The sequence below is a fragment of the Alosa alosa genome, chromosome 2, assembly GCF_017589495.1.
Source record: "Alosa alosa isolate M-15738 ecotype Scorff River chromosome 2, AALO_Geno_1.1, whole genome shotgun sequence".
Taxonomy (NCBI): domain Eukaryota; kingdom Metazoa; phylum Chordata; class Actinopteri; order Clupeiformes; family Clupeidae; genus Alosa; species Alosa alosa.
In genome coordinates this window covers 11,220,635-11,364,813 of record NC_063190.1, presented here as the reverse complement: position 1 = coordinate 11,364,813, position 144,179 = coordinate 11,220,635, and the positions used below count along the sequence as shown (strand labels likewise).

General features: G+C 42.3%; 4 protein-coding genes across 8 annotated transcripts in view; all 4 read left to right on the top strand.

Annotated features, from left to right (window-relative positions):
• Positions 1-56,810, top strand: part of gbe1a (glucan (1,4-alpha-), branching enzyme 1a) — a 58,269-nt gene extending 1,459 nt beyond the window's left edge. The window contains exons 2-16 of the mRNA XM_048237459.1: positions 10,606-10,775; positions 14,556-14,671; positions 23,354-23,479; positions 24,108-24,243; positions 25,797-25,887; positions 28,425-28,634; positions 40,751-40,866; positions 41,099-41,226; positions 41,661-41,759; positions 45,611-45,721; positions 46,207-46,378; positions 47,963-48,147; positions 48,531-48,661; positions 49,879-49,996; positions 54,796-56,810. Coding sequence (XP_048093416.1) covers positions 10,606-10,775; positions 14,556-14,671; positions 23,354-23,479; positions 24,108-24,243; positions 25,797-25,887; positions 28,425-28,634; positions 40,751-40,866; positions 41,099-41,226; positions 41,661-41,759; positions 45,611-45,721; positions 46,207-46,378; positions 47,963-48,147; positions 48,531-48,661; positions 49,879-49,996; positions 54,796-54,858 — 1,972 coding nt within the window. The 3' untranslated portion in view covers positions 54,859-56,810. The remainder of the gene's footprint in view (positions 1-10,605; positions 10,776-14,555; positions 14,672-23,353; positions 23,480-24,107; positions 24,244-25,796; positions 25,888-28,424; positions 28,635-40,750; positions 40,867-41,098; positions 41,227-41,660; positions 41,760-45,610; positions 45,722-46,206; positions 46,379-47,962; positions 48,148-48,530; positions 48,662-49,878; positions 49,997-54,795) is intronic.
• A 5,163-nt stretch (positions 56,811-61,973) lies between these two features.
• paxbp1 (PAX3 and PAX7 binding protein 1) lies at positions 61,974-76,033 on the top strand. Its single transcript, XM_048270207.1, has 18 exons — positions 61,974-62,449; positions 62,909-63,040; positions 63,326-63,520; positions 64,222-64,443; positions 65,058-65,161; positions 65,706-65,917; positions 67,031-67,220; positions 68,166-68,289; positions 68,929-69,031; positions 69,237-69,352; positions 69,561-69,760; positions 70,759-70,906; positions 71,273-71,394; positions 71,584-71,660; positions 71,805-71,871; positions 72,038-72,184; positions 74,609-74,772; positions 75,459-76,033. Exons 1-18 carry the CDS (start codon positions 62,113-62,115, stop codon positions 75,574-75,576), a joined length of 2,778 nt encoding a protein of 925 aa, XP_048126164.1. The 5' UTR covers positions 61,974-62,112; the 3' UTR covers positions 75,577-76,033.
• A 6,144-nt stretch (positions 76,034-82,177) lies between these two features.
• Positions 82,178-97,348, top strand: slc7a1a (solute carrier family 7 member 1a). Of its 2 annotated transcripts, none has more exons than XM_048270224.1 (12): positions 82,178-82,310; positions 84,093-84,545; positions 86,145-86,303; positions 87,689-87,857; positions 88,177-88,310; positions 90,236-90,458; positions 92,259-92,395; positions 93,414-93,516; positions 93,901-94,106; positions 94,394-94,545; positions 95,019-95,127; positions 95,423-97,348. In XM_048270224.1, exons 2-12 carry the CDS (start codon positions 84,176-84,178, stop codon positions 95,626-95,628), a joined length of 1,968 nt encoding a protein of 655 aa, XP_048126181.1. In that variant the 5' UTR covers positions 82,178-82,310; positions 84,093-84,175; the 3' UTR covers positions 95,629-97,348. The 2 variants fall into 2 exon arrangements, with proteins under 2 accessions (XP_048126181.1, XP_048126175.1); XM_048270218.1 differs by lacking the exon at positions 92,259-92,395 and adding an exon at positions 91,529-91,668.
• A 2,626-nt stretch (positions 97,349-99,974) lies between these two features.
• mtus2a (microtubule associated tumor suppressor candidate 2a) lies at positions 99,975-143,821 on the top strand. 4 transcript variants are annotated; one of them, XM_048228596.1, is made up of 15 exons: positions 99,975-100,129; positions 114,407-116,525; positions 116,790-117,009; positions 122,069-122,284; positions 135,377-135,526; positions 136,836-136,934; positions 138,349-138,590; positions 139,478-139,544; positions 139,725-139,939; positions 140,205-140,310; positions 140,531-140,604; positions 140,903-141,001; positions 141,220-141,339; positions 141,589-141,689; positions 142,078-143,821. In XM_048228596.1, the coding sequence occupies exons 2-15, from the start codon at positions 114,615-114,617 to the stop codon at positions 142,445-142,447; spliced, it is 3,990 nt and encodes a 1,329-aa protein (XP_048084553.1). In that variant the 5' UTR covers positions 99,975-100,129; positions 114,407-114,614; the 3' UTR covers positions 142,448-143,821. The 4 variants fall into 4 exon arrangements, with proteins under 4 accessions (XP_048084553.1, XP_048084546.1, XP_048084531.1 ...); XM_048228589.1 differs by having other exon boundaries at positions 116,775-117,009; positions 141,592-141,689; XM_048228574.1 differs by having other exon boundaries at positions 116,775-117,009.
• Positions 143,822-144,179: the final 358 nt, after the last annotated feature.

Genomic DNA, 144,179 nt, shown 5'->3' with positions numbered 1-144,179 from the left:
TCACTCCTGAAGACTTGGCACTTGGCAGGCTTCTTTGGCCTGACAGCCAGGACTCCTGCATGCCACAGACTGGCATTCATGTGGTGTCATGTTAAAAGCCTTGATGTCAGGCTTTGTGGAAGAGCTGCAGTTCTGCTGCTTAAGTGGTGAGATGTTTTGCAGGAGGTAAAGACCTGGGAAGACGGCCACTAAGTGGAGAGTGGAATTTTGCCTGTGGCATCAGTTGTAGGGCTGTAACGATACACCAACCTCACAATTCGGTTTGTATCACGATTTTTTTGACCCGCGGTTTGATCTGAATCTCAATTTTTCTTTTTTTTTTTTTTTTTTTTTTGGGGTGGGGCTAGACATTTTATTAAATAACATTTTAATAGCCTCCCTTAGAACACTAGAGGATTACAATATAATATATCTATTATTTTATATCCTGATATAAAAAAATTTTTCTGAATGACTGATATTTATGACAGCACACTTTATGCAGATTAGCCTATAGCCAACTCTACCTCTTTAATTCAGCTGTCTGGTTGAAGCCTGGAAATATTGTAAACAAAGTAGCATAATTGGCTAGCTTAGCCTATCATAGTCTACTGACTGGACTGTTCAGTTTTCCCATGTGTGTTTAAGTTTCAAGGTAATACTTGTTCTCCTTGGGACAGGCCCTTTTGGGAAACGTTGGTATTGAGATGATCAGTCAACTTCAGTCAACTATGTGCAGCATGCTAATGATGCTAAGCGGATTTAATAGTAATGTAGCTAGTCGTCTTCTATGCGTCCTTGCTTTCACGATTGTGAATGTTTTATTTAAGTCGCGCGTGTTCATTGAGCAGGAGCTCAGGAGGGAGAGGGTGTGCGAGAGAGAGGGGGCAAGGGAGGGAGAGGTATGAAATTATTATTTATTTATTTGTTTGTTTGTTTTTGGACAACATAGGCTACCGATAAGTAAAGCGGGAGATGTGGGTTGCTTTTGCGGCCGCTAAGAAGCACTGCGTGAAACACTAAAAAGGTGTGTCGCGATTCTGCCTTTTCACACCGTGACACATCGTTGATATGAATGTCGCGATTTCGGTTTCGAATCGTATATCGTTAGTCAACAAGTACACCTCGCTTGACATCAAGCCCCGCCCACATCCAACTCAGCCATGTTTTCTTTGCCTACGTCACTCCCCATACGCTTTGGCTTTAGGCCTGCTGCCGACAGCCCGGTAGCGAATGATATAGTATATTGTTTCATATTAGATGATAGAAACTGATGATGTAGGCTAAACACAAATTACATTTCATGCAACCACAGTGAATTTTTCATGTAGGCCTAGGCTAGTTACTGTAATTGGTTAGGTGTACTTTTTTAGTTCATTTGATTTCGGTTTTGAAACAATAACATGCACATTCAAAAAAATGGTCATTTTAAATATTGATGACAATGTGTTCAAACGTAAAACGAGCCATATTTCATTTCATTTAGCCCTCAAAAGTAGAATGGTGTGTTGTTTCATTATCATGGACTATCAGTTTAACAGCAAGAATTCTCCATTACAACCAAATGTCGGCAAAGAAAGTCCCCTCCTATGATGAATGTGAGTAAAGCCCTCCCTGATGAACTTAATGCTTTTTTATGCTTTCCTTTGACATGAAAAACACAGACTATATTGGACTAGCTGCAGCATGTGAAGCAAATGAGGATGCACCTTTCTGTGTCTCTGAGGTCGATGTGAGCAATGCCTTTAGGAGGGTAAATTGTAGAAAAGCTACTGGACGGATGGAATTTCTAACAGGGTTTTGAAATCCTCGCTGCTCAGTTAGCTCCTGTGTTCACTTATATCTTTAACACATCATTGGCTCAAGAGACAGTTCCTACTTGCCTCAAGCAGTCTGTTATTGTTCCAGTACCGAAAAACAAAAGTCCATCATGTCTGAATGACTACAGCCCAGTAGCCCTGGCGTCTACAGTGATGAAGTGTTTTGAGAAGCTTGTGAAAAACATTATCTGCTCATCCCTCCTGCCTCCTTGACCCCCTCCAATTTGCTTACAGAGCCAACAGGTCTACAGAGGATGCCATCTCAAACCTCATGCACACCACCTTAACTCACCTGGAGGAGGGGAATGGGAATTATGTGAGGATGCTGTTCATTGACTTTAGTTCAGCATTCAACACGATAGTACCTCTCACCTTGGTCACAAAGATGAAGGCCTTAGGACTGAACACCACCCTGTGTCACTGGATATTTGACTTCCTCACCAACCGTTCACAAGTGGTTAGAGTGGGGGTCTGACATCTGACTCATTAACCATCAGCACTGGTGCTCCCCAAGGCTGTGTTTTGAGTCCACTGCTGTACAACATCTACACACATGACTGCAAAGCCAACAGTAGTCATACCTCCATCATCAAGTTTGCAGATGACACAGTGACCTTGGGCCTGATTAGTAACAACAGTGAACAGTTCTACTTGGATCAGGTTGATGAGGTGGCACAGTGGTGTCAATCTAACAGCTTGACACTGAATATCAATAAAAACCAAGGAAATGGTAGTGGATTACAGAAGGCAGCAGCAGAACTACAGTTACACCCCACTAATGATCAGCGGGCAACCTGTAGAGAGAGTCACAAGTTTTAAATACCTTGGTGTCCACATTACTGAAGACTTAACATGGACTGTTAACACTCAATATGTTCTGAAGAAGTCCAGACAATCGACTCTACTTCCTTCGTCAGCTAAGGAAATTCAAAGTTTCTACATCCATCATGAAGGCCTTCTACACTTCAGCGGTTGAGAGTGTTCTAACTGGTAGCATCATCACCTGGTATGGGAACTCCACAGTTAGAGATTGTAGTACTCTGCAGAGAGTAGTGCGCTCAGCTGAACGTACTATAAGAACTCAACTCCCTGCTCTACAAGATATCTATTCCAGAAGAGTACTCCTAAGAGCCCAAAAAGATTCTGAAGGACTCTTCTCATCCTAACAATGGATTATTCCTACCGCTGAAATCAAGAAGACGCCTATGTAGTCACAAAGCCAGAACTGAGAGACTCAGGAGAAGTTTTTTATCCCCAGGCCATCCGAACTCTGAACTCACACTATACTGACTTTGCACACATTCCTCCTCAGCACTCATGACCCCCACACACACACACACACACCCACACACACCTACAAGACTTTTAGCACTTTTACATCCCTCTCCTATGCTACAGACCTTTTATTTATTTTCTTATTTCATCACATGTCAAAACACACACACACACACACACACACACATATCTGACTTTGTCCAACTTTTGCACACTTTTCATTTATTATTTTTGATTTCTCCTCCATCTACCCATGTCCTTGATTGCCTACCCTTTCTGCCCCCCCACCCCCCACCCCACCCCCATCCCCAACACACACACTTACATCATCACTGTCATCACTTCACATACATACAGCACACTGCTTGCTACAGTAAGCCTCCTCTACATACTTGCTGCACACTGCCCCCACATACACAGCACATTGTCTTCTGTGGATCTTCTCCAACACACATCCCCAACATACTTACAGCACACTGCCCCCACCTACCCACACACACACACACACACTCACACACACACACACACACACACACAGTCACTGCTCCACTCCCCTCCCGCCCACACACACATCTTCACTGTCATCACTCACATACATTACATACAGTACTCTGCTTGCAATAGTAAGTCCCTGACCCCCAACACACACACTTACATCATCACTGTCATCGCTCACATACATACAGCACTGCTTTGCTACAGTAAGCCTCCTCTACATACTTGCTGCACACTGCCCCCCCACATACACAGCACATTGTCTCTTCCAACACACATCCTTCTACATACTTACAGCACACTGCCCCCACCTACCCACCTTCACTGCTCCACTCCCCTCCCGCCCACACACACACATCTTCACTGTCATCACTCTCACATACATTACATACAGTACTCTGCTTGCAATAGTAAGTCCCTGACCCCCAAACACACACACACTTACATCATCACTGTCATCACTTCACATACATACAGCACACTGCTTGCTACAGTAAGCCTCCTCTACATACTTGCTGCACACTGCCCCCCACATACACAGCACATTGTCTTGTGGATCTTCTCCAACACACATCCTCTACATACTTACAGCACACTGCCCCCACCTACCCACCTACACACACACACACACACACACACACACACACACACACACACAGTCACTGCTCCACTCCCTCCACACACACATCTTCACTGTCATCACTCACATACATTACATACAGTACTCTGCTTGCAATAGTAAGTCCCTGCCCCCAATACACAGCACATTGTCTCATGAGGAAGCTTCTCCAACACACATATTGCACACTGCCCTCTCCCCCACATACACAGCACACTATCCCATCTCCCCTGTCATCCCCCCAACACACACACCAAGACCCCTGGCAGTTGGGTTAGCCCCTTGAGCCGTGGATCTGCCCAAGGTTTCTTCCTTGGTAAGGGGTTTTCTTTGCCCCTGTTGCTCTTGGTTGCTCTTGGGTGCTCCTTGTTGGTGCCCCCCCCCCAATCCCAATCCTCCCCACCTTTTTATGCAGCCCTTGCCACTTAATCTACTAAACCCCTCTTCTACTGCACTTTTTACCCCATTAATGCACAAATAGGCTGACACCAGACATAATTTCACTGCATTTCTTACTTCCAGTAACTATATGCATGTGACAATAAACTTCCTTGTATCCTTGTATCCTTGTATCCTACAAAGGGGCGATTTTGCTTTATTAACAGGTGAACTAGAAGCATGCATTGTGTAACGTTAACCGGTCAGATCAAGCTAGACATATCCTCATCTCAAATATAGGCTACTGCCCAGCAAGCAGCTATCGGACCACCGGTAGATAGGTTACTTGTCAGCAACCCGCAATGGTAACGTTAGGCCACCGGCAGTGTACCGTATAAATGAATAAAGAAAAGGTGGTCAAAGCTGCGGTTCGTTAGCCTAGCGGACCGCGGTAGAACCCATGTGCAAAAACTCAGCGGTCCGCCGGCGACAGCGAAACTGGGCCGCCGCCAGCCTCTTGCCATCTGGGTGGTTAACTTTGCTGGCTAGCTAGTTCCTATCTGACGAACGAGTAGTGTGACAATTAAAATGTTGGTGCTGTTGCGAGTTGTTGCACTGGTTTGAATCCACTGTTTACGTGTTGCACAATAAAACGTGTTTTGCAGTAAGTTGCTGGTTTGTAGAATGTAGCACTAGCAGCTCGCTCAGTCTCGTTGCGAGTTCTGGCTCTCTGCTGACTGCCTCCCTCTCGCCGCTAGCAATTTTAAACTGTGTGACGTAATACAAAAAAACATGGCTGACTTGGATGTGGGCTGGGCTTGATGTCAAGCCCCGCCTTCCCGCAGGCTGCAGCGAGATGTGAATTGTCTTGACGTTCTTTGAAGGGTTTATTGAAAACCCAAAGAAACACATTTGTCTTCAATATACCACATAATGTATAATATGCTATACACAAGGCCTACAACATGTACTGTACCAAATCAAGAAGACATAAGTAAAAAGAATCCTTTTAAGGTGTGTTCAGTCTGGCAAAATATACTAATTTAAGGCATCTTCATCGTCTGCTTTTCTCATTGGAACATTTATGAGGTTATTTTTTTAGTTTTAGTTCATCTCTGTAAATGATCCCAATGCATATATAAGCACAATATGATACTGCAGTTATAAGTAGGCTACGTCTTTTTTTGTCAAGCATCATTTGAATCAATTTAATTCAACCTCAGATTGTTACGCTCAGTTTAAAATGACCTCCATCAATTTTCTGACACTCAAATGAGGTGGGAAAAGCCTTGCTTTGGAGTATTTGTACTGATAAATTAATACTATGCAACCTTGAGTGGGTAAGTAAGTGCTCTGCGTCCACTAGGCATATGCATGTTCTGGTAGTGTGTCATTTTCTGTTAGTCTTGCACTAAGGGCAGAGAAAAACAATAATTGCCATATATTCATAACCAAATTCCAATTATCCATTATAAAGCGAATTATATAATTGGAGGTGTGACTTCATGAATGCAAAATGTTTATTTTTGTATCTTCCCCATATTTTTATTTGACACATATTTACTCTGAAGGGCAGTGGCTCAGGAGTAACAGCATCTGAGCCTCTGGAGGTGTCTGAGTTGACTCTGGCACCATTGCCTGTAAGATCTTCTTTAGTAAGATACTGAACCCATACTGGTCTCAGTGATTGAACATAAAGCTTGATGTGAGGCATTAACAGTAAACCAGTTCTATTTTTATTCATCTATCACCTTAATGAGATTTTTGCTTTATAGTGTCTGACAATCAATATTTATTTGCGTATGCCTGTGTTTGTACTCAGTTATTTTGTTCAAGTAGTTTCATGAAACCACCGGTGAATTAAGGTACACCCAACAGACCAACCTACATGGAGGTGATGAATCATTTCCCATAAAAATTAGATTGTTTTCATATGTTTAGTACTTTTTATGGCAGAAATACCATTTCCAATTTTATTGACACCCTGAAGAGATGTTTTATGTGCTTGACTGCTCATAAGGGCTTTGTAAACAGGAGTGTATGGGGGGGCTCTGATTCATGAATATGACCCACACATGTTGCCATCGAAAGTCCCCACTCACACTACTCAAGGTGAGCTGACTGAAGGGGTTTATTGTCCCAAGTTTATGTTAGTGCTTCGAGAAAATTGCCAGGAGAAAATCCCTGTCACAAGAGATAGGCATAGTTGAAGATGCACATGGCAGTCATATAGCAACATTATTATTATGGTAGAACTGGATGAATTGAATGGCTATTTGTACTACTGATTCAGAAAAGATAGGGTAGAGTAGGCTATTTCAAATGGTAGCAATCTCAGATCAACAATTTATCATAGAAAAGAGTCACTCAATCACCATTAAAAAAAAACACAAAAGACACAAATTTAACCAGTCATAAATCATACATTGCATTATGGGATGAGGGTGACATTGTGTTTTCCTAGCTCATTACACTATAGCCCGAGGAGAGAGGACTTTAAAACTACATAGTCCATGGGTCAGCTATGTCAACTCCACATACATAAATGTTCCTAAGTTAAAACTTTGTTGAACTTTTCTGTTCTATTTCAGTTGTGGGATTGATTGGTTGGCCCTAAAATGACTATCGGTAGTTTAATGACATTTCCGAAAGCACCTCTTTTCACCAAAACTCCCCACAGACATATCTATCCTTTCTCTCCTATTCATTTGTTTTCAGAGGTACCCTCTGCACATTTTACTACTGCCCATTTTACTTTTTTAAAAGCATACTGTTGGCTTTACATATGGCCATTGATTGTCTTTGTACAGTTCATAAAGGAATTAATAAGAATGCCATTGGTACTGTTACTGCATACCTGCCTAGATGACACCTGAATGGATGTGGTCTGGGTGAGGTCAGAGTCTGGCCCTGAAACGTCTGCTTTAGTCAGCCTCTGTCTAAATATTTCACTGCTAACTAACCAGTAATGCTAGCATGTAAGGCTTTATCCAGAGCTGAAATGGGGAAATAGCAATGTAACTTTCTTCAGTTACAAAACTCTCAACAATGCAATACTGCACAGTGCTCGAGGCACCACATTGAATGAACAATTTCCTCTGTGCACCATATCCCTTTCTCAACCTCACCAGACAGGATCTTTCTACCTCAAGAAATCCTCAGAGAGACATTTTAATTAAAACGGGGAACATGCAGCATGGCCTTGCATTTACTTGCTCTTCCATAAGGACTTGTAAGACATTGATCTTTTTGGACGGTGCACACACATGATTGACTCAAACAGATGTCCTGTTATTATTCATATTCATTTTTAAATACAGTCTGAAGGCTCCTGTGCCCAAGGACACATTTGAAATGGTTGATTTAGACGTAGTTCATAGGTAACAAAAATGGCAACATGATGAAACTTTGTGTGGTGTGATGTATCATGTTGTCTTATGTACGGCAGATGTTTGGTAATGAAGGAGTAGGATGCAGGGAAACATCAGTATACTTTTAACAAGACGATTTGTAACTAGATGTACCGCATAGCGGTACAAAATATGACCGCCGCTCAGTCCTGTACATCCGTTGCGCGAAAATAAATCACACTAATCAATTTGTCTCCATCTTTTACTCCATCCCCCAATCTTGAAAGTTTTGTGTATGCTTGTTTGGCATGCCTTTGTGTGTGTGTGTGTGTGTGTGTGTGTGTGCTGCACAGGAAGTAGCCTACTGGCGCTGAAAAGGTGAATAGATTGTAGAATAGCCAAAGAAGTTGTAGCATTGTTATAAAACCTTTAAAATCTCTAAACAATCACAAGTAGGGCAGTTCATCACAGTTCATCCATTGCAACTGGATTGATGAAAGGTCACTTACACCTGATACAAAGGTATCAGCATGTTATAATTTTTATTTATTTATTTATTTATTTATTTATTTATTTATTTATTTATTAATTAATTAATTAATAAATAAACAAAAACATCTCTGTCAGTTCCATGCCGTTTTCAACAGCTATCAAAAACAAAGGTCATTTTTGGATGGATAGATTTTTTGTGAATGTTTCTTCTTCTACATAAGATTTTAGTCATCTTTAGTTTATGTGATACTTTATTGTCAATGCACAATATGCTAAATATACTATTGTCAATATAATATGCTAAATATACTAAAATACAAATTATACTAACACTTAATACAATATATAAAAATATACTAAAATACAAATTACAAAAATACAAATTATACTAACTAACACTTAATCTAAATCAATTCAATCTAAATCAAGTCTATATATCTATATATTTAACTATTTAAGAAAATGAATAAGTGTGGCCACAGTTCGGCTGTGGCATGGAGGGGGTTATGCATATGTGCTAATGCGCTAATATAGCACGCAAACAGTGAGGCATAAAGACAGTGGTACAAGTGGCTAGTGGACAGACAGTACCAAACATGGAGGGGGTGAAGACAGACTATGCAGAGAAGTCTATCTCTCCTCTTCACTTAAGTGAGGCATTGAACAACAGTTCAATGGCCCTGGGGACAAATGATATATATATTTGAAAGTCTGAATATATCGATCAAAAACCCTGAATATATAGGTCAAAACCTGAGAATATATGTCAAAATCTGAATATATATATATATATATATATATATATATATATATATATATATATATATATATATATATATATAAAATATATATATATATATATATATATATATATATATATATATATATATATATATATATATATATATGTAAAATTCTGAATATATATATATAAAAAACCTGAGAATATATATATATAATCTGAATCAAAACCCTGAATATATATATATAAAAACCTGAGAATATATATCAAAATCTGAGAATATATATAGGCCTGTGGCTTATTTAATTTTACTGTAATAAGCTCATCATTGGTAGTAATGAAAAGGCAGCTTTTGTTTTATCTTTCAGTATATTTCTATAAGGCATTGAAGCAGAAATTGCCAATGCACTCAAAAGTCTCTGAAATGTTGAAAGTCTTGAAGACCCATGGAAAAAGGGTACAAAGTGTTCCTGTGAAATATGTTGCCCTTTCATCTTTAGGCTTGTTTTGCTTGTATAGTGTGTTGTTTTGCGTGTGTGTGTGTGTGTGTGTGTGTGTGTGTGTGTGTGTGTATGCAGAGGGGAGCTGTGGGTTGCTCAAGCTCTCCTGAAATAGAAAAGGTACATGATATTTCAGAGTAGGAAGGCATGTCTTCATGCTGCCGCAGCTGCGCACGTGGAAGTGTGTGAAAATGATCCACCCCTCATATTATGCCAGTCCAGATGGTGATGGACAGCTGTTCAAAAGGTTGCCCACAACTGGCCAAGATCCATTCTAGTAATCGATACCCCCACAATAAGCAACAGTGACTGTGCCTTTTTAAATTTGAAGTAGTAAACCCTTTCACCTCCAGTTCATATGCTGAGGACTCAGAATATTTTGTTTGCATATTCTTAATTAGACTCCTGGAGAGAGTCTGTGTCACTTTGGATGAGAATGTCTGCTAAATACCAGCCATCTCTGCAATCCCTACCAAGATTTATTTTACATACAAAATAACAAACTAAGCAAAGGGAAAAGCAGCAAATAATTCATAATTTTGAAGAGATTCATAGTTTTAAAATGTGGAGCCTATAAATGAGTAAGCATCCTACAAGGATAGTCTAATTCAGTGGGTTTAGAAATGTATTCTGCATAGACAGACAGACATACATTGAACTGCAGACACTGATGATGGTCTATAACAGAGGAATGGTCAAAACACACTCATTTCCAGACAGGCAGACTTAATATCAAGATCAATATCACTAGCTTCTCTGGCCTAAGAAAGATTAACTCCAAGACATATATACAGTATATATAAGTATATGCACAGTATATATAATATATAGATAGAATATATATATATACTGTGTGTGTGTGTGTGTGTGTGTGTATTCTGACTGTTTTCCTGTATATACATGAAGCCTCTGTCTGTTACATGTATCTCATATATCTCATCTCATGTGACTGAAGGTACCAGCTGTTTAAGGAGCGTCTCTCGCAGGTGGAGCAGATGGAGGGAGACTTTGATCAGTTCACAAAGGGCTACCAGTCCTACGGCACGCAGCGGCAGGCCAACAACGGCCTCTTCTTCAGGGAGTGGGCTCCTGGGGCTGACGAGCTCTACCTGACCGGAGACTTCAGTGAGTGCTCTCTCTGGCTGGCACACACCTGCTAGTGCTTTTCTGTTGCACATGCATGTGCATGTACAGCTCTGGAAAATATTTAGAGACCACTGCACATTTTTCTGACATCATCCCATGGTTGCTGAGTGACATTCGAATGAGTTGACGGTCATATTCAAATTTGCAGCGGTCTCTTAATTTTTGAATATGACCGTCAACTCCTTCGAATGTCACTCAGCAACCATGGGATGACATCGGAAAAATGTGCAGTGGTCTCTTTAATATTTTCCAGAGCTGTACTGTATGTGTGTGCACACATGCATTTGGTCACATACACGCAGCACACACACCCACACACATGTATGCACACATAGCAGAGTTGAACACTCACTCACATGTAGAAACACACACACACACACACACAACACAAACAAACACATGTGCACACACACACACACACACACACACACAAACACATGTGCACGCACACACAAACATGCCCTTTCCCGCAGACGACCCCACTCCCGCCTCCCCAACACACACACTGCAAATCATCCATCCCAAAATTGCCCCCTGTCCCCTGCCTCATGTGTTTGTCTATAACTCAGTGGGGCTTAGTGTGGGTGATGACACGGCCACAACCAGCACCCTGGGCTTCTTATTAAACGGCTGTGGAGATCTCTCCATCTCTCTCTCTCTCTCTCTCTCTCTCCCTCCATCTGTCTTTTTTTTCTTTCTGTTTTCCATGCTTCCCCACCCTGTCTTTGTCCTTCCTTTTTTCTTCCCTTCTTTCTTTTCTTCCTCCTCTCTCTCTCCCTCTCTCCACTCACTCTCTCTCTGTCTGTGCATCTTCAGACCCCCTCGGGGAGCTAATTGTACTCTCCCCAGAGTGACTATGATGAAGACAGCATGAGCTGAGTGGGAGCTGTGTGGATGACCATCCCTGCCCCTTGCTCCCTGCTTCATTCACAGATACACAGTTTGGACTGAAGAGATACTGTGGATTTTGCTCCGCTGCCAAACATGTTTCAGCTTGACATAAGTCCCCTCTCAGCTAGTACAAAACCTACTGCTCATAACCTTTATTTGTTTTAAACCCATAAGGACCCTCTCAGCTAGTACAGAACCTACTGCTCATAACCTTTATTTGTTTTAAACCCATAAGTCCCCTCTCAGCTAGTACAGAACCTTTCCTGCTACTGCTCATAACTTTATTTGTTTTAAACCCATAAGGACCCGTGGTGGCACAGGTGGCACAGGCGGCACAAACTAATTCAGTGTACTGGACATTTCCCTGGAAGCCTTTTCCCGTATCACCCATAGTTTACTTATTTGAAATGCTGTAAAGGAAACTGCCACTGCGTATTCAGAATTGATGCTATTTTTACTATATTTTGTTTTACATTAATTTTTTTACATAAATGAAGAACCAAATGGAGAGTATTATCCCTGTCAGCCTGTGCGCAATCTCCACTACTACTATAAATTATGTTAAGTGAAGGAGTGGCTGTTGTTTTATTTTGAAATGGTTGTTATTTTATTTGCTCTTACTAGAATTGGGAATTGGTTTCCTTGAATGTCCTTGTGCATAAAGACACTTCAGCCATCTCAGTCATCCATATTCTCTAATTGTGCTGCAGGCATGACCATCTCCTATATTTGATTTGCTGTCTACAGTGTTACAGGGGCACTTGGAGGCCACGGCTAATCTTGTTTTTTTTATATTTAATGCATTAACTCACAGCGTTTTTGAAATGAAAAGAAAAGATTATTGCCTACTGGCTTAGGCTACCCGACTGGCAAGACTGGTTAGTCCCCTGAAATGGAAGGATCCTCACCTCACCATCCAACACACACCTACTCACTCAGATTGTCACACCATTTCCCCACTAAGAAGAAAATAGGATATGGGACTGATGGATCGGTCTCTATTTTTTTTTTTATATGGCCTGGCAAATGTAATGTAAGACGTGGATTATAACAGAGATATGTTAGCAGTGTTGTGTCTATTGTGATGCTTCACTCTACACAGTGGGCAGTCCGTTGTCGGTCCAGTAATTACTGTCTTACCAGCAGTCGTTGTTTACTTTCTTTTGTTCTTTGGATCCTTTCTGACGGGTAGGTATATCAGTGCATGGACCAACAGAGAGCATTGTTATTTGTCTTTTATATTTCATATTTATGATGGACGCAAACTGTGCAACTAATGTGATCTATATTTACTGCCATATAAGCCTGTGCACAGTGTTGCAGTACAACATCAATATTTTGAGCTACTTGTAACTCCGGCAGAAATGCATTTTACTAAGCCAACGGCCGTCCGAAAGTCTTGGTCATCATCTGTCCATTACCCTGCCTGCTTATGTCCACACAACCCACCTGCCCCTGTCTTCTCCCCTCAGGATCCCATTTCACATTTCTCTCCCCTGTTCAGGTAATCTCTCTCTTTTTAAACTGTCTCCGCCACTGACAACCACCACCAGCAGCAGCGGTGGCGGCAGCGTCAAGGCAAATCCCAACCTCTAATTCACTGAGCTATTGCATTTTGACACTGCTCATAGTATTCCATTTCAATTTCACAGAGACTGGGGGTGTTGAAGGGCGGAGGGCTGGAGGGCGAGAGGGGAGGGCGGGAGGGAGGAGGGAGAGGAGAGGGAGAGGGAGAGAGAGAGAGAGAGAGAGAGAGAGAGAGAGAGAGAGAGAGAGAGAGAGAGAGAGAGAGAGAGAGAGAGAGAGAGAGAGAGAGAGAGAGAGAGAGAGAGAGAGAGAGAGAGAGAGAGAGAGAGAGAGAGAGAGAGAGAGAGAGAGAGAGAGAGAGAGAGAGAGAGAGAGAGAGAGAGAGAGAGAACAAGAGAAAGGGGGAGAGAGAGAAACCCAGCAGTAATCTCTGGTTGGTGTCAGTGTGGGGCAGATGCATAATGCAAATTCTCCCACATTTTTCTTGAGTTAGTTATTTATTTATTTATTTTCTGCTCTGCCTCACGATTAGTGTTGAGAAAAGTACAACACACGGGGGCAGGAAAAGAAGGAAGAATGAAATGATCTGTGAAAAATTCTTACTGCTCACTGCTCGCCTTCTGCAGGGTCAGGGTCATTTACCTCTGTGACCTTTCCCCCTTGTGGGTTGGATGATGTACTAACAGACATAGTCAAAGAGGGCCTATGACCTGGTGTGATAAAAATCATACCTCAAACCACAGCAGCCTGAAAACATGAATTTGGCCGACTAAAGTGTGCCGGCTTAAATATCTCTTCTCTATGATGACTCTGTTGGCAACTCAAAGGAACCTCATCCGCTTTACATTTCCCTTTTGCTCATCTGCTGAAGAAACCCATTTCAAATGTCACCCTGAAATTAGTGATTAGTATGCTCTAGCTTGGCATCATTTCTGATAACATGTCATTGAAAGGTCCCCTAACATAGCCCAGTTAGTTTTGTGATTGATATGAATATGTAATCAAAACAGACTTATCAGCAGTGATGAATGTGACTAGAATAGGTGATGTTATGTTGTACTATATCAGAGTATTTTGCAGCCTGAATTGTTCACAGTTTATTTATATCGTAAGGGCTGTCTTGTTTAGTAGGAGCAAGTGTGAGACAATGTGAGCGAGGGAGTGTGAGTGAATATGAATTCATTCAGCTCAGTTTCTTCTTTTACATGATTGAATTGAAAATTAGCAATGGCTTCTCTCTTGCACTGCCTTCTGAAAGCCTTTTTTGTGCATAATGTGAAATGTTCAATCATTTCATTCTCACTTTCATTCCTCTCCTCCTCCTTATTCCTCTCTCGCCAGACAACTGGAACAAAACCTCTCATCCTTTCACCAAGAAGGAGTACGGCAAGTGGGAGCTTTACCTCCCGCCGAGACGAGACAAGACCCCAGCCGTTGCCCACGAGTCCAAACTCAAGGTGCCAGCACTTTTCACTCTCTCTAGAGAGAATCACCCTCCGACAACGGTCATAAGACGACTTGTATACTGTGCAATTGATAGTGGCATAAGGACTATGTGAAATTAGTTTATTGCACCTTACTGCGTAAGCCATACAGTTCTTGCCCCCCAGTCTATAGCATTGGGTGTGAGCAGACTTGAGACCCTGTGGGTGTGGGGTGGGATGGGGGGGTTGTTATGGATGTCTTGGGAAAGAGAGGTGAGCTGCTGTCTTCTCCTTGGCTGACAGTGTAGCTGCAGGAGAGATTAGCCTCTCCTGCACGGAGGGAAACAGCAGGAGACAAAAGTGAGAAGATCTGCTGCCTTAAAAGTTAGGAAATGCAGAATGAAGTGTGTGTGGACTGTCTGACTCATCGAGGGCAAATGAGTTCAGACGGGAGTGTCATTATTATGCTTTATATCCAGATGGCTGGTGATCGTGGGTTGAATCAGGCTCTGATTCAGCATTGGCTGCATGCAGAGAAATGTGAACACTACTATCAATTATAACTGGTATTGGAATAGATAGATTAAACAAATCAATAATATATATACTATGTATGATTCATGTTTATGACTATGTCTGTGTGCATGAAATATAGCTGTGGGAATCATTATGAAGAGTGTTTTGGAATCTTGCTAAACATGATGGCTATGTAAATCAATACCTTGCCACATTACAGTCCGAGTTTGTCTCCGTGTTGACCTTGTCACGAGCATGATGAAGACCTCGGCTTCAGCAGGTGCATGTTAATATGGGCTAGCTGCAGTCATATTCACAGCCCAGAAGGACACGACGATGTAAGGTGTGTGTGTGTGTGTGTGTGTGTGTCTGTGGTGCGGGGTTGGAGAGACGGGGTAGTAGTGGACAGGCCTTTCTCCCTGAGGGTGTTTGGCAGAGCACTGGGCCTTCGTAGAGACCAGAGCCACTTGACTTGGCACTTTTGGGTTAATCACCAGCCGACGACACGGACGCAGCAGATGGGGCCACCCGGCACACGGTTGCGCCATGCCAACGCTGACCACGGGCACTCTGTCCAACCCAGCTGCCCCGCGCCGTGGTGACTCAGGGGGCCGCAGTGGAGAATGCCACGCTCCCGCATCGCCCGTGGAAACCAGTCCATCGCGAACTCTCTAATCACGTAGATGAAGCCTCAAGACGATTGGCCTTCAGCTGTCCACCCTGTGCTGAAATGTCATTGAAACACGACTAAAACATTTCAGTTGGATTTAGAGTCCATTTTCCGGCCATTCCAAATTTTTGTCTGTGATAGATCCATTTTGTCTGCTATGGAAAGCTTGCAAATTGTAAGCCATGAGTTTTTAGGCAGTGAAGTGGTAATAGATATAGCCTCATGCCCCCGACATTTCACTGACTCTAAAAACCCTCCACTGGCTCTCTAGTGCACTGAGCTCCAGAATGGCAAAATTTGTAAAATGTGTCCCAAAAAAGTGATCAGGCAAAGCACATTATGATTCAAATGAAACCACAAGGCATCCTAGAAGAGTGAAATCCTTTAACAAAACATATCAATCAAGAAAATAATGACATGGACCTGAAAAATCACGTCACGGTCACCACCCAGCAAACAATTTTTGGTTGGGGGAACATTCTACTTTCAGGAGAGGTAGGCCCACTGCTTGGGCTGCCTGCAAACGAGTCTTGCACAATAGCATGGTGTGAAATCTCATTTGTAGAAATATCAGCTTCTCTCACATCAAAAAAAAAGGTTGCAAAGATGTTGGCAACTCAGTATTATCAGAAGCTTCATCTGTGTTAACATTAACATCATTGTCTCTTACATCAGAAAACTCAGGGTTGTTAGGAATTGTGTCTGTGTTATAGCCCCAGTTGCTCCCTCAGCTTCTGTTCGCCTATAATACCACCATGTACCAGTCCACACAGCACTTCCCATACGAACTGATGTTCGGTCAGAAGCCACAGTTACCAGTCGATCACCTCACCGAATACTGGAGGTGACCACTGGGACAGTCCACCGACTGATTGGGTGGTGCAACATCAAGATTACCTGACTTCTGTCTATGCTAGTGCTAGGAGACACTTAGAAGAGGCTGCGGCATATCGCAGGCATGGTGGTCCTAACACTGTAGTCCTCTTCAAAGTGGTTGTATGCACATCCCACCTCACTGAGGCCAGGTGCAGGACAAAAAAGCTTATCAAGTAAAGAAGAGTAGTTGTCCGCACACTGCAATCATAACACATACAGTAAAGTTGCTAGGATACGGGGATGCTGGCGAGACACGCCGCTTCGTCTGACATCATGTTTTTGTTTGTTTTTATGTAATGTTTGTAATTTTATGTAATGTCATGTTTATTTTTTGTATTGATTTGTCTAGTTAAATGTTTTCTCTCTTTATTTACGTTATTTTTGATAGTTTTCGTGTTATTCTCTTAGTCCTTTTTACTGCTTTCAAGTCGGCTGATGTTGTTAACGTCTGTCCATTGGGAGCTTGCTATGGCTAGCTTTTGCCCTGGGCCTCTTACATCCTTCAAATCCATCTGTGAGCCGGTGCTGCACCGCTGTCTGGTCGAGGGGATTTCTCGGGACAGCAGCTGGAGCTACTCTGCGAAAGATCTGCCGAGGCCGCCGAGCTGTTTCTGACCTGTGAGCTGCCATGCCTACTGGAGTCTGGATTGAGCAGACTAACGTTAACATTAACGTTGAAGAACTCTGCATTACGGACCACGAAACTGTCGCTGTTACAGCAACAAAGTCCACCGAGTTGCTGATCTACAAGATCGCTCACGACTTTCGGACTGGTTTGCTTCCAGTGATCTCCAGACTAACAAGGCCTAACATTCACGTTATCTCCAGACTGCCAGTGAGTGTAAAGAACTTCTACACAGCTGTGCACAGTGTCACGCGAGTCATCATTGCCCTTGGACATTTTCAGCCGGTTGGAAATTGGACTCATTTTATTTTTATTTATTATTTATTTTATTTATTAATTTGTTTGTTGTATGTCTTGGTGTCACGGGTATGCGCTTACGACTCACGCCCGCTCGTCCGCATCTTTTTTTGCGCTTGTTATTTTTAATTGTAGTTCTATGTCTTGGTGTCACGGGTACGCTGGCGACTACGCCAGCCCGGCCCGCTATTGTCTTTGTTAGTGTATGTGTCAATGACAATGTCTTATATGTGGAGCGCTTTGGGTTGCACTCTGTGCATGTTAAATGCGCTATACAAATAAAACTGACTTGACTTGACTATAAGATCACAGGCTGTATGGGGAAAAGGGCCCCCTTAAGACGTTCCACTTATAATACTGCCGGACAGCATTCAAACCCCTTCCACCTCCCACAGTCTGTTTCACATGAGTTCTCTACCAGTGTAGCAGAAGTAAATATTCTCCCTGTCCTCTTCAGGCCTTTGCAGTAGATAGGTGTGCTACCAGGACGGTGAACTTTAAAGCCAGGTGTGTATGCAGAAAGACTGACCTGCAGCGCTGGCACACACGCCCACCCGTGGGTGGTGATCATATATGTAGCTTCCTCTCTGGGAGAACACAGCCGGTCATTTGATATTTTTGCCGCATGGGTGTTTGTGGTTGTTGTTGAAAGAACATGGCTTTATTCTTAATTCTAAGACTTCATTGCATCTCTCGCACGCCCGGCCTGTTGGCTGTGGATAACCCGTTGCTTTTAAAGAGAGCAAATGCACATGGTTTAGTGTCTGAGCAATGTTTTCCCTTGAGTTATTTGTTTTTTGTATTAGTTCAGGCTGTGAGAGGGCCATCTATGGTTTGTCTGTTTGTTTGTACCTTATATTCTTTTGTTTGTTAATTTTGCCTACTGTTACTCAACTACCCATGCCTATGACACCTAGTGGTGTACTGTGTTGCCTGTACTATTATAGATTATTTCCAAGACAAATTTCTCTTAAGGTAGACAATAGAATGACATGGCAGGTCAAGGAAAGCATTAAGAAAAGCAAAGATTAAAAAATCGTTTTTGACATAGGCAACAAGGGTGGAGGTGTTTTACACTTTTCAGACACTCAAAGTTTGAAAACTATGGATATTGTTTTAGAACCAACAACCTTTCTACATTATCTGGGGGTTTTGTGTGCAAAAAGTGGAATTAATTGTCAAAAAACTAGAAGAATCACTTCATAATGAATCATAATGAAAATCACTTTTCGGACTAGATATAATCGCTTATTTTAAAACATACAGAAAAAAAAACACTAAAGATGGATCGTGAAAATTTGAAGACAAAAAAATCTTGTTCCTTAGACTCCTTAGACTTGTTCCTTATATTAGCAAAATATGCAAAAAAAAATCAATTTTTACATGAAAATCCAGCGGGACCCTATTTTCCAAACACAGCGTACTGTACTAAAGTCACTCTGCTTTATCCCAAAGATAATTTGAATATGCAAGGTCTTCCCAACTGGCCTGCAGGACATTGGTCACTTGGTGTGAAAACATGCATACAGACTGCAGTGTATTTCTTAGTCCACAACTATGCACAGATACATTAGATTGTAATGCAATCATGGTCAGACTGTTGCCCACATTACAAGTATTCATTTACGACCAAACATGAATGTATTTTTCACAACATACATTTACAGTGATTTCAGAGGTAACCATCAGAGTAGTTGCTCTGGTGGATTTGAGTTTTGCTGTATGCTAATTAGTGTAGTGAAGGGAAGTCCTTTGATCAAAACACAAGCAGATTAGAATTTCTCCTTTGACACAAATCTTAAGAGTTCAGAATATTTTCCTGTGGTCCAAGGCAGGCCCAGGATTGAGAACAGGGTGGCGAGAGCAGAGGCCAAATGGCCACTATATGCATGAGCGGGGGTGTTGGGAATCCTGGCCCACAGATGTAAATTGACTGCAAAAGGCATTTGGTTATGAAATTGTCTTTTCTGTTTCAAGAATGCAAAAAGTTGGCAAAAAGACTGGGCTTACAGTCCCCATTCAAAAGTTCACATACCCCTAGTTCTTAATGAGTATTGGCCCCTTTAACATCAATGACAGCTTGCAGTCTTTTGTGATGGTTGTGGACAAGTAACTTTATTTTCTCAGATGGTAGAGGTGCCCATTCTTCTCAACAAAAAGCCCCCAGGTCCTGTAAATTCTTGGGTTGTCTTGCATGAACTGCACATTTGAGATGGCTGAAAGTGAAGTGAAGTGGCTCAATAATATTGAGGTCATGCGACTGTGATGTCCACTCAAGAACCTTCACTTTTTTTCTGTAGCCACTGAAGGGTCGACTTGGCCTTGGGGTCGTCGTCATGTTGGAAAGTCTAAATGCACAGCTTTTGGGCTGATAAGCGCAAATGCTTCATTCATCTTGCCATACTGCCAAATTTTGACTAAAATGCCAAATTTTGACTAAATTCCCTGTGCCTTGGTAGCTCACACTAGCCTGGTCCTAACAGACTCTCGTACGTACATTTCATTTGTACAGGGACTCTGGCCACTTTCCATTTCCAAGCGTTAACTTCCTTGAAGGCGGGTACTCTGTTGAAGTTTAAAACTCATGCTCAATGCTCAAAATAGCGCACAACCTCAACGTCATCGTTCTCAGCCAAAATACCTCCCCCAGACGACGTACTGAAGGAAAATGACAATTGAGCGGAAGTACGTAGGAGGGCGGAGCCAGGCTAAGCCCACACACCCACATGGGATTCCATGCTTCACGGTAGAGCTGGTGTACTTTTCATCATAGGCCTGGTGGACTCCTCTCCAAATGTAGCGTTTATGGTTTGGACCAAAATGTTCTTGGTCTCATCACTTCAAATGACTTCTGTTCTGTTCCAGAAGTTCTGAAGCACGTCTAGGTGCTGTTTGGCATATTGTAAGCTTGCTGTTTAGTGGCATTAACGCAGTAATTGCCTTTTCTAGCAATCCGACCGTGCAGCCCATTTTTGTTCAAGTGCCTCCTTATTGTGGATCTTGAAGCAGTCGCACTACTTTCTCGCACTGAAGCCTGTATTTCAGCTGAAGTAGCTTGAGGGTTTTTCTTTGCATCCCGACCAATTTTCCTGGCAGTTGAGGCTGAAATCTTTCTTGGTCAGCCGGAGCGTGGCTTGGAATCTTTAGGATGTGCTTTGACATGTATGCTTTATTCCCACTATAGGTGGGCACACTAGTAACACTCACAGTCAACCTAAATAAAAGATTTAAGATTGCTTAACCCAGCTGCTTAGAGTGTAAGTCTGAGGATTTTACTCTCATGATCCCAAAGTGTTGAAATAATCAAATATACTTGTCAGGGTGTGTATTTGACAGTATTGGCTAATACAGATGCAATATGGATACAATGTTGGATTGTGTCTATAGTAAACTTTAACATGTGCTGGTGGGTAGATGCAGTTAAATGTTAGATGAATACTGGTAAGTGAAGTTATGGCCCAATTGTGTTGCACATCAATGTCTTCCCTGATGATGGCAGTTTAATGTACTGCTATCTGCTACTGTCTATTGTTCAACTGTGAGAAATGCAAGATACTGTATGTCTGCAAAATGCTCCATAGTTTTATGTATACTGAACTTGGATGGATACAGTACTCAAATAAATTATTTGTTTTAGCTTATATTGATTGAATAAATAATTTTTTGGCTACCGGTAATTATTTATTTCCTCAAATATTTTGAGTAAGTGTGACTGGTTGGATTTACAGTGAATATGCGATAATAAATGGCTCAATCTGACTGCTGTCCTTAAATAGAATAAAGGTTTTCTGCATGATCCATCATATTTTCCACAAACTGGCAAATATTTAGCAAATCCTGCCAGTACACTTGTATGCCCAACTGTATGTAGCTATGCTGTGTGTATGTAGCTATGCTACACAGTTGTGGGAGTACACAGATATGGTCATCAAGGTGCTCCTGCCTACAGACCTTTTAAGGTGGCATAACAAGTATTTATGTCATGTTATAGAACATGCATTCTAGCAAAGGCTGTATCTGAAAGAGACATAGCTGTATAATGTATAGCCTACTGTATTAATGCATCTCATATCGGAGCACATGCATTCCACACACGCATATACATATCGCGCACACACACACACACACACACATACGTATGTATACATGAATTTATGTATGTACGTATGTATTTCTTTTTTTCCTTTTGGGGCAAACTGCTTTGAAGGCTGCATTTGAACTGCGGGGTGCATTAGAATGTCTCAGAATCACTCTGAGCAGTCAAGCAGTGAGAATGTGTCAGGTCGCTTCTGCTGAGCACAAGGCGTTACAAAAGTGCTGTCAGGTAGCGTGGTCGGGTGGGGTGGGGGTCTTTGATGGAAGTAAAATCTAATTAGAGTTTTTGATGCTGTGCTGACATTGAAAAATGCCCAGCTTACTTTTTGTGCTCAACAGAAATTGGATCACGTATTCAGTCTAAATGAAAGTCATGGCAATTTGCTAACTGTTGAACTCTAGTTGCTTTTAGCATGCAATGTATACCTGCATATTCTGTGATGATGCAAGCAGAAGATAAATGTGCACACACAAATGGGCCATTTGTTTTTCAAAAGGCAAACATAACAGTGAAGACATGCTGATGAATCTAAAGACACCAAAAAAAAGAAACTCCACTAGCAGTTGAATTTTTCATCTGGTGATGTCAGGAGGTTACATAAAAATAATTGAATTTATATGGACTGCAATCATACATAGATGATCACTAAAATTTCTGTAGTGTTACGTGGCCAAAATTAAATGTGACTTTTTGAATTGAGAGATCTGGTACTAAATTAAGTTTAGCTGCCATACTCATGGATTTCCTTCCAGTATCATGTAATGATTCACAGCCACCAGGCTTTCTTCAGAAAAAAAAAGTCCAAAGATTCAGCAACTGCTTGTCTTTTATTCGTCTGTTATTGGGTCACAAAAGGGGTTTGCTTTCAATATTGCACCAAATATGATCTACCAGATGCCTCAACAACAAGGCCAAGATGCCCCAACCCTAGTTTATGTCTGCACATGTGTGTGAAGTCTGTGGGGGGACTAAGCGGAGCTTTCCCTAATAGTTACAACAATATCATGTCTTTACCGACAATGTTTGCTGTTATTTGCGCCTGTTTTGAAAATGGCCATGATGCATACAGATGATTCCTCCACCCATGGTCGTCTCATTTCTTTTCCTGAGCCTAACATCCATCTGTGCGAGACATGACAATTTCTCCTTTTTTCCTCGGTGCGCCCACGCTTTAGCCGCACATCCATAGGAGGTAGACTGCCGCTCGGCTCTCATTGATGTGCGCCAATCTTTAAGGCCTCCCTCGAGAGGCCGAGAACAGCAATTAAGCCATTCTCTCCACATGCCATGCCTCCCCGCCCTAATCTGACATCATCAGACATTGACCACCTCTGCGTGCGTCAAACAGTTGTCCAGATGAAACAGGGCATGTCCCTCACCTGCTGCCCATCGGTTTACCATGCTGACATGAGTCATATTTTTGTGTTGTGAAGGCCTGCAACCAAAACTGTGTACTCTCTCAGAGTGAAGTGAAGAACTAAAAGCAATGGGTGTGATTTGGGCTGGAGATTTTGGTGGATTGTGGGACTATTACTGAAAAAAAAAAGAATGGAGTCAGTCTTTATTGTAAACATTATTGTATAACTGAAAATAATTGTTCTGGTTTTCACTAATTTTACTCTCTTTTGTGTCCAGCTTGTTATATTAACCAAAGAGGGAGAATATGTATTCCGGATATCCCCCTGGGCCAAGTACGTCACAAAAAGGCTGGATTCCGTTACATATGATTGGATTCACTGGGATCCGATGCACCCTTACTTGGTAAGGTTAACAGTGGGGGACTATGGAATGCTTCAGAGAGTTCATAGAAATGAAGAGGAGTTACTAGTTGACAGTGTGATTGGCTTATTATGGATTCATTAATATCTCTGACAGTAAAAGGCACATGAGTGATCATTTCATTATGGCAAGTGAAGGTAAGGCCAATCAAAGCTCCTGATGTGATGTGCCTGCTGCCTACTGGTGGTAAAAAGAAGGAAGAACGTGTCATGCAATGAATGTTACATGACAACTTATTGAGAGAGAGAGAGAGAGAGAGAGAGAGAGAGAGATGAGTCTAAATAGTAATATTATTTTTAATTTATGAATTTATCTATTCATTCATCTATATGTATGTCTGTACCTGCTTTGACAACACAAAACTCTTGTCATGTCAACGATGCACAAATATCACAAATGTTTGTGATTATTATTTTAATTCTGTTTCTGTTGTTCTGACTTCAAATTTGTACACATTTTTATCCTTTCTTAATGTGTGTATGTACGAGCTTGGGCAATAATGTCAATGTGACGTTCGTGCCAATAACGCTTTATTGAATTGAATTGAATGAACAGACTTATTTGTGAGAGAAATAGACCTGACAGTGCTTTCCTTATGGGTCATGTCCAGTACCAGCATGCCCGGCCCCAAAAGCCTCGCAGTCTTCGCATCTATGAGGCTCATGTGGGCATCGCCTCGTCCGAGCAGAAGATCGCCACCTACAAAAACTTCACACTCAACGTGCTTCCCCGCATTAAGGATTTGGGTGAGTTCTGGCGAGGTCATTGGCCACATGACCTTAATTAATCTGTGAGATATACAGCCCTCCTGTGTGATCACCTGTTAGACCATTTTGTGTGTGTGTGTGTGTGTGTGTGTGTGTGTGTACTGTATGTGTGTGCCATGCTTGGTGCCAGCCAGGTCTCCCAGCTGGCTCTTGTACATGATAGCTTGGCCATCGCAGGGCAGCTCCCCAGCACAGTAACAGGATTTCATACCTGTTACTCGACGTATGTGTGTGTGTGTGTGTGTGTGCCACTTGGCCCTCAAAGCCCACTGGTTTCCCTCAACACCTGTGCATTTGGATGTGTATTTCTCTCTCTCTTTCTCCCTCTCTCTTTCTCAACAACATTTACTGTGACATGCATGTGTTAATTGAAATATTATTTAACACAGTTGTTGTTATTGGTCAACCATGAGAAGACCTGATGTCCGGTGAGCGAATAGCTCAGAGCAGAGAGGTCATAGGGTAGTTGTGTGTCTCTGTTCTCCGGGTGTCCTTGCTAGCCTGGCTGGCTGGAGCACTCTGTGGACTGCCTCGTATGTCCTGTATTTTTCCTCGTTCCAGAATGCACGAGGAAATGCTGAATCCAGAATGCTGTGTTGTTTTGTTTGACCATGTTAGTGCAAGACGTGGCGTGTGTGTGGGTGTGCGTGTGCGTGTGAACTATGACGCTGGTATTTAGCAGAGTTGTGTTGGAGAATATCACATTTGATGAAGCACTGTTGCTTAACATGCATATTCATATACTACTATATGAACTGATATGTATCCTAATAGTTATATAGCACTAGCTTATACTTAATTGCAATATAGATTGTATAATGTATAATGTATAATGCAAGTACAGTCAATATATAAACAGTGTGGAATTGGCCTGTATTTCCACATTCTTTCTCTTAAACTAGAAGACATTTCCCACAGAGTTTGGCAGGCCAGCATTGTAGATCAGGCAGGCAGTTGCAGTAAGTGGGTCATTGTTGGCCTCGGTGGTCATCCCCTCTGAGTCTCTGTGATATGCTTAAGGCTGTTCCCGCAGATGCTGTTGTCTTATTCTGTGGTTCAAACAGTTCTTATTCTCACAGACAGACCTGGCTATAACTGGATTGGTCACAAGGCTGAGCCCTTCAGGCCAGCTCCAGTAGAGAGGCTAGAAGGATAGGCTCTGAATCTCTCTCTCTCTCTCTCTCTCTCTCTCTCTCTCTCTCTCTCTCTCTCTCTCTCTCTCTCTCTCTCTCTCTCTCTCTCTCTCTCTCTCTCTCTCTCTCTCTCTCTCTCTGATATCCATCTGTATAGTGTATATATATATTGTTACACTTACATTAAACCTGAATTGAAATCATTTAAGGAGCCCTTTTTACTTATCTAACATCCCTTAACATTCTTGATGAGATTGAGTTTTTTGTTAATGATACTTGACACCCCCCTGGATGCAGTCACCTACATGAGTAAATCACTCACCTGGATGCAGTCACCTACACAAAAGCATTTCAAACAGCAGTGTCGTGTCCCTAATCCTATGCTTGTATCCTCGCAAGGCTACAACTGCATTCAGCTTATGGCAGTTATGGAGCATGCATATTATGCAAGCTTTGGGTACCAAGTCACCAACTTCTTCGCCGCCTCCAGGTAATATATTCAAACACTCATGATTGTTCCTATTATGCAGACAAAACAATTGAAATGACCTTGTGTTTCTTTTTATCAACTCAGTCTGGGTCTGCCGTGAATAATGGCGCTCAGTAATGCTTGTTTGTTTATTTTGTGGTTTGTTTTATAAGTCCCTGTGGTGTTCTTGTACTCCACAGCTCTGCAGATTCCATCTTCCTCCCATTTTAAATTTGTTTCTGGGGAGTATTTCAGAAATAAATCCCCTGAACCCTTAATCATAAGAATGACATCCTAAACATTATGGCAAATACCACATGCTGGTATGACATTTTATGACAAAACAGTGGCATGCTGCCATTATTGGTTATATAATGCATGAAACAACTAGCTGCTAACCTACTCACTGTTGGCATGCAGCATTAGCTTTCGTACTTATGTCTTCAGGAAATGAGGTTGTCCATTGACTCCTTGTTTCACACTGCATTATCTGCTTGTACAAGAATCATTTAATTGAATGAGGCTCTATGTGGTCTACAGTAAAGTTCTTTCCTTTGCACGCCTTTTGGTGTTTTAATCCTCCAACGTCGTCTTCCAGGCAGCTCTGCATGGAAGGCACTAGGATTAGGCAAGGGTTAGGGTTAGGTGCCTTGAAGTCGATGGTCGCAGCGCTGCCTTGAAGTCGACACGGTGGGGGCTTAAATCATCATCGAGCCCTTTGCACAGCCGCCACTAAACCTCTACAATGACACATACAGTAGGACAAATACATACATTTCTTGTACATCTTGAATCCCAGTGGCTCAGAGTAGAGGGGCACACTAGCTAGCTCCCAGTAGCCTACAGTGGTATCCGTATAAGAGATTATACTGGACAGTTCTCAATGGCCTAGAGTAGCATACTACACTGGACAGCTCTCGATGGCCTAGAGTAGCATACTACACTGGATAGCTCCCAGCTATGGCACTGAAGCCAGCTATGCATTCAAACCTCCCTTGATACTTAGGCTTATAAAACTATCAAGGGCATGGATCCTTCCTGCTGTATCTGCCTCTATTAATCCTGAAATAGAGTATGACAGAGGTGTGGAAGAACGGCAGTAAACACAAAAGACTATATATCTCAAATGAACTCCCATGAAATAATATTGCGTATTTGGTTGGAAGAGTAAACATAGTTTGAGTTTTTTTTTTTTTCTATCAGCTCTCTGGTAGCCCATTGGTCTGACCCGGCCAGCCCTCACTGCCGGAGAAAGGCTAGATAAAGTGCAATGTATGCAGAGTAATTTCATCCATGATTGATCACTCAAAGACATTTAAAACCCAATCCTCTCTGGTTCGCGGAGGAAGCAGTAGGGGGATATTACCAGTGTATTTTCTCTCTCTCTCTCTTTCTTTCTTTCATCTATCTCTGTCCCTCTCTCTCTCCCTCTCTCTTTCTTTCTTTTATCTATCTCTGTCTCTCTCTTTCTCCCTTCATACCACTCTGTCTGTCTCCCCCTCTCTCTCTCTCTCTCTCTCTCTCTCCTCCCTCTCTTTCTTTCTTTTATCTATCTCTGTCCCTCTCTCTCTCCCTCTCTTTCTTTTATCTATCTCTGTCTCTCTCTTTCTCCCTTCATACCACTCTGTCTGTCTCTCTCTCTCTCTCTCTCTCTCTCTCTGTCTGTCTGTCTGTCTGTCTGTCTGTCTCTCTCTCTCTCTCTCTCCTTCTCTCCCTATCCCATTTCTCTCTCTTCCTGTTAAGAGAAAAGCATGTAATGAAAGCCGCAGGGGAGATGAAGGGCAGGGGAGGTTTGATCATTCCTTTTCTCCCGAAGTCTCCAATCCAGTTTTTTCTCCTGTGTGCGAGATTGAATATGTTTCCCAAATGCCTGTTGAATTTAGATTTTTTTTTTTTAAGTTTTGGTATTAACTGCTTAATACAGTTGAATCCATATTCTGAAGCATTTATTTATTTTGTTTTGCACAAGAGATCACAATGTATGTGGTGCTATAGCACAGATGGCAGTGAAAAATAATGAGGACTAAAGTATTTTGTTTTTTTTATCTCAGGGTTTTATGGTTGGTGTTATATGCCTATAAACTATTTAAGCACTTGTTTTATTATTTCATCAATCAGATTTTTCCATCTGTGCCTTATCTTCTACTCCCAGTATTTAGCACATTTTAGCGCATACACCTAGCCTCTTATCGTAATGCCAATACTACTGAGAAATGATTTACTATATGATTTCTTGGGACCCCTTGTGACTATACCCGCTTTAATCCCAGATCTTGAAACACTGTGGCTATAATCATAGATCCAGTGTAACACTCTATCATTATTAGATATAACAGCAGTACACACATTATGAACCCAATCCTGTAATTATTCTGATCAGTCATCTGTTTCTCGTTGTTGATCTATATGTTATTTTACTAATGGAATACTTCTTATGAGCCAAGCAATATAAAGTGAGGTGTTAAATACTGTGCAGTATCCACCCATCCATTCTGATGCAGCTCTTCGTGTGTGTGTGTGTGTGTGTGTGTGTGTGTGTGTGTGTTTTTGCCCCTCAGTCGCTTTGGGACTCCTGAGGACCTGAAGAGGCTGGTGGACACTGCCCACTCCCTGGGCCTGGCCGTCGTTCTGGACGTGGTCCACAGTCACGCCTCCAGCAATACAGACGACGGCCTCAACCAGTTCGACGGCACTGACTCGTGCTTCTTCCACTCCGGGTCGCGGGGCAAGCACTCACACTGGGGCAGCCGCCTCTTCAACTACTCCAGGTGAGAGAGACGGCCGGACAGTGTACTTCTTCTGCCTTAATCTGGGGACGTTTTCTATTACCTTTCTATTACGAAACATTATGCTTATGGCCTTTAGGGCAACAAAGTTTCCCTCGTCATCTCTTGTAATCGCTTCCTATGGTTCTTATATAGTCCTTAGCCAATTTCACAGGTTCTAATTCAACCCTCTCAATCTTCAGGAAACAGCTGAAAACCCTACCTGATATGCTTTTATCAAATATGGCTAACAGCTGGTCTCAGCTCTTCCTGTATATCTGGTAGCACCTGTTGTTTGGTCAAACCCTCTCGGATGGTTCCGTGGATGGCAAAAGGTCTGGTCTTTCTTCAGGGCCTGAAGAAATAAACCAGCATATATTTGTCTTCATTGGAAGTTTAAAAAATTGCTCACATTAAGTTGTCATCTAGAACAATAGAGCAATACTAGAGTATTCTACTATCGTGTAGTCATGGACAAAAAAAATTAAATCTGCCAGTGCCACCACTTCGTGACGTCTTAATCTAGACGCGTCTCTTATATGCTCATGATGTGTTGGAATGCGTTGCCAGTTTCAGCTGAAGATCTGACTCTTTTGTGATCATCTCTGCACCTGACACGCTTTTATCCCCCTGCTTAAAAAAATGAGTCTTTCTCTTACAGTTTCACTACCTTTCAACTTCATAGCCTCCTGGGTCTTCCGTCTGGTGAGAGTGAGGTGTGATTTTATGGCACTTTTCTTTTTATGTTTCTTTCTATGAACTTTAAATTCCTTGAGTTCTATCTCAGTTTTACAGTGACCTCGGATAATAAAAAAAAAACACTGCCAAATTCATAAATGAAAAAGAAGTTCATGAACTGCAGCACTTATCTATGATATAAAGTCACTAGACTGCCTTTATAAAGTTACTGCATATAGAAGTTTCCTGAAGAACAGAAGTTCACCTTAACTGGAACGATTCTCGGAGTCTATTTTATGGTGTTGTTTCAAAATCAATTTGCCCTCAACTACACAGCTGATGGATCACACCACCATTAGAGTGTTTGTACCTCCAGCCCAGCTTCTCCTTAATGAGACCATTAACGACGGGGAAGACGAAAAAGAAGTGCAACAACCCCGTAGGAGGACAGGCATTGCCTCACCAACAACAATCCATGTTGAGTCTTTCATCCGAGGTCCGTGGGTGGTCACTGCTGTATCGCCGTGATGAGTCTCGCGTATGAACTTGAAAAGAGGAGCGTGTGACGGGAACGCTTTGTGTCCACGCCCGTCTGTTAGTGTGTGCCGTCGGCCTCGTGATGTGGCGCCGCGTCGCGAAGTGAGTGACTCCCTTTGTGATTGCTCAGGTGTCACTCAATCCCTCTCTCCCTCCCTCTCTCTTCCCCTCTCTTCCACCCTCTCTCCATCCCTTCTCCATTAATGGGCCCTTGCATTGTTATTGTTATCGTCGGCAGTATCGCAGCTGCCACACTCTCTCTGCGTCTGCGTCTCTCTCTCTTTCAAATCACCTGATTATTCTTCAGGGTTTCCCAGAGAGGCATTCACATTCATTAGTGCTGGGATGGACGTCTGTAGGAACTGGCACCTCTATGTCATCAGCTCTATAGCGTATGGAGCTGTGGATCCAGGTGATGGACAGTTTAATGGCAAACACTCCTGCCATGTCTGATGCTCCTCAACTCTGATTTAAAGGCCTGCATTAGTGTCTGTCACTGAGATTGTGACAGGTCCTAATAGAAGAAAAATAATTTATTAAGCTTAGTTCACAACACCTACTGTACTATGAAACCCTGTTACATTGGTTGACTCTAAGTTGATAGTTCCAGTAAGAAGCAGCATTTGATCTTCTGAATCTCATCATTGATGATGCTGAATGATGCTGATTGTTTTGGACAGACATTTTTTTTCCTATTCAGAGCGCCAAAACTAATTGCGGCTATTCTTTAGATATGAGGTAATTAGCTATGCAGTACAGCTCATAAACAAAGTCTACGCATCAATGAAATGAAACAACGAAAGCGTTCAAAGTGTTTTCATGTAATTTGTTTGTTTATGTATGAATTCCCTTTTTTGTCTGTTAATCTGTATTTCAGATTTGCTTTTTGAAGGCTTTGTTATTTTTTGTTTTCCTTTTGGTGTTTGTGGAGACAATTATTTTTTGCGACCGCCGGAAATGGAGTTGAGTGGCTGTATTGTTTTGATTGGTGTCTGCGGAGGCTTTCATCTGCGCCCGGCTGCTGATGCGGATGAGGCCGACGACGCCTCTGTGCTGTAAATGAGACTTGCTGATTGGCCGTGGGTCTTGCCTTTGTTGCCCTTGATGATGAACAGGGGGACCCCCCCCTTTCTCTCCTCCTACCCTCCTTCCCTTTCTCCTCCCTCTCCTTTCTCTCTCTCTGTCTCTCTAACAGCATCCCCCCACTCTATCTCTCACCTCCTCGTGCTCTCTCTCTCATGTCCATTGAAGATACAAACACGCACGCTATCCTGTTGATTTACTGGGCAGAAACAGAAAGCATAGATTCTGTTGCTCTCTCTCTCACTCTCTCTCTCTCTCTCTCTCACTCACACACCCATACATACACACACACATATATACACAAACTCACACATTTACTATCTCTTGCTTATGTCAATCATTCCCCCACTTGGACAAATTGGCTACAGATGCAGGGGACTACAGTGACTTTTCTATCGCCTTTCATATGAGGCCACACTCTTAATGACCATTGGTAGCTGCTCTCAGAGTCCACAGAGTCATAATTAAGAGAGTCTCTAATAACTAGCTGATCAGAAGTTCACATAACAGTCCTTATGTGATGAACATGTTTTTTATTTAATTTTAATTAGTCGTAGATCAAGGTAGGCAGAAATATACAAACAAATCCAACTTCACTTGTATATAAACTGCTTTTTGCAGCGGGAAATGCTTTATAGTAATACACATCTGGATCACTGCCTGATAGTTGTGTTCTGATGAGGTTAAAACAAAAGTACAAAGCGAAAGGAATCAAATATCCAAGGGTCAAAGTTTATGTTGGAACTCGGCAACAAGTCTCTCTATGGAAACACAATTGATTCATCGAACACCCTGATATTTACGTGTGCGTGTGTGTGGATGTGTACGTGTGTGTACGTGTCCGCGTGCATGTGTTTGTCTGTACGGCTACTGGTGAACAAAAACAATCTCGTTATCCTTGATCTAAGGAGTAAGTCATTGCAGCATGAATTCTGTCACTTCCCTTCAAACTGATTGTGTACTCTGTCAGAATGCCGCTGGGTAATGGCGAAGCTGGGCTCCAGTAGCGGTTTGATGTTAATTGCCGTTCTCTAATGAGAGGGTTGTTTTTTCCATGCGCCCCTTCGAGTGCAAACACACATTCAAAACAAAGTGGAAAGATTTCATTGCCATCCCACGTTTTTTTTTTCTCTGGACTGAAGATACTTCACAGAGTGTGTTCCACTGAACATGCTGTTCTGACCCTTTCCATCAGTGTTAGACATGAAACAAATGCAAACCCTGCTGCAGCAAAGCTATATATTACTTGATTCTGTCCTTCAAAACTTTGCAAAGAAAGTTTTGTTTTTTCTTTTGCATTATTTGACATGATTGGGTCTGGCGTAATGGGGTAAAGGACGACACACCTGTACAAGTTATAAATCGAAGCAGAAACAATAGAGAAGGGAGACGACACATTTTAAACAGCTTTTTAAAATGGCTATTTAAGCAGCAGGATGGGTTTAGACATAAGTAAAGCAGAGCCGTGGTAGTGTAGTTGCTAAGGAACAACAGGAAGTTGTAGGTTCCATTCCCGACTGCCACTGGTGTGCCCATGAGCAAGGCGCTTAGCCCGGTATTGCTCCAGGGGGACATAAAAATATACATAAACACATACATATACAGTATACATACATACATAGACATACAGTGAGCCTGAAGTGATATTTCCTCTATTGCCACGGGTCTCAACAGAGGTACACCCTGATTTACAGTAAGGGTCTATCCAATGTAGAAATTAATCACACATCACACACACACACCATCCTTCTCACCTCTGTTCCTGTTTGGGTGTTATAGTCATAGTCACAGAGATGCAGTACACTGGGACTCTCATCATATCATGTTATCTGTCACTCATTTCCATACCGTTCCTAGCTTTCCCTGCGGCAGGGAAGACCATCTGTTTTAGGTATGTTTATATACAGTATCAACACGTTGGTTTGTCACAGATGGGTGGAGTGGGGTGATTTTGCATAGAGGTATCACGGTATTTCACAAATAATTGCATGTACCCAAAATGTTTATTATCAATACATTTTGTCCCTCTGATGGAGAGAATTGCTAACTAAATATTGACATTCTACAACTGTATTTCCACTGCATAGTAAGGGAAGTGTGATGCCAGCATTCTTATCTTGTATAGAAATATGTATTCCAGGTCGTACTTTGTCAGAATATGTTGTAATTATGTTAACAACAACAACAACAGCAATGTGAACAATAAGGAATGATTACTAGCAATAATGAGGAACTGTACATTTTACACATTTTGCAAAGCACAAGCAATGAAATCATTGGAGTATCCTAAGCAGCCATTAAAACCAACACTTGAGCTCTTTTGACATGTAAAGGAGCTCAACCCATTAAGCAGTCCAGCAGATCTAATTTAACTGGGTCTAATTGAGTCTCCATGGACCAAAGGGTCTTGTTTGTCCAGTGATATCCCACTTAAGGAGTGTGTGTTTGGGAGTGTGTGTTGCATGTTTATGTATGAATGTGTTTTGAACTCCGTCTGGAATCTATCTATCTATTTTTACATTTTTTATGTACATGATTAATGGGCTTTTGAAAGTGTGTGTGTGTGTGTGTGTTAGAGAGAGCGAGAGAGAGAGAGAGTGTGTGTGTGTGTGTGAGAGAGAGAGTGAGAATAAGTGTGTAGATCACTGTGTGGTCAGGAAGGCTCTGACTGACCGCCTAAGCCTCTGGGCCATCCCGCAAGTCTTATTGATTGTCACTGATGCCAACTGCTCTGAAGCCCATGATGATTGCAACACAACCCAACACACGCACACATGCTCTCCCGAACACACACACACACACACGCTCACCCCAACATACACACATACACACACACACACACACACACACACACACACACACACACACACACACACACACACAGAAAGCCTTGGCTCTAAGATAAGCACCAGTGAGGGGGCCAGATGATCTTCTCTTCAGGGGGGTCGGTTATCACACTGTGGGTTCGCTGTCAGACCTCCGGCCCTCACTGCAGGACACACACACACACACACTCACACACACCAGGGCCTCCATCTTCAGTCCAGAGGGAAAGTGGGGGTAATCTCAAATCACAGCACACTGGGCCAATGTCTCTAATCAATTATTGATGCAACAGATGAAAGTTTGTGGTTTTTTTTTTTTGTATTCTTCTTCAGAAACGGGTTTCATAGCTCTACGGACAGCAGTGGACCCAGCAGAGTTAGACTGGCAATCAAAAGAATCCCAGATGGTCACTTGATGTTGGACAAGGCACTTCATCTCCGTGGTCTGAGTCCACCCGCTGTAAAATGGGCACCAGCTTTGGCTGGGGGTCACCTGCGATGGACTGGTGTCCCATCTAGGGGGAGTCCATGTCTCTTTTCCGTTTAGCACCACAGAAATTTGACACAGACACTGGTCCTATTAGACCCCATTGGCTAGGAAAGAGTTAACATAGTTGGTGATGCGATGGGCCCCTTGTATCTTGTTGCTGTGACTCGCCAACTCTCATTGAAAATGAACAGTAGCTGGTCACCTTTTTCTCTCCTGTGTCACTAGATGGACACAACAAACCACTCTTGGTCTATGATAGGGAGTTAAGGGCCATACCATTACAAATAAAGCAGGTGTAAGAAGGCCATTCTTCTATCTTCAGTGCTACTTTTTAGGTGATCTTGATTGTCTTACTGCTATGGATACTTGAAAACAATTATACCGCCGTGCTACTGCTGGTCACATCTAGCGCATCAACGGGAGAGGACCAAATCCAGTAAGAGAGAGAGAGTTCACCGGAGCGACAAAGATGTAGAATTTAAGTACTTTTTATTATTCAGGTGCCAACATAAGGACTAACATTTCGACGTGTGCCACATATATTTGACTCTGAAGACGTGGCACACGTCGAAACGTTAGTCCTTATGTTGGCACCTTAAATAATAAAAAGTACTTAAATTCTACATCTTTGTCGCTCCGGTGAACTCTCTCTCTCGCTATGGATACTACTCAGCATATGAATCCATGCAATGCCCTTCATTTATTTAACAGTCATGGAATGATGTAATATTGAGCAAAACATGTCATAAGCAACCCTACGACAGAAACGCTAGAAATTTGAATATGTATATATGAATTTTTAATTCCGCTTCATTTAACAAAGAGTCAACTACTGGAATGCAAGATGATCATGCTTTGATTCATGGAAAATATTTCCCCACGTTTGGTAGCCTACCGAAACATCCAGTAAATACTGGTATTAGACTGGTAAGTTGTATGCATACTGTATATTCAGATAGATACTGCTGCAGACTATTAATGCAATTCTGTGAAGACAGCAGTAAAGTCTGTGACACCTGCATTTTAACCAGCCTGCTTGAGGGAGCATCTGTGAAGGATCAGTGCTGAAGAGGAGATATGAACAGGGGAAGGCTGAGGGCTGAGATGAGGGAGGGTGGGGGTGTGATATGGGAGGACAGATGAATGCTGGGAGTCATGCCTTAGGCCAAACAACAGGAGCTGCAATGCCTTATGGGTATTTTGAGAAGCTGACAAATACTGCGGGGAAACTTGAGAGCTGTGGAATGTCTTTGGGAGAGGAAACTGACAGGAAAAGAAAAGATTCCGGCGATGGTGCATCTGCCACTGTCCCAGATGGCCATGTGTACTGAGACTGCATGGAGCCAGCTGAAGTTGTGTTTGGTTAGAGCGACCCAAGTTGAAATTGCTGGCCTTGGCTGACCAGATCCCCTATGATGAGAATGGAAAGCTAAGACCCGGAATGCTGATGAGTGCAACAGGCTCTGTATTAGAAAGTCAAAAACTAGTATGCATCGCACACTGGAGGGTATATTTTGCTGACTTCTTTTGGCATGAACAACGCGTTTCGCAGTTTGCTTCATCAGGTTCACATTCCAGGTTCATGTTCCAGGTTCTGTATTGGTTTTGTACTGCACAAACTTTGCATGGCGGCAGCAAGCGTTCTCGTAGAATACAGAACAGATGAGTGCCATCACCTAAGTGAATGCATGTACTGTACAGGTGTGAGTGAACACATTCATTTCCAGTGCCAAAGCTGACTGACAGGCTTTGTGATGGCTAGGAATATGTTCTGTGTGTGTGTGTGTGTGTGTGTGTGTCTGTGTGTACGTGCCTGTGTGCATATCAGTGTGTCGCGCAGGCGCACATGTGTGCGTGTGTATGTGTGTGTGCGTATGTGTGTGTGCATACAGTACCCTCCAGAATTATTGGCACCACTGCTAAAGTTGACTAAAAACCGGTATAAAAAAACAATCTGTTGATTATTTATTGTTTATCCTAATAAAAATTAGGAAAATTCCAACCTAAAGGGAAGCAAATTTATTTTGAGAAAAAGGAAAATCTCATAAAGAAATAAATATTTTTAACAAATACACGTCGCTCACAATTATTGGCACCCCTGCTTGTACTGTAATACCTTCTTAAGCCTCCCTTTGCCAATAAAACAGCTTGTAATATTCTCCTATAAAGTTCTCCCATAAAGTTGGAGAATACAAAACAAGGGATATTGCATTCTCCTCTTTGACTCACCCCGCTTTTTTCTTATGGAGTTTAGATCAGGGGATTGAGATGGCAATGTCCAAAGCTTGGTTTTGCGTTCAGCAAACAATATTTGCTTTGATCTGGACATTTGTTTTGGTTCATTGACCTGATGAATGATCCAATCATGTCCAACTTTTAGTGTCTTGGCAGAGATTGACAGATGAAATTCAATTCAAAATGAGAGATGATTTTGAAAATGTTCAGGTTTTCTTGGTGTTCATGATACCATGCACCTTATTTAGGTTCCCAAGGCCTTTGGAAATAAAAACAGCCCCACCATAGCACAGCCCCTCCAACATACCTTTTTCTGTAACTCTGATTACAGAAAAAGGTATGGTGGAGGTATTTCTGATACCTTTTTCTGTAACTCTCCAACAGTGGTTCTTATGGAATTTCTTCCCTATCTTACCATTCTCCATACTGTACGTGGGGGCAAGATAACCATGGGTCCTTGTCCACGCATGTTTGTTGCATTTACAGATAATTGCATTTCCAGATAATCCAAAAGACATTTTTAATCATTGTTTTAACTGTAAATATAGGCATTTTCAACAAAGTGCCTAGTTGTCATAGATATTCTCTGACAAATGTCAACACACTTTCTTTTTTATTTAGATTTAGTGTATTCTCTTGTCTTTCCCATGTGGAAAAATGTACGACGGAGTATTAGGGCCACACATTAGGGCCACACACCTTGACGAGATTAAACTCGACATGTTGACATTAAACTCGACATTTCGAGAATAAAGTTGAAATATCATGTCGACTTTAATCTCGACGTGTCGACATTTAAACTCAACATTTTGAGAATAAAGTTAGTTTGGAGAGAGAACGACCGCTCGGGACGATTGAAAGGGAGGATGAATGAAACATTGCAGTTTTCTTTGAGTGCAACAATGATTAGACATAGACATAGGCCTACATCCTGTGGACAAACAGAGAACATATTAACCTCCGTTGCTCAGCCAAATACTTTCCTGTTATCACGGAGTTACAGGCGATAAATGCGATGGTCAAAAGTAAACGTCATACGGTTTATTTATTTATTGTAGGCCTATTATTAAAGAGTGTTTTTCATCTAAAGGTTCAACTTCATGCTTATGCACTAGAGTAGGTATACTAAGTGCTCTCCCCAATCCCAGACTTTCACATTGCATGTTTGTTTGTAATGGATGCAAAACAGCCTATTGCTGAATGTCTATGGAGGGACGAATGAAGCTGCCTCCCGACCAGGCAACCCCATTCTAAGTAAATGCACACATATTCCCTCATGGGATCAAAAGAGTATACTTATACATATCTGTATTTATAGCCTCCTATGTAGGTGAGACATGGAAAAGCAGTTTTAGAAAAATGAGTTCCATGTTAACCTATGGAGAATGACGGCCTGTGGGTCCTGAAGGGCAGTTATTTGGATGTGCGGTGGCCTTACCCACGTAAAACAGAGTGAAATAACATTTTGTAGCCTACTATAGAAACATTATATCATAGGAAACATGTATTATTCTAGCTATATAATAGTGCATGGTATAGGCCTAACCGCGAGATACAGCGCTTCACGATGACTGCAATGAGTTAAAAGAAGACGCAATCTATCTGAATATCTGCAATCGATCACCTATTTGAAGTAGGCCTATTATTCATGCCACATATTGTGTGTTAGTGTAGGCTACATAGCTTAAACTGTAGGCTATGTTTAAACTGTATTTCGAGTTTAATGTCGGCATGTCGACTTTAAAGTCGACATGTCGAGATTAAAGTCGACATGACATTTCAACTTTATTCTCGAAATGTCGAGTTTAATGTCGAAATGTCGACTTTAAAGTCAACATGTCGAGTTTAATCTCGCCATGGCAAAAATATTTTTTTCTTCATGTGTGTCCCTAATACTCCGTCGTAAAAATGACTAGAGAATTTAGTCTGTGTAACTTTATTTTCATACCATAGTGAAAAAGAAAGTCATGAACTACTTCTGAAAGTTCAGACACTCTGATTAACTTACATAAATTGAGTTAATCAGATTGATTGACTTAAATAAATACATTTAAATAAATAGGAAAATGCTTCTGTTTTGTATATAAGATTTTTCAGGGGTGCCAATAATTGTGAGCAACGTGTTTTAGTTAAAAATATTTATTTCTTTATGAGATTTTCCTTTTTCTCAAAATAAATTTGCTTCATTTCATTTCATATTTTTTTTCATTGTGAGATTACAATAAATCACCAACAGATTGTTTTTAATACCAGTTTTTAGTCTACTTTAGCAGAGGTGCCAATAATTCTGGAGGGTGTATGAGTGTGTACGTATGTGTGTGTGTGCGTATGTGTGTGTACTGTATGACTCATTGACAAGCTGTAATGTGCTGTGTACCCTTGGCAGTTGGTGTTCCTCTCAGGATTGCATATATTTGTCCACGGTGACGAAAGGTGACTGTGTATTTATTCAGAGTGCATTCATCCTGCAGTGTGGGATCTTTAGGCTTGCTTTGGAGTTGGAAAAAGAAAGACAGGGTACCATCTGCCACACTGTTAGTCAAGAAAACAAACTGTGGGTGCTGCTTCCAATGACTGCCCAGTCAGTAATGGGAGGTCATGTATAAATGTGGAATACCTGGGTCTCACAAAGCATCTCTTTGTGCAGTTGTTCTTCATATGTTCTGCACAAGACCAGTGTTGGGAAAGTTACTGAAAATTAGTAATTAGTTACAGTTACTAGTTACTTCTTTCAAAAGTAATTGAATTACCTTACCAATTACTGTATATCAAAAGTAATTAGTTACTAGAGAAAGTAACTTTTGAGTTACTTTTAAGTCTGCTTTTAAAATGTCAATATGAACAGTACCGAAGTCACACAATAAACCTAATTTTTAGACCTATTTATTGTAGTTTCAACGGGCCTTCAAATCAATAGCCTTGTGCATGAGTTCTCAAACTTTTTCCGACCACAAAACATTCTACAATGCATGAAGGCTTCCCTGACCTTGTTTTGTGCCACCCTCACCATCTAGGTGGTTTGATAGATATGTACAGCACACTGCCTACTGCTTGCCTTCTACTACTGCATGGTGGTGCACTGACACTGAATTCTGCAATATAGTAAGATATTATTATCATTATTATTGCAATCCTTCTGTAGGCTACATGGAATGAGTTCAATGGGATGTAATGTGAAACAATGTTAAATGGCTTATTTTCAAAGCAGTTATTGTCTGCTCACACACACATACAACCTTAGGTTATCCTCATCCTGCTTTGAACACAGTTGTATTATATAGCATTTTAAGGACCACCAGTTTGGGAAAAGCCTGCGCTTCACAAGTGCTGACCTACCGAAATAAGTTCTGATGTGCATCCGAGGGTTTGGGGTTGTCGCGCACTATGCAGAAGGTTACTCTTCGGCTGATAAGGTGTTCCAGAGAGAAGTTGCATGTTCTGTCGCAGACAAATGAATCCATAACACCACGGACGTCAATTCCGATGTAAACATACTGTGCAAATAACTCAAGTCGCTGTAGTATGTAATGGTAGGCTATTTGGAGGTTTCTTTATCTGGTAAGTGAAATCTGCATTTTCCTCTCGAGTTAAACGTGTGCTTGCTTGTGCCAAGGCTATATATAGGCTACTGTATGTAGGCCTATTGGTGTTGTGGCGTGGCTATGTTGATGAGAAATTGATATAACGAAGCTTTTGCACAATAGGCGAAAAAGAGCAGAGATAAAATAAACAACAATGCGCTTTTACTGTAGGCTAGTGGAGCTTACGAGATGGAAACAAAAGGGAAAAGGCTTTTAAGATGCCCATTTAAATTGTAGCCTAATGCACTCGTGTGTGTTTTAGCATAAATACGAAATAAGGAGGAATGTGAGGAGGCTCCTATTAAATGTAAAGAATGCATCTGCAATCTAAACATGTACACAATCGCTGGAAACACAGCTAATGTCGGGAGACGTTAGATCAGAAGCAGCAAATGTGCATCTGTCATCTTGTCTGCAGTCGTTCAGTCAAGATCAACAGAGTAACGCAAATAACGAACTCTTTGAAATTTCAGTAATTGTAATTGCGTTACTTGATTTACAAAAATACTTCGTTACATGCTCGTTACCACTAAAAGTAGTGGAATTAAAGTAACACGTTACTTTGTAACGCATTACTCCCAACACTGCACAAGACTGATAAACTTGAACTTGTAAGGTCAGTGTTCTCTGTTATCTGCATTAGCAGTGTGATGTTTGTAAGGGCAGTATTGTGTTTTTTTTTTGTAACAGCTGGGAGGTCTTCCGTTTCCTGCTGTCAAACCTACGCTGGTGGATGGAGGAGTACCGCTTTGATGGCTTCCGCTTCGATGGAGTCACATCCATGCTGTACCACCATCATGGAATGGGTACGTCTGTCTCCACTTTCCAGAACAGAAAGCTGTCATCATTTGATTAATTCAATCAACCTAATAAACATTAAATTCATGTGTAACCATTCTCTCCCAGGTGTTAGATAATAGTGAAACTAATACATTAAACTGTGTAGTCGAACTAAATACATTCAACTCAATCCTATACTTTTGCATTATAGAGAAGAACAACACTGTATGTTGTTATAGCATGATTTCGTTGACACAGGCATGTCATTTGGTGGAGGCTACAGTGAATATTTCGGCATGCATGTGGATGAGGACGCAGTGGTGCACCTGATGGTGTCCAATCATGTCCTCCACACTCTCTACCCAGAATGCATCACCATCGCAGAGGTATGCAGAGAGAGAGAGAGATAGAGAGGGAATGAAAGTGTGTGTGTGGGGGTGGGGGGTGGGGGCAGAAATGTGATGAATTACTATCCTGTATAAGGCCTACAAGACACCAGCCTTTTCATCACACAATCATGTCTTTAATCAAAGAGCGAGGGGGGGGGGCACCAATTTCTACAAAAAATACTGTAAGATGTTGGATGAACTGCATCAGCTGAGGTTTGGAGGTAGCTAAGTCCAGGCTCAGACTCAGTAGTGGCACACCCACATCTTACTATAAGTACCCTTTTAATTATCATCTTTTACATTCCCAAAAAATCTTTTATCTGAGTAGGATTCTAACTTGCACCTGATGTTTGATGCTTGCTGATCTGCAGCACTCTGTCATTATGTTTGATTTGATGTCGTCTCCCTCCCTCTCCTCTCCTCTGTGCCAGGACGTGTCTGGCATGCCAGGCCTGTGCAGACCCATCACTAAGGGAGGCCTGGGCTTTGATTACCGGCTGGCCATGGCCGTGCCAGATAAGTGGATCCAGGTGAGGCTCCTGAACCGAGCTTTACCCCCAGAGCCGTTACCCCTTGGGCACGTGCAGTTTCTATGACCGGATATGAGCTTGTACCACAGTTCTGTTTACAGATTCTTTTCAAAACGGCAGCGCTCTTCACTCTCCTTTTAGGACTCAGGAAAAAATCAAACTAAACTCAAATAGAGTAAGCAATAGAAAAACAAAGAGTAAACAAACATCAGGGCATACTTAGGGGCGGTTAGCTTGCACTGTTTACATAAGTGCAAATACAGTATAAATATGTAATTATAGTCTTTTTGTGGGTTTACATCCTGTATTTGATGTTGTAGAGTCCCAGAGAAGATCTCTATAAACAGCACCCTCCTAAAAAAACAGTGGGCTCTCGAAAGACCAAATGTGGTATTACAAATCAGTCCCCGTTTATCTTGGTAGGATGAAAATGTGAAACAGTGAACTCTGTTTCTGCTTGATATCTCAGGAGGACGTAAAGCCAGTTGCATCATCTCGTGATGAAGTCTGTATGTAACACTAGAGAAACTACACAAATGTCCAGCCTTTTTCTTTGAAATAGAGGACCCTTTGTGTCTTCTTTTCCAAATTAAATCTTATAATACTGCATGCTTTAATGCATTATCTGGTCTTTATCTGGTCTTTATAATCCAGAAGATTTGGGAGATGGGATACATTACGAAATTATGTGTAATTAAGAGCAAAGCTGAATGGGAAGATTACTATTATTTTCTCATAGTCTGAAAACTTCTCCATGTAGTTATGCAGTAAGTCCACCGTCTTACTTTAACGTCAGTCTCTGTTCTACTGTCGGAGGGATATAGACATGACTTCATTTCTCACTCTCGAGTCCCATTCTAAATGACAGTGACAACACTGGAGAAGTTTCATCATACAAAAATGATGGTGATATTCTGTGGCTACTACTAATTGCCTTGGAAGTTTGGTATCACTTGGTATTTGACAGCTGGTGACAGACCTGCTAAACAACTTGATGCTGTACTTTCACATTTCTTATGGGAAGCCATATTTCCACTCTCTCCTCCGCCCTCCTCTCACAGAGCTCGGACACCAATCACCACAGACAGGCTCCTCTAAAGGCATCTATCTCCATAGGCTCTTGTTTACCTCTCAGAGTGAAACAAGTGGCATTCATTCTTCTCATTCCTCTTTCTTTAGTCAGAGCTCGAAGTGTCTCCGTTCATCTGGTCTTTGCCCAAATAATCTGAGTAATGTATGTTAAATATAAATGCATGTATCATATATGAACCATGAAGAACTCTGAACACAAAGCTAGTGTGTCTCATTTTCTGTTAAAAATGCAAGGCTGCCTTCACGATTTTATGATGTGTACTAGCTTCTCCAACATACTTAGCAAGATAATACAGTATGTCCTGAAGTCCTCTTTCCTTAAACACTACAACTGGTACTTTATGCTATACACAATGCAAGCATATAGTGGTATCTCTAACAACACCGTGAGAACTTTTATATCTACAGTTGGCAAAACAAGGAGAATCCTTGTAAAAATCAGTTTATCATTGTAAATATTCACTACTGTCCAATACAAATATAATACAAACAAGACTGCAGTGGGATGAATCACATTTCACTACTTAAAGGTTGTATCAGCGATAGCGGTGATGCGTCACTTCTGTTGCTCGCTACTCCCTCCCCCTCCCTCCCGTGCAATTAAAACTCTCGTCGGTTATTGGTTGAAACACTTTATTTTGCCTTTGAGTGAGTTGCCAACTTTTGTTGGTAGCAATTGTTTTTGTGTACAGATCTCGGAGCCTAGGATGCCTACAGAGACGTGTTTTTTTGACGGCCTGCTTACGGGGCAGACAGCTAGCGGATCTTTAGGAAAGATTAGATGAATGTGATCATTATGTTTGGGCCTTTTTTGGGCTTGAAATCGCTGATACAACCTTTAACACATGGATGCTTCTGTGTATCGCTGAACCATCATTGGATTTATATAGCAGAACTATTGCAAGACTTTGTTGTTGACTGGTCTTCTTCTGCTACCATTGATTTTACTATTACCCCCTGCTAGCCAGTAACTTGATGTGTAATATAAGGTTTAGCTCAGCTGTCCATCATCCAGAGGGGATAGTTATTGGGAATGAACTGCTTCTCTGTCAGGGAAGTGTCACTCACAGGATGAAATGAGGCATTGGCTGAGAAACTAATAGTGCTCCTGGGCTTTAAATGTGTTTGATGGTACCTGGGAAGTCATCACCAGGTCAAAAGGGAGCCGATTGGCTGAGATTTCTGTCTGGTTTGAACACAGCAAGCACAAGCGAGATGTTAGGCAGATCTAAAAAGAGACAAAAAGATGAAAAGGAATCATGCTTAATTGAGCAACTATTTTGAATTGGAGTGAGTTGTTTATATCATTTCTCATTTCTTTATCACTAAGCCTAGTGATAAGATCCATGCAATAATGAAGGTGACTAGACAGACATCTATTACTCTAAACATCAATTTGCAACAGCTGTGGGCTCAGTGAGGGAGGCTTCCACTTCTATGCACATCCACCCCACTGCTCTCGTCTCTCGTAAAAACCCATAGTGTTTCCATATGGCAGTGTTTCTCAAACTTTTTTTCTGGGGACCCACTTTTTAAAAATGACAGACTATCGCGACCCAACTCATGACTGTGGTAGTTAACAAACTAGATCAGTTGTTCTCAAACTTTTTCTTTCATTCCCCACTTTGATCAAGGGGGCATTCTCGAGCCCCACCTGTCCCTCATCGCTCTAAGAAAGTGGTAGGTCAAGCTTAAAATTGTCTAAAGTTCTAAATATATCCTCTTCAACAGAGTTAAAATCAGCTGGTGCTGCAGATATAATAATAAATAAATACATAACACACATATTTCTGTTTCCCAGCAACATATTAGGAAGTATAGGCCATTTTACAGCATTGTACAATATATTCAATGAAATAACAACATGCTGCATTAAATGGATCCATAATCCAGTCATACTGAGCACTGCTGGTTGGGAAATATTTTTGAAATAAACTTTGCAGGGATGTGATGTAGGCCTACTGTTTAATACATGGGATCAAGAGTGCCTCCCAATCAGGCGTTTTTCGCGATTTGGCTCAGAAATCTCAAAGGCATAATACTGTCGCTGATCGAGGCTTCCTGTCCCATACCTCAAGTTTTTGGTGAATGCAGTAATCTTATTTGCTAGGTGAGGTAGGTGCTTGTCTTTGCCTTGTAACTGGACATTTAACTCAAATGTATAAGCTAAGATATATCAAATATATATCGCTAAGATAGGCCAGCCGTCAAAGAAATGTTCATTAGTGAGCGTGCTTGCAGATTCAAACATGCACTCTTCCTCCAAGAAGAGGCTTCGAGCTCAAACACGGCGTGACAGCACTTTACCTCGGGAAAGCCACCTTGCCTCACTGTGAAATAGTACAGCCTCTCTTATGAAAGTCACGGAGAGAACAGACACGCTTTTAAGGGCGGGTTTTGATGAAATTCACCACTCTCACAACAACGTTCAAAATCTCATGTAGGTCGGGACTAACTAAGCCTTGACCACGGCTTCCTGTGAATAACACAGTGCATCCATTGAACATTGGGTGCTACCTGGGCCCAGGCTACAGATAAAAAAATAATAAAAAAGTTTGCGACCCACAGTTTGAGAAACGCTGCCATATGGTCTGGCCCTGGCTCTATTGATGCCCTCTCCATCCATTCCTCTCTCTCTCTCTCTCTTTTCTTTCTTTCTTTCTTTCTTTCTTTCTTTCTTTCTTTCTTTCTTTCTTTCTTTCTTTCTTTCTTTCTTTCTTTCTTTCTTTCTTTCTTTCTTTCTCTGCCCACCTCCATAGATCCTGAAAGAGCAGAGGGATGAAGAGTGGGACCTCCATAACATTGTGCACACGCTCACCAACCGCCGTAGCCAGGAGGGATCGATAGTGTACGCAGAGAGCCACGACCAGGTGGGTGTGTAAAAACAGACAGTGGTATCTTTTAACGAGAACCATAAAGGCCTCAGAAAGCAATTTGTTCTGAAATGTGTTCACTGAGAACAGAAATCAGGGTGAGCAGGATACCAGAAGATCTTTTCATTTTTTTATTTATTGTGTGTGAGGCTTATACTTATATCTGATAAGACAACAAAGGATGCTCTTATGGGGTGAAGTACATTTTCCTACACGGGATATTGTTCCAGGACATTATTAACCTCGGCCCGATAAGGTATTGTAATCGTGTGTGTGTGTGTGTGTGTGTGTCCTCTCACATAACTTAACTATAAGAACTGGTTCAATTTCCTCCAAATTTTCACTCAAGCTAGGGGGAGGGAGAGGGGATAGAGTTGAATGGTGGGGTGTATTTGATTGGCTCTTGACATCATCCTTTTGCCAGAATCCAGGACTGCACCTTTTAAAGGGAGTCTGTGCTTCTCCTCTCATGGTTTACCTAGGCACTGGTGGGAGACAAGTCGCTGGCCTTCTGGCTGATGGACCAGGAGATGTACACCAACATGAGCGCCCTGATTCCCATGACGCCAGTCATCGACCGCGGCATCCAGTTGCACAAGATGATCCGCCTCCTTACACAGAGCCTGGGAGGGGAGGGCTACCTCAACTTCATGGGTAAGCAGGCCAGAGGCGTGGAACACCTGCGGCATAATGGTGCAGCGGTCAGTATCGCTGCTTTGTATCCTTTGACCTTTACTTCAACTTCATGGGTAACAAGGGGGGTTCAAACCAAAGATTTGCGGAGAGATGAGCTGCAACGTTCTAAAACCTTGCAACTTGTTTTATGATGGGACAAGTTGGATAGTCGGACAGTAGGTAGGATAGCTCATTTTTCAGCCACTTTTTTTCTAGTCAGAGAGAGTTCTCTATTCTGAAATGCAGTTCAGTTGCCACCTGACATCATAGAAATCCATTTTTTATTTGTATTTCATGATGTTTGTCACATTTCCTGACACCAAGTATATTCTAGGAGTACAGAGACAAAACCAAATTTAGACTGAACTGATAATCCCTGCTTTGTCTCTCCACCAGAAGAGCTAGCTATAGTTCTGACTGCAATACAAATCAGCCTAGCTCTTTGGTGATGTGGTCAGAGAGCGAATGAATCACCTTGTACACCTGGTTTTTCAAGGTTGTGTGGGGTGATTGCTCGGCCCCATCCATACAGCACGCTGGATGAGTACTGAACAATGTGTGTCTGGCACAATGTTCTCCCTTACTCACAAATAAGTCAACAGATGCATGCAGATGTGATCAGATATGGTCGAAGACACAAACACTGACACAGTGTTTGTCAAGATTGACTGGCACTGACACAAACTAATTGGTTATTGAGTCTCTGGGGGGCCACATTCTGGAAGACAAGATAGCTTGACTAGGGTATGCAGGATTCACTTCTTGTGGATGTGTATTCAGTTTGTTTCCCTGGAGACCCATTATTGTGACAATGTCCTCAAATATAGTCATGACAATTTAGACTTACAAATCGGTGCACAATTCTTCAAAGAGGCCCTGTACTGCAACCAGATAAACAAATCAAATTAATTGTTCACACATTGTCTATTAGAGGTAGTTGGATGAGACAAGACAAGACAGGATGGAACAGAACAGTGAATACTGAGGACAAAGGTGGTCATCTGTGGTGGCAGGAGATGGTAGGCAACAAATCCTAGCAGTTGGAGAAAGCAGAGGTGGAACAGGTGAGGAGAGGACACAGGTGTTGCTGTCTGGCTCTGTGGTCAAGTAAATTCCTAGTCAGTATCAATTTTGGTTCTCAGAATGAAAAAGAGGGACAAACTATTCCACTTCCTGGGGAAAGATGTGTCTACTTGCACACTGAAAAGAGTAGTTGCACTAAAGGTCACGTAGCATCACTCATACTCGCAACAGAATTAGTATGAGAAGACACTTGTCCATACAACTAGTAGGATGAAACTGAACACATTGGGTTTGAGCGTGTTTTGTAATCAGATCAGTGGTTATGATCATGTTCTGAGTAAGACTTTGAACTATGACTAAACTGTATTCAGTGAAATCACAAGCTTTTTAGACATCTGTTTACAAATCGCCAAACTGCTTAGAGGAGCAGTAACTGCATTGCATTTGCACTGGTGAGGGTATAAGGAATGTATTAATGTAGACCTCAGCATACTTGTCAGAGAACAGGCACATTACTGTATTTACAACGTCTAACTGCAGGAAATGAGTTTGGCCACCCCGAGTGGCTAGACTTCCCCCGGAAGGGGAACAACGAGAGCTATACCTACGCCCGACGCCAGTTCGATCTGCTGGATATGGATCACCTGCGCTACCGTCAGCTCTACGCCTTCGACCGTGCCATGAACCTCACAGAGGAGAAGTATGGCTGGCTGGCCTCCCCACAGGTGAGACACGCACACGCACACACACACACACACACACACACACACACACACACACACAGACACTACATCATATCATGAGTCTGCAAGTCTTTAGCCTCTTTGCCTTTCTCCCTTTCTTCTTCCCTCTTTTTTGTCTGCATCTTACATCATATCATGAGTCTGCAAGTCTTTAGCCTCTTTGCCTTTCTCCCTTTCTTCTTCCCTCTTTTTGTCTGCATCTGACACACACACACACACACACACACACACACACACACACACACACACACACACACACACACACACACACACACACAGACACACACACTTATCACTTCTGTACTTTCCTGTGATCTGCAGTTTGCGATTTGACTAATTTTTTTCCCCACTGTTGACTATTCTAGGCTCATGTAATGACGCTGAACCAGGAAGACAAAGTCATCGTTTTTGAGCGGGCCAACGTGCTCTTCATCTTCAACTTCCATCCCACATACAGCTACAATGACTACAGGGTCCCTATCGGCCTTCCGGGGAAGTATCCTTTCCAGTGTAATGGAATGGTAGCCAATGGTTGCGCAGTGTGTGAATTCCACTCCTAGACAGAGATGTGCTAGTGACAGATTGCTAACACTAATGGTTTAGCCTCCTTGGCAGCAAACCCATCTGACATGTCTGAGGTTGTCAGCTGAGTCTGTGTGGTGCGCAGGTTTTCCTTGTCCTCTCACAGTTTGGCTGGTGCTTTCTATATACCAGTGCCATCCTTTGTCTTATAAACATTATTTTGAGAATAGATATCAGTGCCAAGTGCAGATGTTATGATGTTTAGTACAGAGTTGTTGCGTGTAAACATCCAGACATATGTATTTGTGTTGTGTGTGTGTGTGTGTGTGAGTGTGAGTGAATACTTGGTGTAGTGCATGTGTGGTCCTGTGCAGATGGTGGAATACATAATGGTGTCTACAGAGTGCCATATATGGCTTTTGAAAACAGTAATTGTGAGATGCCCTGGAAACACACCTTTGCGGTAGGTGCGGGCCGTCCCCTTATACCCTCCACCACCAAACTCACCGGGAGGCTTTCCACTCTGCCGAGTGCCGGCCAGCAAAGCATTTTTAATTGGCTGTGTAGGGACAGAGGTGACTGCTGTATATTACACAAATGGTATGTGTGAGCGTGGAGGGGGATCTACCTGCTGGTGTGGTGAGGGGATGGTGGACAAGAAGGGATTCCAATTAGAGAGAGATGGATGACAGAGGCGCTTAGAAAGCTGCACACGCCGACACAATGCTTCATCTCAGCCGCCGTGGTGTTTGTGTTCTGAATATAGAACATATATATATACACACACACACACACTCTCACTCACTCACTCACTCACTCTTACAGATGTCAGTCTCGCTACATACACAATCTCTCTCTCTCTCTCTCGCTCTCTCGCTCTCTCGCTCTCTCGCTCTCTCTCTTTCACTCACACACACACACACACACACACACACACAGATGCACATAAACCCAGTGACACACACACTTTTTTCTCACACACTCACAGCATTCATAATCTCTCATAATTCATTCTCTCAAACACACACACCCACACACCTAATCATTTATGCAAATGACCATGCAGAATTATTTACCTCCTTAAAATATAACTAAAGCATGCAGTGCCATATGTCTCTGATCATATGATGTAATAGTATTAGACTACACACTCTCCTCTCTGTATGTGCCCTTAACCACCCATCACCTGAGATACACCATTAAACTGGACTCTGATGACGTGCAGTTTGGGGGTCATGGAAGGGTCTCAAATGACACAGAGTTCTTCACTGAGCCCATGTACTTCAAAGACCGGCCACACTCATTCAAGGTAAGTCCTGTGCCCTTGCGCTAAGTCTGAGGCTACTTCTACATTAGGGTGGATTAATTTTAATAGCGGCTTTAGGACCACATCTGAGACTTGTCAGGTACAGTACCTCTGAGATGAAGTTTGACATTTTTTCACATATAAAAGCATTAATGCTACATACTGTATGCTAACTTTTGTCCTCACAGATGAACTGATTTTTTCTGTGTCTATTTGGAACTGAATCTTTTCTGTGTCTTACTTGGAACTGAATCTTTTCTGTGTCTATTTTGTCTATGTGTGTCTCACACTAATCTTTTCTGTCTATGTGTGTGTCTGACACTACGCACCTTAAACGATATGTGGAGGAGTTGATTTCCTAATTAATGGTTTCTTTGACTTTTCCATAATCTGTGTGTGTGTGTGTGGGGGGGGGGTATTCTGCTCCTTCTTCATTTCTAAATAGATGTGCAAAGCTCTTCAAATATGCTTCAGAGCTGTCAGACAGATAATGGGTTTCTGTGTGTATGGTAACACCCCAGTGAGTGTGACTGTGAAGGGCCTGGTGGACTCAGGCTTACTTAGCGTTGAGCTTGTGTGGTGATTTAGCTCTCTGTGTCTGTCCGAGAGACTCTTTTTAAGCAGCTAACGAGCTGAGAGCCCGATGAGATTTGGCTCGCGTCGTGATTGGAGCTCTCTGCTGGCGGCCAAGAACCATCTCGCTGGTCTGGCTGGCGCGACCGTCTCGCTAGGGTGGCTCCGCAGAGAGGAGTGCAGAGCGGGAGATTAGTGGGGCGGTGTGTTTACAAAACACCCCACAGATGTAGCACGTCCCCGTGAGTTGTCTTCAAAAAGGCCTTACCTCAGTCTCTAGTTAAGACTTTGCCATCTTGAATACAGAAATAGTACAATGCATCAGCACTCTAGTTGTCCATATATTTGTCCAACAGTTCACAAACATGTAGAATGTGAATTGAATGTTAAAAATGTAACGCTTAAGCTAGTTTCAGATCCTCATGCTTATTGTTTATTCAATTCATTCAATCATTCAAGTGAATAATTGTGACAGATTTCGTATCCAGTACTTCATGCATATTTCCATCACAGTGAGAATGTGAGTTGAAAACATTGTTAAAATGTATGGGGAGAAACAGGTACTGTACCACAACTCTTCAGTATTCAGCTAGGAATGTTTTTTTTCTCTCTCTCTGATTGTGACAGGAAATGAATTATTAACCAGTGATGCCTGAGAAAGGCCCGTTTTTAGGTAGACTCTCAGCGTGATTTTATAAAAAGCCTCTTGTTGCTTTAAAGTCAGTTTCATGGCTCTACCACCTCTCATCTTTTCTGTTTTTAATGGGGCGCACCATCCTGTCCACCCCCTCTTTCCTCTCCTTCCTCCCTCTTCTCATCTCTCTCTCTGTCTTTCTCTCTCTCCCCCCATCTCCCTCACTCTCTCTTTTCTTTCTCTGTCTCTCGCTCTTTTTCTCTGAGTGTGGGTAAACTTCCATTTTGCTCTCCGGGCGTGTGCGTTTGTCCTGACAGCGAGCTCTCTAAGAGAATGATTTAGCCGAATTATGGGCTCTTACCTCTCACATCTTAAATCGACATAGAGCCGCCGCCTCCAGAGCCTCCCAACAAAACCAAAATGCTTATGTTGCAGAATGCACGCCACGTTTGGTGAAGACCACCATGAATTACAAACAAGACTGAGGTTTTTTTTTTTTTTAATTATTATTCTCAGCAAGGAAGGGAAGAGGAAGGAGTCATGAACTGTCAGCCAAAGTATAGGAGGTAAAGAAAAGAAAACACAAGGGGAATTTTTCAGTTTTAGTTTGAAAGTGTTTCTCTCTCTCTCTCTCTCTCTCTCTCCTCTCTCTCTCTCTCTCTCTCTCTCTCTCTCTCTCTCTCTCTCCCTCTCTCCTCTCTCTCCCTCTCCCTCTCCCTCTCCCTCTCCCTCTCTCTCTCTCTCTCTCTCTCTCTCTCTCTCTCTCTCTCTTCTTGAACTCTTTTCTGCTAGGCCAGCAGGTGTGCAGGCGATAAAGCCCCAAGTCTTGATGAAATGGCTTTAATATTCTGAGATACAGGCCCGAGCATCTGCTGATTCAGCCGCTCTCTGTTTCTGCTGCTCTCCTCCTCCCTCCCTCCCTCCCAGAAAAACTTTCTCTTTACTCAGAACAGGAAGGATGAAAGAGAGAGAGAGAGAGAGAGACTCTGCTCATGCTGCTCTTTTCCTCCTTTCTCTTTTCTTCTCTGAAGCCTCTGCTTCCCAGAGGAACATGAAATAACCCTCAAATGTACATTGGAGATTATGTTAAAGAGATGCAAGATAGAATAGCCTAAGTGCAGATTTCAGATGTTTTTCTAACTCTTGGTTCCTCCTGTATATTGCCCAGAACATTGCATTGATGATCCCAACATAAGCGAACAGAGAGAGACAAAGTGGTCTTTAGGAACAAACAGTATTGAAACCTTAGAGAGCAACACAACCTGACCTACAGTAACCCTCTTTTCTATTCAATATCCGGCTAAAACTACAACTATTACAGTCACTTCCATATCACCCCTTAAGTTGTAAGGTTGTGTTACCCCTCAGATATGGCCAAACAGATGACTAACAGCATTGCACATTGGGTGTTTGAAGAATGATATTTCAGCATTACTTGGATAAGTGGTTGCTATCTGAAGATGACACAAATGCCACTTTTTAATGAATTAAAAATGTTGGCTGATGAATGGCTTTACTTTTGCTGGGTTTGTGGAAATCATGTTGATGGTAATAGCCTGTAAACTCTGATTATGGCCATAATGAGTTCACTGAAGGATGATTATGCAAGGTCTCTATGTGGCACTTCATGCTGTTTTGGTTTAAGAGCCGTTTAAAAGGATCTCCCAATCGCTTTTGGCATTTTCACAGGGTATTAGCATGCATATTATTTTTATGATTAAATAAAATGCACCAGTTTGTATATCGTAAATACTCTGGAGACTGAAAAATGTGACTTAATGATATGTTGTGGGCTGGAAATTAATGGCTTTGGAGGATGCAGTCCTCCAGTACTGTGGACTGGAGACCTTTGTTCACAGTAGACCAGGGGTCTCAAACTATGGCCCGCGGGCCAAATCCGGCCTGCGCCCGGCCCAATTTCGGCCCGCGGCCTAATGTCAAAATAATAATGTAATTCGGCCCTTGAGGGTATTTTTAATTGCGACAAACAACAACACTGATTAAAAGTGTTTCAGGAAATACTTGTATTACACGTGAGAAAACACGAAGACGTGCATTTGTTTGTAATGACGCGGAAGCAATGCAGGCCATAGTTTTGCGCAAATTGAAGCAGAAATACACCTACACCAAATGTTGAAAAAACGTTCACGTGTGATGAAGTCTTGGATTGGCTATGTTATTCACCTAGATTCTGATTCTGAAGGAGAATATCTGCCTTTTGGAGATTATGATCGATCGTCTATTGACAGTGATGGTCACGGTGCGTCTGTGAATGGAGGTGCGTCTTTGCGTGTATACGACGGTGTCCTCTAAAGTTTTAAAGGCCTAAAGTTTGCCATGCAGGTTTCAATAAGTTATGAAAAGAAAATATTTTTATTTGGAGTGAAACACACACATACCTGTTTTTATGTTTTTTGTTTTTTAGAATTTGTATTAATATTTATTTTATCATTATTTTATTTATAAGCTAAGGTTGTTAGCACAGGTGTCTAAAAAGAGATAAAAAGATTTGCAGTTTTGTGTAGTATTTGAAAAAAAAAAAACATTGCTTTTTCAGAAATAGCCATTCTTTTTTGTATTATTCTTTAACACTGACATGGCCCTCCAATCAGATGACGTTGGCCGAAGTGGCCCCCAGCTCATTTGAGTTTGAGACCCCTGCAGTAGACTATTTAATCACCACACTAGAAACTTTGCATCTATTTTGTCCGATGCCAAGTAAATCAATATACACAGCAGTGCTCATAATGAAGGGAATGTATGTGATATTTCAAAATGTCTGATTCTGACATTTTGACATTTCTCGAGGGCTTTTGCATCTTTCCTATTTTTGTACACACACACATGCATGGTTTTTTTTGTTATGATACAAATCTTGCCGTTTTGTTTTTATCCCCAACTGAAGGATCTTAGGTATATGAGGTGTGCCTATTTTAATGTCGGTCATCACAGCTTGATGCCGTAGGAGACGTAGGCTGCCCCCACCGAGTGCCGTGATTTCACTCCAGGTTTTTTTTCCCCATCTCCCCCTTCATTCTATCACTATTTCAGTTCATTACACCTCTAATTTGCTCTTTTGTCACTATTTTGCAGTGCTGTTTGTTTCAGGGTCACGGCAAGCTAATGAATCTGATTAAACATTACATGAAGTGGAAGTTTTTTTCTTTCTGTTTACCAGAAGTGGACTGGCTTTAAAACTGTCAAGATTTTCCACTTTATGTCCACTCCCCTTTGCCTTTAATGTTTGGTATCTGGCATTGCATCTTAATAGGCTCTATTTATCAGAGCTTCTCCCAGTAAAGCGAGTTCCCTAACCTCTGCTGATCTCACTGGAGTGATTTTTTTTTCAGCACGGTGAACACTGTATCCAGTTCCACAGGCCTCTAGAGGGCCAGAGAGCCACCATCTCTTCTCTTTCTTTTCCCCTTTAAACATATTCTGTTTAAAGGGTCAGTTGGCAGCAGAAATAATTCTCTCTTGTTCTTTCTCTACTCTCTATGCCCCCCCTCTCTCTCCCTCTGTCCTTCGTTCTCTCTCTCTTCTCTCTCCCTTTCCCTCTCTTGCTGATTGCTCCCTCCTGTTCCTGTCTCCACAGATCTACATACCCTGCAGGACGGCTCTTGTGCTGGCAAATGAGAACATCGATAACTGTTATTAGCCACTGAGAGCGGAGAATCGGGTGGAGAGTCGGACCAAGCTGTAATCACCACCATCTGATGTGTTCCTGGAAGCTGGTGGGCACTGATGTCCCTGTATAAAACCTTTCACAGCCAACAGCAGCTGAGACTGAAATGCGGGCCGGACCCCAAGCCAGGCTGGATCCGCTTCACCTCAGAGTTAGATGCTATCTAGATAGTGTTCATTTTGTCCTGTTGTATTCTAAACCATCATGGCTCATTTCAACCTGTAAGAACAAAAAAGCACTGCACTCACTGAAGAAAAACACATTTGTTGACATACTCACGTTTGACCTTAAGGAAATGGCTGTCACCAGTTGTCACCAGTGATTCACCTAAAGGGGATGCATAGAAACTGTTCACTTTAATGAGACTAACATAGTATAGGCATCTGTATCAATCAGCACTTGTTACTAAATGTGTGGTGGGCACAAAAGCGAATAAGAGAGGAGAAATTGATGTGATTCATGGCGTGTTAGGGAGTTGTGGGGTAATAGGCTGAAAAGAGCGAGGAAAAAATAATCTATTTTCCAGTAACATCACTTTGAGTGCACATCTAACAACTCTTGGGGCAGAATGAGTTGGTAAATATACTTTTCTTGAGCATTTTTTTTTCTGAGGATTTATGTAGATAAAAATGGAGCCAGACCTTCTTGACTATAGATGAGCTGAGATGAGATGAGTAGGAAGGAATCCATTTTGCCTTTCTCCCTTTATAGCTCATTGGAAATCCTAAGATCAATATAACCCCTCTGCCTCATCCTCCCTCTCCCCGACACTGTTTGCCTCCCCTCTTAAGGACCTCTTCTTTCACACACACATTTTTTTTTCTCACACACACACACACACTCTCTCTCTCTCTCTCATTCTCTCACTCTCTCACACTCTCTCTCAAACACTCTTACTCACTCACACACTGCACACTTTTAACCCCACTTTCATTTGTGGAGCTTTAGAAAGCGTTGGTGATTTGGAGCTCCATTAAATGTCTTACTTTATGAGGTGACATCACAGCAGTATCAGAACCTCTTGCTGAGAACCGCTTCGGGGATCACAAGACGAATGAGCTTCTTTCTCTCTCTCCCCTCTCTCTCTCTCTCTCTCTCGTCCCCGAGGAGAAAACTATTTTATGCAAGAGTGGAATTATGACAGCAAGGACAAAAAAATCTCCCGTTTTATAGTCTGAATGGCCAATTATTTCCTTCCTCTAATTAATTAAGTTCATTTTCAGGAAGTTAAATGTATTGTGACACTTACATGTCTTCTGTGCAATCATCTCGCCATGTAATGTTATTCAGTGAAGTTGACACTGGGGTTCGTAGGTAACTTGTTCCATAACATTCCCAATGCCATGCATTAAGAAAACTATTCATCAATCCTTGGTTACAACTTTAAAGAGCAGTGCTGTCTACAGCTCAATTGATTCAACCTAAACTGATTGATAAACTGATGATCGTGGCAAGCTCATGAAGAGGGTTAGGCATTTGTATGTTTACAGTATGTTATAAGGTTTCTTAGTATGTTTCTTTTTTATTTTATTTTATGTTTATTTTTTGCCTGTCAGATTTCTTTCAGTCGTTATTGTAGCAGCATGTAGTTTAATGAGTTACTGTCTCTCACCCTCACATGTTGTTATGTGTTAGAGGACCAGAAGGATGCCTTGTCATTACGGTGGCTCTTTCTACTTGGAACTATGTGATGATAATGTCCTAAAATGTTTTAGGCATAACTTATTAAACGGCTTTTCAGAGTGCTGCAGAAAGTTCCATTCACATGAATGGGCCTTCCCAACGTTCGGGCCTATGTTAAATAACCTCATACACTCTGTTAGTGTCATAGTTGCATAGTAACAAGATTCTCAAAAGCCTCCCAGATACAGTATTTTTCAGTTTCAGTTTGAATAAAGTTCAAAACTGGTCTTGCGCAACACACAGACCAGCGTGTTTATTCAGTCTCTATTCAGTCGTTTTCCCATGTTATTGTTTCTGTCTTTTACATACATGTCCTTCAGAGATTATATAAATGGCTATCTGAAATATTCATTCTGATTTGATTTCTCCTCTGCTAAAGGACAAAAGTGCATCAATATTCAATGAACTGTCCGTCTCCGGGTGCTTCAGTCATGGGTTCTAAGCACTATATTTCAATTTCCCTTTTTGTGCAGCAGTCATGTTAAACTACCTGCAACCAGGAATGACACACAGGACAATATGATTTTCTTATTTCCTGATTTCCTAGATATGATTGATCTTAAGATGATATCGTATGGACATAAATACTTGACTGATGGTCATAAATACTAGTATCAAAATAATATGATATGAACTTTTGCATTTGGATTTAACCTGAAAATGTAAAAACATACAAAACAGAATAGTGCTGAGTATTTGTAATATACTTTGCTGTAGTCTCTCAAGTGCTCTCCTTCCTCACCCAAGGAATAAGGTTTAGCGCTTACCTACCTATGAAGACAGATGACTTCCAATTAAGGATGAAATGGCTGATGCTTGACCACTGAGGTAGGCGTGAGGAAATACTGCCATCTATTGGAGCCAACAGTGGGATGTATACACATAGGTTACCTAGATACATACATAGGCTACCTAGATACACACATAGGCTACCTAGATACATACATAGGCTACATATACAGTGCTTATCATATAATTAGAATATCATGGAAAAGGTTGCTTTATTTCAGTAATTCTGTTCAAAAAGTGAAATTTGTATAATGTATACATTCATTCCACACAGACTGATATATTTCAAGTGTTTATTTATTAAATTCAGTATCTCAGAAAATTAGAATATTGTGAAAAGGTTCAATATTAAAGACACCTGGTGCCACACTCTAATCAGCTAACTCAAAACACCTGCAAAGGCCTTTAAATGGTCTCTCAGTCCAGTTCTGTCGGCTACACAATCATGGGGAAGACTGCTGACTTGACAGTTGTCCAAAAGACGACCACTGACACCTTGCACAAGGAGGGCAAGACACAAAAGGTCATTGCTAAAGAGGCTGGCTGTTCACAGAGCTCTGTGTCCAAGCACATTAATAGAGAGGCGAAGGGAAGGAAAAGATGTGGTAGAAAAAAGTGTACAAGCAATAGGGATAACCGCACCCTGGAGAGGATTGTGAAACAAAACCCATTCACAAAGAGTGGACTGCAGCTGGAGTCAGTGCTTCAAGAACCACTATGCACAGACGTATGCAAGACATGGGTTTCAGCTATCGCAGTCCTTGTGTCAAGCCACTCTTGAACAAGAGACAGCGTCAGAAGCAACTTGCCTGGGCTGAAGACAAAAAGGACTGGACTGCTGCTGAGTGGTCCAAAGTTATATTCTCAGATGAAAGTAAATTTTTGCATTTCCTTTGGAAATTAGGGTCCCAGAGTCTGGAGGAAAAGAGGAGAGGCACAGAATCCACATTGCTTGAACTTCAGTGTAAAGTTTCCAGTCAGTGATGGTTTGGGGTGCCATGTCATCTGCTGGTGTTGGTCCACTGTGTTTTCTGAGGTCCAGGGTCAAAGCAGCTATCTACCAGGAAGTTTTAGAGCACTTAATGCTTCCTGCTGCTGACCAACTTTATGGAGATGCAGATTTAATTTTCCAACAGGACTTGGCACCTGCACACAATGCCATAGCTACCAGTACCTGGTTTAAGGACCATGGTATCCCTGTTCTTAATTGGCCAGCAAACTCGCCTGACCTTAACCTGGGGTATTGTGAAGAGGAAGATGCGATACGCCAGACCCAACAATGCAGAAGAGCTGAAGGCCACTATCAGAGCAACCTGGGCTCTCATAACCCCTGAGCAGTGCCACAGACTGATCGACTCCATGTCACGCCACATTGCTGCAGTAATTCAGGCAAAAGGAGCCCCAACTAAGTATTGAGTGCTCATACTTTTCAGTTGACCAACATTTCTAAAAAACTTTTTTTTGTATTGGTCTTAAGTATTATTCTAATTTTCTGAGATACTGAATTTGGGATTTTCATTAGTTGTCAGTTATAGTCATCAAAATTAAAAGAAATAAACATGTGAAATATACAGTATCAGTCTGTGTAACTAGATGTACCGGTACAAAATACGACCGCCGCTCAGTCCTGTACATCCATTCTGTGAAAATAAATCACATTAATCATTTTTTCCCCATCTTCTACTCCATCCCCCACTCTTGAAACTTTTGTGTATGCTTGTTTGGCATGTGTGTTTGCGGGCTGCACAGAAAATGGCCTACTGGCGCTGCAAATGTGAATAGATTTGTAGCACTTGCCAAAAAATGTGTAGTATTGTTATAAAACCTTTAAAGGGACACCAGGCAAGCTTGATGCTTTTTCTCTACGAAACTCCACCTCGCTCGGTCTGAAGCTTTTTTCCTTTTCCTTGCATCTTCTGTCAAGGGTTTTCGCTGCTTCTTCACAGGCTCTGCCATTATACACACGTTTGCAACAATCGCTAGTTTTGTTAGCCTGCCTCTGTGCTGTATGCAGGATGTAAACTGATCCTGCTTCGGTCGGCGGGTAGGATACACCGAACTTGCAAGTGGGAAATTCTTCTTACAGGCAGTAGGGGTGGGCGAGAGAGTCTTCATTCGCCCTGTAATGAGTCATTTAACCATATACCAACTTACGAAGATGATTAATTAACACGAAAACGTTGCCTGGTGTCCCTTTAAAATCTCTAAACGATCACAAGTAGGGCAGTTCATCACAATCCATCCATTGCAACTGGACTGATGAAAGGTACACCTGTAGGCTACATTGTATTTGGGAAAAGCAGAAGGTAGCAGCATTATGTATGTATGTTTTTATTTATTTATTTATTAATTATTAAACAACACAATCCCTGTCAGAACCATGCAGTTTTCAACAGCTATCAAGAAGAGAGGTCATGTCATGGATTTTTGTGAATGTTTCTTCTTCTACATATGCAAGAGTTTAGTCATCTAGTTCATATGATATTCAACTTTATTGTCAATGCACAAATTAAATACCAGTAGTCTAAAACAAAATGCAGTTTTACCAAGTGGTGCAAATAACTGACATGTCTAAAAGGGCCTTCATGAAATGCGTCTCTAGACTCTTCATACACATTTTAACGGGCCAAGTTGAAGAGCTGCTGTCCGTTATTGTTCGTGCAATAGGCTGATTCATGTTCCCTTGCATTTTGCAACTGTAAGGTCCGCAAGCTGGAATCAAAGCACATCGACTCCCCTCTCACACTCTACAGATGCGCCATCTGGTGGACAAACGACTATGTAGCGCCAATACTGGAAATGCAGCCAAATGATGAATATTTGGTTTTCCTTTAATCCTACTGAATTTGTAATTATGTATCGGTCGTTCTAATTGCCGATACCAATAGCATGTCCGTGCCTGTGTGTGTGTGTGCGTGTGTATATTTGTGCACCACCATCTACAGGCCAATGAGTGTACAGTCACTAAATGTAGACATAACTTAATTTTGTTATGGATGGATGAAATTCTACAAAACTTGGCATACCCCCAGAGAATGTCATACACACAAAATTTGGTGCAGTTCTGAACATCTTAACTGAAGAGAGGGGCGATTAAATTATTGCATTTTCATTTTTTACCGGGGGGTGCAAATCACAAATGAGTGATTATAGGTTGATGCATAGCTGTCAACATTGAGCTTTGAAAATAAGGGAGATTTCCCGGGTTTCTCACGCAGAATACGGAAAATGTCAACATTCGTCCCCCAACGTTGGAAGGGTTGCAGTATTAGTCCGTTTCATTATTGCAAGCTCGTGCATTGGTCAGCTAAACAATACAACATAGTAGCCTACTTTATTTACGCCTAACAACAGCCTATATTAATTTGGTCAACTTTATACAGCCCTAGCAAGGCTAAAGTTCTGTAGCCTAATCGGGGCCCTGTGCGCTGTCATTCTCTCTCCTGCGCAAACAAAATGTGTGCGTTCCAATTAGCCTAGTGCGTAATTCTTCTTCATAAAGTTGAACAAATGCATTTGGTTATTTTAGAGATTTTAGAGAGAAAATATAAATAGCCTGTCATGCAGTTTATGGGCTACAGTGCAGAGTTGGGAAGTTATGGTAGGCCAACTTGGAGTGAATATACAAACGGGGAATTATTTCTCTACTCGTAGCTTAGTCTGGTAGGCCGATACACACAGTGCGTGCGGCCGTACACTATGCAGGTACAGGTGCCACTGAGTGCTCTCACGACAACCACGCCGTCATCTTAAATAGTCTCACTGTCGCCTTCAAGCAAGCAAAACGATTTTTTTCCGTAAAACTCTAGTGGGGCTACATGTCCATCAAATTTCATGTGCCCCGGTGTTTCGGTGTCCCGGGTATCGTTGACCAAAAATTCAGGAAATAGATGACGGGGGAAAAAAAATAAATAAATAAAAAATAAAAAAACTGTATATGTAATTCTCAAGAGTCAAATGATCAGTGTGAGGAGCGCAAGTGACAGCCTCTGTGCCACATTCAGTCGGAAGTCAACATCACCCAATAGCATAAACATACACACCTAAAACATTCACATTTGAATAGAGATGCACCTATATTGAGATGAGTGGTGGAGAAGACACTGCGATTCACAATTAGCCTGCATTATGACAGACACCTTTCCATGCAGTAGGACAGTCTACCCTGCAAAGCATGACTGACAAATCATAGCATTGCAATCTTGAAATCCTCTAATTGTAGGCTAATATGATTAATCCTTCTCTGCCGGTGGTTTTACAGATGACGATAAACCGTTTTAGGGACAGGGTTGTCAGATGATATGCGCGCAGAAAACATGAAGGCTAACGCAAGAGCCAATCAAATTTACGGTCAAGAGATAAAGCTGGAGAAAAGCTCTAACGCAAATCCAATCTCTGATGATAAAGCGGTTCATTCGAAATCATGAAGCGCTTGCAGACCTGGCTGAACGTGATGCATACTGCAGTGCTTAGATCTGCCAGTCTCGGTAAACATGAACTAAAATTAACTTTAAATGTCCTGGGGGTCCTACGAAGCAACCACTTTTACTTTGAAATTTATCTGTCAAAGGCAAACCGGAAGTAATAAGTCTACCGATCAGACGCTGAACTGGCGGGTCTGCCTCTTCTGATGCATTTAGAAGCAGCAGCTAAAATGGTTAGCGAACAGGTAGTATCTGCGGCTCTCCTTGAGTTAGTAGAGATCATGCTATATATTCATGTGCACTTATGATCGCTTTCCAGAAATAAATCAACATGTTTAAAAAGGCAAAGAGGTGTAACTTGAGGAGGAGGAATGAATCTGATGACGACGAGAAAGAAGACGTTCAACAGCAGCAGCAACAGCAACTGCAGCAACCGCTGCCGCAGCCTATGGAAGTGCAGCCATGCGGGCCTGTGGTAGAAGATGGCATCGACCGGGAGGCTAAATGTAACACTGCACAGACATTTAACGTCACAAGTGCCGTTTTGGACATACAAAATGGAAATGGATTTCAAACGGCCACTTATAAGACACTTAAAGAGAAAAAGCGGCCCAAGGATAACCGAGAAGCTCCGAAAGCAAGTTTGTTGAGCTTTCACGATGATGAAGGTAATTGCTAAGCTAATTCGCTAGCCAGGCTAAGAAATGTAAACAACATGAAGCTAGTCTGGTTTAAAACAGTAGAGCGTAATTTCGCTTCACATTTAGTTTATTGTTAAGTGTAGTTTGATTACTTATCTGACTCCAATGTCCTGTTTAAGATATTAATTTAATAGTAGTCAGTGCATTCAGACAGAAAAAAGCTAGCATTAATTGTTAAACTGATTAGGTAGTTCTAGGTAGCTAAGTTAGCTGAATAACAGGATTTTGTCAGCTTTATCATGTCAGGTCAAGATATATGCCTAATCGAACATAAGTTAAATAAAATAAGTAACATATCTTGTCAGCGCAGTTTAATTTCCTAATTACTTGTGCCAAAGTGGAAATATGAACTGAAGCGCTGACGTTTTAAGGTTGTTGCAAAAGAGTAAGACCAAATACCGTTGATGCATTCATCATTTGTTTTAGGTGATACAGAGGAATTTCGAGTGAAGAAATCCAACCACAGTAAGAAGATTGTGAAGCAGCTGAAGAAGGAATACAAGGAGGACTTGCAGAAGAGCACTACTGTTGCACCTGAGCCTGTTACAAACACTGATGGTGAGATTGCAAAACCTTTTATAGTACAGTATTACTATATTCATCTTCTCTCAGCATCTCCCTGTTATTGCATTGTTGATTGCATTGCATGATTTCAGGGCATTGCAGAGATCTCTTTCTACAGACTGCTGGCAGTGCATTCTCTCTATGTCATGTCGGAGTCACACATTCAGTTTGTTTATTATTGCGCTTCTCAACTGTAAGGGGACCCTGAGAGCAAATCTTCTTTAGCACTGCTTTAAGTGCAACTCTGTACTGAATCAGACTGTTTGTTTTGTCCTTCAGCTGCCTCCACACAGATTCCCCTTCTCACGCCTAAAGAGGAGCCAGGTGTGGATAGTAGTCGTGCGAGCAGTGAGCAAGGAGAGGAGGAGATGGAGGTGGACAGCAACGATGAGCAGGAGGACGAGGCTGACCAGAAGGCCGGCGGCGGAGGAGCTTCATTCCAGACCCTGTCTACACTCAGCACACTGAGACCAGGTGCCTGTACAAACCCTTTGCGTGAGGGTCTTCCCCCGTTTCACTGACTCTTCTATAAGTTAAGACGCTGCAGGGGTTTGGTAAACACCACACACCTCAATGCGTGCAATCTCGATATTTATTAAACACCTCATAGGATTGGGCATGTACAGCTGGATCATAGAATTGAAATAGCAAGGAGCGTATTCAGTAAGTGTCCTATAGGCCTAGGTGAGAGATTTAAATTTAATTCTGGCCACTAGGAAGCCAATGAAGAGTAACTAAGAGGGGAGTTACATGTGTCCTCTTTGGCTGATTAAGACCAGGCGTGCTGCAGCATTCTGAATCAGTAACAATATCACTACACAAGCAAGCAGGCCAGCTAACAGTGAATTACAATAGTCCAGTTTGGAGATGACCATGGCCTGTACAAGAAGTTGTGTGTCAGATGGGCCTTTGCATTGCTAACACATGCACAGCAAATATCATGCAACTTCATAATCAATGGGTCAATAGTCCTTGGGTAAACTTTTGTTGTTGTTGTTTTTTTTTCCAATGAGATTTCCACTGAAGTTCACATTCAGTGTAGGACTATACTAAATTCCTGTCTGGTCTGACCAAACATGTATACATAGTTGTCAAACGCTAGTCTTTGCTTTCACTTTCATAAGTAATCCACTAGGGCATGTTCAGTAGATAACCCATGATCCATCTGTGTGCAGGTGAGATCCCGGACGCAGCCTTCATCCACGCAGCGCGGAAACGCCGTCAAATGGCACGGGAGCTGGGCGGAGACACACCTCTGGTGGAGACGGAGGCGGCAAAGAAGCGCTTGGTGCGTGAGGACGAGCAGGGCGGCAGCGATGAAGACGAGGACGAGAAGAGGATCGTTTTCAGCGGCGTCAAGCAGAAGACCCAGCGGCAGAAGATAGCAGAGGAGATCGGTGAGTGCACACTGAGGGAAGGGCCTGGAGTTGTTAACACAAGGTTTAGGTTCAACGTAAATGATCATTTACAGTACATATGGCAGTACATTACTTATTTATTAAGTAATCAACATGCTCTGATCTTTTTTTTCAATGTTTCATGCAGTGTATTATGTTTATGCATGTCAGTGTTTTATGCAAATGCAAAAAAAAAAACCCTGCATTAACTGCAGTCATGTATTAACCGCAGTTTATTTTAAAATACTGTATGTCTCATCTCATAACAGCATTCCAACATTCTAAGTTGTACCCTGTGTCAATTAAATCAACTATGTTTTGTAAGGGCAGGTAATCTTATGTATACAATACTTACCAGGTACCCTACACTCAATATTGTTGGAGTGATTTTTTTATTTTTTTTTACCCTGTGGTATTTAAAAGGTATTCTTTCCGGTTTCTAAGTTTGAAATTTTAGTATCATGACAGCCCTTCTCATTCCCAACAGTGCCTTTCCCATAGCATATACCAGAGTAGGGACTATAAAAGTGGCTACTCTGACTACTACTGATGTTGACCATTGGATTTAAATTCTATCTGTTAATGTTTGACTGATTCTCTATTCTGTTCTCCAGGTATTGAAGGCAGTGATGACGAAGCCTTGGACACAACTGGCAATGATGAGGAAGTGAACCGCTGGGAACAGGAGCAGATCAGGAAGGGCATCAGCATCCCACAGGTACACACGTCTCCCACACAACACACCCCCTTAACGTTACATCACTTACCCACAGACAAGCAACTCATTCTTTAAAAGTAAACTCTATCGAAGGCACCGAGTACTGTAGGTACGGAAAAAAAGCACCAAGAAAACGGTGCTACTTAGCTCAAGTTGCTGCAGCTAACAGCTAGAGCTAGTCACTGTAGCTGCCTAGTCAGTCTACACTCTGGGGGCATGATTTTAAAAACACAAGGGGTTGCATCAACTAGTCAACTAGTTGCCTGTAATAACCACTAGTTAGCACTGTTAGCAGGTTTGTTGGCTAATTGTGTGATGTTGCTGTGTAAGTATTTTAAGTAGGTATTTGCCAACCTTATTTTCTATCTGAGAGCTTCTTAATATACTTTAGTATGACCGCTACATTAGCAGAAAATCATTCAAATCAATGTTTAAATGCTCTCTTGCTGACCTACTGGTAACTATGTCTGCAGGATGTCTTTAGGATTCACTTTTATTTACTACTGTCTTATTGAATCTTTTTTTATTATTTTTTTTATTCTAGGTCCAAGCTAGCCAACCTGAAGATACAAACGTGTACTACCAAAGCACCTTTGAGGCCCAGCCTTATGGGTCGTCCTACAACATGCCTTACACATACACACCTCAAGGCATAGACAAGGCTCCAAAAGCCAAGGACTCTGTAAACTACCCTCTCCCCAGTAGCGAACTAAGCCCAATCACCACAGATCTGGTAAAGAAACGCCTTAAAGACAGGTAGGCTTTGATCCCATACTGCAGTACATGGGACAAACCCATCCATATATATATCTGTTCATCAGACTCATGATGCATTTGTAGTTCTGAGCAAGAAATGCATCAATGGAACAAATAATAGTTGCAAACCATCTTTATTTGTTTTTGCTGGTAAAGAAAAAAAAACATCTGTCTGTCACAAGAGTTATTTCAAACTTAACTTGTAGTTGTCAGAGAGAATTTAATACAAATGTTTACCTTCAATCCAGAATAAACTGCATGTCTTACGCTGTAGGAAAATTGTATGTAGTCATTCTTTTAAAAAAAAGAGTAGGTCCTGATGTGAAAAGTTATAATCTTTCCTCCCTGATGGATTTGAGAGTTGGGAAATCTTTAGATCAGTTCCCTCTTCCAATCTATCTTCTAATGTTGAAACAGTGCCTTTCAAAGGCTGTAACTTCAGTGGAAACTCAAGCTAGCCCCACTGTTTAAGGGCTCCCAAATGTTGCTGCTGCTTCTTACACCAAAAGTAGCGAATCCTGTTAAGTTAAACCATCTAGGCTCCTTGTTGGTGCCCCCCCCCCCCCCCCCCCCCCAATCCTCCCCCACCTCTTATGCAGCCCTTGAGCCCTTGCCACTTAATCTACTAAACCCCTCTTCTACTGCCCCCATAAATGCACAAATAGGCTGACACCAGACATAATTTCACTGCATTTCTTACATCCAGTAACTATATGCACGTGACGATAAACTTCCTTGTATCCTATGAATTCCGGAGCCACTTTATTTAATGTATAACCACACAGTTGAATTATTGTAGTTAATTCAAATGTAGCATTTGATAGCACTTTATGCTTCTCAATTGCGCCTACTTTCTTGTGGAACAGACTTGGCCTTTTAAAATAACAATGGATGTTTTGTAGTCTCCGCTGGTATTATGCAGACCCCTTTAGGTGAGAATGAAGCTGAGGCACACTAGTTCAGAGCCAGGTATACGTAACTCTGATGCACAGAAAGCAAGAGAACACCTGACCTACCAGACTGCGGGTTGTGAGTGACTATGACGTGTTGAGCGTGAAGTGACGTGACCGTGTTGTGTGTCCCTCTCCTGTGTATCCCCCCCCCCATCCTCAGGCTCAGCGCCTTGCGCCAGGGGCACAATGCCAACACTCGGCGCTTTGAGCAGATCCAACAGGAGCTGTGCGCTTCCAACAGCGCCATCGACAGGCTCGAGGGTAGCTCCGAAGACATAGCTGACCAGTATAAATTCTTGCAAGAAATGCGAGGGTATGTTCGAGACTTGCTTGAGTGTTTCAGCGAAAAGGTAAGGGAGAAACAGTTGGCGCCCTCTTAACGGCTGTTGTGCTTTGTCTGAATACCTGATGCATTTGGACCCCAGTTTAGATGTCCCATTACATTTGGAAGTAAAGATTACAGCTCTAAGCGACTTATTTTTGTGCCACACTTTTCTCAATAAAGTGTGCGTAAACAATGAAATTAATTATATGCTAATGATCATAAAACACATTCTCAGATGTTGATTAGAACCGACATTATACATTTCATCGTTAACACACCATCTTTCTCCTCAGATTTTGAAAAGGGGGTTGATCAACAAAACAGGCTTCGTACGTGGCTAAGTTGCCCTTTAACGCGAGTCTCTCCCACTGACTCTGTTCTGTTCCAGCATAAGGGTTTTCAGAGGAAGATTCGCCATCAACAGTGTCTGTGTCTGGGAGTAGGGGGGTGGGGTGTATGGCTTCTGGTTTTCAATCGGCCGTTCCCTTCTTTTCCTTTCCTGTTAAATAATTCATATTCCTCCTATATTTTTTTTTTAAACCATCAAAATTAAACAAACACATACCCTTAGGTCCAAATTCAGTCATCTGGTATCCAACTGGGCCAGCTAAAATTTTCCAGCTGGCACTAAGTAGCTTGAGATCTGCTTCTCAGCATCTGCTGCATTGCACCAAAAGAACAAAACGTTTTGTGATCAGATGGAAGAACTTGAATACAGTTTTTTTTTCCTTTTGTAATATGCAAACCCTTAGCAACAGGCCCTCTCCAGCCTGTCAGTGGTTCTAGACTAAGTCTGTTCTAATTCGGGCTCCTCAAACTCCAGAGATGAAAGAGGACTATTGCGTATGCTTTCTGCCCTAACCACAGTGTCCCTCCCTGTCGCAGTGTCCTCAGGAGCCCGCGGTGGCCTTGCAGGTCTCCTGCCCGTGTGTGTGTGTTCGGCTGTCACAAAAGCCATCGTATTTTTCAGGTGCCGGCCATTCTGGAGCTGGAGGCAGCCATGCACCAGTTACTAAGACAGCGGGCGGCGCGGCTCGTCCAGAGAAGACAGGATGATATTAAAGATGAATCATCGGAGTTTTCAAGCCTTTCAAGTCAGTCCATCTTGAAGGTTTTTATTATTTATTTGAACGGCCTCGTTGCAATCTTTGATAGAAGTATGGAGTGATTGATTGGGTGTGTGTGTTTGTTTCTTTGTGTGTGTGTGTGTATATGTGTGTGTCTTTTTGTGTGTGTGTGTGCATGCACATGTGGTGCTAAAAAGTGACCAACCAGTTCTTGTTTATACCCATGTGTATTACAAGAGTGGAAACAGGCATTCATTGTGCTTGTTTGAGACAATTTAGCACATAAACACCCCCTTTTGATGGGGAATATGTGCTAGACCAAGAATATCATGCAAGTGCCTAAGCCGATTTTGCAGATCACGGATGTTTTTCTGTGGTCATGTTTGTAAAAGAGAAGCTGTGATTGCTTTAAGTAGATGCAGATGCAAGGTAAGTACATTCGTGTCAATGAGAAATTGGCTCAGTGAAGTGTTTGAACAGTGTTTTCTGCTGATCAATAAAATGTCTAACTCATAAAGGGCTATTAAATATTAAATATTTTGAAGCACTATTTCAGTCATATTTTCAGCTATGTAAGTGCACTCAGGTTGATATGAGAGCTTGGTGTGTTTGTATGCTTTGAGTCATCAGTGCTGATGGCTAATTCGGAACTCTTCCCTGTTTCAGGTAAGGCTGTGATGGCACCCAATCTTGACTCGTTTGGCCGAGACCGCACGGCCTATCAAGAGCATGCCAAACAGAGGCGCATTGCAGAGCGGGAAGCTAGACGGTATGCTTGGTTTTCATTCTTCCAAGAGGTGGTAGGAGCACTTTTGTAAATGTCTCTATTTTACCACAGTCTCAAGAAAAGATGTTATAGAAGAATAACTAACTTTCATGCATTCTATTAAAACAGATGCATGATTTATATGAAACACACAGATACTACAGACACTGGGTGAATGACTTGAGTGTGTTCTGTGATGTTTGGACAGGACGCGGCGTCGACAAGCCAGAGAGCAGAATGGGAAGAGGGCGGAACACAAGGAAGGCCTGTCCAGTGACGATGAGGAGACCTCCACTGACATCACCAGTTTCAACCTGGAGAAAGGTATCCTCCATCCCTCGCACGCACACACACACACACACACACACACACACACACACACACACACACACACACACACACACACACACACACACACAGAGAGACTCATTTAAGCACATATTTCTGCTGACATCACCAACAAATTGCAAGTGAATCTTAATCATAACAAGTGCTTACTTATCTACAAATGTTGTTTTGTCTCTTCTGATAGATCACATTCGGACAGAGTCGAAGAAGATCTTTGAGGACGTTGTGGACGATTTCCACTCTCTGGACAGCATAAAGTCCCACTTCGAGGTGTGGAGGAAGCTCTACTTCATCTGCTACCGGGACGCGTACATCGGCCTGTGCCTGCCAAAGCTCTTCAACCCTCTTGTCCGGCTGCAGCTCATCCACTGGTCTCCTCTAGAGGTACTTACTAATTCAACAATCACCGTTGCTGCAGAATAGCCTCGTGAGACCATCAGATTTTCACTCGCAGATCAGTCTGGCATCTCTCCCATAGAGAAAATTTGGAGCAGTTTGCCAAGCGAACGTCCAATCAGCATTGGTTTTGAGGCGGGTTTAGGTGTGACTCATTGAGAAGCTACTGTTCAATCTAAACAACGTGGCGACTTCCACAGATGAGATGAGCATAGCTATCGCTGAAGTTTTATCCGAATATTCGAGTATTCCTGGGGAAGCTAGGAAGCAAGGAGTCTCTGCAATGTAACTGGGAGGAATGAAGGACACCGACATCCTCCACGGCCAATTCCAGTTAGTGTTTGGTAGCCCTGAATCTTAGTTACTTAACAAGAAGAAAAATATGCTTTCTTCAGAAGTGTAGTCTACCAGGAGAACTTGGTGGGGGATTGTCGTTGATGAGGTTCATGTCACATACAAATGGTTTAAAGTTTAAAAACATTAGCGTTAGCTACTTACCTAACTTGTATGTTAAAAGATTGCAATAATGATAAGAACCCTTCGTTGATCTGATTGGTTGATTTGGCACGTCTATCACCAACATAGGTGGTGATAAACAGATGGTTTATCCAATCAGCTAACCAATATTTTCGCCCCTTCCCAAACCTTCTCCAATGGAAAGTTCCCAGATGGATATGCGGCGCAAATACGAAGCAATCCATCTGGCGGAGTCAGGTTAGCTGCAGAAGGGGTTATGTGTAGAAGTCTGTAGAATTCAAATTGTTTTTTACATTAATACGTTTGCAATGGCATTCTTTCATCGACTTGCATTGTATTCAATTCAGTGAATCAATCTCTCTGCCAATAATCTATTATTATGGGTCTTTTTTTAGTGACTAACAATACTGTGCACCAAATAAAAAAGCTTAGACTGATTTTCTGCATCCATCCTTTAATGAAATTCATTTCTGAGCTTTTATTTGTGTTTTTTTTTTTCCACAATGCAGGCGGAGTGCCCTAACTTTGAGTACATGCTGTGGTTTGAGTCGCTGTTGTTTTACGGCTGTGAGGACCCTACTGCCTTACAGACAGGAGACAGCGACTCTAGTCTCCTACCCTCCATAGTGGAGAGAGTCATCCTACCCAAGCTGGCCGGTGTGTACCTCTCTTCCATTATCGATTGGGGAATGAAGATGTTTTCAGCCCCTGTCCAGGGCTAGTTATTGTCTGCAAATTTAAATTTGTCCTCTGTCTGCTAATTGAAATTTGCCCTTTTAGTCTTTGGATTCCTTAACAAACTGAATGTTGTTGATGAGTAGTAAAGCTCTCCAAATTTGCTTTATACTTTTAATTGCCACACAGATGTTTTGTACCAGACGCTCTTCAGCATTTGCTGGCAATTTCACCCAGTTCCAGTCTTAGACTTCTAGTCCTGTCTAGTCATAGCCTTTTTGTTTGATTGAGGTGCGTCCTTTTTTGGGTGAAATTAAAGGATGCTTTATCTTCTTTCTGCTGGTACAGTTCTTGCGGATCAGGTGTGGGATCCCCTCTCGACCAGCCAGACGTCAAGGATGGTGGCCTTTATGCACAAACTCATTAAGGGCTACCCCACAATCCTGAATGGGGACAACAGAAACACACAGGTAAACACTGCTAACTGCTGTGCAGATGCGTTTTGACTATTTAATAGTTACATTATCGATATAAAAACTATGTCCTTAGAGAAATGGGGTGGATTTAAAGGGTTTAGTTGTTTTGAGTAGCTGGAGTGTTGCATTTATTGTCTCTCTGGTAACATTTTCTCCCATGTTCCTTGTGGGACATTACTTTAGGAATTATTGAAGACCATCGTGATGCGGACGAGGCGAACTCTGGACGACGATATCTTCATGCCCCTCTTCCCTAAGAAGTGAGTCCTGGTTAAGAGAAGAGGATTATAGACTTAGCTTTGGTCCCTTCTCCTGTTCTGAGTCTTCTCTCACTCTTGCAACCCTCTTATCTTGCATTTCCTTTTAGAATTTCACCTCAAACTTTCCTTCTTTGTTTTGCGCAGCGTTCTGGAGAATAAGAATTCTGGACCATACCTGTTTTTCCAGAGACAGTTTTGGACGAGTGTGAAGGTACCTGCTGTATTCTATTATGCTTACTTCAAATTGCATAATATGGTAATGTGAATATGTTGTATGTATGCATGTGTGGCATTCAGTCAAAATTCTAAATGTATTGACCGTATAGTTTGACCATAATACACATATTTATGCAGTACTTCCTCTTTCGTTGGTTTAGTTGCTCAGCAACATCCTGCAGTGGCACGGCATCCTGTCCAACTCCATGCTGAAAGAGCTGGCTGTGGACAGCACCCTAAACCGCTACATCCTGTCCGCCCTACAGAACACTGAGTCTGGGGAGGACAGCATCGAGAAGAGCCAGAGAGTAAGGACCTTTTTAATACAGCACAGGAATTCAGTATATAGCCCAGGAGGGTTCCACTGATTACGACCCAGGGGCCACCACCCTGATTAAGAAAGAGACCCGAAGACCACTGCTGAAAATAGATAATGATTCCACCTGCAGTGCCTTCACTGGCCACTAGTAGGAGACAAACCATTGGTTGAAATGTGATGTATACATCTTGTTTATTAGTGTAGGAAAGCTAGTTTGGGATAGTTGCGAACACTAAGGGTCATCCGATCAGATATGGCCTTTCTAACAATCAGTATGTGAGCTCAGTGGGAATGGAAATGATTACTATGAGGTTAACACCATCAGGTCATTTGATATTGGAGTTTTATGGGCTGACATTTGGGGAATTGTTGGCGAAAAAAGTTTAAGAGAGATTTTTAATTAAACATCACAGAAATCCTGATCAAAGGGTGTGAATAATGCAATGCAAAAGACCACCTCGTTAAGTCTTTAATTGAGGCTTAATCGAAGGCTTACCCAACTCTTAGAAAATGGTCTTATATAAGACATAACACACTTGCAATGCAGTGTGCTTCTCAGTGAGTTACTGGAAAGATCGAGACTTGTCGCGTACGTGGTCTCGCAAATCTGTTGTCAAGTCAAGTCTATTTATATAGCGCATTTCATACACAGAGGTCATTCAATGTGCTTTACATAAACAAAACCAAACAATAAATATAGCTGCAAGCAGCAATGTGGGGGCCAAGCAGACAGTTCAGCAGGCCAGATTTGCCATGCAACTCAATGCCGTGGCAGCAGGCACATAGCATTAAGCAGTCACAGCAAGTTCCATGCCAAACAACCCAAGATTGGCTGAGTTACAAGGTCAAGTTTCACATCAAAACATGACTGATTTTGTGTGGCTGAACCAGGGCTGAGTGTCGCCCAGCCAACCCACCGCCGCAATCGCCCCTGCCCGTCCCACCCCGCTCCCCACCCTTGCACGCACGCATTAGAATTAACTGGATGGAACTCGCTGTCATCAGTTTCACATCAAAAATAGATATGATCATGCTTGCTGTGATTTCAATGCCCCCATAGAGGTCAAAGGTCACCAAATTATTTGTGCATCATCAGGATGAACCAGACGGTTCTATGGGCTGCCATTGACCTCCTTTGCAGAATAATGCAGCAACTACAGGCCAAAATACATTTTTGCCAATTACAGAGCCCCCTAGAGGTCAAAGGTCCCCAAATTTCTTGAGCGTCCTCCCGATGGAGTCTGAGGTACATGTACTAAGTTTGGTTTTGATACATGAAAGCGTTGCTGAGATATGAGCTCACTTCCTGTTTGGCGGCTTCGCCGCAAATTTCGATTGGCTGTTACAGGCCAATGCTTCTATCAATTGTTCCAGAAAGCAAGGCACTTATCAGGCATGGTCTGAAGATGGTCTCTACCAATTTTGGTGAGGATCAGCTGAAATTTGTGATCTGCGAAAACTTTTTTGTGTTTTTTATTAAATCCAATATGGCGGCCGAGTTAATTCCGATGACATCACAAGTTGACGTGGGTCGGCTTAAAGAACTCCAACAGTATTATCAGACATGACTAGTGCGTTTTAATCCTAAACACAACAGCAGCTACAGGCCAAAAGGCATGTTTCCGAATTGCATTTCTTGTGCGTCCCCCTGATTGGGTCCTGAGGCCAGATGTAAAGTTTAGCTTTGATACATGCAAGGGTTGCTGAAATATGATCTCTCTACCTGTTTGGCGGCTTCGCCGCAAATTTCGATTGGATATTACGGGTGAACGGTTTTAGTTTCGGAGACAAAACACCACAACTTTTGTGAGGCTTGGTCTGAAGATCATGTGTGTCAAGTTTGGTGATGATCAGACAAAATTTGTGACCTGTGAAGAATTAGTTTCACTTTCACTAAAATCCAATATGGCGGAAAATGACGTGGGGGTGCGTTGAACTCGGCTTGGTCCAAGGATTCCAACGATACCTCATTTTTGACAATCGGATGAACGGGTCAAAAGTTACGTGCATGAACGCACGTCCAACTTTGGGCTGGTGGTGGCACTAGAGCACTCGAGGTGCCGACCTGAAACTTGGTGAAATGAATCATGGGACTGTGTCCAATCACTGTGCCAAATTTCAAAACTTTTCACCAGTCGGTTCTATGGGATGCTATTGACTTCAATGACGGAATAATAATAATAATAGGGAAGAAATGCTTCGCTGCTTGGCCCCCAATAACAAGTAAAAGCATAGAAGGGCAATATAGTCAAAGAATAGTTCAAAAGGTAAAGATCATAATAAAAAGAAAGCATAAAACACAAGGTAAAATCACACACACACAGGTATTTACCCTTTGGGTTTGGGAGCAGCATGATGCCATTGCGTAATACCACCTCTGAATGAGCTCATGTTTGCTCTTTGCTGCCCCCAGGTGGTGGAGTGCTTTCCCCAGCAGTGGTTCAGCGTGCTGAAGACCCAGCAGCAACAGCAGACCCTGCCCCAGCTGGAGAACTTCTGCCGCTATCTCAAGCACCTGGCCAACACACTGTACCGCATAGGGCTGGGCGGCTCCGACCTGGAGCGCAGGAACAGCAGGTGAGCAGTCTCGCATCCTCACCTGGAGGATGTACAGCATATAGAATTAGAAAGGAGTAGAAAAGATGTCGTGTTCTCTGTTGCATTACAGTTGTTCATTTAATGGTATTGGTTTCGGGGGCAGCTGTAGTGTAGAGATAGCGTCAGTGTTTTATACCTCATACGGCACAGTATCCACAGTGTCCCAGGTTCAAATACATGTAAATTACATTTACAGTACATTTTAGTACATGTATTCTAGAAATCATCTATCAGACACGTTAATCCACAGCCACTTACAAAATGAGGAATAACAACACAAGTTACATTGCAAATCAGACCTTAGGTAACATGCATTCTACTACAATAAATACGATCACCAGAGGATGAGAGTGCAGCAGTTTAAGTACTAGTCAGAATGTGGTCAATGGAGATAGTGGTTGAAGGAAGTAAAAGGGAGGGAAGTGCATGGTGAGTGCATGTCAGGTGTGTTGGGTTGACCTAAGGTCATTTCCTGGTCCCACGCCCCTCATAAAAAGGTCAAAAATAAATAAAAGACATAAAACACTGAGTGCAAGAATGAAAAAAACAACTCACGGAGTGTACAGATTCCTCCCCCCAAAAAAAATATTCAAGTCTGTTTCTATAAAATTCAGCTTCGGAAGGGAAAGTTCTTTGCTAACCTTGAAATGCTTACTGTCTAACAGGGAACACATCAAGGAGGTGATGAAACTCTTATGTCGTCTCAATGCTGTCGACCATTTGACTGCTATGGCCACAGATTATGGGATTAAAGACATCAAGCCCCTGATGGAGGCCAAGTGAAGAAGAAGGAAAAGAAGACTGGCGCACCTTGCTAGCTTTATACCAGTTTTAATCATGGACTTTTGTTTTGAGAGGACCTGATTATTGGACTACTTGAAACTCCCTGGATTGCTCTCTTCTGGTCAAGTTGCTAGTCACATACATTGTTTCAACACATCTAGCACCTGACCTCAAACCGTAGTGTGGTGAAATTGCACCCTCTTTTCCAGCTACGTGAACATGGTTACTATTGAGATGTTTTTTTTTTTTTTTTTTTTAAACTTGTTTGACTTTAGAGTGACTGATTACTGCAGCCTCTCTCCTTGTCACAAATGCACTTGGTTCACCTCCAGAGTTGAAACTTGTGCCAAAATACTTCTCCATCCGCTCAAGATGTGTCAGTAGCTCAGATGCTACCTATATTTTAATTTTCCTGAACGATTTTCACAGACTAAATAAAGACTACGGCTATGCTATAGTTTTGTCCCTATTTTAATTCAGTGTTTGTCTTATTATAGCATCTTAAATATGCTTTGCTGTCATTGCAGGAGAGTGTGTGCGTGGCGTGCATGTGTGTGTGACTCATGCTGTATCGTTACATTACGGTCTGTGTGTTGTGCGTGTGTTTTTGCCCCCACCGCAACTAACGTTAATGGTATCCCAATGAACAGGCGGAGTTCGACTTATGCAAAAGAGGCCACTTCAGCGCGGCTACTTATAACACAAACTAGCCCCCGCTTGAGCGGACTCCTGAAGCGAAGATAAACTGTTTCTCCAACTGAACAAAAATTGTGTGGATTGTTTTGGTTATTTTGAACAAAGACAACATTTGGCAAGTAAGTAGGCTACGTCCTTGTATGGATAGTTGTTATAGTGATAGATAGAAAGACTGAACTGATTGCATGTGAGGAGACCATCTGGAAGAACATGTGGAACGTGCAGTATGGGGAGTTGATTATATTTCTGTGCAGGTTAAACTCTGCAGCCAATGTTTGGCTATAGTTCACGAATAGCTCAAGAGTTCTGTCGCGCACATGGTGACCATATAATGATCCCACGCCTGCATGGAGTAGCCTAGGCTATGCGGGGTCTCCCTCGCTGGAAGCACGTTCTTTGAATCTCAGTAGCCTACTTTGACCGGGAGTCATGATAAAATAATACCACAACGGTGCAATTATAGCATCTTCGTGTCTAGAATGTCGATATTAAATTGTAACATAACCATCAGTTTAAAACGAGAAAAAGTTATATTTTCTCCGCATCTAAGTTGCAAACAAATATCTGGGATATCAACAACATGTAACGATTGTCTAACTGTTTTATGCAGAAAGACGTATTAACCACGCAAACGTTACAACGTTTGGGTTCAATCTTACAGACTGAGCGCCTGTTGAAGGTGGTCCTGGAACATTTAGTAGCCTAGCCTACGTGTAAGTGGGCTTCTTGTGCCTTACGTCATGAGTTCATTTCCATGTTGGATTGTGCATGTAACGCTACACTGGAGAGAAAGGCTATTCGGTAGGGCTTCAGCCAGATGTTCTGCTGGACACAAATGTTAAAGAATGGCAAATCTTTAGGAAATTCAGAATTATTATGAATTAACATAATGAAAACCCCTTTTCATCTCGGGTTGTTTTTGAACAACTAAGAAACAGAGGCCATGATATAAAACTGTTTCTCTCCTGCCACAGCTGCCACTAAAAGGGGGTTGTTAAGTGGACCCGATGTGACCTCCCACGGTCCTTGCATGCTTGTCTGAAGCGCAGCGTAGGCTGCTTTGCTTTGAGTCAAGAGGAAGGTATTACTTTGAGTGAGCTAGCCTATTACCTATTTTGTATTTGCGTCAGGCTTTCAGTAAGTGTCAAGTAATTATCGGATATTAGGATTGTTAAAGGATTTGGAATAAGGTCTGAAGATGTAGTAATTAGGGGTTATTTGTGCCGGTTGAGTGATTCCTTTGGCTAGAACAGTAGCCTACTGAATCTGAAAGAAAATAAGGTTCTGTCAATGTCAAAATACATTTATAAAAAAAAAAAAAACAATTATATTTGTGCACATAACTATAGCTTACAAACAAATCCCATTTTAGACAACATCAAACCCTACACAATAGGCCTATCATAACATGTGTTTGCATATTTGTTATTTTAATCTAAATCTAAATAACCATTTACCATACCCTTCAAGATGTGGTCCACTTTTAAAGCATCTTCATGTTATGTAATAGTCTAAAACATGCATAATTTTATCATGTCAAGGATATGTCACCCTGAGACATCCTGAAGAAAAGTATGGGGGGTATTTTGGGGTATGGGCAGTATTTCAAAAGCATATCCATGTTGTATGTTTTTTTTTAGGTCTGTTCATGACCTGCTCCCATGTACCCTTTCCATTCCAACTATTAGCATGTCCTGAGAGATAAATGAGAGAAATAAAGACACTGGGTCTGTGTCAACAAACTTCTAGGAACACAGATGAAACCTAAGCCATAGGAAGGGCATGACATGGAGAGTTTAGATTCCAGCTTAGATTTGCTTACAGTTTTTTCTGAATGTTTAAACACAACTGTGATTCTTATAGCACAATTTCTAAAACTAGTAATACTTATAGCAAAACCACTCACTGAGTTCGCAAAACTAAAAGCACAAACACTGCTTTGCACTCAGTTTGCAATTTTGTAACACACACTTTGCACAACTGTAGGAACAATTCTCTGCACAGCACTCTTTTTGCGGAACTGTAAACACAACTCATTGCTTTACACTCAATTTCCAAATGATCAACACACTCCTGGCAAATTATACACATGTATGGCTATTATTTACACTATTTTGCCAACTCTCTAGCACACTTTCTCATGTGTAAACTGTTTTAGATAATTAGTTCACTTTGCAATCAGCCTAAGCACTATAAATAAGCCACAGGTAATGTACAATGGGTACAATGGATGAAGCAGGAAGAGTGAGAAGAGAAAGAAATAGCCCTTTTACAGGCAAAAAAATCAGTCTACGTGTGAGGATATTGTCATGTCAGGCCTGGATATGTCATTCCAGAATACATTTTTCCCGGTGCCTTGGACTAGGACATTGCATGTGATGTAGACAGAATTTTGAGAGAGACGACCCGATGTACAATGATTTGTTTTGTCTCAGTAAAATTGCTATTTTGTGTTTTGACTTGGAAAAACACACTTGTGTTTGTTTTGATGTGTGTAAATAAACACCAATACTTAAAGTTTGGATCCCTGTACTATGACAAAAGTATGACCTCAAACTGACATAGTCTACCTTGTCCAGAAGCAAAAGCCAGATGTGTTTTTTATTCAGACCATCAGTGTAGTTGGCACATTGTGTGCTTATTATTGTGATGGCTTGTGTTTACTGTTTGATACGTAAATATCATTTTTACGAAGGTGTGAAGAGTTAAGCAAGGTGTGTTAGCTTTTGCAAGAGAACTACAATGTTTTGCTGATTGGGTGAAGGGTTTTCCTATTTGTGTGTAGAGTTTTGCAAAAAAAGCCATAGTTACAAAAAATGTGCTTAAGCAATTAGAAAAAACTGTAAGCTCACCATGCACTGAATAGTTAAGTTGTTTGAATTAAAGGGTTAGGTTTAATTATATCGTCTTACATAAGTTCTGTGTTAAGGAGTCCATAATTATATATTTTTTCCCTGAAGTACACAAATGTTGTATCATATGATGACCAATACAATTTGGATATGAATCAGGACAAGATAGGACAAAGCAGAAAAAACCCGAAAAATAAATAAATAAATGTCACTGTCACTGTGGGTATGTGGTTTATCTATGCACCTCATAGCATTTGTAGAAGAAAGCATTTGTAGACAGCTGGAAGGTTGAGGTGGGGGACCGCTGATAAACGGCTGTGTGGGAAGGTCAGTGTCTGCCGCACTCCTGTGCTCAGGAGTGTTTTGCAGCTGTGTGACTACGCAAACCACTTAATAAGCACAATTCACCCATGCAGAATCTGTCCCTCTGCCCTGTCATTAGTTCCTTTCGTTCCAAGGGCCCCACTATTGCCTCATGCTGACGTACATTTTTCAACTGATGGCATTGAGTCAAGGTGAGTTGGACAGTCATTCTTAGGCTGTTTGTGAGGATCCACGTGTAGACCTCGAACTTTGTCTCGGTTTTAAACAAACCTACGTATGTTGCTTCGTTCACTTGCGTGAGTGTTTAAATGTGTACCTTTACACAGGCTGAAATAAGCGTTGTTTGTTTACACACCTTTGTTATGTTGTGTTATTCACTTTTGGAACAGGAACTTACCACTAAGCATTGTGATCATTCCTGTCCTTTTAAGCAGTGCTCTAAAATGAAAACAATGGCCTCAAGGTAATCTGACGTCACAAGATTAACTCAGTGGCTCATGTTTTTACAGGAATATATGCATGTTTGTATTTCCAAAAAAAACATTTTTTTAGAGATGTGTAGCTATTTGTTATATGAATTCAATGTATTAGAAAATAATGTTGCATTTTGGAAGCCCTTTCAGCTCTTCATGCCAATGGAAAACTCCCATCATTTGTCAACTGGAAGGGGCCCTTCACATGTCCAATATTGAGCATATAGTAGTAAGGAAATATGAAGTATGTTAGGGAGTTGAGTACAACTCGTCCTAGTTTTGGTGTTGCCAGTAATATGTGGCAGAAGAAGGGACTGTACCTTCACCTCTGCCAAATAACTGTTCAAAATAGATGAGATTGATTAGAATAGACAGTTGCAAAAGAGAGGGCTCTGTCTGGCCCGTATCCTATGATTACATTAGTTTGTAATGGTGGTATTACATGCTGCATCCTGATTTGGATCCTCACACACACACACACGCCACACCTCCTCACATCCCACTGGCTTTATTTAGTGACCACAGTTAGACAGAGCCGTTGGCTTGGTTACCAGTTTAAATATGCACCTCCATGTCCCCCACACCCACTTTGTCTACCTCGCTCCCATTGCTGTGTGTGTGTGTGTGTGTGTGTGCAAAAACTCTCAAATACCAGCCTCTGATTTCTGCCATTGAGAACCTAGGATACAAATGGCAGCTCCTTGTGTTAGTGTTTTGTAGCCTAGGTGATGTACATAGGTTGGCGGTCCGTGGACTTTGCATTGGGGGACTATATAAAACTAAGGCCAAGCAGCTAGTGAAGTACTGTTCCATATTAGCAAATTATAGGAAGCATGTTTATTTGGAAGAGACGATGCTTCAGATACCCTTGAATCTGTAAACTCATGATAGATTGCTGAACTGCTTTAATCTACTGGATTATTCAGAAGATTTGATTCCTAATGTAACTTGACTTGTAAAGTGGAATCAAATAAAGTATATAAAGTGTGTGTGTGTGTGTGCGTGCGCGCGCATCTCTGCATGCGTGCATGTCTGTGTTGCATGGGCTGGTTCCAGCCCACCCTCCTAGCTCCATCTTTCCAGTGGTATCAGATGATGTCCATGTGCACCCGCACTCCACCTTGCACAACCATCCGTAACAGATGGAAGTAGTGTGGGATTTATTTATAATGCCCAGGTTTTTCCCTAGGCCGGTTGACACCTGTTCCTTGGCCTGAAGTGAGGTGCTAAGCCAACCGGTTCAAACATGCTTCAGAGGGTGCATGATTTGTCTTTGACTTAATGAAATTTACTGCACTGATTGATTGTTAAACTTGAAAATGTACCTGTCTTGGATTAGATTCTGCTTTATTGTCAATGTGCACAGTACAAGTACAGAGGCAACGAAATGCAGTTAGCGTCTAACCAGAAGTACAAAAAAGCTGAAAAAAGTGCAGTATGACATATAGTGCAGTGTAGATTGTAGTGTACAGTTGGGCAAGCGGACTGGTTAACAGTGCAGTGTATTAACAGTATTTGCTAAAAGAGTAAATGGACAATTAAAAATGGACAGTAAATACTTCAAAAAGGTCTCTGTATGGTAGACATGCTCGTATTAGCAGGTTTGTTATTAGGTGCCCTTTTGTTTTGGCACATGTCTCAGACAGGGTTTGGAGCAGGTACAGGTGGCTGCTTGTTCCGAGATGATTTGTCAACTTGCAAAATAAACCTGGCCCTAATGTCCAATTATTTTCCTCCTACATAAGCAAACACATTCCTATAATTTCTGCAGGTGTATGCAGGTGAAATTCAAGAGTTCAGGGGACAGATTTGTCTAAACAAAAATCATGAAACAATCTGTCAGTCTGAACACTGACCGCATTCAAGTCAAGTCAAGTCACTTTATTTATAGCACATTTGAAAACAACAGGAGTTGACCCAAAGTGCTTCACAATCAGTATCATTCAGTACATTTAGTAGCGTGGAGTCAGGTGTACTTTCTTCCTCTTATTTGCACTGACCGCTCTCGGTCAGTGTTGCCACTCTGTGTGTGTTAGCAGTCGGCCAGCCCTGATATGTGGAGGGGCAGGTGTATTTCTCTCGGTGAGGTCTGGTGGCCGGCTTCCGCATCTGACTGGTGGGAACCAGGGTGATTGACAGCGTTCGGGCTCAGTGCGTCGCCAGCGTCGTTGAGGGCAGCTGGGAATAGCCTGGCCATGTGATGTGTCAACGTTCTATTTGTAGGTCGCCCATGGAAATGGGCTACAGTTGCAGGGGTGTCTGAAGAATAGAGTTCAGTGATAGGTCTGTCTCTCGCTCTCTGTGCCTCTCTCTCCCTTCCTCTCGCTCTCTCTCTCTTGCTCTACCTCTCTCTCTCTCTTTCACTAGGTGAAGCCTTTGTGAATTCTGTGTGAGTACTTGCTGCTTTCTCACAGCTTCATAATGTTATGTCTATGATAACACGTAGTTATCTTGTTCTTGCGGTGATTAACTACAGTAATGATTGACAGGTTTAATGTTTAGGATATGCTGTATAGGATATATCCTGTTCTATGCTAAATTGTTAATCAGAAAATTTACCACATATATTTAATTGAATAAATTGCCTAGAATCTGTTATGTTAACTGGATAGTGGCATTTTTAAGGGAATTGTGTTCCTATATTCAACAAGTCTGACTTGGGTAAAACCGACTTGGGTTGAATTTGCATTGCAACTAAAGTGTTTTAGTCGAGTGGAATATGCATAAGAATTGGAGACCTGGAGCATGGCCCACTCCTGCAAAGCTTCAGTACTTTCGTAAGACCCCAGATTACCTTTGATTGTCTGCATTGCATTATGTGCAGTATGTAATCTCCTTTTAATGAACCTCCGGCATTATGGCTTAATTTGGGAAACCTGAGCAAGCGTCGCCATTGGGAACTGGCAGCTAACCTTGCAGAATGCAAGGGCAATTTGATTGGCTGCTTCTCTCTGGCTCTCTCTGTGAGGTGGTCTAAAGTGCCCCTGCATGTGTGACTCTGCTAACCTACATTCAAAACATGTGCATTTCATGGTACCAGACTCCATCTGAAGTGGGACATTTGATAGCCTGTAGGCATCTTGGAGGGAAAAAGGTCATCACCCCTTATCCATGGAAGGAACTTTCCGTTCGGTGGTGGCGTGACAGGAAACAGAATTCTCTAGACCCCTTTTTTTGTCTGATTCGTTCTGGGTGAAAGCCCAGGAGGACTGGGCTGTGTCGTGGCTTGCATATTACGAGGGGTGCAGGGCTACGCCCCCCTCCGAATTCTACAGTTCCTCCCCCAAGGCCTAACGTATCCTCCAGTCACATATCACAGTGTGGTCCATATCCTCCGTACTGGGTAGAAGTAAAAGTGCCAGGGCCTTATTAATACTGCCATTCATTTTAAACCTAAACTACACAACTATGTTTGCGTCATGGGAATTATAGCACTCAATCTCCAGCACTATGGAATTATGATCATATAATTACACTACTTAAATTATACAATTCATTCTATGTTTCTGGTGGTGTTTTTTTCATAAGCACATTTCTTATTGCATAATTCATGTCCATGGACTGAATGAAGTCTGTCTCTCCTTAAATGGATTATCCTCAGTGTGCTTTGTCACTGCCAATAGTCACATTTTATGGATTTGCGTATGTCTTACCCAATGTTGCCAGGGAAACAATGCAATACTTAACAGTTACTACAGGTGACCTGAACAAATGAGAGGCAAAATGCTTGAGTTTTAGCTACTGTTTACTCCAGCATAGATTGAATCTGAATTTCTGTACTGTTGTTATTCTACAGAGGTGTTTTGACTGCATTTTAGTTTATAATCCTTAGTAGACAGAGGTTTTGCATAAGATTCTTTGATCGTAAGGTAAACAATAATTGAAAAAGAGTAATCTTGTGAAATGCTTACTATATATAAATATGGCAACCGGGGTTTGCTATGGCCGATGCCTTTCTGTTTTCACCCACGAACAATGTTGTTGTACTCTTCCAAAAGTTCTGGCTGAAGTCTGCTGGTAATTTAATTGACACAATGCGCAGTGTGCGCCAAGTGTACCACAGCAACAACAACACTGGGGGCAGATGCACCTGCCTGTATATTAAGCCACTTTTTCACTTTTTTTTCACTTCTTCAGAGAACTACTTCTAAAGTCTTCATTTTTCCAACAGGTTCCTAGTGAAGTCCACAGCCTAGAGTCCTGCATGTACTGTATCTGAGTGTGTGTAAAAGAACATCGGAACATAACAGAACCATGGTTCTCCACAAGCTCATGGACTTTGGTAAGCAGCTGTTGCGGGTGAAGGTGGTGGACTGCAGCACTGACGACTCACGGCTGGCCCGCTGCCTCAACACCTTCGACCTGGTGGCGCTGGGCGTGGGCAGCACACTGGGCGCCGGCGTCTACGTGCTGGCCGGAGCAGTGGCGCGCGAGAACGCCGGCCCCGCCATCGTCCTGTCCTTCCTCATTGCCGCCCTGGCGTCCGTGCTGGCGGGGCTCTGCTACGCCGAGTTTGGGGCGCGCGTGCCCAAGACGGGCTCAGCCTACCTGTACAGCTATGTCACCGTCGGCGAGCTCTGGGCCTTCATCACTGGCTGGAACCTCATCCTCTCCTACGTCATCGGTAATGATGGAACAATCATAATCATAGACACTGATATCTCCTACCACGGCACTGGTAGCAGACATTTTGAGTCAGGGTTAGATGTCAATGGTTATTGATCTATGATCTTATTTCAATAATTCGGTCACTATTTATACAATGTAGCCTTGGGTGTAACTGTCTTATGTCATTTGTTTATATTATAGCAATACTAATCAATACCAATTCAAGTATTTGGCCACACTTTATCTCAGTTAGTCCCTGTTTCAATGAGATTATGTGTTAAATATCATCTAGAAAACTAGAAATGCAATTCTGAGGAATTACACGAGGGGATGCAATCTGCTGGTTAGGGTGTTGGTGGGGCTTGATGCTAGCTGGTTGGTAGGGTAATTGTGATACCTGCAAAGGTGCTTTTGGAGTAACCAAATTTGAATCTTGTGTGACATGGCATTCTTGAGATATCACACTCAAGGTGTTTTTGACCTTGACAGTTGACCTTCAACCTCCAACATCAACTCACTTCATCTTTGAGTCCATAAAAACACTCGTACCAAATTTGAAGTATGTACGTCAAGCCGTTCTGGAGATATAATGCTGAATGCATGAGATATGGCTGGGACTTTTATTTTGACACACAGGAAACACTTTAACAGGATGTGTAGTTCAGGTAGAGCTAGATTGTATGCTTAGAAGCTGAGACAGTTGGAGTCCTCACAGGTGACACCTGTGCCAGTGTTCTGATTAGCCTGGGAACTGCTCTGAGAACTACTTAACGAGCGCAGCTGGCTCTATTATGACATCACAGCCCCCATTCAAGTCTACGGGGGAAATTACAAAAATCTCAAAAAGTATAAACTTCTCAAAAATGAAAAACGGATAGGACGGTAAAGCCTTGGAAGATCTACGAAACGGTGTTTCAACCAAATTTGTACGTTAAGCGGTTTGAGCTGAATAGCGCGCACAAAAAGGTAAAAAGAAAAATAAGAAGAAGAAGTCCCCAGATTTCAATAGAGGGGATGCATCCCCTCTAACAAGTAGCAAAAGCAAAATACAAAATCCACATATCTTAAATACAAGTGAGTACCATGGAATATATGTTTTTACAGCTATTTATCATTGTTAATAGTGGTAATTGTGGAACTGTAACTAATAGATACTAATTGAAATATTTGGCCACACTTTATACCAGTGCTGGTTACATTGTAACTATATTGGTAAATACTATGTAACACTGTGTGTGAGAAAGAGTACGGAAAATTGGTTCTTTGTACTTCAGAGTTAGGATTAAAGTCAGGGTTGGTAATAAATATTTAATCAATAATTGATAGTATGTAAAGGATTTGGCCACTCTATATACCATATAGTCCTTGTTACAGTGGAACTGGCTTTTGAAATACACTGTAACATATAGAGTAACAGAGTACTAAAGTACTTTGTATATATTTAAATACTGCTATTTAGCATGTTACAGTGTGCATAACTACAGTGCAAACCATGGTCAACAAAATGAATACAGCTTTCTATGAAAGAAGATGTATTGATTTCAGTGATGAGAATTGTATATACAGTATGTAGCCTACATGATGAATAAAGTTAATAATTTCCTGCAAACCACAGGGACCTCCAGCGTCGCCAGAGCATGGAGTGCTACGTTTGACGAGCTGGTTGGCAAACACATTGAACACTTCTGCCGGCAGTATATGACCATGAACGCCCCCGGATTCCTGGCTGAGTATCCGGACATGTTTGCAGTGGTCATCATCCTCACTCTCACTGGTAAGACATGGAGATGGAGACGTGACGACAGAGGTGGGAGAAGGTTTCCACTGCTTTTTCCATTCTAAGACTTACATTCTAAGAATCCTAAGACTGTAGAGTTTATAATTAGTGTCCTTTTCAGTGTGTTAAAGTGATATCTACGAAAGGTTTAAATAGAGACCCATGGATCTGGGCTTTCTGGACAGTTTTAACACTGTTATTTGGTTTCTAAAAGGGAGTTTTTCCTTTCCCCATCACTTTGCTTAGGGAGTTCAGGCTTTGGGGTTGATAAAGAGCCTAGTGATAGTTACAATGTTTTGTGCTATTTTGTAATAAATTGGAATTGAATTGACGTACAGACATGTACACCGCATGTGTATGCTGGTTTCTCAAAGAGATATCTGGTTGTCTGTCAGTAAATGTTCTGCAACATAGAGGGCCCTATCGTACACTCAACCCCATGTGAAAAACAAGGCGTGTTCTTATCTTACACCCAATTCAGTGATGACTTTTTCACCATGCGCTCCACTTTAATTGAATATTGCGTCCACTTGCATGTCAATTAAAAAAAATAGATGTGGTCAGGCGCATAATCCAAAAATCACTACAGTAATTTCCTTTGTATTAGCCACATTTCGTATAAACCGCAGGACAGTGTTTTATGCAAGTTAAATAAACAAAACCCCCGTAACTGCCCCCGTGTGTTAACCTCATAGCTGAAGAAATTTAGCACAATCAATGTATAAACCGTGGCTAATAGTTGGGTATTACTGAAAGACATTACGCCACTGATCAGGAAAACCCTGTCTAAAACAAAAGGTGCATGGAAAGCACAGTTGAGGATGCACTGTTATGAGATGTAAGCAGCCCTTAGCAACAAGTCCCAAACGACTTGTCTGCAGGATAAATATCCTTAGGATTATTATTCAGTCATTCGAACATAATTGGGGTAAGTGATTTTTTGGTTAATATGCCACAACTTCAGCAGCAACAACTTCAAACTTCAAACTTCAAGCCACGCTGGCAAATGCAAAATCTCAAAAAAATATTCCTTGTCATGACCATTCACAGGTCAATACAGTAATTAACCCTCCAGATATCTGGCAAATTAAGTGCTGTACAGTTTCCAATCCGCAACCCCTACAAACCTTAGCAGAGAGTCAGACTAGCAACATCAGTTTGTTTTCAACTAAGAACAGACTGATGCCAGTCTGTTCTCAATTATTCTCAACTGATAAACTACTTTCTCTAGTTTCTAGTACCTAGGCAATCCTGTATTTCTTCCTGAATATATTGTTGTGTTTATATTTCTATAACCATGTAATTTTATTTCTATATTGATATGTCTTCTACTGTTACTCCTGCTAAATAACCAGGTCCCTCTTTCCACTTGTTCTCTCCAGGCTTGCTAGCCTTTGGGGTGAAGGAGTCGGCCATTGTGAACAAAGTGTTCACCTGCATCAACGTACTGGTGTTGGTCTTTGTGGTCGTGTCAGGGCTCGTCAAGGGCACGATAAAGAACTGGCAACTCGTCCCAGAGGAGATACTCAACCGGACCGACTCCACTCATAAGTGAGCTTCGGTGAAGTGAGGTTTCAACAGATCTGTCTTTCTGTGAAATTATGTGGAGTTTCAAGTCTTGAATGCACCATTACATTTGCAAAAGCCAGTAGTCTTCCATTGACTTGTATTGGATGTGATACAACGCCACACGTGGTACAAAGTGGTATTACAAGAGAGCCAGGCCCAGTACTGGCTGGTTTCCATGCTAACTTTAGTGGCTGTCTGGGCAACATAGAGCATAGACATTTTTGATATTAGGTCAAAATGTTTCTTTACTCTCTGAGAGCGATTCCCTTCATGCTCCCCCTCGCTCTTCTCTTTGACCCAGTGGTACAGATCCCGCCTTGGTGGATGTCAACCTGGGCGTGGGTGGCTTCATGCCCTATGGCTTAAACGGTGTCCTCTCTGGCGCAGCGACCTGTTTCTACGCCTTTGTGGGGTTTGACTGCATCGCCACCACAGGTCAGTCCCACGCAAGGTCTCCGGCAGTGGTGCTGAGTGCTGGCTTTTACAGCACTGGTAGCAGTAGACAGCTTTGGCGAGCATTACAACTTGATTCATCTCCCACAGTATTTCTTCGGAGCTTGTTGTGCCTAATTCGGAACACGTGTTACGTTCCAATTTTCCTTAAATGACAAATGGTTCCTTTGCAGAAAAAGGACGTATGAAGCCTTTGTGTTTATGTGTTCCTATAGCATCTTTTCTGTGTGCAATCACAACTTTGGTTGTTTTGGCCCCATTGTTGATACCTGGCAGATCATGTGGTCTCACACTATCTAAACTAAAGAGTTAAAGGTCAGCTGTTTCTCTACTTTATGCAATGTTAATCATTAGGAATAACCCCCAATGTTAGGGGCTGTTTAATGTTTCTGCATCTGCCTCTGCAAGAATTTTCACTAATTTTTTTTCTTTTTCTTGATCCCTCTCACTGCCTTGTCATGGGAACTCCCCTACCATCCTCTCCTGCCATTGGCTGAGAGAGGAAGGGGGTGGGGTGGAGAGAGAAGAAGAAATTAGAAAAAAAAAATGAAGGAGAGAGAGGGGGGAGATGGAGTGAGAGAAAGAGAGAAGAACAGATCACAGCCTGTTCTGTTGCCTCAGACCCCAATCCTCATGTCCACACTCACTGTCTGTGCTCGCCTGAACCCACTAACCCACACACAGCAGTTGATTTCAACACTGCTAGTAAAACTGGGCTCATGCTTCTGTGTGCCAGAGGACAGACAAAGCTGATTTTGCCGTGGGGTCTCAGCTTATAATAGTGGAAGCTGCATCAGGGTTTGTTACATTATGAAATAATGCATGGAAAGACTTATTTGCAGATTCCTTGAGCCTCAGTGCATTTCATTACATTCTTTGTAGTGTGAGGAATTCCCCACCGACTGCAAAGGAGATACATTTCACAACATGTACATAGATGGTATTGGTATATCAAATACTGTACTCCCTTACTGCCTTCTCTCACAGTGCACAGAACACAAATGTATTGCAGAGGAATGCAAAACTATTGCAACAGAACACAAAAGGAGCTCAGAACAAATCACCAGCATGATCCTTTGTAGTGAGAGGCCTTTCTAGTGTCCTCCCTTTTAATCTGTTTAGTGTTCAACTTCACACTCTCCTAATTACAGCTGATCTTGACCACCCCTCTCCTGTGTAAGCCCCTGATCTTGAACACACCCTCTGTCCCTAGTTCCACAGGTTAGGGGCTGAGGAACCCTCAGTGTGCCATCTCCTTCAGCACTGTGTCCTTGTGTCCTCCCTCCCCATCCGCCTCGTGTCCTACTTTACTGCCCTACTAATTACTCATGATTTTCAACTCACCCTTTTTTGGGTCTCTAGTTTTGAACTCCCCTTTTGTGTGTAATACTCCTTAGGTGAAGAAAGGTAGTACCTACACCAGACACTTGACGCTGTTTTTGTGTCAATGTGTTAATCCTAGTGTCTTCTTAATTATATACTTAAATACCAGTGTGCCTGGTCCTGCTATTGAGCACAGGTTTTTCTGTGTAATCTCATTCTTGAACGCACCTTTGTGCATATATCCTCACTCAGGTGCGGAAGTAGAAGCATCCAAAGTGGAGCACACTATCGTGTGTAGCTCTGGTAGTGAACACATATTTCTGTGTAATCCTTATCCTTAACAGACATTTGTTTGTGTATCTGTCACCTAATTCAGCTTGATGTTGAACGCACAAAAGATTTTACCTCAGATGTCGAAGACAATGATCGGTGTAATGTTGAACACACCTTGTTGTATACATCTCTCCATAGTTGTAGAGGTATAGAACCCACACAGGGCTATTCATATCGGCCTACTTACTATCTACCTGGCATTCATACACCTGGCATTGAGTCTCCTGATATGAACCCCCACACACACACAGGTGAAGAGGTGAAGAACCCCCAGAGGGCCATCCCTATCGGCATCGTGTCCTCTCTCCTCATCTGTTTCGTGGCCTACTTCGGCGTGTCGGCTGCCCTCACCATGATGATGCCCTACTACATGCTGGACAAGAACAGCCCGCTGCCTGTGGCCTTTACGTACGTGGGCTGGGAGGGGGCCACCTACGCCGTGGCTGTGGGTTCCCTCTGCGCCCTCTCCACCAGGTAAGCCTGACCCTGACCTCTCTCACACTCACACACACACACACACACACACACACACACACACACACACACACACACACACACACACACACACTCACACACACACTCTCACACACACACACACACACACACACACACACACACACACACACTCACACACACTCTCACACTCACACACACACACTAGGCCTCACTGCACAGTGTGAAAGCCTCTGGCTTGGCATGGCATGCTGAGTCGCTGTGTATGTGTGCGTGTGTGTGTGAGCATGTGTGCGTGCGTAGTGTGTGTGTAGGTGCGCGCGTATGTGTCTGTGTTTGTGTGGTAAGTGGATCGGTGGGTGTGTGTCTGTAGATGTGTGTGTGTGTGTGTGTATGTGTGCGCGTACCTGTATGTGTTTGTGTGTGAGCGTTGGTAGGCGGGTCGGTGGGTCTGTATGGGAGAGTGCATGTCAGTGCACGAGTATATTTAACTGAGGGTAAATGTGAGCCTCTTACTAAAAGTAGCCAAACATGAGGCCAGGGGAGGGGGTAATAACTCACTGGGATTGTTATGTAACAGTGCTTCTATCACTCTTAAATGGGTGCTCAAGTTGACCTAATAAATCATAAACGTCTTTTTACTTTATTACTTCTGTCCTCGAAGTTATACATGACCATGATCTTTTCCAGACCTCATTCATAAAGCAACTCGTGAGGATTCATTAGCTTAATACATATAATTCACATATGAATCTAAGATTAGTTTTAGTTAGGGTTGGGGACAGAGTGTTTATTATCATAAGTGATAGTTGGATTAACTTGATTTGTCTTCCACAGAACATAACTGCTTACTGAATGTCAGAATGTTTACCAGCGACCTCTAACATTGCAAGGCTTGAACTCAACAGAGATGTTTGTTGTGTATAGTTGCTGCGGTTGACTGACCTGCATGGCATGGCATGCCCATTTCTCTCTGCCTGCCTGCCTGTGTGTGTGTGTGTGTGTGTGTGTGTGTGTGTGTGTGTGTGTGTGTGTGTGTGTGTGTGTGTGTGTGTGTGTGCATGTGTGTATGTGCCTGTGTCTTGTGCCAGTTTGCTGGGTGCCATGTTTCCAATGCCCCGAATCATCTGGGCGATGGCTGAGGATGGTCTGCTCTTCAGATACATGGCTGAGATCAATCCCCGAACCAAAACCCCTTTACCTGCTACTCTGACCTCAGGCATAGTGGCAGGTGAGAATGACTCTTCATGGTTACTAATATTCCAACTCTCCTCCCTCTCTCTCTCTCTCTCTCTCTCTCTCTCTCTCTCTCTCTCTCTCTCTCCACTGGAATGAGTTTCACTGTGCATGTATCATGACTGGACTGGCTAACGCTGGTGGGAGGGTGGGTTGGTTCCAAAACAAGAATTTTAATAGATTTTCTTTTGTTTATTTTGTCATTTTTTTATTATTATTATTTAGACTTTTGTCACAACAACACAAGTGCATTTTCTTTTTAATTTTCCCTGAAATGCACAATAAAAAGCCATGCTTGAAAATGAAGATATCTGGTTTTGGAACCAAACTCTTCAATATGAAGGGGGATTTATCTGCGGGATGGCCCCTCCAAGCTGAGAATTTACCCCTACGGTTTGGACTCCTGCTGCCTTAAGATCTTTTCCTCAAACACAGCTTCACTTTACTACACTTTTCTTCTGGTCTTTCTTTATTTCATCCCAATTTTGTTTGTTTGTTGCTTTCTTTTTTTATTCTTTCTTTTGTTTTGAACCTGTCTCCCCCCTCCCTCTTCTTCCACTCTTCTGCCCTCTTGTTGCTGCGTAGTCTGCTGGGCTCCATGTTCCCTCTCCCGCGTATTATCTTTGCCATGGCCCGCGACGGTCTGCTCTTCACCTTTCTGTCGCGCGTCAGCGAGAGGAAGACGCCCATCATGTCCACCATGGCAGCTGGTGTCATGTCCGGTAAGCTCGCGGGCCAGCAGAGAACATTTTTTGGGCCGCAGCCACGGTAACTGATGAGGGAGAGGGGGGCGTCTCTGACGGGCACATTTTTTTTTTTTTTTTTTGGGTCACGGATTCAACCAGGCCACGCGTCACAAAAATCCATTCTGATTTCTTCAGGATTTTAGACCTCATATAACACTGTTGTACAGTATAACTTTTTAAGATAACACAATGAGACAAATACTAAAGACTACCTACCTAGATTTTCATAATGGGGGTCTGCTTTTACCACTAAATCCAATGTCTAGACCTGTGTGCTTTATGTCTAGGCCTGCTTAAAATTATATGTAGGGTTCATCAAAGGGAAAAAAAGTAGATTTGTCACACAACTTTCTTTGATGTATTCATAAAACATGTGCTGTATGCTTTCTTCACTTTTAACCTCTGCAGCAGGTCAGTGTTCTTTCTGAGAAGTCACACATTTGATAGGTTAGCGTAACTAAATTAATTTGCTGGTGGCAGTAAGCTCCATATCATCTGGTCTGTCACTGGGGTGGCATGTCATAGAAGCTGTAAGCCCCCTCAAAAGCTCTGGTGGGAAAACACTCACCTGCTGTTTGATAATATGGAATGTTTCACAGGACTAGTTTCAACCCACTGACCTCAAAAGGCCTCATGAGTTCACACCTAACGTGCTACTTGACATTTTTCAAAGCATTAGTTCACAGTTTAAGGCATAGGTTTGATGAATAGTAGGTGTAGTTTGGGTTGTGGTGTTTAAGAATAGTATTTAGTGGAAATAATAGATTCTACTCACTATGTTTTGCCATTTTACAGATATATAATATAACATTCATATACTGTACACACCACTAGACCCCACCAGATATGTGTTTTATATTTAGAATGTTATGAAGAAATGTTATGAGAAAATATCAGAAAATATCTTACTTAAAACCTGTGTTGAGAATTGGAATGCTTTTGCCTTGTGACATATGATGTGTCTTACATGTGCCTGTCTTTGCCTTCCTCCTAGCGATCATGGCCTTCCTGTTTGACCTGAAGGATCTGGTTGATCTCATGTCCATTGGCACATTGCTGGCCTACACACTAGTTGCCGCCTGTGTCCTGGTCCTCAGGTAGGCTATATGATTACCTACTGTACAGATTTCAGTGTAAGGAAATCTTTGAAAATCTATTCAGTATACGTTCCGACACAAATAACATTTAAATCGGTGTAGATAACTTTGAATGTTTTGCAGATATTTTGAATCAAGGCTAGACATGTAGACATTTGGCGTATGTATTCTTCTGTGTTCTGTATATGACTGGTAATTGTGTATGGATATTTGCATTTGTTTGGGTGTATAAGTATGCTGTGTGTATGTGTGTGTCTGCATGCATTTCATATACATACAGTATATGACACATGAGTGTATGTGTGTGTGTGTGTGTGTGTGTGTGTGTGTGTGTGTGTGTGTCTGCATGCATTCCTATACATTAATGTGTGTTGTTTTTCTCAGGTACCAGCCTGAGCAGCCGAGCCTGGCGTACCAGATGGCCAGCACCCAGGAGGAGGTGGAGCTGACCGAGTCCATGGGCGCCCCGAGCATGGGCATCCTTCCTGGCGTGGAGGAGCGCTTTACACTCAAAACCATGCTCTTTCCGGAAAACACCGACCCCTCGCACATCTCTGGCTTCTCCGTTAACGTCTGCACGAGTTTACTCGGTAAAACACATTTTTTTCCATTTCCATTTCTGTTCACATCCACATTCCCTTGTGGGTTTACAACCCATCTCCTCACATACTTACACTAAGATACACACATCTCCATCGACAATTGTGTAACCTCACACAAGTAAAAAAAAAGACAACAGGGGCCACAAATAATATCAAGGCCACATACAACATAAAATAAAGTACAACCTCACTGCCTTGAATGGCACAGGGCAGCTTATTTATCTGATTGATGGAAGGGATTTGTGTTGATTGTTCACCCCCTCTCCCCGTTGCAGGAGTGTTGATCCTGGTGTTCAGTATCCTGGCAGTACAGGGCAGCGCGGCGGTGTGGGTCATCGTGACCTTGAGCGTCATTGTCATTGTCTGCCTCGGCCTGGTGCTCATCATCTGGAGGCAGCCAGAGAGCCGGACCAAGCTCTCTTTTAAGGTTTGCCCTGGCTACCCACTCCTCTGCTGCGGTGTGGGGGGGGGGGCATTCCAAAATGCTATATCCTATTTCCTGAATCATTTTTTTACATTTTGTTTTCCAAATAATTTCAGTAGAAATGTTTTTTGTCTATTGTTATTTGATTTATCTTTACTCAATCAAAACAACACAACTGCAATTTGATTGATATTTCCTGGAATACACAATTAAATAGCATGAATTTTGTAATGTTTTTAAAAACGGATATATAGCGTTATGGAACCAAACTCTTAATATATCTGCATACTGCATACATTACACACAATGTATGTGTGATAAAAATGTATTCAATGGGCAAGTCTTGTCGAGGTTTAAATGTCATGTCATCTCTTAGTTTACTCTATGATTGGAGATTCACACCCAATTCTTTTTTCTTTTGTGAAGTTTGACTCCTGTAAAACCCTCAAGACATGCCATCTTCTCCACTCCAACAGGTGCCTCTGCTTCCCTTCATCCCTGTAACCAGCATGTTTGTCAATGTGTACCTGATGATGCAGCTGGACAAAGGCACCTGGATCCGCTTTGCTGTCTGGATGGCTATAGGTCAGTCCTCAAAAGGCAACTGACTCCAGAATAAATCAACCAACGATCTTATGAAATCACATCAGCTAACAATGACATCTGGACTTAATAACTATCCTGGTTGTATTTACTTGCAATAATAAGACAGCCAATTGAATCCTTATGTAACACAGATCTTGTAAAACCATATCAAATGTGGTGATCTGAGACTGAGATCTGTTCTGGTCTCGCCTGCCCTCTGTGTTGTTTTTTAGTTACAATAACTTGTTTTATTTCTTCTCATCTGAATTCTTGTGTCCCTCTCATCTCTGTCCAGGTTTCGTTATCTACTTTGGGTATGGGATGCGACACAGCGCTGAGGCAGCGCTCTCCCGACGCCCGAGTCCCGAGGAGCTCAGGGACTACAAGCCCACGTCCGCCATCAACGGAGACTCCCGCGTGTCCCCTGAGAAAGAGGCCTTCATCATTAATGGCCTGGGCGCTAGGGCCGATGACGAGGGTGAACTCTTAGAGTCGTCATAAAACAAAAACAACTTCCCTGTAAATTTTATACGAAAATAATGTATATTTGACGCAATGGGATGTCTAAACTTTAAGATATCCAGACACGTTTTTGAAAGAAAAAAAACTTTAAGCTTCAAGAAGAGCACACCTCACCCCAAAGGGAAAGCTTGTCAGGACTAGTCACTATTGTACAACTGACTCTCTGTGTGAGAGAGGAATAGCTCTTTGACGAGCATTTTAGCATTTGGCGGCTACTGAATTGCCTGAAAAAAATTGCTAAACAAAACCTTTCTGTATGTTTTGAAAATTTGAGTTAATTTGGAGGAAGGGGCTTTGACTTCCGCCGAGACAGCACTCAGTTTGTCTGACAAGTGTTATCAAATGGAACAGAAGATAAGTCGATCATGGTTGTTTGTACTAAATTTGGATTAATTTGCAACACAACCTTTGAGGTTTCTCTGCTCTTAGTGTTACCTATTAGCATTTGGCTCTTTGTAAGGCTTGCCTTCATCAGTCCCTGATGGTGGTATATTTTTGTTGCCATTTTTTAAAATGATGACCCAGTAGAGAGATACTCATCTGTCATAGAATAAATGATAGGGTTTGGATAGGACAAACTCATGTGGGCTTGTGAGTGTACACAGTATCTTAATGCTTATCTCAGTGTTGGCTTTCAGCAGACATTCATGACAGTCAGTTTCATGTTATCAATTCAACTCAGTGTGAGATGCTAAGGGTTGGACTTGGTTGACTCAAGCATTTCTTACTCAACACCCCCAACACAAGTTGTGTCTTTATATTTGTTAGTTTTATAGAGTGGAATTAAGCTGGTCTGAACAATGGAGTGTAGATTTAACCATCACAGTGCTGGGTACTGTGTTTTTAATATAACCGACCTCAACCATGCCCAAAGTGCCTTTTTGGTTGAAAATTGTATGTAGTTGTATCTCAATAGTGTACTTTTTCTAACAGATGTTGCACAGGAGGTGTACAAATGTACTCATGAGTAATTGTAGACATGCTTAGAAGTGGTGATATTGTACAGAAATGTATATCTCTGGGAAACAGACTGTAGAAGACCCTTCCATGGTTTTTCCTGACATGTTTTCCCCCTACCAGAAAATACTATCAAACAAGATGAACCAGAGCATCAAAAAAGATGAATCTTTGTCTTTCTGAAGTTCGTCTTCACAAGCATGGGACTGGTTTAGGATGTTTCAAATATATGAAACATACTGATCATTCCTGCCCACATTTCCCCTATCTACTGTATATCCTCAGGTACATTACGCAGTATCCGTCTGGCTCAATTAAACTGACAAAGTATTCTCTGGTCTGCATGTAGCTCAGCATTGTAATGAGTATTCACCTCAGACATAATTGTTAGTATTGGTGTTGCCTTATAGGAAAAAAAATAATGTTAACTTTCTAGAACATCTACTGTGGCTATGCATAAATAAGTAGTCTATTTTATTGTTAATCAGACTTTTTTTTCTGTATATAAGATGTTGTTCATACTTGCTCTATGAATTGACTAATTTGTAAATGGCAAATTCTGCTTTTTTTAAATCTTAAAGAATTAAATATATGTCATGATGCCACTGTTGGCTATAGTAAATTGAGAATAGATGTTTTGTGGTTTGTGTATATCAGTTTCAGTGTCTAGTGTATGTGCCTGTGTCTGTGTCTGCTTATGTTGTGCCATTTTGTAAAAAAGGAAAGAAAACAGTTGGTTAAATGGTCTCTTTAATTTCTTACTTGGATGTGTTGCAGCAACACTAAATGCATGTGTAGCATCTCATAATGTGTCTGATCCATCCTCAGATCCCATTGAAAAAGGAGCATTCCACTCAAACTCTAAACTCTTGGCAGTCTTCAGTGTCAGTATATTTATTATTATTTTCATTGAATGTGAAAATGATATTAAGCATTACAGCTACCGTAAAGATGTAAAGATGTATACTGCAGGCAATTTTGGGGTTTATATTTTTGAAATAGGGACAGAGAGAATCCAGTTTGTTTTTGTCATAGACAAATAATCATTATTTGTGTATGAAGTGTTTGGTCAACAGCTTACAGAAGTTTTGCCTTTCAATATTGCACAACATGTTTCCTAACGTGTCAGCAGCCTAAGAATTATTTACAGATAGGCAGCTGCACCTGTTTGTATTCAGTGGCCTGAAAACATTAAATTGGCAAAATACTTTAAACAGATCAGAAAGTTTATGGGCATCCTTAGTCCAACACACTTCATTATCTCCCATGAGGGATAGTTGTTACTATTTTTAAAAACAAAGTATTCGGTGGCTAGCTGAACTTGTGGAGAAGTACACTAGCTAATCTGTTGTAATCAAAAACGTAATCTTTTGGACAATTTGACCATGAATTGACCATGACCAGGATTTGACCAATTTTACCTCATGATTGTGGACATTTGGACAATTTTGTGGTGTATTATCACTGGAAGATGTGCAGATTATTCTGCAGTGCAAAATCCAGTACGGCATAGAAGCAATATTGTATAACTTCTGCTAGTTATTACAGTTTTTGCCCATTGCTTGAACACTTTTTGCAAAACTTCGCTCATTGTGTCAAAACTTTACACACAAGCACACAAGACACAACACTGGGAAATAAACTATTCACATCTATGTCTATGACAAAATGATACACACTTGCATCATACACTTTCAGATTAGCAGCAACACAGTGTACTTTATTTAAAACACTGCAGTCTTTCATTTTCACTGCTTTTATTCAGTTTATCAGTTAGCATTATGTGAAGCTCAATGTAACACTTGCAGTTTTTTTTTTTGTCCAACAAAGGTTTTGACTAAAAACAAAAATGAAAGTACTGAAAGATAACAAATGACATCATCTCAATACTGTACATCACAGTACTATACTTTACAGTACAGTACAGTAAATGCAGTAACACAAAAATAAAAACAAAAACACACTACTGTAAACAGGCTTAGATGTGGTGGACTCTGCCCAGCTTCCCTTATTGTCAGGCCATGATTTATCACATGATCCACCAAAGTTTCTCTAATATCATCTGAAATATTGTTCTGTGCATAGCCTCTTTGACCACCTCCTACTCCTCTCTCTCTTTGTCTTCCTCTACCTCTTGCTCTCCCTGCCTCCATGCTTGCAATGTTCTCAAAATGGCTCAACTGAGGCCTAATTGTTGCTGGCTGATTGGTGTTCCGTTTTGTAAGTAAGTATTTTCACATGTGTGTCTATGTGTGAACGAAGTATCTTATGTATGAAATCGTGTGTAGTGTGCAGGAGCAAGTGTGTTGCAGAAAGGTGCAAGTGTGTTGCAGAAAAAGTGTTTAAGGTATGGTAACAAAAGCTTCATGTTTTGTTACTTTGGTCTAACCATGTGTCCATAGTGTTCAAGCAATAGGCAAAAACTGTATTAGTACCATTTCACCATATTTTGACTTGATCTTTTGGACAAGCCTGCAGATCTGAGATTGTAGATTCTGCCCATGTATAATTGATAGCACAAGCTATCTGCTTCTATTTACCTCTGTACTCTACATTGTAATCAGCATGTCCATATAATGAGATGATGTATTTATATGGTGTCTTCTTTGTTTCTGAACTATTGAAATTAAGTATTTACTGTGTACCTGAACACTGGGTTCACATTTGTCTTGTAGCAGTACAGGACTGGTTGTGATTTTTCTTAAAACCGCTGTAGGGCACACTTGTATGCATTTGTAGTTTAGTAGCACGTAAAGGATTTCACATTTCTGTGAGTTTTGACTGGGTCGTAGAGCAAAGGCATCTTTAATATCATTCGTGCTTTGAATTTTACCATTTGCATTTTACTTCTCTGATTGTAAATACCTGAAACACTTACTTTTCAGTTCTAAAAATGTATGAAAGAAACTTCACAATGACATGGACAGTACCTACATTCAAAGACCTTTCAGATAAATCATTATAACATGTGGTGGTAACTGTCCAATGAGGATGTATTCAGTTGGGGCATTTATTCATGCATGACATGTCTGTTTTGTATTAGTATTGTCACTGTAAATAAATAATATACATTTGAGATAATCATCAGACTACTTTTCACTCCTCCTAAAACCATATTCATCTTTACATCAAACATGTTTTTTTACTATTAATATCATATGTATAAATGTTATTGTGCAAATAATGTGTAAGACATACATATATATTAGACAGGTACAGTCAAGGATCTTCCACACAGTTGCACCTATTGGTTTATTTACAGTTGATTGTATGTAGATTCGAAGAATTACCGATAGGAGGCGCATGTTGCCCATTTGACAACTTGTGGTAACTGAGCTACTGCACCTGAGAGAGACTGGGCGCGGACAACGGGATGCTCTGAGACCATGCCATACACTGACAGCGTGTGCGTCTCTCTGTTATTGATATTCTTTGGTCTTTGAAAAAGCTGTTGCGTTGTTTGCAACCTCGGCTGCAGAAGGTGGAATACGCTTGGCATTGTGTTTGTTGCCATGGATGTAAGGTAAGCTGTTGGCTTCTTACCTAAGCTCAATGAAGGTCTACTGTAGAATTACATTTTAGAACTGGCAACAATGAGATGGAAATGGTTTATCCTTTTTAGAGATTATCTACATGGTAGGTTGAATTGTTTTCTCCTGCGTGAACAACTGAAAACAACAGTGTCTCAATCCTTAATGCGAATTATTGACACCTATAGGCTATCTCTAAAACAATGACAGGTAACTGCAGGTTAAACGGCACATAGCGCAGGTGCATTGGTAACTAGAGCCATTGTCGGACTCTCGAGCTTTGTGTAACTACTAGCCTGGGCTACGGATTCTTGAACAAGAGATGTGCATAGTATTATTTTGTTACGGAGTTAATTCGCGACGGGGCAATCTTCTTATTTAGGCATTAATACCCGATTTACCTGTATGTGAAATTACTGGACTAAACCTGAGGGAAATGATAATTGTCGTACCTTATAGCCTACCTTTCATGCAATTTGAGTTGGTGCAGGAGTGATAGGCAGCCCTCTCAACCAATCTCAGCTGTGGGGTTCATCCCCCTATTTAAAATCAGGAAAAGGTAGTGTTTGTTGAACCAGTATGTCCCCCAAGACTTCTTGTGGAATATAACTGCTTTGCAAGGACCTTTGGTCTTACAGTCCTCAACTCCATCTCCATCATTAGTCATGTTATCATGCATAGTCATTGGAAGAAATCACAGGTCTATCCAACATGTCCATATGCATCAGTCTCTCCACTTGCTTATTGCTTGTCTGGGTCCACAGGGTTTATTACTCTATCTTTCTTCTTATTTATAACAATCTTTCCTCAGAGTCACCATCAGCACCTCGTCTTTCCTCACCAGTAGATTATTGCTTGTTATTCAGCAGCCTATATTTTCACAGTGCTCAAAATCCCCTTTGTCAAAACAGCTATAGGCTTCCCAGCCCTGTCCTACTATGAAAACAAATAAACATCATGGGTCTTTATTCTCTGGCTGTGAGCATACAGTTCTGAGGAAGTCTGTAGAAGTGTGCTCCTCGGTCTCTTTGTTATGAAGCCTGTGCTTTGCAAGTGATGTGAAGTGGGCTCCTCTTACTGTGAAGTGCTGTATCAGCTGCGGAGGTCTTCAGAACACCGACTGTGCTTTACAGCAAACTCTAATGAAGCAATATGTTAGAGGGTTGAGAAGTATCGTTTGCCATTTGTAAGCAAGACTGAGCTATCACATATTTCATTGTACTCTGTGTTAGGTTTCAATATCAATTTAAAGATATTTCAATGGGATTTGTCACCAAAGGAATTTTATTAGATGAATTGAAAGAAGCAAAGGAGACTGTGATTTAACTCTACTATAACATATTTTATCACTGTTTCATCAATGACTTGCAATGCAGGTTATCCCAGAAGTTGTCAAGAGCCTTTCTCCATCTTCAAGGAAAGCAGTCCCTTTTATCTACTGTCTCTACCAATTACAGTTAGTGTCTCTACAGTCAAGCAGAAAAGTAATTAATTCATTTAGGTTTTGATACAAACTGATTTAGATGGTCATGGTTATATTAGGCTATTGACTGTACTGGTGGTGGTCTTGATAATGAAATAATAGATTCAATTGAACCATAGGGTCAGAGTGTGTGACTTTGTGGGGAATATCTTGGTGTGTGTGTGTGTGTGTGTGTGTGTGTGTGTGTGTGTGTGTGTGTGTGTGTGTGTGTGTGTGTGTGTGTGTGTGAAAGAGAGTGTGTGTGAGAGAGAGAGAGAGAGAGAGAGAGAGGGAGGGAGAGAGAGTCAATCAGACATGTATACTCCCTGTGAAGAGAGAGAGAGAGAGAGAGAGAGAGAGATGGACTTCAGTCCCCTCATGTTGACCTCTCCAGTAATGGCAGGCCACATAACCCGCTCTGGCTCTCTCTCCTGTTTTATGGCCTTTAGAGCTGCCCTTGATTCTCTCCGCTGGGACTGGATATAGCCCCTCACAGACCGCTAAAGGTGTCTGGTCTGCACTCGTGATCTATACGTCTGGTTTTACACTTATAGACTCTTCACACTAAAACTGTTGGATTGCACCATTTATATGTGGTGTGTCCTCATGTTGATTCAAGCCATTTCCCAGTCCCCTTGAAAAAGTGACTTCATAAAAAAGTGGATGTGGATGTGTGTGTGTGTGTGTGTGTGTGTGTGTGTGTGTGTGTTTGTGTGTGTGTGTGTGTGTGTGTGTGTGCTAAGTCTGGTCTTGTAGGACTGAGGTGTAAATGAAGGAGCCCTTCCCTCGTGTCCTCAGCCTTCAGCTACCATACTGCATGGATCCATCACCAGCATTTCCCAGCATGCATCAGTCATTCATCCTGTCTCTTCTCTGTCCACATGTCATCTGTTAGCCACACACACGTCCACGGCCATTCCATTCAAAGCACTGTGGCCTATGGTCACGTCTCAGATGATAAACATACTGTATTGTACATCATATGTCAAAGGGCCATGAGTCACAAGTCATATGGCAATAGATCAGAAAAGAAGTTTCAAATTGATAAGCTTTAAGAAAAATTACATTACAGTTCCCTTCAGATACTGTAACGCATGGCTTAGATGATTACATCAACATAAACTTTAACATAAACCAGTCACTTAATTTATTCATTATGTACATCATGTAATTATCGATACATTCAGTGTAGAGACGCTTTATGGCATTCCATTTTGGCATTATGAAATCAGTGGTGATGTCCTGTCCATCTACAGTATACTGGCCATGTCCCATGTCCTTTTTGCCTAGATGCATCTATGTGTGACTGTGTATCAGACTTGCAGGCGGTGTGTCAAGGGGCGTATTGCATCTCTCCCTTGTCTGGGTGGCGCTGGTCTTAGTATTGGTGGCTCTTCATAATTGAGCATAGATGGAAGGATTAGCCCTATCTCATCTCATCTGTGAATCTTGTCTGCCTATTAAATGCTCTCCCTCTCTTCACTCTTTCTCTCCCTCTCTCCACTCTTTCTCTCCCTCTCTCCACTCTTTATCTCCCTCTCTCCACTCTTTCTCTCCCTCTCTCCACTCTTTATCTCCCTCTCTCCACTCTTTCTCTCCCTCTCTCCACTCTTTCTTTGTCTCAGTCTTACACTGTCTTCTCTATCTCCTTTTTTATCTCTCCTCTCACCTTTTATATTTCCCCCCCCCCACCGCCTCTCTCACTCTTTCGCTGTCTATCTCAATGTTCTTTCCCCTGTTCTCTCCATCCTCTCTCTTTTGTTCTCCCTCCTGCGCTCTCTGTCACCACATTCTCTCTTCTCTCCCTATCACTCTCTCTGTTTTTCTCTCTTCTCTCTCTCTCTCCCCCTCTCTCTGAGCCTCTCATTTCCTAATTGCATATTTTCCGCTTTTGTTTGTGTGGACTCGAAGCTGCCTCTCCTCCTACTAATTAATCACGCTTCTGCGGCTATGGCGGAACTGTCGTTAGCCCAACCCATCACCAGGACAGTGTGGGGGCAAGTGGGGGTGGCTGCCATAGCAGAAGGTCAAAAGGGAGAATGGCTCTCTCTCTCTCTTTCTCTCTCTCTCTCTCTCTCTCTCTCTCTTTCTCTCTCTCTCTCTCTCTCTCTCTCTCTCTCACACACACACACACATAGGCTACACACCGACACTGAGCACAGTCTTTGACTCCTCCATAAGGACATTTCCCCCATAATCATTCGTCTGTCTCCTCTACAATTAGTGTAAGTTGCAGTCATGGGGGTGTATGTCTTATATGAAATGGCTGCACATAAAGTCAATGTACATGGTAACCATGGATACCATGTCATTACTGCAGGTTTTTTTGTCATCTATGTAGCAATGTGACCTGTATTAGTAAGCATTTTACAAGCATGCTGCTCATTTACATAGATTTGCATTTTGTGCGTTATGCTGGTGCTTTTATGTAAAGTGACGCACAGCAGGGGTGTATTATCACCCTCACATCAGCAGATTATGCAAAAAGTGCCATAACACTCCATTTCAATTTCACCTGGTGTCACCTCTGTTAATTACGTACAGTGTGGAAAGTCCCAAAGTAAATATCTGTTGTGCATAGTTAAGACCATTAAATACATAGAAATAAATGCAGAAATATACAAGCAAATAACATTTGTATAATATATAGTAGACCTGTGTTCCATCTTTCATTAATGAATAATAGATTGTTTTATGGAAGCATCCAACTAATCTTCATTATATTGCCCAGAAAGCCATGATAAAGTATGGTCTACTATCAGAAAAGAATATCAGCTACATACACTACCTGATATGTATGACAAACTGAAGATGTGGCCACATAACCATTCAGTTCCTACTTGCTTGGTGGTGAGGGGCAGGATTTGTCATGATCTATAACCCAAATAGAAAAACTGCATCAGGAGCATAAAAAAGAAACATCAGATAAGTCTTACAATGAAAAATAGCGACCACACAAGGAACCATACTTGAAAAGGAAATACTCCACAGAGCCCATGTTTTTTGCAGGTGGAGGATCTTTTATCTGCTCCACCCCTGGCCAGACCCAAGCTAATGCATTTCTCCTGCCTGTCTGCGCCGCATTGATGGAGAAAGATGAATGAGTAACATCTATAGAGTGGCCTCGGGACGTCTGGTCTGACCACAACAACACAGGGAACACCATGAAGTAGCAACCACAGTGGGCTGACATATAGTGTTCAATGATACGTTTACATTTACTCAATTTATTCATTTATTGTATTTTTTTTATGCAAAGTAACGTATAGTATTGTGTTGATGTGTTTCGGGTATCAAACCCATGATCCTGTTGTTGAAAGCATCTTTCTTTACAAGTTGATGTCTGAAAGGGTCACTCCAAGCAATCCCTTCATGGCCATAAAATGGCCTGGATATAAGTCTACACCCTTGCCTCATTTACCAGTTGATCGCTTTAAAATATAACAATAAAGGAACACTTGAAAAATCACCATCTAGTATTCTTCCTATGTCCCCGTGAGGAGATGCCTGAAAGGGAGTGTGGTGCATGTGGAAACAAAGTGTACAGGAGGAGATAAATAGTCAGGTAGTAAATCAGGGGTGAGAACATAAAGATGCCCAGTGCTGATGGGTGCTGATAAAGTCTGGGAGAGACCCGACGGAAGCTCTCCTCAATCAGCCGGCTGATTTAGTGCAGACGCCCCTGTGCAGCTGAAATGGAGGTTGGAGCTCTGTTGCAGTGCAGGGAAGACCTTAACTGACTGACTGCAGTGTGTAGGGATGTGCCTCTGTGTGTGTGTGTGTGTGTGTGTGTGTGTGAGAGAGAGAGGACAGAGAGTATTCTTGCATGTGCATGTGTGTCTGTATATGTGTGTTTACAGTGTGTCTCTCTCTCCATCTCTTGCTGTCTGTGTGTATGTGTGTGTGTGTGTGAGAGAGAGAGAGAGAGAGAGAGAGAGAGAGAGAGAGAGAGAGAGAGAGAGAGAGTATGCCTGCATGTGTGTGTGTGTGTGTGTGAGAGAGAGAACAAGAGGGGGAGAGGGACAAAGGAAATGCTGCTCACTTGGAAGGGGAGGGTGCTGGGGGTTGCGGATGGAATAATTTATTGACGCTGGGACGGGGGATGGATACGGCTGGAGAAGGGGGGAATGGGGAGGAGAGAATGAGGCAGTGATGAAAGAGAAACAACAAGGTCGCTTTCACACCACTAGGTACGTCAGCACAAACACACAGGAAACGTGCATGTTGGAAGCGCTCGGTGGGACGTACTGCACGCATGTCAAAGGGACGCTTTTAGGCTACAAGCTCTGCTCACCTTTCTCTCTCTCTCACCTCTCAGTTGGTATTCTCGAGAAATGAGCATTTGGGTTTAGCAGTGAGCCTGTGCATAGGGAACATATGAAGAGGGTTTGGGGGGCGTTTGATTTGGGGATTGTGTCCGAGAGTGGATGGAGATTCACTGAGCTAGCGGGGAGGCTGTTGGCTTGGATGGCTGAGATCCAGTTGGGCATTACTTTACTCAATGAGAAAAAAACACAGACACTCACACATATATACACCAATAATTGCACTTACACACAGGTCCAAGGCATTTCTGTTGTGTTCATTTCAGGAGAGGAGAGAGATGGTGTGTTTGTTTGCTTGCAAGCATCTAGAGGGGAGTGGGAATCATGCTAGGCTACTCTTTCTGCCTTCAACACCATACAACCTTTTCTGCTAACTAAGAAATTACTCAGTCATTTTAACCTTGATCTGATCTTATATGCTAGATACTGGATTTTCTCACTCAGAGATGTTAGAGAGTGAGGGTTATTGTCAACCTTCTCTGATTGATGATTTTGTTGACTGGTGTGAGAATGCCTTCCTTCATCTAAACATTACAAAAACTAAGGATATGTCCATTGATTTCAGATGTATTCCCAATGTCCCCTGCAGTGTTATCAAGGGCCAAGACATAGACATGGTGCCTGATGCTTTTTCTCTATGAAACTCCCCCTAGCGTCTATACGTGTCGATACGTGTGCGAGCCCTTGCTCGGTCTGAAGCTCTTTTCCTTTTCTTTGCATCTTCCGTCAAGGGTTTTCGCTGATTCTTCTCATGCTGTGCCATTATACACACGTTTGCAACAATTGCTAGCCTTTCGTTAGCCTGCCTCTGTGCTGTGGATGCACGATGTAAACTGATCCTGCTTCTCGCAATGTCTGAGACTTTGTGAGACTGAAGGTCGGCTGGTACGATATACTGAACTTGCAAGCGGGATACTCTTCCTATAGGCAGTAGGGGTGGGCGAGAGAGTCTTCATTCGCCCTGTAATGAGTCATTTAACCATATACCGACTTACGAAGATGATTAATTACCACGAAAACGTTGCCTGGTGTCCCTTTAAATTCGACCTGAACACTGCTTTTGTGTGTAAGAGAGGCCAAGAACGACTCTTTGCACTCAGGAAACTTCCAGGTGGACAAAACATTAATGACTTTGTTCTACACAGCTTTGAGTCTGTCCTGGCATTCTCTATCATCTGCTGGTATGGAAACCTCACTACCAAGAATAAAAATGCGCTTTTACGTTTACGTTTTAGCACCCCCATGGCTCTTACTGTAAACAAAGACACAAAAACTCTTTTATTCCTCTTTCCATTCTGGCACTCAACTGAGCTAAGAGAAGGCGATAGCCCTTGTTGATATTAGTGACCCCCTTTGTTTATTTTTATTTATTTTATCTTTATTATTATTATTATTATTATTATTATTATTTATTGTTTTTATTTCTTGTAGTTGTTTTATTACTTTTATTATTACTCCAACACAATTCTGCAACTATTTATTCTTTAACTCAGGCTGTATGTATGTTGTGTTGTATGTATTTCATGTGCATACTGCTGCATACAAATTGCCCTTTTTGGGACAAAGAATGAACTGAACTGAACTGAACTGAACTGAACTGAACTGAACACTCAATCACACAATTGCACACATATACCCACCGCACAAGCTCACACAAAGAAACCCCCATACACACAGGGGTCTGGTCAGAATCATTTCTGTTGTGCACGTCTGAAAGAAGGTGAGAAGGGGTGTGTTTGTTTGCTCACAAACACACACAGACACATGCGTGTGTGTTTGTGTTTGTGTCTGCACACAGCAGGCGCAGAGCAGGTGCCTCTGAGCCTCATTACCCCAACTGGCTGCATTATAGCACCAGGAGACTGCAGAGGGTTGTGGGGCGAATGCATGAATATATAAAGATAACAAAGGGCGGAGGAGTAGGAAGTGTGTGTGTGTGTGTGTGTGTGTGTGTGTGTGTGTGTGTGTGTGTGTGTGTGTGTGTGTGTGTGTGTGTGTGTGTGTGTGTGTGTGTGTGTGTGTGTGTGTGTGTGTGTGTGTGTGTGTGCAAGCGTGTGCAAGCGTGTGGGTGTGTGCAAGCGCGCGCGCTCGTGTGTGTGTGTGTGTGTGTGTGTGTGTGTGTGTGTGTGTGTGTGTGTGTGAGAGAGCAAGTGTGTGGGTGTGTGCAAGCATGTGTGTGTGTGTACGTGCAAGTGTGTGTGCATGTGTGTAGACTGGGGTGAGCTATATTTTCCATTGTCTTGGCTGGAGACAAAGCAGTGGTAATAAAGCTGTAACTGCAGGCTATGACCCTAGTCTCGTACTGTACATTATGTGACATTGATAATAGTGTGTGTGTGTGTGTGTGTGTGTGTGTGTGTGTGTGTGTGTGTGTGTGTGTGTGTGTGTGTGTGTGTGTGTGTGTGCGCGCATGTGCATGTGTGCATTTTTCTCCCTGTTCAGAAATCTAGTTAGAGCAAAGCAATGCTGGTGTAATCGAGTAGCCTACTCCAGCCAAAAGCTCCTTGCCAATCAATTAAATGATCCTCTTTCACCCATCACCAAGCCCCCTGAGGAATCAGTATTGATCCTTTACACTGATTGCAAAGACCAGTTCACTGGATTACACTCAAATCCTCTATGTTAGGCGAACATGCTAACAGGCTAACTCATGAAACTGTAATAGGCTACTCTTTTAGTGTGCTAAAAACAAACAGCCATACATGTGATGTCCAGTGGTTATATCATCTGTCTACTGGTCAGGGAATATAGGGGGATAGATTCCATCTTAATTCCAGTGTCCTCATAAGCCTACAGGTTCATTGTGTTGGAGTACACAATTGGGGAAGGTTTAGTCTTGGAGACACCCCCTGCTGGGCTTATAGGACATTGCAGGATATGCTGGCAACCCTTTGACAGAACTCGACCTCTCCTCTGTACCAGACAAGAGGTGCCCAACTCTAATATCAGTTATGATCATGTGATTGTAATACAATGTAAGTTGGTGAGTCCAATGTACATCATAATCTTTATGTCTCTAGTCTATAGAAGGTGTATGGGTGTATATTGTCTATCTTAACTTATATAAGTATATAAGTATAAGTATATATACTTTTTTGATCCCATGAGGGAAATTTGGTCTCTGTATTTAACTCAATCGGTGAATTAGTGAAACACAAACAGCACACAGTGAACACACAGTGAGGTGAAGCACACACTCATCCCGGCGCAGTGAGCTGCCTGCTACAACGGCGGTGCTCGGGGAGCAGTGAGGGGTTAGGTGCCTTGCTCAAGGGCACTTCAGCCGCGGCCCACTGGTCGGGGCTCGAACCGGCAACCCTCCGGTTACAAGTCCAGAGTGCTAACCAGTGGGCCACGGCTGCCCCAACCAATGTGTCATCATGTAGGCTTCAAGTTTGATATGTCATCATGTAGGCTTCAAGTTTGATATGTCATCATGTACTGTAGGCTTCAAGTTTGATATGTCATCATGTAGGCTTCAAGTTTGATATGTCATCATGTACTGTAGGCTTCAAGTTTGATATGTCATCATGTACTGTAGGCTTCAAGTTTGATATGTCATCATGTACTGTAGGCTTCAAGTTTGATATGTCATCATGTAGGCTTCAAGTTTGATATGTCATCATGTACTGTAGGCTTCAAGTTTGATATGTCATCATGTACTGTAGGCTTCAAGTTTGATATGTCATCATGTACTGTAGGCTTCAAGTTTGATATGTCATCCTGTACTGTAGGCTTCAAGTTTGAGAGTGGAGCTGAATCTGTGGAAAATGGCTAGTATGGAATTTGCGTTTTTGTTTTTGTCTCATTTGTTTAAGCAATTACGTTCGTCTATCGGCTCCCGATCCATTCTCCAGTAAAGGTGATGGATTGAACTGTGGTGTGCAACAAAAACCTGCTCTCCCAATCTTCTAGAGACATCAGTCCTCTTCTACCCTTCAGTTATTCACATACTAAAGGTCATAATGTCAAGCCATGAGATGTATTAATTAGCAGTACAGAACAGGACCTGACAGATGAATGGAAGATAAGTTATGTGTCAGTGTGTGTGTGTGTGTGTGTAGGACTGTAGATTGATAAGTGTGACCTAGCACTGCACTGCAGGTGCGTAGGTAGCAGTTGCTCTCCTCTCTCTTCTCTGTGCTTTGAGCTTGCTGTGTGTGCATCCCTTTTAAATGTCACTGTTTCATCCGTTGCACCCCCCACCATCTTTATGCCTGTGTGTTTATCAGTGAGCTTAAAACTCCTGACAAGGTGAAAAAAGGCATCTTGAATGATGGTGTCAAGAGAGCTGTGTGTTCAGATGGTCTGTTTAAACAGTAACAGTTACCTCGGCTCTGTTTGGGTGCTATAGTAGGTCTACTCTGGTTTAACATGCTTTTAGATTTGTCACTAACACTTCACAAACACAATTCAATGCTTTTATTTGGACCTGAAAGGCAAGCAAGGAAAACACACACACACACACACACACACACACACACACACACACACACACACACACACACACACACACATTTGCAGACATTATCACACATAGCGTATTTATCTGATGCTGGCCCTGAACTTGTGTTGATACACCACTGTTAAGATTCTGTCCCCACTTGTCACTACATGCATCCTAATAAGGCTCCAAAGAGATACTGAGATGTGTGACTGTGTTTTTGTGTTGTGTGTGACTTTATTGTTAAGTGTGCCTTTAATACTGGAATTGAGATTTTTTTGTATGGCAATATCTTATCTTGAAACTAAGACGCTGAAGGGCATTCTGATCAAGTCCAAAAAGCATAAGCAGGGAGCAGTGTGTTCAATCCAATTGGATGAGTGTATGTGAGAGGTTTACTGAAGGAGCTTTGGTGGTGCAGTGTTGGTCCTGGGTGTGGTGAGGGCTTTGGAGACCCGACTCCTGCCACTATACATCCATCTTTATTTTATCAAACAAGATAAAAAATAAAAGGCTCCAATCAGATCCTGGATGTGTGGGGTGATGTAATTTGATTTCTGTGGATGGAAAGATCTCTATCTCTGTCCTTTCACAGGAATTCAGTCCCCACTATTGAATTGTGTTTATCCAATTTTAACCATGCTCCAAAAGACAGACACTTTATGACCTCTCTGTCTCTCTTTCTCTCTCTCTCTCTCTCTCTTTCTCTCTCTCTCTCTCTTTCTCTCTCTCTTTCTCCACCTTCCTCCCACTCTCCTCTTGCTTAATTGTCATTATTCCTATCACTTCCCCCAAAAGGTTCATTATAGAGAGCATTTTGAGGTAATGTTTCTGCTAACCAGATGGTGAAATTTGGCAGCAAATTTAAAAGGATGTGGAAAAGTCACATAATATAAATATTTGCTTTTCTAACATAGAAAGATAGAACACTAATGATCATATAATTGCAATCCTCAATTCACAGTGTTTGGCACACAAATTAACCAATTAATCCCTTCTCTTGGTGAGGTATTTATGTAAATTTATATTATGAAATAATTATAGATACAGACTATATTTTTATCATTAAGGATGGACAGTAAGCTGCTAATTAGCTTTACTGCTGTTCTGTGTGTACAGATAACATGGCTCATAGAACCATGAATAAACTGTTGCTAAAACTATATTTAGTGCATTATTAAAGTTAGTTTTCTCATAACCGTATCTCACGAATAAATTGGCCACATACAATAGAAACACGACTTAATTGGTGAATGCACAGACCTGGACACGTGCAGGAGCAGTATTATTGTTGTCTGTGGAAGTCGGAGTGTGGGAGTGTCCTTAAAGCTGGTTTTAGTGCAAGTATATCATGCTCTCATAATTGGTCCAAGGGAATGCATTTTATGATATAGTCTCATGGGAAGTATGCACATTCCTGTGCATCAGTTTAATTGCAGGACACTTAACTGCTCTATCCACTCAGACAGAAAAGCTCCTGAGTGCACATGAATTGTCATGAGTAGATGTTGCAGTGTTACATTCAGTCAATTAAATAGGCTGTGTTACTTTGAAAGAATGTGCTCTGTTCTAATACAGAAGATGTGTACTTTATCAAGTCTCACTAAGGCCCTGTTCTTTTATTAACCATATTTTACCATAGTTTTAAAAAAGCTCTTCCTCCTTAGTTTGAGCTGTCATTCGCCATTAGCCGTCAGCTTCACCCCAACTCCAGTCAGGGTGTTTGAACGCAATTGTCAGATTCTAACTGAATAAGATGCCCCTGTAGAAAGCCTTAGAAAGTGGATCATCTAGGCCTAAGGTTTGCAGAGGGCACTGTAAGCTGCCAGAAACTTGAAGACAGACAGTACTTTGTGTCCCTCTGTGTTTACTGTATTAAATAAGCAGTATGACTAGAGTGACACAGGGTTTTAAAGGATTTCCTGAGGCCAAGACCAAAATGATGTCTATCTATTGCTACTACTACTAATTAATTCCTTAATTCCGTAATTAAGTACAGTGATCTTCTTGTGTTGTATGTTGTATGGAACATAAGAAGACATCTGATGCTGTTGGGGTTAGTTTTAGATACATTGAGTAGGCTATTATAAAATCACATGATCATAGTTACTTGCTTTTAGCTCTCTAATAAGGGCATATATATTTAAATATATAAGTGTGACTGGTCATCAGTGTAATTGTACAGTGATGTTTTCTGACCCAGTTACACACAGACCCAGTTAGACGTCTGGTCAGCTTCTGATACTACTGCTCTATTGGCTTTGTTGTTGATTTATATGCCATGCATAAATATGCTCCTGTAACATCATGAAGTAATCACTCATAATGTTCTGTCCAGTAAGCAAGATGGATGCTCCAACCACAATTAACACGGGGGAAAATGCAGTTCAGTAAGCAATAAAATCATATTGAGCAAAAAGCGTGTGAAAGCGTAATCAATAATTTGCTGGTTCCGTTAAAGACAATTACTTAGAGATTAAATTAACTGTTCTTCAACCCCATCAACATCTGAGTAAAAAAAATAAATCTGCTTATAGTGCAGCCAGCAGGTGACCTATCACTGTGGAGTTCCGTACGTGAAGTGGTGTTTTAAAAACAGGAATTGTCACTCAAAATTGTGGCCATGCTATTTAGAAAAAAGGTGAATGTTCCTATCAGTTCGGGAAAAACAAACTAGTTCTGGCGTTCTCTCTATTTACATTTTTATGCAGAGCATGTGAGAGTAAACATCTTTTTTAATTTAAATTTAGCTTTGTCGGCCTTTTTGTTTTCTCATTCTGCATACCAGTTTGATCTTGTCTTGATTTCGTTCCCTGCCCTTGTAATGTCAAATTTCTTTTCCCATTCCCTCTCTATCCATCAGGCTGATAATGTAAGCATTTAATGGGTGGATATGATGTGCTCACATTGCTGTCTGCAATGGAAGTTATGACTATGTGAGATGTTTCAAATTTCAAACCTTTTTTTAGATGACTTAAATGGTGCTGCATTTTAAAAGCTCACGGCATATTTTATGTGAGTTTTGAACGTCTGTATGACAAAGTTCTGAAAGTGAAGATCTTTTTTAATGGAGGCAAATTGCATACTTGGCTGCCATCCTGCCTTTTTACATCACACTTCCGTCTAAAACACAAGCAGTCCCTGTAGTCAGGTGGAATTGGAGTGGTGTTGCAAAAAAACCTTTTTGGTTGAGTGCCAGAATACAACATGCATGGGTAAAACAGGACAAAAGTGGGTAAGGACTAGCTTTACAAATATCAAGGCTTTCTTCCATGAATATCACATGGTGGTGGAAAGTCCCAATGGGCAAGCAGAATGGCATTGAATTGCAGGCCATCAGCTGAGTGCTTTCTCTGAGATACCCTTTTGATATCCTATAGTCCAGCATAAAGGAGAAAGAAAAAGGCTACCATAAGCTTCAATCCAGTCTCTTTTTCTCAATTTCTCTCAACATTTTCATCCTGTAACCCTGTCTGTTAAAGTTGCTGGCATTTAGCAAGGAATTCTGTCACCTAATTCCCCTCTTGTTTTAATTTAGTTATTCCTTGCTGTCTGGTGTGTGCTGTCATAGTTGAGATTGGCACACATGCAGTTCAAATACCAGCCCTTACTCTTTTCAGTTTAATCCTTTAATTGATGTTCATGCATAATACCAGTTTGGAATGAGCCAGTGAGGTGTCAAAGGGAATGGAATTCACCAGCACACTAAATAAAGATTTAACAAAGAACAAAGACAGTGTCATGTGGTCAATACCATCTGAATTGAGACTCTTAATGGATGTTATTGATGAGACAGTACAACTTGACACCCATGCAGTACATCCCATAAACTGGGCACACAAAGCTATTCTTCCTCTTTGCAGTTCTTATTTTTTTCTTCTGCAATTAGTATGTATTGATACAATGCATGGTTGCTTGTTTGAACAATAGTGTTAATTTCAACATCAATTCAGCAATACTAATTTAACCACTGTCTTCCTGTTTGATGTAATTAATCTATTGATTGATTGACTGACTGATTTCTTTCTTTCTTTTTCAGGTCTTCACTACTAATGGATCATTAAGGCCAGTCAGTATCTTCACACATCACGCACATGCTCTCAGAGGTCATTTTCAGCTTATATGAAGACAGAATTAGACTCAAGCCCACACCATGCCCTCGTAATCAGGAGGAGGAAAAAATGTGAGATAAGATAAGTCGCTCTTCTTCAACCAACAGGGAACTTAAAAAGAAGAAAAGCTTCTGGATGGAACAGGAGGCAGATCAGACCATTGACGGGTTGAGCCTGGACGACAACTCTCTCGGGCAGATGAAGAACACCAACCGGCAGCGACCGGCTTTCACTCCTGTGACTGATGCCGACCCCAATGCCAACGAGATCCACTCAGGGGAGACTGGCACGCGAGAGAGAGGCTGGAAGGATGGCAGCCCGGTGCCCCCGCTGGTGTCCCAGAAAGACACCCAGAATCGTATCATCATTTGGGACACTGACGCCGAGTGCCAGGATATCTCTCTGGAGGAACTGGAGCTGCTGGAATGCCAGGAGGTGGAGGAGTTCCTCGTTAAAAGCAGGAAGACCGGAGAGTACCGGAATGCCAGAGGGGAAGGACGCATGAAAGGTGTGCTGCTCGACAGACAACCCAAGACCATTAACACTGCTACTACTTGTAGTAGTACCACCAGCAATAGCGGCTCTGGCTCAGCCAACAGTAGAGGCTATCAGCAAAACAACAACAACCACTGGAGAACCGGAGGCAGCGTGGAGGATTTGGAGTGCGCAGTTGCGCAGTCGTACGCTCAGTCAGAGAGCCTGCGGAAGGCCCGCTCCAACTCAGAGGGCAATGTGTTTGCCTCGTCCTCGTTCTCCACTGTGCCTAACTTCAGCAGTAGCCTGGCCAGTGCTCTGGACAGCACTGGCAGCCATGCGTCCCAGTACGCCTACCCTACCTCAGCCCAGAACCAGAGCTGGAGCCAGCAGCACCAGCCAGCCCGAGGCCCGGCACTCGAAGTGGACCAAAACCACAACACCATGCTGCCTCAGGGAAGGGGCCCGGGACAACCCGGCACTCATGTCCAGGGCTACGCCGTTGCACAGAGCAATGCAAACAGGAAGTACCTGCCGAGGAGGCTGGTGGCACCCAAGCAGAGGCTGGAGGATGTGTTTGGGAAAACGGGAGACTGGAGGCAGGAGGTCAGCGGCAGGCAGCAGACAAACGGAGCGTCCGGCGAGAGGAAGAAGAGTTGCGACGAGAGGGTGCCGCCATGTCGCCGGCAGCTTGTACGGCCGTTTTTATCCGAAACCAAACCGGAGCACACGTCTTGGGCTTCACCTGATCCAATTCCCCAGCCAGCATACTCCTCAGCAGACTCGCACCACAGCAGTCATAACCAGCATCTTGTCCATAGGGTTGCGTCACAGGCCAATGGCAGCTCCCAGTACTCAGTCCAAGGCTCAGGGTCACTGACGGGCAGGTCGAACCTAGCGGGGCCCTGCTCTAGCCTAGAGAGAAAAGCTCCAATCACTCCCAGGCTGTGCCGGAGCCCCAGTGGGGCAGATTCTCCCCCTTCGCCCAGAGACACAGGGTCCCCACGGAGACATGCTCCCACGTCCCCTCCCAAACCTCGGCAGCGGGGATACGCCAGCGCCACCACTACCAGCAGCAGCTTCCTACGGGCGCCTGTCAGGACCAGCCTGGGCACGGGCATCCCAACCAAACCACCTGTCCAGGACCGTCCACAAGCAACACCTCATGAAAAGTCCTCACCACCCAAGTGCCCGCCGAAGCCTAAGACAGTTCGACCGAAGATCATCACATATGTCCGCAAGGGTCCAGGTCCGTCCGCAAAGCCTCAGTCCCTGGAGGGCCCTCCTCACCAGGTGTCCTCCCTCCCCTCGCGCCTCAGCTCCTACCCCAGCCACCAGGCCCCCTGCGAGGCCAAGTTCAGAGGTGAGGACTCCGCTGGGCCGGTTCTCAGTGCCTCCAACCTGCTGTTTGATAAGTACCGGCAGGAAATGCAGAAGGCTCAGCAGCAGTTCAACCCTACTGGTATGGCCGGATCAGGAATCAAGACCCCCAGCTATACCATACCCCACAAACAGACCAGTAGAGCAGACAGCTTCTATGGGTCCCTCAACAGCAAGTACATGCCTGGAGGGGTGAGCATTGATGCTGGTCACTATATTTTAGAAGTATGTAGTGCTTTGTCATCTTCAACCAGTTTGAATGTTTTCAGTTGTAAAGGCTCTAGTCACTCACCATCATTACTGCAGAATATATGCTTAACTAGATTTTTATTTGCACTGTCTATGCATTGCTAGATCCTAAATTATTTAAAAAAAAGATATTTATGAGAGCACTCCATTACACTATATTTAACCGTATTTCTGATTCTAATATTACATTAGCTGTATCATTCACAGATGAACAGACCTTCAGGTCAGTTTGGAGGTTTGGGCCCCGGACAAGCCTCAGGGTCTGAAGGAGCCCCTCAGAGGACTCTGAGGCCCCAGCTAGGAGTTGCAGGTGCCGTGAGGGGCCCGACCAACTCTGCCACCAAGAACCGCACATTCCCAGCAGCAGGTCAAAATCAACCCGTGCAAGCCGTCAGTCCGGCCCCACAGAACCTTCAAAACACCTCTGGTGAGTGCATCGGGTCAGGATTTGTAGGGTTAGCTTCTACCGGTTAGCCTCCAAATTGGCCACCACTAGCTTTAAAAATTGCATTCCATGGGTGCCACATTACTGGTGGACATAAAAGTAAGTCGTCTACATAGATTGATGGATGATCTTATGACCTTGCAGTTTCCAAACTGGGAGCTAATCAACCAATCAGCATAGACGACATAATTTATGTCCATCTATAATGTAGCACGTAATGGCTTGCTTGTAAAAATGTGGCCAGAACAGAGTATCGATCGGATGGCATTTTTAAAGGTGGAAGCGTCCAGTTATGTACATTTTGGGCTAAAGTAGCAATAGCCTTGAAAGAATATTGAAACGAATGAAGGTGGTACTTTCTCACTCTCTCAAGGTCTAATACCTCCATGGGAGAGTGAGTGACTGGAAAGGTGCTCTAGAAAGATTCAGGTCATGCTTTACTTTTAGTTCTTCTGAAGATAGCATTCATTACTGAAGCTGTTACTGTTACTGCATTAATACACATGAACTTGCCATGAACTTCAGTATGATTATGATTAATAAATCATAAGCAGTGTTAAATGCTGAAGGTTATGATCCTTTGTGTTAATATGTTAATTTTTTAGCCAGGATCTCTGGAACAAAATTTATTCCAATTTAGTCAACATGAACAGAGTTCAACATCAACAAATATTAAGTAACATTAAATGCTTCAGTTAATGCTATACTGCTAGACTGTACTAGAATGTTTTATTACAACTCTACATTTGGTTGCCTTTACTTAAGCAATAAGCCCCGAGAGGCCGTAGGTAAGGCCGTAGGTAAGGGGGGTTAGCGCGTCGCTAGCGCGTCGTGCCTAACAATGCCCCTTAACTGTTGTAGAATCAGTGTAACCTACAGACTCGAGTGGCTTATTGCTTTTCTAAAACTATAAATACCTGGCAAAGTTTCATAAAGTAAAGACACAGCAACCAGAAATGGAACCGATTTATTCATAGATAATCACTCTTCCGCCAAGAAATATGTGTATGTACAAGGTGTATGTTTATGCTGCATTTTACAACGGTATCAAACACGATTCAGAAAAATCACAATCAAGGATCGGAACTATCAGTTTTACAAATTACATTTATTAATTTTGTAGATGCTTTTATGCTAAGCCAATTACAAGACTGTGCAGATAGACACAATTATACATCTGGATAACAGGAAGATGGTAAATGGAAACTGAAAGTGGTCCTGTGCTATTCCTGAACCAAGAGAACAGATGTCAGGTGTGTTTAGAGTAGGCCTATGGAAGGTTTAAGTAGGACAGTTTTACTCTCCATGATTGTGTTGCAGCTGTTTTGTTCAGAGACAGAGAGTGTGGACTGTAGGATTTCCTGACAGCATGTTGTTCTGGGAGCACTTTCATTAATTTATACATCAGTGCTGATCACTTCTCTTTGATCTCACCCTCATGGGAATGCTTGCGAAACATGGCAATCGAAGCTAATTAGAATACTTCCTCGGATATTTTGGACTTATCAGGTGCCTAATATCAAAAACATGAGGAAACAAATCTTCATAAATGAGAGTTTGTGCTTGTGTGTGTGTGTGTGTGTGTGTGTGTGTGTGTGTGTGTGTGTGTGTGTGTGTGTGTGTGTGTGTGTGTGTGTGTGTGTGTGTGTGTGTGTGTGTGTGTGTGTGTGTGTGTGTGTGTGTGTGTGTGTGTGTGTGTGTGAGAGTTCATGAGTTGACTTGAAAATTAGTATGTCAGTTCCCTAGTTGGTAGATAGGTGAGTTAGTGCAAAGTTCATATGAATTCATTAGTGATTTCCCCAGTGAGGGGTTTAGCGAGCACCCAAGTGAGTGAATGAGGGAGTCAGTGAATCTATAAGTGAATGAGGTAAATGTATTAATTCAGTTCATGAAGTTCATGAATTATTATCTGAACGGTCTCCATCAACTCCACCCCACCACACCACACCCGAGCCAGGCCCTTACCGTCTACAGGGTAGCACACCCTATCTAAACAACCTGAGGCCAAATCGTCTCATCTCCATGTGGTTATCGTGGTGCGGCAGCCTGATAATCCCCCACTCATGCATATTGATGGGTTCCCCTCACTGGCTTTCGCCTTCCAGTGCTGAGCTAGCCTTTGAAGTGCAAAGCAATTAAAACATGAGCAATATCACTATATTATTCTTCATGCTAGCATCTCTCTGTGAGTACAGACGTACAGAGTGCATCGCTCATCTACTGTATGGGTCTCTGCGCCCTTGCCAGGGTGCATACTGATGGTGCTAAACTAACTGCCTGTTTAAAGAGTTTACTTTTGTCGTGCAATGTTAACTTTTAAGGGGCAGTGGGAACCCTGCATGTGAGATTCAACCAGAACTAGAGTCAGCTTTTAGGTTAGTAGTCGATTTGTTCGCATTCTGGGAGAACTAATTTTCCTCACCTCACTGGCCTTGCACACCTATACACAAGGCAACACAACAGACAGCGTAACCATTTTACAGAAAACCTTGTGAATCATCATAACCACCATATCCTGCAAGAGACTCTATGGAATATATTTCAACCGTAGCTTTTCTCTATTGTCATAGATATTCCAAATGTTTCATGATTTTCTGTCATCAAACAAATGGAAGTGCATCAATATTTCATGCCTCCCCAATTAATGTAATGAGGTCTGATGTGCCACTCCAACAGTGGTCTCTTGATAAATGTTTCTTAGAAAGCTAATATATTCATACTCATGCAATTTAATGCTTGGGTGGAAAGTCTGCTGTAGCTTGTCCTGTGATGGCCATTAAAATCACATTTCTGTCAGAAAGAAACACCACTTCTACAGTACCTGATAATGCTTCGTGCTGCTGGTCTGAAATGTCTGAGACAGTTTCAAGACCAAGAACTTCTCAAAAACGGGTTTTTAAAATATTAATCGCTATTTCTCAGAGAGAGCCAGTGGCCTGTAACGCATGCACCCTTTGGAAGGGAATGTTTATGTGACACAGATCTCTGTCTGCCTGCTCACCCACCCGCCTGCCCGCCTGCCTGCACCACCAGATGGGTTTGGGGATCCATCCATCTTTAATGATCGTTTTCACGCCGCACACTGCCACGTTAGGCAGCTTGGTGACACCCGACAGTGGGGGGGGGGGTGTGACATGGTGTACAAGAAAGGTGTCTCTCTCCGCCACATGTGCAACAAAGAAGGAGGAGGGCTGTGCATTGTGGAGTATTTGTATGAGCTGACATGCAGGGTGTGTGTGATGAGTGGGTGGGCGGTTGTTACCACTCACTTTAGAACTGTGCGTGTTCACCCGTGCTGACATTGTTGTCTAATGAATGCCTGGCAGTGTGGGGACATGATATTTTTTTCTGACTGTGTATTTTTTTTTTCACGATGAATATATTAGCCATCTCTCCCCAGTACATTGTGCGCAGCCTTGTCTCCAAGCAGGAGGCAGAGAGCACGCTGGACTGGAGCCTGATGCCGCATACTGCATGCTGGCGCGGCAGCCTGGCATAGGAGAGAGGCTGAGCTTAGGCCCCCCAGCTGTGAAACAGGCCGGCGTATCATCCATCTTCGTTTCATCCCTTCCTACTCCTTCATACTCTCTTTCTCTACTGCGTTTGTGTCTGTGTGTGTAGTGTGTGTGTGTGTGTGTGTGTGTGTGTGTGTGTGTGTGTGTGTGTGTGTCTCCCTCTCACAAATTTAATCATAAAATGCTTTTGCAGGCTTTACTGAGTGAGATCGTTGTTGCAAAAGCCAAATGTTTAAGATATTATAAGGGGAACTATTATTACTAGTATTTATAAACCATTCAATTTTCCAGTTGAATTTTGTACATTGCTCTGAGGGGAGAAAATAGTGAACTTTCTTATATAACAAAATGCTAAAGATTCAAGAACATTAGCAGCAGTGTCCTATTAAACAAAATACTACCTTATATACAGTATACAGTACTGTATCATCCTTATGATCACATTCTGCATGCTTCATTGATTGCAGTTCTTGAACCTTATTTCCAGGAAAGTAGTTTGAATTAGCAAAAGGCATTCTAGAGTGTTGATATTTAACTGCACTGTGAAATGTTAGTGCTTGAAGTGCTTTCATGCCTAACAAAGACTTTTTGAACAGTCCTATTTTACCATGCTACTCAAACTAGGTTATTTGGCATTGCCAAAGAAGTAATCAAATTCATGAATTGTTCCTCTGATAACCAGAATTTTTAATAATGCCTTGTTGTATAAGAGCAATATCACACTTAATGTCATATAACAACACTGAGTCTGTAGCTTATAGTAGAAATTGCATTGTTCTATAAATCTCGTATATTGGGCCAATCTAGAGGAGAGCTTTTAAGGCCAGTGCAGACAGGGGTAGGGGAGTATCAATTTCACCTGGAGTGGAGTGAGGAACAGTTCATCCTCTGATTGTGAGAGGTGGTCACATTTAATCAACAAAGAACGCAGATGAAAGGGAGAATGGTGCCAGAGAACTGCGCTGTGCAAATGTGGTTGACAGTGGGAGCTTTCTGAGCCATTGTGCACTTTCTATTTATAGCAGCAATTTATTTCCCTCTGGAGGCATGTCACAGTAACAGACCTGCAGGAGGCCAGATTGTCTGCCTGCAGGAGTTCACGCCAGGCCAGGGATTTGGACTTTCCTCTCGGAGTTGATTTCCTCCTTAGCATACGTCTGCTGCTTTCCTCCACTCAGAGGCCAGAACATGCTGCTGAGTCAATGTGATGTTGAGCTATGTGCACTATAATGCAGTTCTCATAGAAGTATGCAAGTTGCAGGGTACTAATGCTAACCACATACTGGCATTAGCATGTGCATTAGCGAAGGCTACTTATTCTAACAAGTTAAATAGTGATTTCAGCATTCTTGTCTATAGACATGATACATTATACATTTAGTTGTATACATTTAGTTGTATACAGTTAGATCGGAGGTGCTCAAAAGTATTTGGGTGAAATATGAGAAAGTTGACTTGTGATTTATTCCTCTGGCCTGTAGACTGTAGAGCCAGAACTGTAATGCCATTTCACCCTGTCTCCCCAGGACCACAGGCAGACCTGAAGAAACCCTCTGGGAGTCTGAACTCCAAGTCCCAGCTGCCCAAACCATCTCTGTCCGGTCTGCGGCCCCCAGGCTACTCCCGGCTGCCCCCGACCCGTCTGACCGCCTTCGGCTTCGTGCGCAGCTCCAGCGTGTCGTCCGTCTCCAGCACCCACTCCGGAGATAGTGTCCGCAGCGACCCATGCAGACCAGCTCTCCGTAAGTGCCTGTGACATGAAAACTCTCTCTCTCTCTCTCTCTTTCTGTCTGTCTTTTTCTGTCTCTGATTTTCTCTGTCTTTCTCTTTATCTGATTTTTACTCTGGTTCTCTATCTCTCTCTTTTACTGTCTCTCTGACTTCCTCTCTCTTTTTCCATGTGCCCCCAAAGATACAGACACACTTCAACAAATCTGTGTATGGATAGTGTTCTAACTCACACCGCAACAAACCAATGTATGGATAGTCTTCTAACTCAGATATTGTGTCTTTTGAAGGAAAGACACTGGTTAGGCTTAGAAAAGCCCAATTTGGCACAGGAGAGAGAGACTTCCTCCCTGCCCCAATTTCACAGCATCAAACATTATTTACAGGTTTGCTCCTCAGCACAAAGCTCATCCTACACACGCTGTATTGCACTCCTTCAGAGAGGGAAATGACAGCATTCGCCACATGGGTTTTTAATGTGACCTACATTAGTAATGATAGTTACTTTTCCCCCAGTTACAGTTGACGTAAGCACGTCCCTCGCACCCCGTCTCCCCCAGCCGCCTGCGTCAGCATCTGTGTGTTATATCATCACACACTTTCATATCGGCCGGTGTGGAGTGTGTGATCTACCCGCTTTAAAGCCTTTCTTTCATTTCCGCCTGTGTAGAGTGAGTGATCTATCAGCTTTAAAGCCCCCGAAGTGAAAGGCAAAGAGCCCTAGATGAAAGAAGTAGGAGAGCTTGAAAAGAACTAATGAATATACACTACTGTGCGCAGAATTGAAGCCCTCAGTTATTGGTAGTGATGTAGCAACGCTGGATGGGTGTGCGTTTTATGAAACTCTGAAGAGGCTACATGAGTGATTTTTCAATTTTTGCACGACATTACTTTTTCATGAGGTGTTTGCAGCAGAGGGGTCCCAATCGACTTACGCTTGCCCTCGATGACCAGCACTGGGCGATGTGGAGTAGACTTGAAGGAGCCCACACGGGGTTTGAAGGATGATTCACATGCCTCATTTGCATATATATTCAAAATTCTGTTTTCCTCTGAAGCCCCTGGAATCCCTTGAGCCTTTTGGAAACACACACTTTACAAAAAAATATTGCCCTACTGGCAGTTGACTTAGTTATGAAAAGTTATCAAACAGATGTTGGAAGACTCAGACAATTCAAAGCAATTAGCTGCTATTGACCTTAGTGACCTGACCTTTGTGATGTTAACAAGAAAACATAATTGATGACAGCAAATTATTTGATGTTTACAGGGCTGTGTTTGTTCAGAGGTGGCCGGTTTCCCCAGAGACAATTCCAGCCTCAAACAGAGGGGAAGGGGTATAGACAGAATTCAAGGCACAAATTCAAATTGTCCCAGTACTAGCTTTGTACACAGTAATACTTGCTAATTGTAACACATTTAGAAGTACTGTATATACATATAGATGTTGATAAATTAATTGTACACATTTATTATTCTCCTCACTGTGTATACTATTTTTGTCTAAATGATGACCATTTAGAGTTACATACTGTATGCCAAGCATGCTCCCTCTAAAAAGCATCCCATCTGCATCTTAAACACAGATGCATTTCTTCCCTGTGGTTTTGCATAATGCATGGCTGTGAGCCTAATTGTCTAAGCAGGATTGATGCAGCCTATATCAAGGTGCTAACAACCATCAGGCCTCTCAAGGAGCCCATATAGGCAAAAGAGCAGAAATTGATTTGCCGGTCCCAGTACGATAAAGGGCTTGCGTGTAATTGGCTGGAGCAGGTTTGGAGTGGAGGGTGCGGAGTGAGATGTGTGGGCTGGAGTGATGAGACTGTCACATGTGTTTACTCAGCTGCAGACAGGATTGAGTTAAAGCTCAATATGTACTCCGATGTCCCCACTCCCCACATCCTCTGCCAGTCGCCAGATTGGTGACACCGCTCGGGAAATTGAATGTTTTTAATGGGTCGAGTCTCCCCAAGGCTGAGGATCTCGAAATCGATTCTGTTGTGGATTATCATCTGAAAACATCTACAATATCTGGGAGATCACACACAGGAATTATCATCTAGTGGTGGGGGAGATAGGCCTGTGTGTGTGGCAAAGCCTGTTGCTGGGACACATAGAAACAGCAACATCCCATAGTGGTGAAACCCTTGTCACTGGAGAACATCCCATCTACTGGATGTGCATGCCCTCTTTTCATCATCATTACTAGTTTTTTATTTTTTATTTTCACGACTCGTTTATTTTGTTGTGGTTTTGGTGTGCTCTCTCATGTAGTGTGTCAGTCAACAAGCACGTTTTAGGAAGCATCTCTACCCCTTTCTTCTCTTGTGGTGTGAGTGTGTAAATGGTTAAAGAAAGGATATGTCCTTCAGCCTTGGTCATATGCAAGTGTAGACAGTGAGAAGCAGTCTAGTCATAAAGTGCACTGAGGTTTGTTGTTCAGCAGTGAGGTAGAGCCAGTTGAGCTCTGTTAAAGGTTGTGCACACACATTACACCCTATATGGACAGCCTAGGGCATCAGTATATGTGAGCTCCCCTCCATCCAGGACTTGTATAATAGACAATGTGTCAGTTAGGCCCGGAGATAATAAAGTTTGATATAATAGATGGATTTCACTATGAACTTTGTTATACTCTTGTTTTATATTCGTATTTTCCCCAACTCTGACCTTCATTTCACGCTTCACTGATGTCCACAGAACAAAAAAATGGTGTATGAACACAATTTCTCAAAGCCTGTCAAAGAAACCAAACCTTTTCACATCGCATTCCCACATTCTGTGGCTATATTTAAAATGGAATCCCAAGTGGCATTGCATTTTGTCCTTCTCTGACAAGCAAGGGCACACAGTATAGAACAGAATGGAGGAATAATGTGTGTGTGTGTGTATGTGTGTGTGTGTGTGTATGTGTGTTTGTGCGTGTGTGTGTGTGTGTGAGTGTGTGAGAGAGAATAGAGGTGTTAAGATGTGTGAAAAAAGGACTAGAGAGAGGAGACCCAGATAGCAGTTGGCTGTCAGATCAATCTCAGATCTGTGCTAGGCCTGTTCCTCCATACATGCCAGATCTGGGCCAGATCAGAGCCGGATCAGAGCCGGATCAACCCTAGAGTCGGCTGTCATCCATTTAGATTTGGGCCAGATCAGTTCTATAGTTGGCTGTCTTCTATGAGATCTGATAGGAGATAGTCCTGGGAGACTGAGGAGAGAGACAGGTTCACGCAGAGGTTGATGGAGTGATGCACAGAGGTACCGAGACAGAGAGAAAGAGAGTGTCTGATGATGGTGGGATGCACGGAGGTACCGAGAGATGAAGAGAGTGTCTGATGATGGTGGGATGCACAGAGGTACCGAGACAGAGAGAAAGAGAGTGTCTGATGATGGTGGGATGCACAGAGGTACCGATACAGAGAGAAAGAGAGTGTCTGATGATGGTGGGATGCACGGAGGTACCGAGAGATGAAGAGAGTGTCTGATGATGGTGGGATGCACAGAGGTACCGAGAAACTAAGAGAGGGGCCTCCAGAGGCACATCAGACAGTTGTGAGAGTGCAGATGCTGTGGCACAGATCTGTCCTGTGATACACTCAGTCTGGTAGAGAACAGATGGTTTTACACACACAACAAAGGCGTAAAGGAGACTTAGACAAATCCAACAGCAGATATGGCAGCTGAAAGGATTTTGAATAATTAATTTTGAATAATCGCTTACTGAATTTGATTTGTTTCTAAAAAGGTTGAAAGAGACTTAAAACAACAGTGTGGATCAAATGTTACCTTGTAGTTATACAAACCAAACTTATGTAGAGCACTTTTGATCGAAACTTGCATAACAGTAATTGGAGTTATATAACATAACCTACTACAGAACAAAGTTTGAGTGAGTAGCCACTTTTGAATGCAGAGGAAATCTTGAGGAAATGCTGACAGATGCAGAACATCCAACTAGAAGCCCATTTGTCTCCATTTTATTCACAAATGACTCAACACTGCTGGATGGTTTTGTGAAAACCACCAAACAGAATATACTGTAGGGCACGTTTTGACATGTTTTATTATTCATAGAAATAACACACCAAAAATAGGTAACTGTTTTAACACAAAACTCTCCACTGACCTACAAAACCTGTTTGTGCTACGGTTGCCATGTATACACAAATGCTGACTTACTGTCATCAATAATTTATCTGTGAAATTTTTGGATTACATGCCTCTGCGTCATTTAAAGATAGCCTTGCCTTAGAGAAAATACTGTCAGAGAAAAACGTACACTTTTTCGGAAGTATTTGAAACCAGGTTTAATATAATCCATTTCTTTGTTGTAAACAAATCTATGTGTGTAGTCAGTGTAAAGAGGGATTTGTCTTGCCCTGAAGAGCACTCACTTCAACACTGAATCGGGAGTCATGCCAAATCTTTACAAGTACTAAACCCCGGCCCCACTCCTCAGGTTGCCTGCTCTGTTTTGGAGATGTGGTCCTGAGCTTTTCCACAGTCATCTACTGTATAATGCATGCCTCCTCAGTGTCTCTGGCCGGGACCCCAGCTGTGCTGAGCAGGCTGTGTGACTTACTTTTCCTTGCGTCACTCCAGTTTTGGAAACATCCCATTTCCTATTTGGTCCTCTGTCTATTTATGAGATTACTGCCATATATGTAGCCAATCACGCTGAACACATTTGTTATTGTAATCACTGACTGTATTAACAGTTGGATTTTACTGAGTCTGGGCTATCAGAAAACCAAACGTTGGTATTACTAATATCTGGGATCTATTTTAATATCCCTTCTCTGTTTGGGCATTAAGAATCAGACGAGATGTCAGGCATCATTTATATGAAGTGCTCAGATACTGCAGATAGTCATATCCTCGTATCTCAATCACGATAGAAATATGTTCTGATCAGGATGGTTCCAGAACATTCTCTAGAATTATCTTTGTAGCAGGCTATGTGATGAGTCACAAGAGTTTTGTTTCTACCAGTGCTTCTGGGCGCTATCTGTGCTTGTCAGTGACTCACAATGTACTTTGTAATGCACTAATGAGAAGAACATTAGAAGAACTGTGCAGCTTGGATGCGATAGAATATTGTGAACAAGGTCTGGATTAAATCCTCACCCAAGCCAATGATGTGACCTGTTACCCTGATCAGGTGATTTATTCTATCTGCCTGTTTGGAATTTAGAAGTTCAGACGAAGAAGCACAGATCCTTCCTGACCCGTCTCTTTAAATGTGTTGTTGGTCTAGGTTAGTAGGCATAGGGATTCCCTTCAGCGACATTTTTTTTCATTTGGTCACTAGCCAAGCAGCAGACTTAGCTTTGTCTCATAGCAGCGTAGCTTGGGGAAGCCTCTGGTCCCCAGTCCCCTCCCCTCCAATCCTAATAATAAACTAGTATTTTCCATAGGTGAAACTGTCATGATTGTGCAGGAGGACCCAAGTGCAAGACTCCACCAGGCAGAATTACAGACAAAACACAATTTATTATTAACACAAACTTAACATTTAAAGACTTACTACTTACATACAGGACTTTGACTAGACAAACAGAGAGACAATCCAACAGGGAACAGAGAAACAGGAGGGTAGAAATACACATACCAATTAACAGAAAGACAGAGGACTGGACGAAACCAACGAGACAATAACAGGGAACAGGTGAGGAGGCAGAAATGGAGGGAAAACAACAAGACAGGAAGCACAGATCAAATAAGGAGATGGGGCGGAGACAAAGACAGGTGACAGGCAGGGAACACAAAGCACATGGGGAACAGGCAAAAACAAACACAGGACAATACACAAAATGGCCACCAGGGTGGCACAAACTTAACCAGATCCTGACAGAAACCTTTCTAAGCAAAGTGTCAAGTGTCCATACCTTGTGGCTCGATAGTCTACATAAGCTTTCTACACCAGCAGCCAGTTTTAAAGTGTTTCTCTGTTGTACATTTGTAAGTAAACCAGTGCCAGGCTAGGCCTAGTGGTCTTCTAGACATCTCAGGCCAGTGAGTGTTTGCTTTTGCCTTGTGGTCTCTGGCCCCCAGACGTGTCAGTGCCGTGCAGCTGCATCGCTGCTTTTTCCTACGCGCTCCCAGCTCAGCATTTGTCTTCATTAGTCCATACGTGTCAGCAGTGTGCAATGTTTCCCGGCCACAATGGCCACTTCACATCTTTCATGTGAAACCAAAAAGTGACAAACAAAAAATCAATACTACATTAATTTGAATTGGATATCATCATAAACATAGATCTCATCTATCATGCCTGAAAAGGAACAGGTTTTTTATTAACCACTTTTTATAAAAATTGACATTTACTGACTTAGTAACTTGTCATTTGTCAACTCCGTCGGACACATGAAAATATGTTTTTTTGTGTGTTTGGTCAATTCAACAACACTCTAAAGTCTTTAAGTGTGTAGAAATGGTGTGCCTTAGCAAGGTTTAGTGATAAATTGCATTATATACACTTTTAATATCATTTTACATTGTTTTGAAATAAGCCATTTTAAATTACCTTAATTTAGTTTACTATTTTTTAATTTTTAATATATACAATTAGTTTTGAGCACACAAGACACTGATGCATGTAGATAAGTTGGTGTTTTAATGTATGAACACACTCAATTCAACGAAATAAATATACATTTTTTTATTAAAAAGAAAAACCTCCATCTTACGGTGTTGACACACAATTGACGGTGTTGACAAACTAATCGAGAATCAAACTAGTTTCACTAGAAAAATTTCACTAGTTTTGACATGGCAGTATCAAGGGAAAGAGTATCAAACTTCAAACAAAAAATGTTCTACAGGACCTCAGGCAAGTAAGTTCTATGATCTGTTCCAATTTCTCTCAGTAAGTAAGTACATATAGTGTTTTATCTGTCATTACTGCCTTCGGTGTAGAGCCAAGTATTAGATATTTATATATAATAGTTTGTCTAACCTGCGGGACTTGGACATTGGATAAGAGGTGTTGAACAGGGAACAAGCTGTCCCTGTCAGTTTCAAAATCTTTCACTGGACAGAAACAGACATCCCTCCTCCTAGCCTAGTTGCCTGCTGTAGTTTTACTGGTCACCTTGCTATTTTATAGTTGTATCTGGTAGCTTTGTTTACTTTACATTCTCCTAAATGGGCCTAACACTTCCCTGTTGAAAAAAAACAGCCTGACCAGCTAAAGGGGGTTTGCTGGTTGACCAGCTTGTTTGACCACCCTATGATGGTTGACCTACTAGACCAGCAAAACTCTTGTGAAAACATACCTTCAGCTGGTTTTCCCAGCTTATGATGGTAATTCAGCTGGTTTTGCTTGTCATACCACCTCAAGCTGGTCATTTTAGCTGGTGTTGCTGGTCTATAGTGCTGGTTTAACTGGCCATGCCAGCTTATGTTGGTCATTCTAGCAAACCAGCATGACCAGCTTGACAGGCTGGTCACCAGCATGACCATCTTGCACCAGCTGTATCCCACAAGACAGGCTGGTCACACCAGCATGACCAGCTTCCTCAGATGGTCACACCAGCATATCCAGCTGGTGGCCCAACCAGCTACACCAGCAAAGACCAGCAAGAGCTATAAGAAAACCAGCACAGACCAGCTAAAACCAGCTACCAGCATAAGCTGGTTTCTAGCTGGTTTTTTCAGCAGGGTTTAGCCATTTGGAACAGAAGAACACACCAGAATAGGCCTGTTTAGTAAGCAGGATTTGATGGCTGCATTGCAAATCAATGCAGAAGTAATCCAAGTATTCAGAATACGTTACTCAGATTGAATACGTTACAAAATACATTTTTGGGCATGTAGGCTATTCTGTATTTTGTAACAGAATACTTTTTGAAAGTATCCTTCCCAACACTGCCTACATCTCATGAGTCCCATGCGCTTTCCCACCAGCGGAGCTTGTTGGCTAGTTGATCAAACTTTTGCCAACTTAAAAAAAAAGCTTAACTCCAGTCGTGATTCAAAGACCGCTGTTTTCCAGCATCAGCATCCATCTTTTTTGTTTTCAAGTAGCAGGGAATTCATGTGGAACCGTCGCAACTCATCATAACTAATATCATTATGTTAAGCCCGCCCACTGACTCTACAGACAATATGATTGGCCTGATCAAAGTTTGATTTTTTTCAGCTCACAAGCCAACAGAGAGTTCCTAGACTACCCTGGCTGCAAATTACATTTGCTGCTGCTAGGGTACGTCTAGATTTCTAGGCTACCCTCCTCCCATATTTAGGGTAAAAATTGTCAGTAGGACCACGACGATGCAAAAAATCAACTTTCACATCTTGGTGTTCTATATCTACATCAATGGACCGATTTATTTCGAATTTGAAAAATATCTGACGGAGTTGACATGAATTGAGGACAGATTTTGAAAGACTGTTGTTAATGTATAAAATAATGCAATGTAATTTGTGATATTTTATTAAGCCATCCAATTAACCTCATAATCATATTTGTGCATTTTGGGCATTTTAAAACACTTTATTTTTGCAGTTTGATACTGTAACCTCTGCGGAGGACGAGTTCATTTGCATGGGCTTTCATAGTACAGTGCCGGTATTTTATAAAATTACTATGAAATAATATAAATATAGCCAAAACTAAAAGTCTAAACATACACAATTCTTTCATATCCAACTTTTAAAGCCTTTTTAAATGAAATAATGTATTGTTTTTTAAAGGAAATTGCAACATTTTGATGGGGGACATGTTTTGTCCCTTATCTCAAGAATCAGTGGTATATATTTGTATGCACTTGTGAGTATAAGTATATATACTCTTTTGGATCAAAATAATTCGTGAGGGAAATTTGGGGCACTTCAGCCACTTCCTACTGGTCGGGGTTCGAACTGGCAACCCTCCAGTTCCAAGTCCGAAGCGCTAACCAGTAGGCCACGGCTGCCCACCAGCAAGGGTAAGAGTAAGAGTGCCAGCTAGATATAGCATAGGAATGTCTGTTAACTTTACCATATCCATAGATTATGATACCCCCATCTCTCTCTCTCTCTCTCTCTCTCTCTCTCTCTCTCTCTCTCTCTCTCTCTCTCTCTCTCTCTCTGCAATGATAAGCCAAAACAAGTACTCTTTAACACAGCTGAAATGTCTGCTTAGTATTGTGGCTGGCTTGGTGGTGGCTGCTTTTTGGCACCCCTCGATAAACACATCCCACAGAACAGGATTACAGAGAGCCTCAGCCTGGGTAGAGTAGAGTAGAGAGACAGAAAGAGGAATCTTTGGCTGGCGCTGGTGCTGGTGCTGGCGTGCCTCGGAGCAGCTAACCCACTTCTGCACGGTCCACACACCAGGGGGGCCGTGCTTTAAAGTGGCTGATGTTCACGGGCACATTTCCACCCGCGCACCAATAGGAGGCCTGTTTGAATCGTGCTCAACCAATAGGAGGCCTTTCTCCTCCCGCCCTGCCTCTGCATCGTAATCCTTCTAAGAAGCGGCTGCTGTTTTTTCCCGGGCTCTCTGGTGGGTAGGCTTCGTACTCTGGCCCGGAGCCTGGCGGATGCTGCTACATGGGCTGCTCTTTAGTATCTCCTCTGTTCTCCACGTTTGGAATGTGGTTTAATTTTCATCTTCAGTTTCATTTATCCTCAAAATTCACTGTGATTATTTTAAAACTTTTTTGTATGCTTTGTATGTTAGCATCTGAGATGATCGGACATAATGAAAGTGAGTAGAGCATGAGGCGTTTGCTGCCCAAACTAACATGATTGTTCTGGGCTCCTTCCTCTGCAGAGGTGGTGGGATAAAGATTAGCAGCTCCATTGTTTGGTATCTTCCAATGTGACACAGCTCACATAGAGCCAGCCTAAAAACAAACATCAGGATGGAGGTTGCTGGGGAGAGATCTCTCATGAAGTTGCTGGTTGGATGAGAGGGAGCTAGTCATATGATCATATATTTTTGTATATATTTTACAAAGTTAACAAAATCACACACCTTACCCAGTTTTCCCTTAAGTCTTGGACAGTCTGATTTAATGTATGAGACACACACACAGGAGTAACAATAGAAGTAGAAAATGCTGAGGTGAGACCTGGAGGGCTAATTCATCTTAGTCTGTGGCAGCGAGAGAGCAGCCCCCTGTACAACTCTCCAGGAAAGTCTCACTTCATAACCCCATAGCTCATCCCTTTAAATCCTGCACCACTAAAAATCTATGGTGTAATCAAGGTCAAGTCAGCAGCCCATATTTTCCCCTTTTTTTATCTTTACGGCAGCAAACCTCATATGCAGGTGTAGTGTGTGAGTCTGGCTGCATTTAATCAACTCTGAGAGAGAGAGAGAGAGAGAGAGAGAGGAGCTGGGGTTTATGGGCTGGTTAATTTTCTTTTCCGTTCCTTCGCCGCAGAGCGATTGTGGAGATTATTGATGGGGGTGGGGTACCCATAGACTGAAGCGTTGCATTTAAAGGACATCAATGCTCTTTCTCAGGTAATTGATGTGTGCTCTTAGGTGGGGACACAGAGCCTGAGTTGACACACATGGAAACGGCTGAAAAACAAAAAGCTCCTGTTTGTGATGTTTGTGTCTCCTGTTTCTTCCACAAGAAAGTAGAGCATCAATATGATCAATAAGAGCACATACAGAGTGCACTCACACAAGATCTCAAGTCAGTGTGTAGTGTGAAGCCCTCCCCTCTAAGAGTAAAATGTCCTCTCCCTTTTATGATGATATGCATTTTTACTTTATACTGACTAGATCACCGCTCTCAAACCCATTTAATAATCATTTGTATCTGTAATGTCATGTAATCTACAATGTGGTCAGTTCCAGTATCCTTTCCCCATTACAAAGATAGGTGAGACTGCACCCACATACTGTATGGTTTAGAGTTACTTTTATCTATAACGTCCCTCATCACCCAAATGAGTGATCATCTCTGTATGCAAATGCATGCATAAGCTTGTGTGTGTGTGTGTGTGTGTGTGTGTGTGTGTGTGTGTGTGTGTGTGTGTGTGTGTGTGTGTGTGCACATATATTTCCTTTCCTTTCCTTAAGTCGCTTTTTCATGTATCTGTACTTTACTTGAGTATTTCAATTTTGTTAAACTTTTTACTTTTACTCCAGTACATTTCTTGGCCAAATATCTTACTTTTTACTCCACTACATTTTGTGACAACTGAAGTACAGCTGAAGTTCCTTTGTGACAACTGAAGTACAGCTGAAGTTCCTTTTGGAAAAAAGACTGCCCAAATACATGTGTACTTACATGTGTATTTCCTATTAAGCGAGCTAGGCTTTAGATAACGTGTTGCCTATGTTATTATTATATTCACTATGTACTGTACCTTGTTGACCCCTTTTCACAATATTGATGTTAACATAACTAGCCTCATGATGCCATGATGCAAGTGTAAAGCATTCAACAAAACAAAAAGTGGTTACTTTGAAGTATCTAAGATAAGGTATCACATTAGTTTGTTTTTAGTTCTTTCTACATACAACAATTCTTAGTTGATTTTGTCCTCGAAAGAAGGAGTAAGGCTCAATGAATGCCAGTGCCGAATCATTTCAACAAAAGAAATGCAACTGTATTAGTCATAATACATTTCAGGACTTACTTTCAGTACTTAAGTACATTTGAGGGCAAGTACTTTTGTACTTCCACTCAAGTGGAAATGTAAAAGGAGGACTTCTACTTTTACTGAAGTAACATTTAACCATATTTATCTCTACTTTCACTCAAGTAAGGATTTGTGTACTTCGTCCATCACTGCTTTCAGGGCCAAAATGCCTGACCACAGGGTTCAATAGTCCCCCTCGTGTAATATTAACACCCAAAATAATTAACACTCAGAGTTTCAGAGAAACCCAGTAGAGCTGTAACTCTCGAGCCGTAAAGAACGATCTGATCTGTCCAATCTGTCTATTCTGTTGTCCTGTCATTCTACAGAATCTAACTACTACAGAAACTACTTCACAGAATCCCCCTTTGCCCAACTAAGGACAGCACTACAAGGAACAATAGTACTCACCCTGAACAGTGCTCTGTGAACTGTCAAAGTGAAGATCCGCACACTGTAGAGCTCCCATTGAAGTATTTTTTATTTTGGTAACGTTTCAAGCCCTTACGGCCCTTCCAACCAAGTGTTACACAGCTGCCCTTTTAAATTACATTTGTCACGTGATTACAATTAGGTTGCAGGATCCATTACACAATTAATTAAAATAGAAGAAATAGAATATTGCACCATGCCCATGTGCATCAACAATACACATATACAATCAATTCATCAATATACAATATACACCATATCGCCAGTACATATAATATAATAATTCCTTTATTATGGGTGTAAATACTCACATATACAATCCACACATCAGATCACCATATATTTACCATTTCATTCAAAGTGCAGTATTCTACTATACATATCAACTTTAAAAAAAACATACATATATGTTAGAAAGTATGTTTTTACTTTACTTTGCAACATATTCAAGTAAAATTGTGGGTAATCTCAAACTCTCCAAGACAAACTAGAGGCATCTGTTTTTATCTCAAAATACATTGTACATTATAAACTAGGAGGTGAGGACCACATATTCAGTGAGACAGAATCAATCCGTATTTGTAGGAGAACAACAAAGTCACAGAGTACCAGATACACTATTCAGGGGGAGATAGGAGGAGAAAACAAATACCAGGTTCGAGAAAACCATGTTACCCTAAAAAAGGTCTAATATCAAATTCTTCGTTGAGACCTCTAGGAGCTAAGGTATCCAACATAAATATCCAAAAAGTTCTCTACGTGGACACTTGATTGCCTCAATCCCTATATATTTTAGACTGGAAACAGTGTGTTTAGCATTCATGAAATATACAGCTACAGGGCTAGATGTTACACCATTTCGAATAGCACTGCGATGTTCTGAGATCCTAGTTTTTAATCCCCTAGTGGTCTTGCTCTGTGAACTGAGTAATGAGGATCTAATCCACGGGTCAGAAAAGATTACAATTTTAGCTGAAAGATTCAAAAATGTGTAACTCAGTGATAATGATCCTAGCCAAACACCCAGTGAACAGCAGTCTACATCTGTGTATGTGTCAGTTTGAGTGTATATGTTCTCTCTGTCCCAGGCCCCAGCAGTGTGAGCGATGAGCCTCCGTTCCACAGGATCATCTCCCCAGCACCAGGGGGCGCTACTCGGGCGTCCTATCAGGGCAGCCCCCAGCCGCCTGCCACCCCCGCTCTAAAACGCCGCTCTCTCCTCCCACCACCTGCCACCGGTGAGTCACCTGTCGGGGTTGATGGTATTGAATCTCATAGGAATCAGACAGGGTTTAACATCTGGAGACAAGTCATCTTCATTTGGGTGTTAACGTAGTGTTGAATTTTGTCTCATGAGGGCCAGACAGTGTGGTGGAGGTGAAGAGAAACAACACCAGCTCTTTGTGACGATAGTTAAACATCTGGAGACATGTCACCCTCATTTTGGTGTTAAATTTGGTCTCATGAGGGCCAGACATTTTTGCTCTTTGATAATGAGAGTAACATACACCATATGGAGACAACTTGTCAAATGTATGATTACAGATGGTACAAATAAACTTGAATCCTCATGAGTCTGTATGGAGACTGTGTGATTGCTGCAGCTTCACAAGGCATTGCTTTGGCTTGAAAGGTTTCTCACACAATAATATAAAGTTGTAGTCCTGGATTCCAGCAAAAGATTGTTATTAAAGATTGTTAGATATTTGAGAACAACCAAGCAAATTACACTTTTCTGGCCCCTGGAGCAACATACTGATTGGTTGAAATAGTGTATGGCTTGGTTGGACATTATGTATTTCCTTGAAGCAATTTGACTTGTGTGTATGTGTGCGTGTGTGTGTGTGTGTGTGTGTGTGTGTGTGTGTGTGTGTGTGTGTGTGTGTGTTGACAAAGTCAGATTCCGAGACCACACCTTCAATCAGATCCAGATTCCAGATTTAGCACAAAAGTCCCCAAGTGCAAACCATACTAGTAAGAATAGAAATCTAGAAGTAGAAATCTTTAGTTATATATTTTATATTTAACCATTTTAATATGAATATTTTAGGGTTTATGAATGGGCTTTAGCCACCAACTCATTACATTATGCAAATCCCATTGCTGTATTGTAACACATGAAGGTGATGTGCGCTGAGCTTTGACACTGATATGAGATTAATATTACATGTTTTGTGGTTGTACGGGACAGCGTCAGCTGCCCTTGGGGTGCAATTTGGAGAGGGGGGGGGGATTGGACCAGTACAAGGCCCTGCACCCATTTTGCGCTTCACTGAATCATATTGAAATTGATCCATGGCCCACCTAGCATCAGGAGAGGGGGATGGGAGAGAGGGGCAGACAAAAAGGGGGAAAGAGAAGGGGTGAGAGTATGTGAAATTGGATGTCCTCGATCGATGGTCTGTCGAGTGCAGTCACATTTTTTGTATTTCTGCAATGTCTTTCAATCTATGATTGTCTTTCTGCATATATATATAATTTATTGATGTGATGGAAATGGCATTATTTTGTGCTGAATTGCATATCATATAAATTGCTCATCCACAGCTTCTAAGAAGGAACTGCAGAAGAATTCAGAAATTGCCCGACCAGCTTTATCTTCCCCTAAACGACTAGCAGTGGTCTCCCCCAAACCTCAATCACCAGGTAAAAACATTAATAAATCATGTCCCTCTGCTATCCGGCATATTTAATAGAGTGATTCTTTAATCTCTACAAAGGCCCAGAGTTACAAAGGGAAACAGAAACACTAATTATCCCAGTCTGTTGACAGTGCTAGTGGGAGCACCTCTTTGTGGCTTGTCCACTAAGAATGCACATCAGAAAGAACATTAGGACAAATGAATGCAGATACAGTATTTACTGGATTTTTGGGTATGTGTTTTTCCCACAAGACAAAAATGCTCACAATAAATCCAAAATCTACAGAATGTTGTTGACTAGGTGGGAAACAGCATTCTATATTTTCATGTACTGTATGACACTTAGTTTGACTGGAACTGACTCAGGAAAAAGTAACGTCTGCCTACTCAATACACTGTTGTGAGATGTTTATCTCAGCATGTCCATATTCCTTTTTTATTGAAGAACCACATAGTGCTGAATATAGTGAATGTTAGGAGCAGCGTCAGTGGTGAAAAATAATGCTATGTTCTGTAATATAGTAAGTAAGTAAAGTAAGTACAATTTATTTTTACAGCACATTTGTGTAAATCAGGTTTATTAGCCAAGTATACTTGCATATACACATATATTTTGCATATACTATGTCTGTGTATACTTGAATGAATAATAATAAAATAAAAATAACTAAAAAATAAAATACATATACACATACATCTACACATTAAACAAAGAACAGCAGGACACAGAAAGCTAGCATAGCACATTAGAGGGTAGGGAAGGCCGGAGAGTACAGGTGGGTTTTGAGCCTGGATTTAAAAGCAGTGATGGAGGGGGTATAGATTTTATAGATGTAGTTCCAATATCCAGCACTACTACACCCTCTGTCACCTGATTCTTAGAAAATAATAGGAAGTGTGAATCAAACCTTGTTGGGCAGTATGGGGAATGAAATAATACATCTACAAGCAGAACCAATAACAGGGCTTTGACAAAATGTTCAGCCTCAAGAACTCAGCTTGATGGTCAAATACAATTACGATTCATTCAACAGCTGGTCAATTGCTGATCAGCCAAACTCATTGATATTGATTAGTCTGTGCTGGGGTCTGCTGTCTGCTGTCATGACCCAGAACTGTGATGGTCCAATGTCATTTCTGCTAAGTCCGCAGCTTTAGACATGGTGGTGTGCATTTCCCCAAATCACACAAGTCTTTATTATATGGCTCCTTAGAATCATGCAGGAAGTTGCTTTAAACAGAATGGGCCAACGTTCAGATTTCTTTATATCGACTGCTGTCACTGGCTGTGGGGCTTGTACTTCTGATTCACATCTGTTCATCCTGTGGGGATTCATATCCCTATACTGACCGATGGGATACGCTGTACATTCTCTGTTACTTCATTACTGTTGCTGTCTGTCCACCCCCACCTCCAGTCCCCAGCAGACAGAGGCCCGTGGCGGCGGTCCAGAGGGTGACCCTCAGCACCTCCCCCAATAAGAATGCCCCGGAGCCGTCTGCTCCTCAGAAGGAGGGCCCGTCAGAGGAGGAGGTGCAGCGTCTGCAGGAGCGCTGCGAGGAGCAGGCCAGGCAGCTGGAGCGGATGCGTGCCGAGCTCAAGAAGACCACGCTGGGCCTGGAGGCCTTCGCCATCTGCACACAGCACCTGTGTCTGCAGGTAACCCACACACCAGCACAGCACCTGTGTCTGCAGGTAACCCACACACCAGCACAGCACCTGTGTCTGCAGGTATCCCACACACCAACACAGCACCTGTGTCTGCAGGTAACCCACACACCAGCACAGCACCTGTGTCTGCAGGTATCCCATGCCCCACCTGGCCTTGCTGGGCTTTAAAACCTGAAACATCAATAATTGCATTGAGCGGGGATTGGGTCAACTTGTTATGAGCTCACTCAACCAGTAGGCAATAAACCCAGCTTTTTCTTTAACAGTTACAAATGAGACAGGTTGCTTGCTGAATTCAATAGAAAATCTGCTTGGCCTGATTCCGAACAGAGATTCTGTATTTTCGCAGAAAGAGAAAACCTCCCAAGATCCATGCTGACAGCAGTCTCAGTGAAATTAGATTAAAGGAATTTTTAACCCAGATAATGTCAGAATTGGATGTCTTAAACGGTTAATGAGAAGGCAGCGATAGGCAAGCGCCACTGCAGTGGGCTCAGGCAGAATACACATGGGCTTATTGTGGGCACACTGCCCCCTGCTGTGCAGGAGAAATACAGCAACACTCTTAGAACAGCATACTATGATCTTTGATGATCTATGATGTAATGATCTTTCTGCTCAAGGTTCATATGAAAGCTCAAATCTTGGGGAAAAAAAATGGTGCCTGTGTATTTGTGTTAATGTTTTTGTCCTTTATGAATCAATAATAGTGACACATTTATTTTCAGGCTTCTTGTTGTCAACAACTCATTATAATCTCTGTGTTACATATAATAAACTCATATCCTATGTATGAGTGCCTGAATCAGTAAATGATTGTATTTGTAGAAAGTTCTGCACAAATTAATTAGTAATTATATACGTTTACATTTCAGAGCCAGACAGCCTCTGAGAGGGAGAAGGAGCTCTCTCTGGAGTTGGACAGGATTAAGGATAAAGTGGGTGAGTGCCTCTGTGTGTGTGTGTGTGTGTGTGTGTGTGTGTGTGTGTGTGTGTGTGTGTGTGTGTGTGTGTGCACATGCGCTCAGGTGTAAGGTTGTTTTGTGAGTGTAATTGAAAATATCTCCTGAAAAAGTGTACTCGGTTATTTGTTTACTTTGTAAATGCCTGTATGTCCATCAGCCTGCAACAGGGAGCAGTTGGAGCACGTTCAGAAGGAGAAGGCTGAGCTCGAGCACAACTTCCACCAGGAAGTGCAAGGCCTGCAGGAGAAACAGGAGGCGGAGCTTGCGGCCCTGGAGGCGGAGCTTGAGAGCCGCCACTCATCCGAGCTGGAGCACATCAGGGCAGAGTATCAGTCTGAGGTGGAGGAGCTGAGGACGCAGCAGCAGGAACAGGTCAGTAGCTGACAGCCAAGAAATGGCTGTTTAACAGGGTTTTCTTATACGTGTAAAGTATAAGAGAAGATGGTCAAACATACAAGGTGGCAAGGTGAACCAAAGTATGAAATATGTGTGTTTGTGTGTGTGTGTGTGTGTGTGTGTGTGTGTGTGTGTGTGTGTGTGTGTGTGTGTGTGTGTGTGTGTGTTTGTTTGTGTGTGTGTGTGTGTGTGTGTGTGTGTGTGTGTGTGTGTCTGTTTCTGTGTGTGTCTCCCCCATTAGATTGCTGAGATGAGTGTGAATCATGCGTCTGCCATGGATGAGCTGAAGACCATGCAGAACTTCACTATGGCGACTCTGCAGGAGGAACACACCCGTACCATGAGAGGTGTGTGATGGAGAGGGGTTATGGGAGAGACCATGCAGAAATCCATACACACAAGAGAACAGCATGTCAGTGAAACTACAGTATAATGAATGTATTCGCTTTCCACTGTGCGTGGTGTGTGCTTGCATGTGTGTGTGTGTGCTTGCATATGTGCGTGTGTGAATGTGTGTGTGCATGTGTGCGTGCGTGCGTGCGTGCATGCGTGCGTGTGTTTACACAGACCTGAGGAAAGCCCATGAGCAGCAGAAGAGCAAACTAGAGGAGGATTTCCAGGAGTTTAGACTCTCACTACAGGTACAGCACTGCACGGGGGCTTTTTATCTTTTATTACATAGAATAGTGAAGAGAAATGAGTGGGGGAGGGGTGGGGTTCAGGAAATGACCTCAGGTCAGACTCGAGCCTGCGTCCCCATGGGCACAAATCCCATTGTTGGGATGAAACACCAACACTACCACTGCACTACACTATATATGGCTCCCTCACTCATCTGGCAGACAGCCGGTCCTGTGGTGTGAATGTCCAGTATAAAAGGTATGCACCAGCCCCTGCTGTTTCTGGTCTGAGACCCTGTGTGTCGTTTGGCTTTGCCAGGACCAGGTGGACACCCTGACGTTCCAGAACCAGACCCTCAAAGACAAGGCCAAGAGGTTTGAGGAAGCGCTCAGGAGGAGCGCTGATGAGCAGATAGTGGTAATGTCTCACAGACTCACACACAGACAGGCAGGCAGACACACACACACACACACACACACACACACACACACACACACACACACACACACACACACACACACACACAATAAACAGTAAAACCAGCAAAATTACACAAATAGTACACCTTTTTGAGCATTTTGTTATATTGGTTTATTGGTGGTAGAGTGTCTAACAAAAGCTATACTGTGTTGTAGGATGCCCTAGCCCCTTACCAGTACATAGAGGAGGACTTGAAGAGTTTGAAAGAAGTTCTGGAGATGAAGAACCAACAGATTCATGACCAGGAGAAAAAGATTTCAGAACTCGAGAAAATGGTAGGCTCAAAATGACGTCCCTGAATGGTTCTTTTTTGGACAATCAGGTCCTTGCAGATCATTCAAAATGAAGTGTCTGAATGATTCTGTTTTAGTCTGAATTATAGGAAATAGAATATGTAACATCTGTCTAGATGATATTTACAGTAAAATAATTGCAGTTTGGCTCATATGGCTGGTATGTCAAGCAACCATCTGTGGTTATTTAAGAATGTAATGGTAGGCTGTGTGTCTACTTTGCCCTTTGAGCAGGCCCATAAGAACGTGGCTCTGGAGGAACGGGTCCAAGTGCTGCAGCAGCAGAATGAGGACCTGAAGGCTCGCATTGACCACAACCTAACCATCTCCAGGTCAGGCCGCAGTCAAACGCTTCCACCTTAGCACAAATTGGGATCACATTAGCCAGCGGCAAGCAGCAGGTTTCCTATTGTTCTCTATGGTTCGGCAGCGGAACCGTGGCAACGCTGGCGTAACGCTAGCATTGAACAAGCTGAGCATTGAACTTTCAAAGCGCAACGCGAGCGTATTCAATTGACAAACCGTTTGTGTTGCTTAGGAACGAGATACAACTTATCATGGTCTGATCGTTGCGTTACGTTTGCCGCTGCCACTTGCCGCTGGCCGATCCCCGCCTAAGACTGTGCTTGTGTTGTGCTGCAGCTAACTGTAAAATAATCAACTGTGGCACTAAGTTTACCACGTCATCAGCTCGTCAACCCTGCTTGCGTGGTCTTGCAGGCATCTGTCGGAGGAGAACGCCACTCTGCAGGTGTCGGTGGAGAAGGAGAGCAACGAGAAGAAGCGTCTGAGCCGCAACAACGAGGAGCTGCGGTGGCGCCTGCAGATGTCACCCTGCGTTTCGCCCAGCCACCGCGCCGCCACCGCCGCCTTCTTCCCGGCCTCCGCCGAAATCCCCCCATACACCTACTCGCCTGGCCCGGGGACCCCCGTCCACAGCTACTCGCCGGGACCCGCCACCCCCACCCACGGGTTCTCATCGGGGCACGGGACCCCCACCCACCGGGCTCTGCCTCTCTCTGGACCGGGCAGCCCGGTCCCCAGGTGCTCCCCCGCCAGAGCTCTGGCTCCCTGTGTCGACACACAGTAGTGGTGCGAGGCAGGAGTGTGTGAATGTGGACCGTACAGGTATACCTCCCATCCTCCCAGCGCTGACTCAAGGAGCTACGCTAACAGCATACTGCCAGACAGACCTGAGCTACCAGCTACTCTCTCAGTTCCTTTTTTTAATCACTTGATCACACAGAGCCCAGAGACAATGGTTTTCTATTTGTTTTATAGTCTGACTTTCAAGCAGTAAAGAGACAGTGAGAGAGAGAGAGAGAGAGAGAGAGAGAGAGAGAGGGAGTCAGAGACTTGCAGAATAGAGTGAGAGAGGTAGAAAGGAGAAAGAGATAATTGTGCAGTTAAGACACAGAGTGCTGGGAGACTGGGAAATGAGAATGAGAGTATGAGAATGAGAGAGAGAGAGAGATTTATTTGTAGGATATTCTATCCCCTTGGTTGGGTGATTATAGTATTTATCAGTGGACATTTTAAACATTCCTCTTCTGCTTTGGTCTTCCATGAGTTGCAGTGAAGACCTCCTCTCTGGTCTGCCTCCACTCAGGTCGTCTGGCATGAGACATCATCCTCTCTGTATTTCGTAAGTTTACACAAATACACACAAGGAACCAAGCACTGAGGATGTACTTACCTGTATTTAAATAGAAATTGTAATAATCTCAATGATTCTTTATGTTAGCCTTTGTATCTACAGTAAATGTATTTAATGCTTTCCTACTCTTCATGCATGTGCATTTGAAAGTCTTCCAGTCTTGTATGACCTAATAGAGTACTCTTTGTTAGATTGTTATCATAGATTAACGGTCAGTCAGATCTCACGTCTTCTGTATGCAGTCACCTCACAGAAATGCGTATAGAAAACACTTGGTGTGGTTCACTTTTAAATGACCTCTAGTCTTTGGTGCACAGTTCAAAGTCAACACCATAGCAGGGATGACGAAGCAGGGCTCTATGAAGTTAACTACTCTTAGATGTATTTTGGAAGTAGCAGCCGAGCAATAGATGTAGTCAGACACAAACCCTCTTCAAAGTTCTTCAGTGATGCTCTGAAGCCTAAGGCCTGCCTATACAGATCCATTCTGCTCCTGCTAGCCTATAACAGCCATTTACTTGAAAGAGTGTTGGTTCCTCACCAGTGAAAACACTTCCTTTGGCCATGGTGCTTCCTTTGAAGAAAATAGGAAACTAATGCAGGTCCAACTCCAGCTCCCATATGACGACCAATGAATGGAGGCCAATGCTTCTTTTCTGCCCTATAGCTAACAAAAAGGAATGTACCAGCCTGTGGTTGAGCCTTAGCCTGGCTAACGCCAAACCTCATCTCATTGAGATGGGGTCTGGGAACTACACATTCATTTTCTCGTATTTGAGATGTGGTTTACGAATGCCCAGAGCCGTTTATTGGAAATTTAATGTCTGTCTATCAAATCGTCTGTAATGAGCTCATAACAGCTTCGATTGTGTCACATCGTCTTGCTGTCCCCCCTCCGTTCTGTGATTGATTCCTTCGTTGAGGTGAAAACGAAGTCCATGGAATCCAGGCTGCCTAGCAGCGTGAATAAAATTGCGTACGTAAGACAGCATGGGGAAACCCAGGCTAGTTGAGCCTATGAACTTTGAGCTATATATTTCTGCACCGGCAACATTCTTGTTACCGTGAAACCCAGGTGGGGGATTTTGTAGAGAATGTATATTTCTGGAAATAAAATAATGAAATCCTGAGTAGAGAGGGTAGATGTTATGATACTACAACTTTC

Coding starts and splice junctions, on each gene's coding strand:
- paxbp1 (XM_048270207.1), top strand. CDS start 62,113: ATGTTTAAAAAGGCAAAGAGGTGTAACTTGAGGAGGAGGAATGAATCT. Junction 69,032..69,236: donor GCAGAGCGGGAAGCTAGACG/GTATGCTTGGTT, acceptor ATGTTTGGACAG/GACGCGGCGTCGACAAGCCA. Junction 74,773..75,458: donor CTGGAGCGCAGGAACAGCAG/GTGAGCAGTCTC, acceptor ACTGTCTAACAG/GGAACACATCAAGGAGGTGA.
- slc7a1a (XM_048270218.1), top strand. CDS start 84,176: ATGGTTCTCCACAAGCTCATGGACTTTGGTAAGCAGCTGTTGCGGGTG. Junction 87,858..88,176: donor CGGACCGACTCCACTCATAA/GTGAGCTTCGGT, acceptor TCTTTGACCCAG/TGGTACAGATCCCGCCTTGG. Junction 94,107..94,393: donor CGTCTGCACGAGTTTACTCG/GTAAAACACATT, acceptor TCCCCGTTGCAG/GAGTGTTGATCCTGGTGTTC.
- mtus2a (XM_048228574.1), top strand. CDS start 114,615: ATGGAACAGGAGGCAGATCAGACCATTGACGGGTTGAGCCTGGACGAC. Junction 140,605..140,902: donor AGTTTAGACTCTCACTACAG/GTACAGCACTGC, acceptor TGGCTTTGCCAG/GACCAGGTGGACACCCTGAC. Junction 141,340..141,588: donor TTTCAGAACTCGAGAAAATG/GTAGGCTCAAAA, acceptor TTGCCCTTTGAG/CAGGCCCATAAGAACGTGGC.